This window comes from Gavia stellata, chromosome 4 (assembly GCF_030936135.1).
Source record: "Gavia stellata isolate bGavSte3 chromosome 4, bGavSte3.hap2, whole genome shotgun sequence".
Lineage (NCBI taxonomy): Eukaryota > Metazoa > Chordata > Aves > Gaviiformes > Gaviidae > Gavia > Gavia stellata.
This window is the reverse complement of record NC_082597.1, coordinates 56,866,707-56,996,779: the sequence shown is the minus strand read 5'-3', so window position 1 is coordinate 56,996,779 and position 130,073 is coordinate 56,866,707. Positions and strand designations below refer to the sequence as shown.

At 44.2% G+C, this 130,073-nt stretch overlaps 3 protein-coding genes across 9 annotated transcripts; 2 read left to right on the top strand and 1 right to left on the bottom strand.

Annotated features, from left to right (window-relative positions):
• Positions 1-9,848: 9,848 nt before the first annotated feature.
• Positions 9,849-28,869, top strand: ADSL (adenylosuccinate lyase). 3 transcript variants are annotated; one of them, XM_059816243.1, is made up of 13 exons: positions 9,849-10,004; positions 16,187-16,390; positions 17,536-17,580; positions 18,353-18,432; positions 20,403-20,574; positions 20,866-20,912; positions 21,319-21,409; positions 22,181-22,250; positions 23,247-23,394; positions 25,420-25,510; positions 26,064-26,153; positions 28,243-28,419; positions 28,727-28,869. In XM_059816243.1, exons 1-13 carry the CDS (start codon positions 9,849-9,851, stop codon positions 28,811-28,813), a joined length of 1,458 nt encoding a protein of 485 aa, XP_059672226.1. In that variant the 3' UTR covers positions 28,814-28,869. The 3 variants fall into 3 exon arrangements, with proteins under 3 accessions (XP_059672226.1, XP_059672227.1, XP_059672228.1); XM_059816244.1 differs by lacking the exon at positions 17,536-17,580 and having other exon boundaries at positions 9,850-10,004; XM_059816245.1 differs by lacking the exon at positions 28,243-28,419 and having other exon boundaries at positions 9,850-10,004.
• A 2,218-nt stretch (positions 28,870-31,087) lies between these two features.
• Positions 31,088-61,974, top strand: SGSM3 (small G protein signaling modulator 3). 5 transcript variants are annotated; one of them, XM_059817357.1, is made up of 22 exons: positions 31,088-31,136; positions 41,357-41,440; positions 42,730-42,815; positions 44,012-44,069; positions 45,484-45,692; positions 45,846-45,953; positions 46,933-47,076; positions 47,463-47,658; positions 47,883-48,028; positions 48,979-49,206; positions 50,151-50,205; positions 53,851-53,978; positions 54,277-54,432; positions 56,269-56,323; positions 56,767-56,816; positions 58,134-58,286; positions 58,386-58,456; positions 58,810-58,858; positions 59,180-59,265; positions 59,621-59,743; positions 61,361-61,421; positions 61,841-61,974. In XM_059817357.1, exons 2-22 carry the CDS (start codon positions 41,434-41,436, stop codon positions 61,922-61,924), a joined length of 2,253 nt encoding a protein of 750 aa, XP_059673340.1. In that variant the 5' UTR covers positions 31,088-31,136; positions 41,357-41,433; the 3' UTR covers positions 61,925-61,974. The 5 variants fall into 5 exon arrangements, with proteins under 5 accessions (XP_059673340.1, XP_059673339.1, XP_059673344.1 ...); XM_059817356.1 differs by having other exon boundaries at positions 44,012-44,078; XM_059817361.1 differs by lacking the exons at positions 31,088-31,136; positions 41,357-41,440; positions 42,730-42,815 and having other exon boundaries at positions 44,021-44,078; positions 45,546-45,692; positions 58,212-58,286; positions 61,847-61,974.
• Positions 61,975-67,359: 5,385 nt separating this feature from the next.
• Positions 67,360-113,633, bottom strand: MRTFA (myocardin related transcription factor A). The gene is made up of 14 exons (XM_009821078.2): positions 113,507-113,633; positions 95,099-95,164; positions 79,974-80,029; positions 78,296-78,371; positions 77,454-77,615; positions 75,832-76,007; positions 75,229-75,384; positions 74,467-74,720; positions 73,948-74,119; positions 72,555-73,670; positions 71,199-71,384; positions 68,873-69,046; positions 68,404-68,464; positions 67,360-67,953 (listed from the first exon to the last, which is right to left on the bottom strand). Exons 1-14 carry the CDS (start codon positions 113,631-113,633, stop codon positions 67,454-67,456), a joined length of 3,282 nt encoding a protein of 1,093 aa, XP_009819380.2. The 3' UTR covers positions 67,360-67,453.
• Between the last annotated feature and the right edge of the window lie 16,440 nt (positions 113,634-130,073).

Here is a 130,073-nt window from a genome sequence, read left to right as displayed (position 1 = left end):
GAAATGGCTAGGCTCAAACCACAAAAACCATGCTAGTGCCTTTGTATATGCACCCACATGCCCTACAGTAGGGAAGGGGAGGGAAGATGAGGCAAAGTGAGGCAGTATAGCTAATTCGTGGAAATAGATACACCCGCTCTTAAGGAAAAAGAGCATGCTGCGTAAGCATGTCGTGCAATGAGTTACATAAAAGTAGTTGGGATAACTTTTTATTATTTAAAAAAAATAATCAGATGCCAAATTCCTGTCCTTTTCATATCAGTTGCCCAGTGTTTTCATGTTGTGCTGCGTGTACATCTGAGTGTATATGTGTGTGTTGAAAATAATGCATCAATAATAATAGTAATGCGCTTTAAAAAAAGAAATAAAATCCTGTTATGGGCCAGTAGAAGGAGGGTTTATTTAGAAAGTTTGGGATTTTATTTTAGTTTTTTATTTTACTGAGAGAATTTCTGAGTGCTTTGTCAGAGGCTGTGTTTTATCATATCGACAGTGTCCTAAAAGAGGAAATCGTAGGATTTAGTCAAAAAGACCCCAGGAACTTGACAGTCACTTGGAAGTGGGTTGTGACTGACTGTTGAAGGATTGGCAGTCTGGAGCTTCAGCAGTCTGCTGGGTCCAAACCTATTGTAGTACAGCAGTCTGCTCCTCCTTTCTCTAAACATGCAGGCCTGCAAACGTTAGTGACTGTCTCCTTGGTGATAGTTTTCCTCAATTGTTAAAGCAATGTTAATGTTACTATTTTCCAACTACAGTTGACAGTTCTGTTCCTCTCCAAATTACATGTAGCTGATCATGATGTTGCTAGTATGGCTTCATCATGGCACTCCTAACCATTGCAAGTGACTTCTGAGCACTGTGCTAACCAGACATACCTTCTGGGGACAACCATTGCTTAATGTTGTAAACATTCTGCTGCCATTTGAACTCGTAACAGAGAAAAGTCAGCAGGAATTGATGTTAGGGTACTTCTGGGCTTTTACAAAACTGTTCCAGGTAGGGTATTAGTGGCAGCATCTTGTTTAAACTTACTGACAAAGAAGGTAGGGTAAAAAGCAGCTGGGGAAAACACAGCTTGGAACAGACAATGGGCATCTCTTTCCAGGTAAAAATCAAACATAACATCTTTCACTGAAAAACACTTTACTTAAGTGACAAACAGAACTCTTATTTTGGTCTTGTTTTTGGTTCCCCAGGTTATACGGTTTAAACATATACATACTTTACAGCAGGTGGTTTCAGCATTCCTGTGTTTTTCCTGGTTTTGAATCCTTCAGTGCTTAATTCATAAAAAACCCACAAAAAAATACATTTTAGCACTCTTCTAAGCAAGTATCAATTTGTTACCAGCCAGTTTGCTTACCCCACCCTGCAGCGTGTATCAAGTTGAGAGTTTTTTAATGGGTTTGATAATTCTTTGCTCCATTTGAGTATTTCATTTCAGCAGTGACACAAAATCTAGCAAGCAAAAAAAAAAAAAGTGGGATACAACTCAGAAACCTGTGTTACTTTGGAAAGCAGTTTTAGTACCATGTACTTCGGAAGACTTACCGTCTTTTCCCAGTGTTTTTATGCTTTTACCTGGACACTTGCCCAGCAGTTTTGAGAGTGGGTTTTTTGTTGGTTTAGGGTTTTTTTCCAATCACAGGGAGTCAGGTTTTTCTTAAAAGTTTTTTATTTTGCTTCATGTTAAGTGGCTTGTGTAATGAGCAAGAATATTAAGCCAAATGTGTTTTTCCTCTGCAATATAAACAGGATGTTTTCAACAAACTGGCTGGGATAACCACCTCGAAGATTAAGTAACAATTGAACCTTTATATTAAGTTGGCCTCTTCTTTTTTTGGCCGTGAAATTTCTAAACATTTATTCCTTAGAACTTTTCCCCTATTCTTTCTTCCTAAAAATGCTGCCACATCTTCCACTGTGTCTTAGTAGTGCATCCAAACAGTGCTTGTAGGGTTTATCTTGTTTGATTGGGTTTTTTTGCTTCATTCTTCATTACGTTTACCTAATAGGCTTCTAATTTTGTTTGTGCATATTGTTTTCCTGTTGACTTTAAGAGGAGTACTGTTTGGGTATCTGAGATACCCAAATTCAGCCAAGTCTGGTCCAGTAAATCAGGAGTGATCCTCATGTGAATTTGTCCCACTGACCTTAAATGAGTGAGTACTGCTCCCATAAGGGCTCTTTGTAAGTAAACCTTAGCTGGATCAGGGCCAAGGTAGAAGATGAGGACCTTTTGTATTTCCAGTGCAGCAAATATCTGTGTTGCATATATCACATTCACTGTAAATCATATGATCTTAGTATCCAGGTTTCTCAAGTGGATTGAAATGCTGGTTTTGTGGTGGATGGCTAGCATCTCGGGGTATGAGTCCTGACTGAGTAAAAGGTAGGTTTTTCTCTCTAAAGAGGTAAGGTTCCCCTAGCAGAAGCAGCTTTCTTAATTGTAAATATGCATGCATGTATTTGTGGGCAAGAAAGTAATGCCAAGAAAGCTAAGTTGAGATTAATTCTAAAAAAATAATAATAAACCCAAAAAAAAACCCAAACCAAACAAATGCTGTTGAAGTGCAACTTTGGTCCTGAGTCTGAAACAACATATGCAGAATCTGTTGGTTTGTCTAAATGGGATTTTGCACAAAATACTATTTCAATTCAGATTATTTTCTACTATTTTGCAATGTTAAGAACTGATACTGTTCAGTAGATCATATCAGTCATTCCTGTGGTGATCAAAATACAGATGTCTAAAACCCAAACTCTCTTCCTTCACCTCCAGTACTAGGCTTCCACCTGTGGCAGAAGGTTGTTAACAGTAATGGGGAGAAATATGTAAAGTTTCCCGATGTAGACAGAGACAGTTTTCCCTGTTCTCCAGAATTCACATCCAAACCTAAAAGCAAAAATTATGCTGGAGCAGAGTTGTTGGTTGGGCTAAATGACAGGAGCCTAACTGGAGATTTTTAGCAGCCTTGCTAGTTCATGTCCTTCACAATGTTTTGCATAAGTGTCCCATCACTGTAAATACCAGTGTTGCTGAATTTTACCAAAGTTCCCCTGCAGTAGATAATAGGAAACAGATCCATTTTGTAGTGACTCACCAAGCAGAGCTTTGTCTTCAGTAGAATTCAAGGATCAGTCTACATTGCTGTTGAAACTGAGTCAGGGTCCTGTTTAAAATATAGCTCTCTGTTTTTGTGGTGTTATGTGAGACTTTAAACTTTGTGATGTAGTAACTATGGCTTCTAATCCTTATACGAAAAGTGATTTAAGGTTTCATCTGTGCTACAAAAAGCGCCACAGCTCCTGATGGTTTGGAGCCTATTTTTAAAAACTATTGTCAGGCCAAGATAGATGCAGCTTCATCTGTGGCACGCAGCAGACAATGTCCGTTTGCATCCATGGTTTGAGTGTGTGTTGCTTTTCATTGAGCTATGCAGGAAAGTTTTTCTCTAAAAGTCTCCCAGAATCCTGTGCTATATAAGCAAGCGTCTAGCAAATCAAGTGCCCTCTGCAAAGAGCCATTTTTGCCCTGTATGTGTGACAGTTGGGACTGGTGATATTCAGCAGTGTTAGGGCTCCTGTTAACTTTGTAGTGAGTAAGGGAGTTTTTTGACTTCACTCTGACAGCCTTTCTGTAAATGGGGGGGAAAGGAAAAAAAAAAGGGAAGAATGCATTGTGCCAGCCAATGTTAAGTATTTTTGCAGCAAACATTCTTGACTGTGGTGGGCAGAGGGGAAAAGAAGAGACTGGAGAAGTTTGCATGGATGCACAATACAAAGAGGCAGTGCTTAGCAAGGAATGTTTCCTTGAGCACTAGATGCCTCTTGTTGGGTATTAGTGTGTGGTGTTGCATTCGCAGAACTAACTTCCTCATTTTTTCTAATCTGTTTGGTGTTTTTAATTGAGACAAAGTGGAAGCTTCTCCTGTTTCAGATGAAACACAACCATAAGTGAACATTTTCTTCATCGTTTACTGTTCAGCAGTAAGAGCAGGTTGCACAGCTTGTTAGAATAGCTATTTTAGTGACATGGTTATGATACTGTGTGCTTTCTGTCCCCTCCCTCTCCCTGCCAGATATGGCTTGCCCTTTCTATATAAGGCGCTGTGTGGGTTTTTTTGTTTTGTTTTGGGGACGTGTAGACAAGAAGCAAAATGAAGTGAAAATGCAAGCCAAGGTAGAACAGCCTTACTTTAGGGGGTAGCCTTACAACAGAGCTTTATAGTGAGTGTGCTGTATTCCAAAATATGTAAGCCAAAAACAAAAAAAGCGTTCATTTATGCAAAAAAAATTTTTAAAAAGAGGTGTTGGAAGACTTCTTTAATATGTACCTTCTAAAGGTAGAGTAAGGTCTCACCAAGTGATACGTTATTGTGATACTTCTTGCTGGGTCAGTAGGAATGGGTTGGGGTATAAGCGCTTAATGTTTTCCTCCTTCTATGTTTTTACAAGCAGTAAGTTAAATGTATTTATGAATGTGCCTTTGTGAGTATAGTGACTGTCTAATTGAGGAGACCGCTTGGGCTGGAGGGGAGACAATGGTCAATTTATTCTTTCAAGAGGTCAGACATAGATAGAGATTGCAGCCCACTGGTCCCTTTTGACAGGCAGCATCTTTGGGCTGGTCTCTGCACTGCACAATACGTATTCATATGTGGTAGAGATCGGGGTGGGGGGGTGCAAAGGGATGTTGTCATGTGATGCACAGAAGCTGTTGATAGTTTTAAGCTAGTCTGCCGTTGCAGGTTGAGTTTGTATATGTATTATGTGGCTTCTCTTTATGTTTGTGTGCATGAGTGTGAGTGCGTGTGGCTTTATTTTTTGTAAGCACTGGAGAATTGAAACAGTGATGTTTGAGACAAATTTATACATGTAGAGATGATGTTTTGTAGCTTCTGTTAAATAGTGGGTGCAGGCACACTTTTACCCTCTCTGTCCGTGTCCTGATAAGAGAAACAGGAAAATATTTTTTTTTAACCCTTCAACTTCCAGCACACTTAACGTTGCCATTTAAATGAACAGGGTATTACACAAGAAGAAAAAAAGAGGTTTTGAAATGGTGAAGTAGAAGTGTTTAAAAGGAAAAAAAATCTGAAGTAAGTTTTTTTGTTTCTTCGAAGCTGTTTGTAGCTAAACATGGGAATCTGCAGTGTCTCCTTCCATTTGTTTTTTTTCTAATAATTCACCTCTTCGTCCCACCCAAAACATGAGGTGTACAGGATCAAGAGCTGTCGCTATAGCCCTTTGTAATTCCCACCCTGAAAAGAAACTCCAGCGGGATCCCTCAGCTCTATTCAGGAAGACAAAGAGAGGAGAGACTCTGCAGTTTTCTTTGCTTCGCTCTCATTCCTCTCTAATGGCCTTGAAATGTATTATTATGCAAATGTGAATTTTGATACTGAACTTAAGAAGAGGTTGTTTGTTCTTTTTTCAAAAAAAAAAAAAGGTCCCATATGTGGTCAGCATTGCTTCTTTATTTTGTAAGTGAATTGTAAACTATGCATTCTGCAAAAGGGGTGTAGGGGACAAAGATAGCTTTGCTAAACTGTTCAGGAGTTTCTGTGTCCATGGTATATCCATTATAGTTTGGGGAATTGGGGAGGTGATGACTTTGAAATAAAAAGTAGTGAATAAGAACTTCTCTTTTTGAGAAGTTGGCCATTAGGTAACTGGGCAGAGATTTGGAAAACTAGTTGACTGCAAAACAAAATCAGCTCTAAACCTTGCGCAGGATTGTGAATTCTAGCCGTGCAGTGTTAACCCAGGGCCAATAAGGTGAATGGGACACCAGCTCTACCTGGGAAACTCTCTACCGCCTCCTGTGTTCTGGCCCTTGTCAAGCTCAGGAAACACAGTGCCACAGGCACTGTCTTTTTTCGATTTACTACTTGTTTTCCATTACAGCAGTCCTTGCGGTCTTCCAGGAGAATTGGAACACAGCTGGTCCTTGATGTCTACACTTTCTTCTCCCTAAATTTTCTTTGCTGCTGTTTCTGGCATGGCTCATACAGTGGCAGCACAGCTATGGACAAGATGGTGGAGGCAGTACTTACTTTCTAGTGCTGATCAAAGCACAACTATGGGGACTGCGTTTTTTCAACATCAGCAACTACCAGTGCTTTGTTGTCTGGTGTTACTGCCGGTGACTTAGCATTAATGTTGGCAGTGTGTGAAATTTTAGGGAATGTAGACTGATGCATAGACAAGGCTCTCTATTTAAAAGAAGTGATCCTTTTTTACTATAAGGTGGTATCATAATGGTCATGAAAAAGGATTCACTTCCTCACATCTCCAAAATGCAGTCATTGTGAATTATGTGTGTTCCTTGAAGCTTGCCGAGCTTCCAGGAGCAGTTTCCTCAGAAAAACATAGATCTCACTGCCCTCTTTGTCATCTTAATAGGGACCCTTTGACTTGACTTTTTACTTTGTCCATGGTGTACCATGGTACCTGCATTATCCTTGGCATTATCTTAGATGTAATATCATAAACTGAGAGATTATCCTGCCTGTATTCAGTGTTTTCATGCAGCAATTTCATTTTTGTTGACGTTCACAGTACTGTAATAAGTAATAGACTTGATCACTCTCGCATCTGTGCCTGCCTTGCAGATGTGATCTTATCAGGGTTCCACTCTGTCAGATTGCCTTTAAAAAAAAGAAAAGGGAAAAGAAGAAAAATCTGAAGTTTAAACTCACAAAAATACCTCGTGGTACATTTCCCCTTCTGATGTAACCTTTTAAATCTTAGTTTTTCTTCTAAACTTAATGGGCTTTTATTTCCATCTGTTATCTTCTTTATAAAAAGATGTTTGAACTCTAGTGGTTTTGAGCACAGGACCAGAAGCCTGGAACTCCTGAATTTTAACATTGGCCCTTACTCTTCCCTTGCCTTGGGCAAGTCATTTAACTTCTTTGCCTTTGTTTTTTCATCTGTAAAGCGGGGGTGATAATAATACTTACCTACCTCACAGGGGTTTTGTGAGGATCAACTAGTAAATGTTTGTAAAGTGCTTTAAAGATAAAAAGCATGACAGAAGTATTATGAGGTTTTTACAGCAACATCGCTCATCCTTTTTACATTGTTTGCTTGTGTAGAGGGAGATAACCTTTTTTTTTTTTTCCCAATGATTAAAGCCATCAGACACTCAGATCCTAAATAACAGAAGTTGATGGAGATTCAGTTACTCATATTCCTTCTCTTTCTTTATGCCAGTTTCCTTCTCATGCTTTTCCTTACATAATTATACCAGTGTTGCTACAGGTCACACATTGTACTTTTAGATAAGCATCAAACTTGACTGAAGTACTTTGAGCTTGCTGCTTCTTTCACCAGATCACCAAATTGGAATCAGTTTGTGTACTTTTCCCTGCCTTCAAATAGAGTTTTTGGTAATGTCATCCTTCAAGTGGACACATCTTTTCCTGCCATCAGGAAGGGGGAGGTGGTGGTGTGTAGTTCCAGAGAGGGAACTGTAATATGAAGAACGTTGCCATTTTATGCTGCTGCTCCAGGGATGAAGGGCAGAGTAGCTTTCTGTTTCCTTCCCTGAGTTAATTTCAGTGTGTTACCAGTGACACTTCAAATGCAGTGTCTCTCTTTGTCCACAATATACAGAAGCCATCTCCTGCCACTAAAATGTAGGAACAGAGGGAATGATAGTAGATGCTGCTTGTGTATATGCCTTACAGCTCTCCCAGAATGTCTCTGGGAGGGTGGTGGGGGAAGAGGTCTTCACTGGGTAAAGCCCACAGCCATCAGGGAACCTCTGCTACTTTCTCCCCTCTCCAATCACATGGTTGCTGTTTCTTTCTTGGATGTGCGTCTCAGGGATGTGCATATGAGCCCATGGCTTTCGGAATTTGGCCTTTGAAATATCAAGAATATGGTTTCTGTACCTGAAACCTTCCTATCTGACAGTACCTGCTCCTCTCTGTCCTGCATTGCTCCCTGTTGCCTTAGGAGCATCTCTCCACCATTGCCGTAAGCCACCCTCTCCATCTCTGCCAGTATTCAAGGTGAAACGTATACCGTCATTCTGCAGAGAAAGAAGCTGAAATGATGCATGTGCACCTGTGGGATTTACACACATATGTATCTTTGATTTCTGCCTCACCCTGTCTAAAACATGCAGAATATTTGATGTACAATGCTTTTTCTTTTTCATCTAGAAAGCAGAACAAACAGCAGTATGACTCTGCTGATGGTAATTCTGTAATGTTTACTTTGAATTAAATGCTAAGTATTTTCCCCAAAGAACCAAAAAACCCACCTTCTAACAAAAGTATCCAAATGTAATCTTACCGGGGGGGGTGGGGGGGGGGAAGCAGTGATGAGGGAGGTTTCTGATCTATTTTAATCTCCACCACTTGGATGGAGATAAGAAATGCTGCTTTGAGTTCCACAAACATAAGGGATTATGTTTACAAAGGTAAATGCCTTCTACCTGTTCAGGAAACTGGCTAATGGTGGGCATCAGATGTTTGGCAAGTTTCTCTTCATTGCAAACAAGTAATGGGAGAAGGGTGTGTCTGGAAGAGGAATAGAGAAATAGATTCATTTCATCTAGTTGTCTTGGTAAAATAATGCCACCTTCCTCTCTCCTTACAAAATGGAGGGAGGAGGTTGCAGAACAGAGAATCAGCGATGTCCAAAATGGCTGGATTAGAAAAGGCAGCTTTTCTACTTTGCACATAAATAGGTAACAGGAAGGTACAGCTAAAGTCCTCTTGCCTGAAACACTGTCCCCCAGAAGCAGACATTGTAATAATAAAAATAGTGGCTGTATGTATATTGATGCTATTTGCAAGTTACCTGTAAGTGTTCATTTTTTCTTATACTTGAAATGGCTTCCTTTACTAAACTCTTACCATAGTTTGGCTTCTCCCCTCCTTCTCTAGCGTGCATTAAAGAAAGATACAGGACAAATGGGGAGAATGTAGAGGAGATGACACAATGTCTTGCATATCCAGGTTTTGAACTTGCTAAGGGTTTTCCATGGACACAGAAACTCAGCACTTTAGAAGGTGCTCTTGTATGGCTGGCTGCCCCCCTTCTCCTCCTTTTCTATATTTTTATTTTACTTTTAGTATAGTGGTACTTAAAATCACTGGTTCACTTAAAGAAAAAAAACAACAATAAAATGTTTAAACTCTACTAATGTACAAATAAGCTGAAACGTTGCATTTTATGTGTATTTTTGCCATAGCAGGTACTGTATTTCTCATGCTGGATTTAGAGAAAAAAAAAAAAAAACGAAAACAGGAAAAAAAAAAAGAAAAACAAAAGGGTGATGTTTTATTGGAGTGTGACAAGTTGAGAGTAATAAGGAACTAAGTCGTCGTCATTTCATTGAAACTGAGAGATGGTGTAATACTTATGTAAGTTTTCTGAAGGTTTTTTTGGGCTTTTAAACAGCTTGTTTTTATTTTATTTTTATTTTTTGAAAGATATGATTGTATTATGTGCAACTCAGTTGCTTACATTATAACTACAAAATATTTTTGGGTTCCTGGAAAAAAAAAAAGAAAAAGACTAATAAATGTGTTTGGCTGCTAAGCATTTAATAGTCGTGGTTTCTGCACGTTTATTCTGCCACGCGAGTATTGCGCCGCGGTACTGTCGCCGCCATGTTAGGTGCCATCACCCCGCGCGCCCGGCCTCCTCCCACCGGGGGAGCGCCGCCTCCCCCGCGCTGGGCCTGCGGCGCCGTATTCCGCGCCGGGGGCGGGGGCTCCTCACGACAGCGGGGCGGGGCCGCCGCCCGCCCTTTTCCCCCGCTGCCGGCGGGCGCCCTGCCCCGGGCGGCCGTGATCGCTCCGTCGCCCCGCGCTGCCGCTGCCATGGCGACCGCCGGCGCCGAGGAGGACGAGGTGGCGCGCTACCGCTCTCCGCTGGTGTCGCGGTACGCCAGCGCCGAGATGGGCTTCAACTTCAGCGAGAGGAAGAAGTTCGGCACCTGGCGCCGCCTCTGGCTCTACCTCGCCCAGGCTGAGAAGGTAACGGCGGGACGGGGCCACCTCCGTGCCCGGGCGAGGGACGAGGGCTGGGCCCGGGGAGGGGAGGGAACAGCTGCGGCGGAGCGTCTTCACGCCCCCGTCCTGCTTCCTTTCAGGGACCCTTCAGGGCTCTGGCGGGGGAGGGCCGGTTACCGGTGGGTGCGAGGGGTCGCTATTGGAGCAGCTCGACGCCCGTTTGCGTTGCGCGCGTCGCTCGTTGGGTGTCTGCGGCGCGGGAACCACTGGTAACCGCCCGTCGTGCCTTCCCGGAGCTGCCCTTGGGGAAGGGGAGGCTGAGCAACGGCCTGGGTCTGCCCGGGGTGAGCGGGAGAAAACTGACCAGAGCAACCTTCGGGCGCGCCTTCGCCTGTTGCGGGGGGGAGGGGAGCGTGCAAGCCCACTTTTACACAACCCTTTGCTTGCAATCCTCCACGTACCTGTCATCCCCCAGCAAATCACCTCCTCTTGTCTCATACCCTCCCCCTTGCACTTTTGCCTTCTTTGTGAAATGAGTTTCGTAAAAGCTTCACTAAACAGTTTTTGTGGGTAGTGGTGGGTTTTCCTTCTGAGCAAACATCAGTGTCCTTCTCTAGCGCTTGGCTGTTTACTTTTCAGGAGGTGTGACTGATGAGACATGCTCTCTTGTTCAATCAGATCGCTGTCGGTTTGTGCCAGCGGGACCACCCCACGCATCTGCAGCCAGCTGTTCTTAGATAGCTCTCATTTCTGATCTAAGTTTACTTTTGGCCAAAGTGAGCAGAACAGTTACCTCAGAAATGCTTATGGCGTTTCTGACAGGCTGAATGCCACAAAAAAACCCTGATAGCACAAAAGATTGGTATAAATTCAGCCATTAGGAAGCAGAGACTGAGAGTATGTATGATTGTAAGCTGTTGCATTAATAGACTCTATGGAGTTAACGTTTTTAAAATGTGGTTTAAGCTAAACTTTCTTACTTTGAATTTAGTCCTAATTAGGGGTATGTGTACAGCTCATTGTTACTTCTTAGTTGAGACATAGTCAATTTTTAAGATGCACTAATTCAATTCCTCGTGACTGACAGGAAGGTTTGTATCAGGTTTTTGACAGTGAAAAAGCTGTAATATGTTCCCCCCCAAAAAAAAACAAAGAAAAAAACACGCAAAACCACCCTGCCTTCACACAGGATAGCTTTAGCTTTCAGACTCAATAGTTGGCCATGTGTTTTATACAGAGTGCTTCAGTTTCCATTTTCAAAGTGCTGGGGTTGTTAGGAAGCAATCCAAGCATTAGGTCTGGCTGTTACTATTAGTGTAAGGGCAGAGAAGCACCATGCTGGAGAATGAACAAGCAGTGCACAGTGTTCCTTCTCCATTCAAGGATCATACCACTACAGTGGCCTCAGCAATAGTATGCTGTACCAAACGTGATGTTTAGAAGCTGAAGATGTAATTATAGAGCTATGTTAAATAGCAGTCACGTTCAAAAGACCACGTGCTAGGTGTTGTCACACTTGAGATGCTGGAGTACGCAGACTGCAAATCTCATCTAGTATAGGAAGTGTCAATGCTAAGAATGCATGCCTAAGGAGCTTTGCATGTTCAAAGCATGATAATTTAAACATTGTCATATCAATTCCAGCAGATAAACATCACTTTTTCTTCTGTTCAAGAACAAAATACTTTACACGACTTGCCCAATAGGAGAAAGCAAGCTGCTGAAAGAAGCAGTGTGAGACTTCTAGGTTTCCACTTCCAAGTCTTGAACTTGGGGTTCCCCTGCCTCTTGGGCCTTGCTTTCTCTCCCATTGCCACCATAGAGTTTTGTTCCCAGAAAGTGGAGACAGGTCTTGCAATTTCTTGAGCACCCTCTTCGTAGTGAGGAGACTATTTTTATCTGTCTTCTAATTCCAGAGGAGTTTGTCTTCTGATGTCAGCTCTCGACTGAAGGAGGAAGAGTCAGCTACTTTCAGCACCTGTTACCTCTGTCAGTGATCAGTTAGTTGTAGATATATGAGTTTCCTTAGGTTCCTTATAGAAGATACATAGTATTTCTTTTTGGAAACATTTAAAAAAAAAAAGTAATAAATTAACTGTGGGCAATATTTGCTCCAGTACTTACCCTCACTTTCAAGACATTTATATGTTGCTTCTCCAATCATCCTTACTGAAGATACATAATATATTTTTGGAGGTACATTTAAAAAAAAAAGTAATGAATCAGCTATGGGCAATACTTACTCTTCACAGAATCACTAATGTTGGAAAAGACCTGTAAGATCATCAAGTCCACCCATCAACCCAACACCACCATGCCCACTAAACCATGTCCCACAATGCCATGTCCACACGTTCCTTGAATGCCTCCGGTGAGGGTGACTTCCACCACCTCCCTGGGCAGCCTGTTCCAGTATTTCACCACTCTCTCAGTAAGGAAATTTTTCCTAATATCCAGCCTAAAGCTCCCCTGGTGTAACCTGAGGCCATTTCCTCTTGCCCTGTCGCTAGTCACTCGGGAGAAGAGACCAACACCCACCTCTCTGCAACCCCCTTTCAGGTAATTGTAGAGAGCGATAAGGTCTCCCCTCAGCCTCCTCCCGACTGAACAACCCCAGTTCCCTCAGCTGCTCCTCATAAGACTTGTGCTCCAGACCCCTCACCAGCCCTTCTCTGGACACGCTCCAGCACCTCAATGTCCTTCTTGTAGTCAGGGGCCCAAAACTGAACACAGTATTTGAGGTGCGGCCTCACCAGCGCTGAGTACAGGGGCACGATCGCCTCCCTGCTCCTGCTGGCCACACTATTTCTGATACAAGCCAGGATGCCATTGGCCTTCTTGGCCACCTGGGCACACTGCTGGCTCATATTCAGCTGGCTGTCAATCAACACCCCCAGGTCCTTTTCTGCGGGGGAGCTTTCCAGCCACTCGTCCCCAAGCCTGTAGCGCTGCATGGGGTTGTTGTGACCGAAGTGCAGGACCCGGCACTTGGCCTTGTTGAATCCCATACAAGTGGCCTCAGCCCATCCACCTAGCCTGTCCAGATCCCTCTGCAGAGCCTTCCCACCCTCAAGCAGATCAACGCTCCCACCCAACTTGGTGTCATCTGCAAACTTGCTGAGGGTGCACTCCATCCCCTCATCCAGATCATTGACAAAGATATTAAACAAGGCTGGCCCCAAAACTGAGTCCTGGGGGACTCCGCTTGTGACTGGCTGCCAACTGGATTTCACTCCATTCACCACAACTCTCTGGGCTCGGCCATCCAGCCAGTATTTTACCCAGTGAAGAGTGCACCTGTCTAAGCCATGATTCGCCAGCTTCTCCAGGAGAATACTGTGGGAGACAGTGTCGAAGGCTTTACTAAAGTCCAGGTAGACAACATCCACAGCCTTTCCCTCATCCACTAGGCGGGTCACCTGGTCATAGAAGGAGATCAGGTTGGTCAAGCAGGACCTACCTTTCATGAACCTGTGCTGGCTGGGCCTGATCCCTTGGTTGTCCTGTACGTGCCCTGTGAGCACCCTCAAGATGAACCTCTCCATAACCTTCCCGGGCACCGAGGTCAGGCTGACAGGCCTGTAGTTCCCTGGACCCTCCTTCCAGCCCTTCTTGTAGATGGGTATCATGTTGGCAAGCCTCCAGTCGTCTGGGACCTCCCTTGTTAACCAGGACTGTTGATAGATGATGGAGAGTGGCTTGGCAAGCTCCTCTGCCAGCTCCCTCAGTACCCTTGGGTGGGTGCCATCAGGCCCCATAGACTTGCGAGTGTCCAGGTAGCATAAGATGTGTGTCCAAGATGCCAGTGGCATCTTGTTTTGTAGTAAATTAGAATATTAGGAAGATTTAACCATAGGTTTTCCAAAAGTTGCAAGGAAGTAGTAAAAGAGGGCACATGGAGTTTAGTGATAAAGTTTTAGGTAAAGTACAGGGCCAGGCAAATGGTTTCAATATTCACCCTACTTATGGGAGAAATTTTCAAGTATCCCAGTTGGAATATGTGAAGTAAGAACTGAAAAATTGTTTCACTAGAAACTGAATTAGACAGAAAATCTTTACTGTTTGTTTTTTGTTCCTTACAGCAGACAATTGGACAACCAGGAGATAGAAAGAGGAGACTCGGCAAAATGTGTCATTAGTAAGAGAGAGCTCTTTAAATCTTTTCCCAACTGACAGTCGTCAAAGTTTGGGTTAAGAGCTGAAGTGTGTGAGTTCATGCCCATCCCAAAATTCTAGTTCATTTTTTTGAACAAAAATTCATTTGTATTATGATGCCTCTATTAATACCTTGTTCTTCTTTTTTTTGTTTTTTAATCTTAAGCTCTTGACCTAAACAATATGTTATTTGGAAGACAAGAAGACAAGTATAAATTTCACAGAGCTCCTCCTTCTAGCAGAAATAGCTTTGACATCCTGCAGCATCACACTGACTAATAAAATGTTTTGCACATGCAGAATCTGAATGTGTTCTCTCTTCTAAGAGCCTATAGTAGCCCTTGATCTATTTTTTTGTCCAATTTAAGTTTCATTATTTTTCTATTGTACTTTTTTTATTAGATGGGCAGCCCGGTGTTCTCATTCTGTTTGCAGGAGACGTTCCATGTCATCTGCCTGCTCTGTTCTGCCCTTTAGGAATAGGGATGAATGAACAGTCATAGTTGTTACAGTGGTACGTCAAAGTATTGGAACAGCCTCAAAGGAATGACACCTTAAAAGCACAATCCAGAGAGCACATCACTGATCTGTAGTGCTTTGGAGAAACCCCTGTGTTCTCTCTCAGGTAGTTTTCCTACTCGGTTTTCTTAGGTAGACAGGTTTGAAGGACATTCGACTGCTTTCTTCCTGAGGTACTGTCAATATCAGGAAAAACTCATGGGGAAGAGGCCTCACGTGATGTTTGTGGACACACAAGAATAGCATTTGCCTTGGCACTACCCTACCTTGCATGTTTTCCTATGACAAGTAGTCCCTTTTCTTAGGGATTATTTCTTTCCTCTCTGTATGGTTGTCAATGACGGCGTACTGTGGTCAGCTTTTCCCAACAGATCATGGATGTGTGAACAAGGCATGAGATTTTAATCTTGGCACAAGAGTGTATTGCCTGCTGAGTTGCCTGTGTGCTTTCAGGCAGGTATGGTCTGTATCAGTATACCTCAAAGACAGCAGTCTGAGGCCAGGTGCTTTTTCTCATTTATCTGGACACTCATGGTTGTGTATACACGTGCAGCATCATATTTTAAGTTGTGTGGGTACTAATTATCTGATGAGGACCTTGAAGACATATCTGCTTCGCTTGCTGTCTTTTCTAGTTCCAAATTCCACATCTGCAAAACATTTTTTCAGTCAGTTTGATTCTGAACACAACCAGCTTTTGAAATACTTTGTATCCTTGAAGCTTCCTGGCTGGTGACTTCTAATTACTAATGTACCAGACAATAGCATTTTTCATTTGGAAAAGGCAGTAATGCCAAGTTCATTGTGAGACTTTTAAACTCTCAGTATTGGGAAGAGACATTTTTCTTAGCTTAGTTAGCTTGTGTAAGTATAGAACTGTGCAAGAGTTATACCAGTGTATAATTCTGTGGTTGGATAGCTTACTTTGGTTTTAAGTCAGCTTGCTGAAAAAGTTAGCAAATATTTTTGAACATGAACTAGGAGCATTTATCTCCGGCTTTCAGACCAAGTAACTGATTTCCCAAGCTGCCAGATTCAGACTGAGATGAAGTACTTTAGGACTTTTGGAAAGTTACAAACATATGTACCTTTCCACATGTTCTAATCCTGTTGTTTACAGTTGTGTAGGTCTAGTTGTGGTCCAAAGAGTTCTTCCTGACACAAGCTATTTTGTCATGTGGTAGCTGGATTGTTCTTTACCCAAAGGGTAAATTTCATTAAAAGAAGTTAAAGCTATACTATTTTTATATCACTTTTCCCCATGGGTCTAATTTTTGTAGTTGTCACAGGGATATTACACGATTGAGGAAAGTATGAAGCCCAAGAGGAACGTGTAAGCATGAACCCTGTCCTCTTAGAAAAGGTTGGAGAAGCCTAGAATGAAAGCATTTGCTGTTACAGCTCTTGATTATGCCAAACTGCCATGCTTCTGTGAGATGTCATATGGGAGTAAATTATCTAAACAGCTTCTGTCTCAATTTGGGCTATCTCTTAAAGACAAAAAGAAATAGAAAGTTCTTTTCCCCTTGCAGTCACTTGGGCTTCCTATCACAGATGAGCAGATACAGGAGATGGAAGCAAATCTGGACAACATTGACTTCAAGATGGCAGCGGAGGAAGAGAAGAAGCTGCGTCATGATGTGATGGCCCATGTTCACACCTTTGCCCACTGCTGTCCAAAAGCTGCAGCCATCATTCACCTTGGAGCAACTTCCTGTTACGTAGGGGATAATACGGTAATATAATATTTTCAGTTTCCTGCCTGCAGAGCTGGGCGAAACAAAGCTGCAGTTGCTTACTTGATAGCTCTTTATAAACTTTTCCTTATAAAATAATATTGAATAGATTTTTCAGACATTTTTATTAGTTTTACTGTTGAAGGTACTTCCCCTTTATCCTAGCTACCCTAGGAAGGCAAGCTCCTCTTGCCTTCTTTCTTTTGATATGAAGCAAGATCTGTCTGGAAACTAACTGTTCCCTGAGCTCTGCTTGCAAGTTAAATATTCAAGGAGATAAGAGATCATGAGTTGCAAACAGATGCATAAACATGTGAACTGTCAGTTATGTCAACGGGACAAGAGTTCACTGACTTAGAAAACAAGGCCACTTTTGATACATGCAGCCTATGAGCTTTCAACTGCTGCTTGGAACCCCTGTATTAATTCAGGGTAAATAAAGCTTTTTAGTGGCCAAGAGAATGGATAAATGTGTTAAGTGAAAAAGGAAGTACCACCATTCTACAGAACTGTAAAATGTGTGTGAAAAACCTGTCTAAAACTGAGTGCAAACTAAAGTCTAATTTCTCAGTATGTATTGCTTTCCCCCTGTGTCCAAGTCATTGCAACTTCACATCCACTTTTGTCGTACAAGAAGCTGCTGCATGATTATTTTTACCCTACTCCTTTGCAAGCCTGTTTGGCTTTTAGGTAATACCACCTTCCTTGTGACACTTGGCACCTAGCTGTACCTCAGTCTCAAAAGAAGGAGTGAAGATGACTGCTGCCTGATCAGTCCACTTACTTTCCCACTGTCTTTAGCCTACAGTGCCTGCATTTTCCACTTGGGATGAATGATTTAGTCTGTCATTCCATGGGCATCAGGAGTATCTCAAAATAATCACTCATGGCCGGACAGTGGAAATGGGTCTTCTACTGCCCAATATGACTTTCTGTGGATAGTATAGAAGGAGCAATGATGGATCCAGCATTTTTGTCATAAGCAAGTTCACTGCAAGTTCTGGTACAAGAAGAAAAGCAGAGCTTTCATTATAAGAGACTTTTGAGCAGACAGCATATTTTAATTATCTGTGTCCTCTCTGAGAGAAGCCATTATGTCTGGTCTTTCAGACATGGCCCAAACTTCCTTTCTTTGCTTCTTTCAGGATCTGATTGTCCTCCGTGATGGGTTTAACCTGCTGCTACCCAAGGTGAGAAGGCAGTTGTGCACAGTGTCTCAGAAGTGGGCAGCGCTGATGGCCTGTGAATAGTCTGTGTTGTCCTAAGCCTTGCTGGGAAGCTAGGAGGAACTGTCTGTTTGAGTTATTCTCAAGAAAGTGAACAGTTCTCTTCCTTTCCTTTCTCAAGTCTTTCCCCAAAGCTTCTTTGCTCACCATGAGAATTACAAGCAACTCCTTGTTTATCTGTGCCACAGGTACTAGTTTCAGAAAACAACTGTATTGCTTTCAGGGTCAGCTTAGGCATCCTCTTGACTATATTCCTAGGAGTGTGTCAGCATTCAAGAAGCTATATAATACAATTCTCTGAGGTCAAATATAGTGGGAGTGTAGTGCAGTGTTGTCTATCTGACCTGAGTGTCTTGGCATCCAATTTGCCCTGGACTGTACGTGTGTCAATTATATCCCAAGCAGTTTTATTTCTGACCAATTCCAGGAATAAAGAAAATACCCAGCAATAAACCAACTGCAGGATTGGGTTGGGCACGAGGACTAGACTAGTTAGAGCTGAAGTCCAGCCACTTGTGTCATCTCTTGCTTGAGTTTTGTAGCAAGCAAAAATAATGTGCATGCCCTGAAAAAAATGAAACACACCATATTCTACAATTAGAGGGGGGTATTGAAGGATTGCACAGTTGTTTCCCTCCCCTTTTTCTCACAATTCTTGTGCTTAAGCACGCTAGCTTCTGCTGTGGTGTTTTTTTCTCTTATTCCACCTCTTTTCTATTCTTCCTGCATCCACCAGCTCGCAAGGGTGATCAGCCGGCTGGCCGACTTTGCTGAGAAGTATGCTGACCTGCCTACTCTGGGCTTCACTCACTACCAGTAAGTAGCCATCAGCCTTTGCTTTCATTTTGTTGGCTGTGCTTTGGTTAAATTGACCTGCTGCTGCTTTCTTTCATCCTTCTTTTTCCCACTCCTGAGCAGTGGCAGCTGGTACTGCTGGACATCATTAAGACATTGTTGGTGGTTCAGAAAAGGAGTATGTGCCTAACTCCAGCCTTGTTTCAGGAAATTGAACTGTTACTTTGACTACCTGTCAGCAGTTGTTTTAACACAGCTTCATAAGGAAGGACTTCTGGGCAAACAGATGTGTAGATTCTGAGCTGTTTCAAAAAGCATGACTGGGAATTGCAGTAAGCCTGTCTTCCAGTCATGTTTTCTTTATGTTTGTTTTTCTGTCAGTTAAGTTAGTTTCAGCTGCAGCTTAGAAAGGTTTCTTACTGGCTACTTGTTACTACAGTTACTCTGTTACTGTAGCTGAAGCTTTCTTCTAAAGTGATGATGCAGGATCTGTCAGTTTTCATACATCCCTATATGGATACCTGGGAAGAATTAGGAAGAATTTCTTCTGTTTAACAGGATGATACTGTTTTCTGTCTCTTGGGAAACTTATACTTCATGTGCAGCACTTCTGACATTGTCTGATTTTAGGATAGGATGGAACAGAATAGAATAGAATATTTCTAGGCAGACTATTGAGTCAAAGGACAACAAGATCTGGATAGGTCTGTTGTTGGGGGTAGATTAATCTACTGCTTCATGATGACAGTTTGCTTTCAGAGGTGTTAAACTGTACACCTTGAGGTAAGCCTGGGTCTTCTGCCCTGGTAATATGGAACACCAGAGGCAGGAAAATTAAGCACAGGTCGTGCCAGACTCAGTGTCTGGCACTTTAAAATTTCTCCCAAAGGAGGGTGGGAGCATCAGGTCAGACCTCTGATTAATTGTCTTGCTGTATATGCCATGTCAGTTCAATCAGCTCTAGACCTAGGTCCATCTTCATCTGCAGCTTTTTGGAGGGGTATTCTCTCGGCTCAGTTTTATCGTTGCTTTTGGAAAGAGTACAAAGGAGTATTCAAGAAATGTACGTAAGGGGAAGTTGTAAAAACTAAGGTGAAGAAGGCATTGATGCCTTGGCCTTTTCCGTGTCCTTTCTCAGCAGAGCCTCTGCCCCATTTACGAACCGGTCCATGTTTTCCCTAGGCTTCCTTTTGCTGCTTACGTACTTGCAGAGGCCTTTCTTTTCGGGTTTCACATCCCACATCAGAGCAAACTGCAGGTGGGCTTTGACTTTCCTAACACTATCCCTGCAGTGTTGCACAGTTTCTTCGTATTCCTCCTGAATCAGAATTTTGCTGGGGGATGGATGCACCCCCTGTTTCTCCCAGCCCCCTGGCTTCACTCCTCTGCGCTCTGCGGGCAGAGCGCGGCGCGGCCCGCGGGCCGGCAGGGGGCGCCCTCCGCCAGCGGAGCGTGGGGGCGACGCGCCGCTGCGGCTGCGGGAGCGGGAAGAGGGAGCGGGGGGAGCGGGAAGAGGGAGCGGGGGGAGCGGGCCCGGGAAGGCGCGTTAGTTGCACTGACGGAGGCTTTTCCGCTTGACAGACTTCTGGAAAAACGCCGTGAAACCTGTTCAAGATATTCTGACTAGTGGGCCTCCGGTCACTATTCTTTAAGAAACTCTCCAAAGCTGTAGTAGTGAAACACTTTCAGATACCCATTCTCACTTATTTCTTAATCCCCTGACACATACAGAAACTACAATTACTGTTTTCTCTTGATGTAATTATATCTAATTCCTGAAAACAATAATGATATCTTCATTTACTGGTAATACATATATGTGCTGTTACAGCTCCCTGTGTAAGCCTGATCTTTTTCATTTCTGCTCAGAGGAGTCAGAGAGACCAACCTGCAAGGAGGTCTTAACAGTAGACTCAGCAGCAAAGTGTGGTCCTTCCGGAGTTATTGTGCAAATTGTCAATGAGTCGCATTCTGTTCTTGGTTGTTTTCAGACCTGCACAGCTCACCACTGTGGGGAAACGCTGCTGCTTGTGGATTCAGGACTTGTGCATGGACCTGCAGAACCTGGAGCGGGCTCGAGATGACCTGCGCTTTCGGGGTGTAAAAGGCACCACTGGTACTCAAGCCAGCTTCTTGCAGCTCTTTGAGGGAGACCATAGTAAAGTAAGTCAAGACAGCCTAGGGCATAGTCTTGCAGTTTTTGCAATTCTCCCCTCTGGAATGCTGTTCTGTTTGGGGGAACATGGAGATTCTGGCAGTAAATTCACAAGGGCACTGCAATCCCTCTGGGGCCCTGTGTGAAAGCGAGCAGAATTTGGGGAGGGGGTGCTTCCCAGCAAGTATAACATTTGTTGACAGTAAACTGAGAACAGCAAAAGATCCTTTTTGATGTTGCTGACCTTCCTGAGTTGTTGCATTCTGAGCTGTTTGCTTTGTTTTTTTCTTCACCCTGAGGTTGAAGAGCTGGACAGATTAGTGACTGCAAAGGCAGGATTTAAGCGGTATGTAACAAGCATGCTTAGTCACCTAAAACTGGTGTTAACAAAGTGTGACTCCTGCTGTGTCCGTGTTGGCCCAGATTCCCCTAGCTGCCAAACTGACATCTGTGCCCCTGTTGACTTATCTCCCTTTGCCATCTTCCATTCCAAGTTGCAGCTTCCCACAGGAAACTTCACCTCCTAAATAGGCCACTTCGACTTGTCTCCCCGTCAAAGCACGGCTGTCCATCTTCCCTCTGCTTTTCTCTCTCCCATCTGCATGCTGCCCAAAATTGACAGCCTGAATCCAAAGTTGTTCTCGTCAGGGCAGAATGACAATGCTCCACTTTGAGCCATATCACTCCTTGTTCAAAGTCTTGCAGTACAATTGTATCTGTCTGGAGCACTCAACTTCTGTGCTTATTTTTAGGGCTTATATGGTCACAGGGCAGACGTATAGTCGCAAGGTAGATATTGAAGTCCTGTCTGTGCTGGCCAGTCTTGGGGCATCTATACACAAGGTGAGTGCCCTATTTGTGGTGCAGAACGCTGTTCTCAAGAAATATTAATTGGTGTTCCTTGTTCAGCTCTTCTCTTTGTGATCACGTAAATTCACTGCTGGGTACATACGTCGTAATCAGACCTCAAAGATCTTAAGACCAATGGCAAATAAAGCAAGTTTACTGAGCAGATTCTAAGATGGGTTAACAATCCCACACCAGATATTAGTCTAATCTATGCTAAATTGATCCAATATCTTTCCTAGTGGTGTATGAGTTTCTAAATTTCCCCATTTGCTCCTAGTTAATTGCTTCTCTGATAATGGTATTTTCTCTGTCCTTAGGGATTCTTTTCATTGATTTATTTCTGTTCCCTCCCTCCTCCTCCTCTTGGGCTAAAGTGATCTGTGGTATTTTCTTCTGGTTTAGTTTTGTAGGCTGGCTGGTGCAGTGAGCACACATTGTCTGTGTTTGCAAATCACTGTGTAATTTTGTAATGCATTTTCACTGTTCCCTCCTGATATCTCTTCCATTCCCTGCAAACATTTGCCCTTCTTGGGGTCCTGTTCTAATCTGATACAGTGGACACCTTTTTTTCCTTATGCTTTCTAACTGGGATTTTTAGGCCAGGAATTATGATTGCAGTGTCAATTTTTTTGTCAATATTTTCGCTGTATCCCCAATTAATTTCTCAGACACAGATGCAAACGCTTCTCCAAGAACACTAACAGGAGTATATATTGGTGTGTGTTAGTTTGGTCCAGTTTGTTAATGTCTTGGGCTTTTTTCTAGATTTGTACTGACATTCGTCTTTTGGCCAACCTGAAGGAGATAGAAGAGCCTTTTGAGAAAGACCAGATTGGTAAGGGATGGGGGACGTTTCTTGGACCGGTGTATGTATCTTTTAATTTATGTTGGTGCAGCCTTTTAAGCAAACCTAGAAATGTCACTGACAGAAGTTGCTTTACATTAACTGAGGTTTGACATCATTAGTATTTTGGGTCCTTTTTAAAGGAAAAAAAAAATGCACTTTACCCAAAGGTTTCTGGATATTAAGTCATTAAAATCAGATTTGTGTTTCTGCACTTTCTGGGTTTTGGGGGGAGAGCAGAAGCAGTCACGTATTCCCCACAGAGGAATACTTTGGTCTGAGGACTACTTAGTGTTTTCCATTCCTCATAAAGCTAACTGGAGCTGTAGGTTTTCAGCTTGACTCAGCATTTTAGTCTTTATAAACAGACAAATTTGGAACAATGAAACTAGGCTGATTCTGACATTGGTAGAAAGGGAGAAGGAAACATAGAGTTTTGGCTCTTGGCTGGAAGAAAGTTCAGGCAAGCACCCTAAATAGTTGTATAGGATTGAATCGGCAAATTAAGCCTTAGTTGTATTTCTTACTTTAATCATTCTATGTTCTATGGTTGGTTTTGATATCCATTCGCCAGAGCAATGGGCAGCAGGATAAGTATCTGACTTTGAAGGACGTTATTGAGCAGATGGGGTCTCGAACACTGCTAAAGTTGCCATGGGTAGCCTAGAGAGATGGTGCTAAATACTGCATTAACAATTAAGTCTATTTGTTCTTTTTATGTGGTATTACTTCTTCTGTTTTGCAGAAGTGCCAAATGTCTTCTCACTTTTTTTCTCCCCACAGTTGGATGTTTCTAATCTGAAGGGGAAGTGTGGTGGTGTCATTTTCTTTGTTCCATTTTGTCCTTAGATAATCATCATGTCTTGAGGCTTTAGTCAAAAACATGATTCCTGACATGTTTTTCTTACCTGGGGGAGGACCTTCATCTCTTCTTTCTGAATGCACTACTTCTATGTCCTGTTTCCATCACTCTGTCTCCTTTCACAGGTTCAAGTGCTATGCCTTACAAGAGGAATCCAATGCGTTCAGAACGCTGCTGCAGCCTGGCTCGACACCTGATGACTCTGGTGTTGGACCCCCTCCAAACAGCCTCTGTGCAGTGGTTTGAGCGAACATTGGATGACAGTGCCAACAGGTTTGTTTAGTTCATGCAATGCAGCAATGTCAGAAGGTCTTGTGCAGGAAGGTCCTTTGATGTATTTAGAAAATACCACTTTTAAAGTAAAACCACAAGTTACCACCTTGATGAAAAGCAGTCTCAATAGAATCTAGAGACTACAAACTGGTTTCCTTTATAAGATCAGATGAAAACTGTTAGTTTTTTTAACATCAAGATCTTCTGCAAAGTAAACCAGCAGAGAGAGAGACGGATGCAGAAGCCATGGTAATAAGTTGCTCTTATAGTCTTCCTGTTTCAACAGCGTACTATAGTAGTTCTTACATTTCTCAAATTTTCCTCCCTGTCTGTTTTGAATGTGTTTTTTGACCCTGCTCCTCTTTACTTCTTAAAGAATAATTCAACATTTTATTTGTAGTCCCTTAACCCTCCAAATAATCTAAAGACACTTAACTCTTTGTAAAGTGTGGTTCTTTACAAGAAGTAGTTCAGATCCTAAAGAAAGAGCACAAACATTGTTTTTTTAAGTAACGTTTCATGAAAACCTATGCAGGTCTTTTAGATATTGCTCAGCAAACTTTGCTTTGTTTTCTGATTCTTTGTTATGACTATTTTGAGATGAGCAAAAGTTATCTATAATTATTTTCAAGTAAATTATAGCAATTAAATTCAATGTTTCCATCCTCCAGTTAGTACTAAATTTGCATAAAGCTCATATTCACCGTTGAAACATTTTAGTTTCAAAGTAGTCTTCTGTTGCTGAATTTGATCTCCTAGAATCTTAGAAATTTTAGATCTTTAGATTTCTAAGATACAGGGCTTGTGGAACAATGAACAACAGAAGTTTTGGCTATAGACTAGTGTTCAGATTGTTGATGAGAATGTTATTTTTAAAATGTCTCCATAAATATAATGTCTGCATAAAATTTCATGAAAGCATACAAGACCTCTTCCCAAAAGGACTTTACTCCACATCTGCTAGTCTTGTTAAGAAAAGAGCTGCATAGGCAGCAGGAAACAATGTAAATTTAAGAAATTGGATACTGGTTGATATGGTGTGTTTATTTCCCAATAGCTACCAAGTGTTGAGAGATATACTGGAATGTTTCAAATTTTGTTTTCACCTCATGTAATAGAAAGGGACATTTGTCCATTTCATAATCCAATTAAAAGATTCTCTGCCTTGGATTTTTCTTGTTAAAGCTATAGTGTTTTGCAAGGAGAGCAAGCCAGAGAAAATGCAGTCAACCTACAAAACAGCAAAGGCCTTCTGAAGACAGTGTGTTAGAATTGGGGGCCTTAAAGGTAGCACAAGATTCAAGTACTTGTATATTTTAAAAGACCACAGTTTAGAATGGGCCAGGCACTGCTGTCACAGATGGATGATGCTGTAATTGCTGCACTGTGACACAGAGCCTTTTGCCTGATACAGCTCAGTCCCCACTACTCCTCTCCTTTCCCTCCTTTCCTTTTTGTCGTTCTGTTTTGTCAGGAGCCTCCTTTGTGACCAGGAGCTGGTCTCTTGGAGGAAGCCCCCACCAAATGCATGGATCACTTTGAAAGTTCCCCACTAAGCACAGCCAGGCATAGCATGACAGTGCAGCATGTCTTACTCCTGGCGAGTAGGATCAGTAGACAGGGCAACACAGAACACAGGGGAAGACAGTCTCATGTGTTTGCTAGCTCTGTGAATTGCTACCCTCTTTTCCTAGCGGTGTAATCATTGAATTATCTTGGAGCTTTGTATGTGCACCTTTACCCTTTCTCTTCCTCTCTCTCCCTTTCTCTAGTGACCAAAAAAAAAAAAACCCCAAAACCCTTCTGTCTCCCCAGGTTGAGAGCTACTGCTCTAAGATGTTCTTTAGCTTTTCTGGTTGTGACCTTTAAGCAACAAGAAGCACCTATAAGGAGAACAGTTCCAGCTTTAGGGCCACAGTAATGCCATTTACAGAATTATTTACAGAAACTAAAGAGCTGGATCTGAGGTAGACTGGAACATGGCCTTTATTGCTAACTGGAGCCCTGGGTATGTGTGTTTCATAGGCGTGTGTGTCTGGCTGAGGCTTTCCTCACAGCTGACATCATTCTGAGTACACTGCAGAATATCTCCGAGGGACTTGTGGTATATCCAAAGGTAAAGCAGGAGATAATGTATGCAGTGTTGCATCCTTGATAATGCTGCAGCTATGCCAAAGTGTATAAAAATCCTTCCACTCAAAGGATTACATTTTTATCTGTTAGTTCAAACGGTTTCTGAATTTTGCTCTCCATTCTCACTATATGCTCACTGTTTGCAGGACAGACGTGAAAGGGTACTTGTTGGAGCCAAAAATTTCTCAAAAAGGATATTTTTCCCTGAACTACGCAACGGATCCATAGAACTTACTGCCAAAAGATACTGTTAAGGCAGATCTCGTACAGTCCTGTAACTTACCTACAGATTAAAAAAAAATTCATTGTATGTCTTTTCCACAGTAATGTCCTTTACAAGATATAGATTCTAAGTATTATCAGCTTCAATACCTGGATTTCCATAGCTAAGTTCAAAAAGAGACATTATCTTTGCATCATTGTCCAATCCTGGAGATTCAAAGGGAGAGGAAAACTTCACTGGTAGTCCCAGTTGTCTACAGAATTGCTATAATGCTGTTTCTTTTTTCTGTTTGTTTTGGTTTGTTTTGTTTAAGGTGATTGGGAGGAGGATCCGGCAGGAGCTGCCATTCATGGCCACAGAGAATATAATCATGGCGATGGTGAAAGCAGGGGGCAATCGTCAGGTACAAATGCAGTCAAAAATAACTTTGTTCACTGTCTGACATCTCACTCCTAGAGAAACAAAAGTACCTGGGCTCTTGTCCTGACCATCTCACCTTTCTTTGTTCTCTACCTACTCCCACAGAGTTATTAATATTACACTGGTGCTGCAAAGCCAGACTCTGCTCTCTGAGGAGTGAGCAGTTGTGGAGATCCATATTTACTGTTAGGAACAGTGTGTGTTTGAGCTAATCTGGCTGGCTGTGCTGGAGAAGAGGAAGACCTATTTTTATATTAGATACTAGTAGGCGTTTTCCTTTTGTAAATGTTTGAAGGAACTTGGAACACAGGCCGGGCTTCTTTAAATGGAATGTGTTGGCAGTTGGCTACCTTAAAAATTAAAACAATGAATCAGTACTGTTAATGAAAAAGCAAGTAAGACCATTCTGAACCATTCATTCATGTGTCACTCTTCCCTAATTCAGTCTAGTGCTTTTTATTATTAACTTTGTTTATGGTCCTTCATTAAGTTTTGTGTGTTCAAGCAAATTGAAATTAAATGTTTTCCTTAGTAAATAAATCCAGACACAGTAAGATTATATTTCCTTATCATTTAATTTCACAATTCAGTTTAAAACTGATAATGAAATTTACATCTTAATAAAGCAGCTTATTTTCACTTACCTTTGGATAGTAATTTTTCCTTCTATGATTATTTTCACATCAGGGACAGAAGTTAAACTTGCAATATAGTAATAGCAGAAGGGTTTGCTAGAAGCTTTGAGTAGGATATGTGGTTCCAGTTCTCTGAAACAATTCTGGCAATTCACTCATGATGCTAGTCAGGAAACATCCTTTTTCCTTCCTCCTCCCCTCCTCCCCCAGTGTCTCTGATGTTTGTCACAGGGTCAGTCAGTAAGCTTCCTAACTAAATATATTAAGGGTCACATCATGTGGATAAGTTTCATTACCTTTTCAGCTTGTTCTCTTTCTAAAGTATCCTGTACTTATGTAAAAACTCCTCTCTATTTTGATTAGATTGAAGAGCAAATTTAATTTGTGTTTGTTATTGGCCTACCCTCTTTCTGGTGCTGTTTAATTACAAATCTAGAGAGTTTAGTACACTTATAAAATCTGTTCTTATTCACATTAGTATGTTCTGTTTTCATGTGCTGGGAACTCTGGAACAGCACATTTTCTATGCTTTCCCACCTCATAGCATAGAAACTCACTTCCTTTCCCCACTACCAAACAGCTCCCTCCCCTAAACATCCAGAAGACAAATCTGTTCACCTGAGGCAGGTAAGTGCTGGAGCAAGATGGCATAGGGATGGAGGAAACAAGGAACAGGAGATCATTTTCCTCCTAGCTGAAGATAGATCAAGGATAATACATTTGAGGAGAAGATTCTTACATGGCTGTAAATGCAACCACATGACTGTATATTAAGGCCAGCATGGTAGCATCTGATTTTGCAGGTGGTCCCTGACTACAGTTGGGTTCCCTTGTTTTTACAGATTGATTCCACAGGAAGTCAAGGGATTAGGAAGTATGTCAGAAAAATTGTTATAAGGGTTTTGCCAGTCTTAGTGCCATGTGAGGGTTCTTTGGCAGAGAATGTCTTAAGGCCCTTAGGTTTGTAAGGGTTTTGTCCCCCTTCAGTCTGTCCTTATGTAAGCCATGGTTTACATAGTCTCACTGCTTGTTAAGTTGGACAGGTTCTTTTCTTTTCCCTTTTCCAAATCTGTAGATGTTTTGCATTCTTTACAACTGAAGAAAATTCTATAGTGACTCCTAAGAGTATTCGGGGAGTTTGAGGAAGTGTAGAGGATTCCAGTGTCGTAAGTTTGTGGTATAATTGAGCAGGGAATGTATGTGTCATTCAGACTGTTTTAGCCTCAAAAGGCAGATGTGGAAGGATGAAGAAAATCTTGTTTTAATATAGTGGTATATGAGACACTGCAGTCCAAGCTGTGTCTCATTTGTATGCTGTCTGGTGCAGTATGCTTTGATGTTTCTCCCTCCCACACAAGTTAGCGGGATGAACATGTGCTGTCAGTAGCAATGGAATTACTTTTTTCTTTTCCCCTCCTCTTCCCTCTGCACCTACAGGATTGCCATGAGAAGATTCGTGTTCTCTCCCAGCAAGCAGCTGCTGTTGTGAAACAGGAAGGGGGTGATAATGACTTCATTGCCCGTGTGCGCGCTGATCCTTACTTCAGTCCCATCCATAAACAGCTTGAAAGTCTGTTGGACCCCTCCTCCTTCACTGGACGTGCTCCTCAGCAGGTAAAGTAGTGGAAAGAGGCTACAGGTGTTACAGGTTGTAATGTAATTTGTTGTTTAAACCTGCATCCTCTTGTGCGCCAGAGAGTGTACATATTATGTACCTCTGCCCATACTACTAAGGCAGACACATTTCTCTCTTCTGTTTTCCTTAGCTTCCTTGTGGGCTTCACATTTTTGACCCTGGATGTATCGGACTGTTAGGTGTCTCTGTGAAACAGAGACCCCAGTGAGACAAACAGGTCTGAATGGGGAGGAGAAGGGAACCCTTTCTTTTGCTAATTTTCTTTTTGCCATCTTTCTTGAACAGGTGGCAAAGTTCCTGAAGGAAGAGGTTCGACCAGCGCTGATTCCATACCAAAGCAAGATGGGTGGGAAAATTGAGCTGGCACTTTAGGCATGTTCTGCAAAGGTGTGTGGGTACAGGAAGATAATAAAAGCCTTATTGAACCAGGTCTGTTTACTGTGTCACATTATTTTGGTTCTCTAAAGTACATTTAACACCTAGAGCTTACAGCCACCTTGATTCCAGATGGGCTTTTCATTCTTTGTCTGCTGTTTAATCAAGCCTCCATCTATTGTGTGCTGGGTTACTGAGAAATGCTTGATTGTGATGAGGTAACTTTATCACAGTACCTTTCATTGGCCCCTTATAGAACACTGCAGCTCTTTAAAGAGCAATGCCAGGTGCTGCCTGACATTCATATATGGCTTACTTGCTGAAGAGCAGGGGTAAGGGGAACTGAGCCCACTCCCATTTCCATCTTATTCATCTGCTCTTAAACTTTCTCCACAGGTGTCTCAAAAGATGATAAAAGGTTGTCCTGGCTTTCAGAGTACTGTGATTTGGGGAGCAAATAGGCCAAAAAATTAGGAATAATGAAAGGGAGAGGCCATGGAACTTCTTCGCTTATCAAACTGGTGGTCCTTCAGTGCTCCCTTCCTGGTTTAATACTGTACCTGTGGCTCTGTAGCTTCTGAAAATCATATTTACAGGTGTGGGTTAGGAACCAGCTGTTGTGATTTACTTTCCCAGGTCCTTGGCTGTAGGTGCTTGATACTGAATGGCAGGTGGACTCTGGCATGTGAAAGTCATTCTCTACTGCAAGTTAAGTTTTGTCTGGTAAGGGAAGAAAGATGTTGGAATTCATTGGATGACAGAGAAATTCAAGATCTTTGGTCTTATTTCTGACCCTGAATGTTTTGTAACGTCTGTGCTTTACTGGACATTCAGTACTAGACCAAACTCTTCTCCCTTTGACTCAAACTGGAATGATTCCCTTACCTCTTTTTCCACTGTTGTTACATCACAGCCCATTTCTTTTGCTTCAGTGCCATAAAAAGCTCCCTCTTACCTCTGTTATTTATTCACACTCTCAGAGATTGATCAGAATTCTTTGATTCTTTTTGAAGTGTGATTGCTGGAGAGAATTGAGAAAAGCAGAACTAATTGAAAGAAGCTACCTGCTCTCCTTGAGGCCATCATTGTTTAATGAGGATTTCAAAATATAGTATGTTTTAATGAGGCTTGTCTATATATTAAGTAGTCTGAGAAGTGGGAAGCTTCAGGCCGTCATCTCCCCTCATCTAGGTTGCTCTGGCTTTACCTTGCCTCTAGACTGGCATTCAAAATGTCTCAAACATTTGCTGAGTTTTATGGTGTTTAAAACATTTTGCCTGCTTGTGCTATTAACATTTAATTAGCCATCTGTTTGAAAAGGATAACTAATTGAACACTGGTAATTTTCAAACTATTACTCAAATGGATAGCCAAGAAAGAAAACAGATGCAGAAGTCCTCCTTTTTTGGTCCTCTTTCCTCCTTCTTTGTGGGATTAAAAAAAAACAACCAACCCTGTGCAGAGAAGAGGAACAGCTAACGTATCTTTTCTCATCATCTGGAAATAAATCTTTGTGCTAGGTAGAGGCTGCCAGCTGTAAGGCATTGGACTTGGTTTCCTGTTAAAAAGAATGATGACAACACAGGGAAAATGTCACCCTCCTAGAAAACTGTGGCGTGAAACAGAAATCCTTCTGGGGACTTCTGCTGCTCTTTAGAAGGGCTTGGTTTGGGACCTCGCTTTCTTGTTTCCAGGGGAGTTGGCAGAGGCACCAGCCAGAGACGTAGTCCCCCCTCTCTGGTTGCTGGAGTAGGTCACCAAGAAGTGCTTCAGAAGCAGCTCTTTGCTAATCACAAGGCCAGATCACTTTGCCAGTTTATTCTGGTACATATCGCTGTAGCCCATGTCCGTGATAGATGCCACCAGTAAAGTGGCAGTGGGCAGGTGCCCTGCTTGGAAGAGAAATTAATCTAGGCCGGAATGAGGGAAAAGAACCGAGTATCTTCTCCCAGTGCTGCCTCCCTCAAGGCTGGTCTGGGGGCTAAGCGCAGCCTTCCCCAGTGCTTGCTCCCGCCACCCCAACTGCGCTTCCCACAGCTTCGTGCCGCCTATTCTGCGTTAGGGGGCTGGAGGAGCCACCGGTATTTCTCAACGCGTGTCACCGTCGCCGAGAGACCCCGTTAGGCGGTCCCCCTGCTCCCTGGGTACCACCGCGGCCTACAGCCCCCACAGCGCCCCGCGCCGCCGCCCGGATGCCGCGCATGCGCTCCGCGCCGCCCTCCAGCGCGGTGTGTGGGGCCGCCGGGTCGGGGTCGGGCGCCCGCCCTGTGCGGACAGCGCGGCGGGCGGGCGGTGGCGAGGAGGCCGCTGACGAGAGCAGGTGGGTGCTGGCGGGGCTTGTCGGCGGCCGAGCCGGGGGTGGCGGGCAGCGCCGTGCGGGGGGGAGGTCCTGCCCTCGGGCGGGAGGGCTCAGCGGGCCGCCCCTCTCCCTCCGGGGCTCTCAGCCCTGTTCCTCTCCCCGCGGCGGTCGGGCTCCCCAGTAATGGTCGCGACACCTGTGAGGCGCCCCACACACACCTCACCCCCTCCCCCGGCACCCCACCCCTCTCCTACTTCCCTGCGGTGCCCCTCGGGCAGGGGGGGCACTAAAGCCGCCGGGGCGGCCCTGCTGCTGGGGCTGTGCGTGGGGCGGGAGGTGTGCGGCCGCGCCTCCGCTCCCCGGCCCTTCCTGGGCGGGGGGTGGGGGGGGAAGGAAGGGCCCCCCCCCCCCAGCTCCTGGGCAGGCTCCCGCTCACCTGCTGCGCTGACGCAGGGTCTGGGCTCCGGCGAGTGACTCATGAAGCTCAGCTTCATCGTCAGGCTGCGTTGGGTTGGTTAGGGCACGCTCTCCCTGTGGGGGTGCTCTGCCCGCTCCACGCTTCCCCGGGCTTTGCTCTCTCTCTCCTACCCAGCCCTGCTCCCCTGGACATGCCTCTCCCGTAACCTGCCGTGTCTGCTCTCCGCGGCAGCGACTCTCAGGTGGTCTTGTCCATCCAGCTCTGCCATCTTCATTTGCCCTCCATGCCTGTGTCTTTTCAGAGGTGCCCCAGAGGAGACGGTCTGTCTCCTGTCTGGCTGGGAGGAAGGACCAGTCACAAAACAGAGATGGAAATATGGCAGTATCGTCTAGGCAGTGGGCATAAATAGACACGCTGCAGGTCCTGTGATTGTCGGCTGTAATAAATGTTAGAAGGAAGTCGGGAGACAAATATAATTCCTCGTACTTGGTGATGTAAATTCAAGGGAGTGAAGAACTGCCGTGACACGGATTTAAATCCCTTTGCAGGCAGTGGCTGTGGGCTCCAAAACAGCTGCTTTCTTTTCACAGAGCTGGTAAGGATGGCACAGGAAAATTTTCTTCCCTGTGTCTGCTTTTCTTCCTTCCTAGTTTTTTGAGGGATGTCTGAATTTAGGCAGGTACTTTCCCTCTAAACAAGTAGATTTCAGTGTTCATGTGTGGTTTTTTTATGTGATGTCTCAGCCTTACTCTGCACGGCTTGCTGTGATGTTTAGGCGGGGGAGTGGTGGGAATAAAGTAGTAAAAGTGCCTTGAGGAAATGGAGGATCCTTTAGTGCTAATAGATGGGAGAGAGAAGCAGTCTTGCTGGAATTAAAAGCAGTACGTGTTCAGTAGTGAGAGGCTGGATCTTAAAATCACTCAAGAAGGAACTACCAGCCTAACAGGAGTGGGGCTCTGCTGTGCTTTTGCCCAGATGTTGATCGGAATACAGTTGCTTGATGGATAATCTGAATTCTAGAGTAGTTTTTCAGCTGCTACAGAGTCTGGAGTGGTGGCCTGGAAGGATACAGTCACTGGAACGAAGATCTATTTCATTAAATATTTCTGGATCTGCATGCTGTGTGTGTGGCTTTCCCTATGCAGAAACAAAGGTTGGATTCCTACCCTGGAGAATTCACGAAGTAAAGGGGAAGGAAGGGTGTGAGAAGAGGCATGACATGTAATTAAAGAGGTCAGGGTGGGAACTGGTTGTTTCATGTTAATACAAAGTTATGTTAATTCTGTATTTAACAGATTAAAATGACAGGTGCCAACCTTCTTAAATCCTGTTTAGGATAATGTTTTGATAATGTGTCTAGGTAATCTCAGGGAGATGTCATTCATAGTGACACTTCCTCAGAAGAAGAATGAAGGGAATCCATGAGGGGCAGCAGAGAGGAGAGGCGTATTTCTGGAGGAAGTGCACTGGTCAGGGGATGATAGAGTTAACATCAGCTAATGAGGTGAGGGAAGAACTGCACACCTGCTCAGAACGGAAATGATTCTCCAATTTTGGCATCTCTGCTAATGTCATTTAGTTTTTTCTTCTTTGCTGTGCTTTTAACCTGTTGCTTGCTTTCCTGCAAGATGGTATCTTTTGCAAATATCAGTGTTCTAAAGGACCTTGATGATCTTACAAGATAGGCAATAATCAAAATATTTAGCTTTTAAAAATCAGCATTTCTTACCTGAGGTAGCATGGTAACAGTAGAGTTTATTGGTTAAGGGATCTGTATGAAATGAACTGCCAGTTTCAGTCCCATTCTTAGTGAATTGGTTTGTGTGTTGCAAAATTGCTTACCATGTTTGGTATTCGGGCTGCTTTAACAAAGGAATTGGTGAGTTCGCGCCTCCCAAGTGATACCGCATTTGAGGTTGTAACTGTTTTGGAAATGGTTGGGATGATGTCTGTCTTCCTGGCTGTTAATTGCAAACTTCTCACCAAAACTTGAGAAGGAAAGAAAACGTAAAAAAATAAATCCTAAGGAGTATTGCAACTTTATCTTCAGTCATAAAGGTAAGGCACCTTATATTTTGGTGTATGTGGTCCTACAGTTCTTCTAGCTAAATAAGTGGTGATCCCAGTTGGTAATCTGTATCTCACTGGTTATCCTAGATCCTATCCTAGCTCAAATGGATAGGATATAGAGATTTTGCAATTGTCAAGTAGGACAAGGTAGACAAATAGCTTCATGGTATGTTGTGAGTGCATTGTCCTAAGTGTCCCTCAAAAGATGGAGAGGTGTTGGCACTTCAGGTTTGTATCCTCAGCAACACAAAGACTTGTTTAAACTTCTTTCTGTGCCACCTTTCATCACACAGTCAAGATTTTAGATACATAGAGCTTACACAGGGTAAGTGTCTGGGAGCATTGGGGAGAATCTCTCTTGTCAGCTGTGTTACTGTTGACACGAGGTAGGGAAGAGGAGGACATTGTCCTGCCACATTTGTTTTGACTCTGAGAAAGACTCAGCTTTTTTTTAAACTGGAGTGCAACAAGTTATATTGGCAACAGAGCAATCTGTTTCTGGCTTAAGAAAAAAAAAAACAACCTAGGAGAAATGAAAACACACTTGGTTTATGAGATAGGAGAAAAGAAAATAGCATATTGGTATTAGTATGGCTACAAGAACGGTTGTCAGTGCCCAGTCAGTGCAGTATTTCTTGGCTGGGAAGTACCTGATGATTCAGAGATGAGAGAAAATGTCCATAACTGGACAGACCTTTTGCTCTGGAGAAGAAATCTCCCTGATCCCCAGAAACAGGAAATATTGGGGGGTTTGTCTTGTTTTGTTACAAATGCTAATGATCATTGTATATTTTGCTTTTTTTTCTCTGAGTTATCTCTGCATATAAATTTCTGCAGGAGCAAGATCTAAGTAGTCTAACGTGACATGCTAGATAAGAGCTCTGCAAACAGTCCTGAGAGGTGTTTTGGGTGTTACTAGCCTCTTCAGAAAGTTGAGTTCTGGAAAGACAGAGCCCTGAAGGAGAAAAATTGTGAGTGCTGTGGGATATACTTTCCTTAAAAAGCCATTTTCTGGACCCAGATGAAGTGAGACCTGCTTATAGAGTCCTGCTAGGTGAATCTGATGGTTTTTTGCTACTACTAGAGCAAATAGCGATACAACAGGGGTGTGACCTGAATCTCGCCTTTCTTGCGCCTCACCAAGAGAATGGCAAATCTGGCAGCTAAAGCTTTGCAGATCTGTCAGAGGGCCATATCAAGGAAGAGCCATTCTTCAGGCTGTTGTTCCTTTGTCACTGGGAACAGTAGGATGAGACCAGCTTGAGAATTAAACTTTCACCTGGAGGGTGCCTGCCGGGCTTGCTCTGGAGGTGATGGAGAGAGCCTCGGATGGCACTGCTTGTCACTGCTCAGGGTAGGAGTGTCATATAAAAGACATCATAATATCTGTCTTTAAATAATTGTCGGTAGTGTCTTTCAACCTTTCTTGATTAGTGTAACACAGCATCTCTAACAGAAATATCTTCTTTCAAACTTCTGTACAGCAAATGAAACTGGACAGTTGCCATTACCTTCCTCAGACATCTTATAAATAGTTTGCAGACTTGCAGAAGTTCATGGACCAGAACGTGAAAATCACTTCTGGAGAGTTTTGGGGAAAATGATTTTCTGCAGAGTTCTGCAGAAGTGCCCTGGTCCTGCACCGTGCTTATTTGGGTGCAAGTATCTGTTTATTGTGCAGAAATTGACTCTAATGGAAGAGGTGTTTGGGGCCCCCTTAGACACTAATCAGAAACCTTTGGATTATATTTGTGTAGTGGTGTTTAATGTGGAATCACCTTTCCCTAAGCCTTGAAGCCTAGAGTGATTGCAGACCTGCCTTTTGGCACGCATGGGTTTTCTTCCCTCTGTGTTGGAATCAAGGAGAATTTTGCTGTGCAGTGAGAGTGGACAGCTTGCTAGTTTGTATCCTGGCCTTTTTTTCCATCCTCATTCAATGCAGATTAGAAAAAACAACTGTTGTTCCAGTGCTCGATCTATTGTAATCCTCCTGTGTGAGACGGGAGGAGCACTCTATATTCCCATCACATACCCTCTCACTACTCAAATAATGGGAGCACTGGGAAAGGGGAAACTCCTCCTCCTCTGATCCCAAGGGTCTTGGCAAACAAGAGGTTCTCCACAGCAGTTCAGTTTATGCTTAGCATACACCAAGTATCTCCTGTTTAAGGATAGACACCCACAGCTTGCCAGGGCTAAAAGTGTGGTGGCTTGTGTTAGCAACACAGGGAATCAGCAGAGCCATAAGTAAGTTTGGTTCTGGTTTGTTTTGTTTTTTTCATGAGCCACATGGGGGAAGCCTTTGTTATCTCCAGATTTTAGAAGTAAAAGCTTCAGCCTTTTCCTGCATAAAGGATCAGCTGTCTGCTTTGGAGCCAGATAAATAAAAGGCAGTTCTGCTCTGAAAAGAAAATACATGTTGCTCTGCAGGATATCTGCATTCTACATAAGTAGGTGTTGTGTAGGGTTTTTTTTAGAGGCAAGCTTGACACATTGAACTACAATCAGGAAGTCCAGCTGTGGTCTGTCTGTCCAATGCATAAGCAGTAGGAACCAGGATTCTGCTTTTTCACATCCTTATTTTCAAAATGGAGATGAAATGCATACAAAACTGAAAGTTACTCGTTCTGTTCCTTTTGTATAAACTGGAAACATCTCAGCATCTTCAGCTCCAGTGGGGCGCTCTCTGTCATTACAGCAGGCAGACTTGCTGGACACCGATCAGTGCAGGGAGCAGATCTGTTGCGTGGAAGTACCTTTTAGTTACATTTCTGCACAGAATTAAATTTCCAATGTGGCCAGGAGTCTACATGGTGCTTTACAGCGGGAGACACAGAGTTCCGCTTTACTTTTCGTTGCCTCTGTTATGTGTCGCTCTAATAGCGCCCTGGGGCGGTTAGGAGGAGGCACTTTGCCCCACCACACTCCTGCAGTCAGTATGTGGTCCCAGTTGGTGACAGGGCAGCACTGAAGACCTGAGTGATGCCTCTGCAGCTGTCAGCAGCCTGTCTGCCTGCCCACCTGGGGCTGGAAGGCTCTCACCTTTGGTGCTTTCCAGGTCTCTCCTTCCCCTTTCTAGGCCTCCCGTAGGCTTTTATTTTGTCTCCGATTCACTTTCTCTGCTATGAGAATGTGGGCTGAGGGCAGTTGAAGTCCCCCAACTTTTCATTCCTAGTCATGTGGTAGAAAGCAAGCAACCACCTCAGCACCTCCCTCCTTGCATTTGTAGTGTGTTGCTCAACACCCAAAAGAGCGTGAGGCTGGTCGTGGTTTGTAAGCCTTAAACAGATAGTTCCTGGAATGACGCAGGTTCACCAATACCATATTGACTCCTTAACCAGGAGCTGGTGTGTGTCGGTGTCCTCGTGGGATTCTGCGTCACTTAAAAAGCCAGGCTGTCAGGGTATGAGGGGCAGAAATTGTCTGCATCTTGTCTGCCCCTTGGTCAGGTGTGTGGCTGTGCTTTGTTCACTTACCTATGTGTTAGTGAAGCTGGAGTTTTCTTCTGACTGTATACGTGCAAAGCAAATATTGACTCGTGGGACTAATGGCATTTGCAGCTCCGGGATATGCCTTTGCCTGACCTGAGGGAGAGACCGATGGGGGAAGGGAAGGCAAAGGGCTTCCTGCTGGGAGCTCCCCTTGTGCATGTCATTGGGCAAGTCAGGATTTTAATTAGGAAAACAAAGCTTTCCAGGTGTGAGAGGACAGAAATTAACTGCCTGATTCAGTGCAGGGTCTGATTTTTGACTGATTTCTGAGAGAGGAGTCGTCAGTCTAAATGTTACACTGGATGCAATCCACATGGGATTTTAAAAGCTGAGCTGGAAAGAGGCTTCTAGAACTACACCTAAGTGCATGGCCTCCGGATGAGTACTGTGGCTCTGCAATCGCTTTTCTCTCTTCCAAAACCGTCTTTTTTTTAATAAAGGAAGAGAATAGAGAGCAGTGGAAACCAGCTGTGACAGTCCAGAGGTGGCAGTGGGATTTACTGCATGCAGTGTTGCTTCATGTTCAAATTAAGCATAATAGAAAGCAGAGTTTTCACCCATGCTAGCTTACTGTCAGGGGAAGTGTTGTATATGCTGTTCCTATGACAGTGGATGAAAACCATTCTAGAAAGAATTGCTATGCTTGTTCTGGTCCTTCTGATGATGTTCACTGATGGCTCCTGCATAGTTACTAGTCGTAACGTTTTCAGCATACAAAAATACTGCTTTGTAAAATGTTCATCTTCTGCACAGTCTGTTGCGTTTTTTCTTTTCTTGTTGCTAAAATCAGCAGGGGAAGAAGTTTCTGTCCCAAAATAAAGATCCTACTGAAGGGCTCCTGACTGCGTCATTTCATGCCGAGTGCATCCAGGTGCTGCCACAGCAGGCTTAAGTGGAGATCACGTGGCAAAAGAGGCCAAGCAAGTAAAACACAGGCAGCAGGAGATTGTTATCTGGTGTTTGCAAGAAGCCAGGTAATTGAAATTGCTCTTATCACAGCTGTGTGGAAGAGCAAGTGTGTCCAGAGGAGGCTTGATATTGCCAAGTGGAAGTAAATTTGCAGGTCTCCTTTGCAAACATCAATTTCTAAAGGACACCTACGCTGGAAAATAAACTGCTTGGATATAATCCTGCACGGTGTGTATTTGCAACTCCAACAAAGGTGTTGCAGCTGGAGTGCTTCAAATAGCTGTACCTGATGCTGACTCTGTACTTCCCTTGCAGCATACTTTTTCAGGTACATACACTGTTGTTATAGCTGTCTTCTAGCAGGCTGGAATCAATGGTGGTGTGATTTGTTTTAGAGTCTGAACTCAGAAAGTAAAGCTGTAAATAACGGGTACCATTTGTATTTTAACAAAAAAGACGTTTCTTTCAAAATGTGAAGACTATCTGTTACGTGGCCAAAATTGCTTCATATAGGAAACTTAAATTGCCTTTAAACATGGGAGAGAGGCTGCTTAATGCATGGGTGAAAACTGGTTTTAATTTTAGAGTTCTGAGGATTTGGGAGTTGCCATTAATATTTGTTGGATCTGATGTCTTTTTCCCTTTGTATCCCTTACTGTTGCTTGTTTTCAAAACTGTGTACTATGCAAGTAACACCTAAGTTAGCTGTAGCAATTTCATGCATGCAATTTCACAGGCTTCATGGGAGCCCCTTTTGTTACTTGCTGTCTCCTGGGTGGGAAAGTTTGAGAGTTGCTTTAGGTTTATATCCCTCAGTCAAAGGAAAGAGCCTACTGTATCGGTCCCATATGCCAGGTATCCTCCTCCTCCTGGCTTGCACTGGGTGGTGCCTGGCTGTGCCAGGGAACCTTCCTCCTGGTTCCTGTGATGCTTTACTGGAGGCAGAGTGGGAGCGGGGAGAAAGCAGGGTGATGAAGAGCTACAGGGCCGGTGTCCTAGGCACCTTCTCTCGGAGACACCTGGTTCTGTGGGCAGTCCTCAGCGCACCACCTCCTTGTGCCGCAGCAGGAGCCTTCTCTTGGTGTGATTCACACTCCCCACCCTGCCCTTCCGCACACCCCAGTGCCAGCAGCAAGGTGAGCCTCCTGTGCTCTCTCTGGGCCTGGTCCCAGATGGGTGCTTGCAGGAAGGTTTCTATAGGAACCAGAGGCAGGAAAAACCTGCCCACCAAGTTCAGTGCTCTAATGTCAGGGACAGGAGGGCAGGCAGCAGGCGGGGGAGTGATCTCCAGCAAGGCAGAGGCCAGCGTGCGATGACGTGGACGAGGGAGGGTGTTCCCCTCTGCTTCACTTGTCCTGGGACGAGGAGGGACTTTCGGCCTCAGCAGTCTTCTGCCCTGCTTCCTGCTTCCCGAGCACCGCTGTTAATTCCCTTGTTATGAGGAGTTTTTTCATCTACGTGCCTAACGCACTGGCCTGGCTCCTCCGTAGCGTATTGGTTCAGCAGTGATTGTGCACGCGATGAAGGTTAATAATGACTGAGGGTGATCCTTACACACATGCTTGAGGCACTGAGCCTGAATTCAGAGCACAGGTAACGAGAAGCATGGCAGAAGTACCACATGGCTGAAACAGTGACTGCATTCCTAATAAACGTAATTGGAAGCAGGGCTAACTGGGCTGAAAGAGGGCAGGGGAGAAGGACGTATTGTAGGCTCAGGAACAGAGCAGCTGTGGTAGCAGGGCAGTGATAAGCCTGAAAAAAAGCATCAGAATACATTCACAGTGATGTTGAAAGGGGAATAAGTATTGTCAGCAGATTTACCGGCTTGGTGTGCATGCTGTGTGCGTTCCCATGTAAAATGAGTGTGCAGGTGCTCATTTTGTAATTCTTGTTATGTCTTCAGCTACTGAGGGAAAAGTTGGTGCTCAGAGAACAAGAGGGGCTAGAGTGATGGGAAGGATAGAAGAGCATTTACAGAACTCATGGGTAAGCGACTGGTCATTGTGTGGACAACGTTACTTCTCAGAAACAAAAGCTGAACTTTTTCTTGTTTGGTTTGGTTTTTTAATTATTTTTGCCCTGAGAGTTGGTGTCAGAAGATCAGAGTGTCTGTTCACGCATGCCAGCCTTTCTCATGCAAAGAACTGTGTAAATTTGGGGGGAAGAAGCCTTATCATTTGTGTTCTCAGACACGGGTGCTTTTTATGCCTTTGCAGTGTTTTACAGCTGCTTATCTTGGAGTGCTGTAGCAAGCCACTTTCAGGCTGCGAGTGCTCGCTGGAAAGCTCACTGAGATGCAAAGGCAGGAGTGGCAATGTCACTTTGTACTACTGAGCACTATAAACAACTCAGGACCTGGTGGATGAATCCCTGGGGTTCCCTCTTTTAGTGGTTTGCAGTCATAAGTAGCTTTACTGGGAAGGGGAAGCTGGAAAACCCATCCCAGATGTGCAAATGTTAGTTTCTCCCAGGTTCTTTCCCAAGTAAGTATTAGTGACTGATATATCCCAGCACTGGCTTTATCTGCTTGGTAGAGGTGGCTCTTGCTGTCTCCCACATACAGAATTATAAGGTTGATCTTAAAGTCCAAAATCTCTCTCTCTGAACGCTGAACTATTCCATTGTTGTCCTGGAAAACCCCTACAAAAATCTGCTGTGAACTGGTACCAGGAAAGTAAGGAAGGGAGCTATGCGGGCTGTTTTATCATCTGAGCTCTGTCACCTGATTTAGTTTAGAGGAGCCTGGCTCATTGCAGAGGTACTTGATAGCATGTTGTCCACATCCTAGCCCAGTTCATCACAGAAAATCCTTGTCAGAAGCTTTCCCAGCTCCCTTCAGGGATCTGTATTCCAGAGCCTAATACACTTTGCTCCTGTGGTTTGTGATGCTACTCCTAAAATTTCTTTCAGGCTTATTGCATCTAATGATACCCCCTTAAACCCTTTTCACCATTCCAGTCCCTTCTCCATGGGCAGTGTATTCACAGAATGATGATGTATGGTGTGGTTTTTTAGTATTCATAATTAAATACAGGACTCACAATATATGATGGAAAAGGTGATGGAAGTTAACTTGGTTTTTGACATTCTTTCAATCAGCAGTGCTGTTACTGTCACAAGGAATTTGGTAAATGACAGTGTGCTCTTTCTAGCTGATGGGTAGGTATGAAACCAAGACGAAATTCCAGTCTCTGGAATTTAATTTTCCTGTGGGGGAACTTAAATACTAAGGGATTTAATTTTCCTGTGGGGAAGTTGTGCATGAGGGGTCTGTCTGTCCCCCACCATGTTCTTAGATGCTAATTGAATTTGGTCATCACCGATTTTTTTTTTTTTCCCTTTTATAACAGGATAGTGACCTCTGACCTCTGAGAACAGCATTTCTGGACCAGCTGACAGCCTCTGCTACTCAGCCTTACCTAGCGCAATGTCAGGTGAGCAGACAGAAATGGACACAGTACCTTCTTGTTTGGTTGCTTGTTCTTTCTTCAGCTGCAACTTAGTAAAAGTAAGTTACTGGTTCCAAGAGCCATTCTTTACATTAACATACTGTCTAGTCAAATTGGGGGAGAGGAAACGGCCCCACTCTTTGTGACCCAGCTGCCTTTTCACTCAGGAAAAGGAACTTAGTTCCTTCTTTTGCCCTGCGCTGAAGCCTGCAGAAGCTGCTTCAGCCGTTGAACACAAAGGAAGAAAGAGGTTGAAATGTAGTCTGCCTTCTTCATTTTTCTTAAGATTTGCTTGGTTCTGTTCTCCTCCCAAGATTTGGCCCAAAGTGGGTGGCTCACTTATGATCTGAGAGGTTTTTGCTGTAGAATTGTAGCTCTAGGGCAGGCAGAAGGCTGAAGAATTACTGGAGTTCAACTGTGGGCTACGGAACTTTACTAACACTAGGTCTTCTTATAGTGGCTAACTTTCCTACCCCATATTTTTGTCTAAACCTTCCTTCCTGGTCCACATGGTTATTTCAGGGCATATAACCCTGAGAGAGTATACTTCAAAGCCAAGTAAACATTCTTCTTGGTGATGTGCACAGTGGAAGACCTGGGACATGCTTATCTGCTTCAGTTGCAAAACCTGATGTCTGCTTTTATTCCAAGGGAAGAAGCTATTCAGTGGGACACTACCTGAGACTGGAAAGGTGCTAATCTTGAACACAAAAGACCAAGGTGATAGGCATACTTTCATTGCTGCAGCTCTCTATACATGGTCTGGCAATATCCCAGCCCTTCTGGAGCAAAGGGAGCAGCTGAGCATCTTGCTGACGGCTCTGATTTCCCATTTTGGTGCCTGGGTGACAAAGTTTCAGGGAACTCTTGAGTGCTGCTGGTGCTGGGGTCAGTGCCTCAGTAGCAGGCATTTACTTCTCCATAACATTTTTTTTTTTTTTAATGGTTCCCCTGGCTTGGCACTGATTGCACAGCTTTTCTAAGCAGAAGAGAGATCACATGATGCCATGGAACTATTTCTTTTCCCTAAAAGTCTCTTTCTTAGAGGGAACTCCATTTGGCCTTTGCTTCTTTTGCTCAGTAATAAGGGACAAAACCATCTGAAATTACTTGCTTCCTTGGTGAAGTGGGAGCTGTCTTAATGTCTAGAGTAGCAGTAGTGACAAACTGCTGAGTGAGTCCTACCCTTGCTGGAACAGTCTGTACTGAGTGTGCATCTTCCAAGGGAGTCCTCCCAGGTTTTCACTGCTGTATGTTCATCTTTTTCTGTTTAGGCCATCACACTCCCTCTGCTGGGGGTCCCTTCTCAGCACTCACTCCCAGCATTTGGCCTCAGGAGATCTTGGCAAGATACACACAGGTATGGTGTGGGACAGGGAGGGGATGTTCTCTGGCTCTGCACAGAAGTAGAGGGACCCTGGTGATTTCTGGTGGTCTCTGAAAGCTGCAGGGAAAAGGAGGGAGAGGTGCACTTTTCCTCCGGTGGTTCAGTTGTGGGCGCTTGTTTGCTACTTAAACTTCATGTGTTTTTGCGGCTGCATCCTGGCTCTTGCAAGAGTATCTTGCAGAGCATAAAGAAACTTGTATGAATTATTGCCCTGCTGTTTTGCAACTATTGCTCCACTGTAAAAATGTTGACACCCTCAGGGAAGCCTCTATCACCATCAAGCTACTCTGGATGGCTTCTGCATGGCAGGATATGCTAGCCTCAAGACTTGCCACCAGGTGGGCAGAGCAGGGAGGAAGGAAGCAGCCAGGAATTTCATAACTTACCCACAGTGTTTGTTGAAAGCAGCTGAGCCCAATGAAGCAGATTAAAGCTTATTGTGGAGCTATGCTAGAGGCACGCCTCTTGGGTGCTGCCTGGGTGCAATGCTTGTGAGAGACCCCATGGGAGGAGCAGGTGGGCTTGCAGGAAAGGGGAGTTATCTGTAGGTTTTCACTCCTTAAAAAAGCCTGAGTGTAACCTCCAGTGTGTATCCTCCAATGCCAACCATGAGCACAGATGAGGAAAGTTGAGATTTGGGTCATGGACCTTAATTTCCTTTGGCCTATAATTTGGGCTTGCTTCACAGTTTTGCCTGCTGTCTTTCAGAGAAAATCTGAAAGCAACAGGCAGGAGATGAAGCAGTGCAGGGAGCTAAATTTGCAGTGTGTGTGCAGAGGTAACAGAGGACTGCTGTGTATTAGAGATGCAGATGGTAGAGACTACTTCAGCTGGTGTGTGTGGATTTCTCAGTCCATGAGGAGGGCTGTGTACCCCTCCAGGTGAGAAGTTCTGATCTTGATATGATGCTATGCTCAAGCCCTGCTGGAAAAATCTGTGCAGGTGTGAAGGCAGGGCTTCACAACTTCCATGGAGAAGTCAAAATGGGAATGGCATGCAACACCTCCCCACCTGGGAATTGTGGTGGGAGGCATTGAAAATAAAATGGCAAGCTGCTCAGAGGGCACAGTGCGGACAGTGGTGGGATGGGGTAATATCCACATGTCTTTGTTCAGTTGTTCAGTGCTAAACTGGTGAAAGTGTCTGTTCTTCTCCCTCACATCTCCCAGAAAGAAGAATCCATTGAGCAGCCAGAGTTCCACTATGATGAATTTGGTTTCCGAATTGGTAAGGAAGGTAAAGCCAGTCCCATCCCTCCCCCTTCCATTGTGTCCTGTGTCCAGCCCTTCCCATGCTTCCGAGTATAGCAGGGTGATTTTGCAACCATTCTGTGCTAGGTCTCATCTAAACCACCTGTCGTCATCATTCTCTATCCTACCATTGTAATCAAGTGCATTAGATGTGCTGGCCTTATGGCAGTCTAGAGCATAGACTGTGCAGCAGAGTCATTTCCATCCCCTTATGTTTGTGCCATGGGTAAGAGAGAAAAGTTAAGAGGAAGTTACCATTTCCATTAGCAGCTGCATGCTGGGGAAGGGCAACTTTCCCAGTTCACAGTGGGGTCTATGTCGTGTTCAGTAGCACTGTAAACACTGATAACAGGCGTAGTGAAACGTGCTGTCTGTTGAAAAACTCATGGCCAAGGTGAGTGGCAGCAGTATGTGTTCTACCCATCTCACCAGCTTGGCAAATTGTAGGGGCAGAACCCGCATCTTAGTTTTTCTGCAAGATATAGAGGCAGGCGAACAATACAAGGAGGTGTGGAGAGTTATTGCAGCTGCGCATTGAACTACAACAACTGGCTGCCTTTGCAAGGAGAGAAAGGAGTGGGAGACAGAGGAATTGCTTTATGTGCTCTGAGAGGGTGTTTCCAGGGCTCAGGCCGTACAGTGCAAGGGCAGAAGTTGTTTGCATGTGTGTCCTGAGGCACCTTGAGTCGTAAGGGATCCTCTTTGAAGCAATGACCTGGAGATGAGGACAGGACACAGCAATTTTCTTCAGCCAGAACATTTAATAGACTTGTGCATTATAAAATCAGCAGAAAGATTTGGACTGCGTTGTTGGGATGTGTTATTTGATGAAGGACAGAGTGCCTTATGTCAAACCCGTACTTGTGCTAAAGTACCTATTTTAGAAAGCCAGCCTCAGGTTAAGGTGCTCTCTCATTGTGAATTTGGATATGTCCCTATTAAAGCTGCTTTTTGGTGATTAAATACCCCCGAAGTTAACATTTTGCACCTCATTACTTGCATGAGCATATAGCTTCTGCTTGCCACCTCTGAGGCTTTCTATGCTTTCGTCAGCCTGATTTACAGATCCTTATGAAACCCAGCAGGATGACTGCTGCCAGGGACTTGTTTAATTCCAGCCACACTCTGCTCTAAATCATGAGTGAGTAGAGACTAGAAACCTGCTGACAGCTTCTTAGTTCTCAAGGCCCCAGTGCCTTTTGCTTATGACCATAAAATTTGCTGGGAGAAGACAGTTAGAAACCAAGCTTTGCCTTTCTATGCTCTGGCTGGAAGACGTGAACGTTTTTAATGTGCTTTCTTCAGACGGCCTTCCTTGCCCTGTGTTTGTTCCTTCTCCTGTTCCCCCTCTCACTTATCTCCATTTCATTCTCCTCCCCTTGCTGAGACAGATGGTGCTGAGCCAAACTCCAGCAAGCTTCTGGGGGTCCCACTGACTGAGGAGCCACAGCAGAGGCTCAAGTGGCAGGCTCATCTGGAATTCACGCACAACCATGACGTGGGCGACCTCACCTGGGACAAAATTGAGGTCACCCTACCGCATTCAGACAAGCTGCGCTCCCTGGTGCTAGCCGGCATCCCACACAGCATGAGGCCACAGGTGAGAGTGTTGCGTGTTCTGGGCAGGCTCTCCCCCCTGGATTCAGAGAGAGTGGAGCAAGACTACATTCTCCTGGTTGAGAGGGTGCCAGATTATGGCTTTCTGTGGCTGTCTTAGTGACTCTTCCTATGTCTGTTCACCCTGTCCCCCCAGCTGTGGATGCGCCTGTCGGGGGCCTTGCAGAAGAAGAGGAATTCAGAGATGTCATATCGGGATATTGTGAAAAACAGCTCTAATGATGAAACCATTGCTGCCAAACAGGTAGGAGACACTGTCTAGTGCTGACTGGGTACAGGGGAGTGGGGAGAAGGGCAAGATTTGCTGCATGAGAAGGAAGGGGTGTCTGCCTAACACCTGCAGCAGGGACACTTGAGAGGACACGTGTGGTTGAATCCTGCTAAAACTTAATCCTCTTGGGCATATTTCTCCTTTGTTTTGTTGGAATAGTAACTGTGCAGCTCCCCTCCTTCCTAGGACAGCAGGGAAAGGGTTGGACCTATGCTGCCTGCAGGCTAGAAAACAGTGCTGCAGTTGCATCTCGGCAAACATCCTGATAATCACTGAGGGAAGTGAAGGGTGAAAGGCTGATGGATGCACCTCTGTTGAGGTAGTGGCAGCTGCTTCCAGGGACTGTCTTTGTTCCCTCAAATACAAAGTCTCTGAACAGCAACAAGACTGTTACAGGGTGTTTTCCCTCTTCCTCTGACCTCTCCTTTTGTGGGAGGAGGCAAAGGCCATGGCAAAAGAAACTGAGCTCTGCACATGTTCACCTCTCACTAAGAAGCTAGGCTCAAAATAGTTGGAAGGTGGAACAACACTGCCTAAGTGAGATCTGTGGGCTGTTCATCTCCAGGTGCCCTGTCACAGATATGGCCAGGTTGTTGGTTTCTTTCTGGGATAGGTTTGTTGGGAAGCCTTGCTTGAAATCCAAGCAGATGAAATTCCCAACCAGTATGCCTAATATTCTCAGTGGTGAAGCTAGGGGCTGAGTTTAGGCAAGTTTTTCTTGGGAGACACCAAGTTGCTGTCTGCACTGGCATTTTGCCATGTATCGGTGAAGGCTGTTAAACTGATCCTAAGTGCTTGGACAGGGCCATCTTCTTTGGTGCATAAGGACTTATGCATGAGTGTGGGGAAGCAGAGTTCCCTGAGGCAAGAGGCCATGGGGAAGTGCAGAGAGCAGAAGCCAATTGTTCAGATGAACTAGCTGACCCTGTCCTTGCTTATGGCTATCTCACAGATTGAAAAGGACTTGCTCCGCACAATGCCCAGCAACGCCTGCTTCTCCAACATGAACAGTATCGGGGTGCCACGGCTACGCAGGATACTACGGGGACTTGCCTGGCTCTACCCAGAGATTGGATATTGCCAAGGCACTGGCATGGTAACCTGCTTTTAGAGTATCTTTATGATAGGGATTCTTTTGTCTGTGGTGGCTATGCTGGCGAGAGTGTTTTGAGGCAGTGCTGCCAGACATTATGGCCTCCAGGTGAGCTGAAGGGAAATTCCTTCCACATGGAATGTTTTTCCGAGGGAAGGGAGAGCAGAGTAGCACCACGTGTCCAAAGATGTGGAAGAATTCAGTCCATCTGTTGGGGAGGGACAGGCATTACACTGAGGAGAAATCACTTCAGTGGGAGACTGCAGGAGAGCTGCTGCAGAGGAGGGAACATGTTGGTCACCTAGATACTGGTCCATCTCTCCATGTGAGGAAGTGGGGAAAGAGTTCTGCTCCTCTTAGGACATGCAGTTCTTCCTTCAAAATCCTAGGTGGCTGCCTCTCTGCTGCTTTTCTTGGAGGAGGAAGATGCCTTCTGGATGATGTGCGCTATCATCGAGGAACTGGTTCCTGCCTCCTACTTCAGCACCACCCTGATGGGCGTGCAGACTGACCAGCGTGTCCTGCGACAGCTCATCGTGCAGTACTTGCCCCGCCTGGACAAGCTGCTCCAGGAGCACGACATTGGTAAAAGTGTGCCCTAGAAACCATAGTTTTTCTTGCCAGGGTGACAGACAAAAATTATTGTTCGTGTTTCACAAAGGGGGAGCAGCAGGGCTAGGAGAAAACCTCCTGTACCTGGAGGCAGTGCGTGGTCATCTTTGAGCTGGGAGGAGAGCACTCAGAAGAGTCCATCTTCACTGGTTGGCTGACTTCCCTTGTCATGTTTCTTTTTGTGTCTTTATTTGCAGAGCTCTCCTTGATCACCTTGCACTGGTTCCTCACTTCTTTTGCTAGTGTTGTCCACATCAAGCTGCTGCTGCGTATTTGGGACCTCTTCTTCTACCAGGGCTCTCTGGTGCTGTTCCAGCTCACTTTGGGCATGCTCAGTATGAAGGTAATTCCCACCTCCTCTTTCTCCTTTATAGTACTTCGGTGTTTAATTCTGAGTTTTAGGGGCAAGAAGGTATTGTATCCACTTCCTGGGTGTGTTTTGGGAATGTGCTCTGGAAGACAACTTCCTGCCTTCCTCAGAACTGGGCACTGTGAAGAACTTCCAAGGCACTTCACAGGATTCAGGGATTACTGCTTCCCCTGCCTACCTCATTTGTTCCCTCATAATTAAACCGCTTCAGCTGCCTCCCTCTATTCAGTCTAAATCCCAACCTGAGGTTCCATCTTACCTAAATCAAGATACTTCTTGATTTTGCACCATCCCTGAGCAGAGATACAAAGCTGAGGTTGTGGTCATCTGCGAAGCTTTTGATGGCACTGTTGAATGCTCCAAGAGATTCGCATTGTCCTGACTACATTTGATTTGGCTGGCTTATATTTAATCACATGATCTTTCCCTTTTTATGCAAAAAATAATTTTGTGGTTCTGCTTGCTGTGTGAAGGGCAAGGGTGAGCCTGTTGGGAGTAAGGGGAAGGTGGAGCGCAGTTTGACATGGTAGGCGGTCTATAGTGTGTGAGACTAAGCAGCTTCCATTCCCTTGGCCCCAGCAAGATCCCTGCTGTGCCCAGTCCTGGCAGTGGGTGCAGAATAGCTTCTCTTTTGTCTTTCCTTGCTGATTTGACTTAATTTCAATGATGGATGCTGTGATTCAAAAACATGCCAGCTAGAATTTTCGGGGCAGATCTCAGTGAAGTAGAGTAGTAAAAGATGCTGTTCCCCTCCCATAGGTAGCTTGGACTCTTCCTGCTGAAGTTTTTATGGAATTACCTAGTTGTACCTGCATTGTCTCTGGCCCAGGCTGTACACTGAATGTAAAATTGCATGTAGCAGCCCCAAGAGCATAGCTGTCATGCTCACTGTTCTGTGTGGCAAAATGACTGCATTGTTGCAGGAGGATGAGCTAATCCACTCCGAGAACTCTGCCTCAATCTTCAACACGCTCTCGGACATCCCAAGTCAGATTGAAGATGCAGATGTGTTGCTGCGGGAGGCTATGCGCGTGGCTGGCTCGCTGACAGATGTGGCGGTGGAGACCCAGCGTCGGAAACACTTGGCCTACCTCATTGCTGACCAAGGGCAGCTGCTCAACTCCAGCACCACTGTCAACAATTTATCCAAAGTGAGTGCATAAAGTCCCATCTGCCTGTGCTGCTCCGTTTTTACTATTCCCTTATGTTTTCCCTCCCAATTGCTCTTTGTGAGCAAGAGGTTCTCCTGTCTGAGGATTTTGGCTCCAAGACGACTGTGTCATCCAGTGGAGAAAAGGTATTGGGACATGAGGGGGAGGTCTGTGCTAATTAAATGCTGCCAGATCTGTCCTGGTTGATAAATCCCCAGGTGAAAGGGATATTAACACTGATTGTAATTATTACTAATGAGAGTTATGACAGAAAGTGATGCATTTTATTAATGGAAACTAAAAGAAACAACATGATTTTGGCAGAATTTGCTTGGAGCGTGCGTAGTAGGAACTGGAGTTAATCCATTAGTAAGAAACTGATACACTAAAATAACTCTGGAAGGTAGAGTCAGAAAACAGCAGCAGCCTTGGAGAAGCTGAATAAAAAATGCACCTGGGTTTAATCTTGGACTAGGTCTGCAGTTGCAGATGTAGTAGCTCCTGTTTGTCAAGTCTGTGTGAAAGATATATTCTCGATGCTCGTCTGTGTGCTAATCACAAGACACTCCTGCAATTCTAAAATGTAATAGGCCTCCACTTAGAAACTTATATGTAATTAAGTGTAGAACTGCTTTTGGCAACAAGTAGAACTAAAATTATTCACTCAAATTATGGTTGATTCTTGAACTTCAATTATGCTTTCATAATAATTGAACTATAAATAACCCATTGCACATGGAGCAGATCAATCAGTAGAGCTGATTCATTGTGTTAGAACTAGAACAATTCCTGTCTAAAATTGCCAGTTCAGTTGCCTTGCCCCTTCCAGTGGTAGCTGTCAGGATCCCTTGCCCAGAGCTGACCTGTGTGGAGGATTGCTTTATTTTATTTCCGAAAGCTGTACTAATGTGTGCAGTTTGTTCTCTTTCTTCCCTCTCCCTCAGATTGTGCGGCGCAGGACTCAGCGCAGGAAATCTGGCATCACCTCTCTGCTTTTCGGTAAGGACGATCCTGTGCCTTTCACGTGGTGCTGATGGATATAGCAGCCTAGGAAGGAGAGAAGTGAGCAAAGCAGGGAAACGCTGGGACAGAGGAAGGGGAGAGAAGGGAGCCCGTACTGAAGGATGAGAGGGAAGAAGCACAGTTTTCTACTTGCTTACTTTGGTCTGAGCTCAGAAAATGAATTTTAGGTTAGGTGGTTAGTCCTTAAATGGTGACTAACAGCAGGCTGCAGCTCAGCCCAGCTGTAATGTCCTTCTTGCACTGACCAACAGGTCAAACACATTTTCTGGCAGACCATATCCAGTTCACAGGCTGGATGTTGTACTCTCCTGATCTTACTCTGCTCAGTTCCGGAACATCTCTGAAGATCTGAGCCAGGGCGGGATGGACCAGTGTGTCACTCATCAAAATTTATAAATGCAAACATCACTGGTGTTCCCCCTTACTTACTCTGAGAATTTCATGTTGTGAACACTTTTGAGTCTTAATTTTCTTCACTCTTGAGCCAAGCCAGTGTATGTCCAGAAAGCACATGGCCAGAATAGGTTTTGCATGGGTTCAACAGTAACTTGCTTCTGTGACTCCATAATAGCCCTTTCTATTGTAAGCCTCACTGTCATCACCTTCCTTGCAACTGGTTAGTTTTCTTGAAATTGCCACATCTCACCACAGAAATGGTTTTTCCGGAAGAAGACAACGTACTGAATTTACAGGGTTCAAATAGGGTTCCTGTTGTGATTGAAATGGCCTGAATAAATCTAAAACTGGGTTTTACTGGTCTTCTCAGAGAAGAGCTTTTCTGATGTTCTCCACAAATCTGATATATTGTCACAGGCTTGCTACAAGCACATACAGCATTACATATAAAAGTTATGGTAGAAGACCAATGAAGCTGTAAAGTCAAGCATGCAGAAGTGAAGAAATGCAGGAAAGTTGCTTGTGCAACCTAAACTCAGACCTCTTGTATGTAATGTTATCATACAGTCAGTGCAGACTGAACCAGCAGGGCACTTAGCTGCCAAATGCATCTTTCTTGTGTCTCAGATAGTCTCCTTGACCAAGTTTGAGTAGCTTTATGAAAGTGATAGTGAGTTATACCCACGCACAAAGATAAATTTTAAGTTCAAGCTTCAAAATGTATCAGTGGTAGAACTGAGATGATTGATAAAGTTTTCTCATTTTAGTGGGGTTTCTGTACAGTGACTGTCATGGTTTTTACCTAATATTCTTAGCAATTAAAACATTGGTTAAAATAGAGAAGTTATCATCCTGCAGCAGATGACCAGAATGAAGAACTTCAGCCCAAGTGTGAAGGGAAGAAAAGCTTGGATGTGATAAATTCACCTTAGAGTGGGAACTGACAAACAACCTTAACTGTAAAGTCTGCTGCCTGTGATAGTTACTGTGTAGAGCTGGTACATAGCCCTTGTTGTGGTGGGAGTAAGAACTTACCCAGAACTTAATTCTTCTTCCTTAGAGTGAATGCAGATTTAGTAGTGACTTGGGGCAGGAGTCATAGAATCCCAGGAGCACTGTTTGGAAGGGTCGTCTAGATGTCTGTAGTCCAACCTCTCCTGCTCAAAGCCAGACTCTTGCTCGTGCTAGATCAGGTCGGCTAGGGCTTTCTCTAGCTGAGATTCAAGGAGTTGGACCAGATTTCTAATGAAGGAATAGAAAGAAGAAACAGCGAAAGGTAGTTTGGCAGAGAACAAGATGTGCATCTTGCCCTTTTCCTGTTGGATGGTCACTGCAACAAGGAAATGCAGGAGAACTAGTCCTCCTCTGCACAACTGTGCAGCTAATCAGTCTTTGCAGGCTCAAAATAGAGCCTTCTCACACGTGGCTGATCCTGCACTGGTTTCCTGTTTTGGAAATGTACATGCAGGTGTGTCGGGCACAGTGAGGTGAATCTGTTGGAAACCCCAGTTGCTTTCCTCTGTAACATGTATATTCTAAGGTGGGAGGGTGTGGAACTTGCTTCCCATATATGCTGCTTGTGTTTGGGTGGGATGGATCTGAGTACAGAGGGAGGAACATGGTATTTCAGCCAGAAGGGTCTGAATGATGACAGAAAGAATCAGTGATCTATGTAAATGAGGGCAGCCCACTGAGCTAGCATAGCTGTGGTTGAGTAGTTTCTTCTTTAGTCACATTCTGTTTTAGCAACATGAATTTTCTGGGAATCCCCGCTGTCTGCATGGTCACCTATCTATGTACAATCTGTGTATCTCTGAATATGTAGTGAGACTTCTTACATGCTGTATTTCCTACCCCTGGCCACTGAGGAGGAGGTTTTGTTAATTTTCATTGCTTGGACTGGGAGTAAGTATGCTCTACAATTTTTCTAGTCCAGAAGCAAAGTTCAGTTTTCCCTTAAGCTCTGTTTGTCTGATTCTCTAGTAATTTAATTTAGCAAATAGAAAATAATTATAAAAATAATTTAAAATCTAATTTTGTGCTTCTGTTTATGTTCTTAAAGTTTTCATCTTTTTAATTAGGATCACTTGTGATTAAAGGATACTGTTAATCACTTTTCAGTAAACAGAAGCTTCATGTGTACATAGCTGTTGCAGCAGCTGTATAGCTTGGTCCACGCTTTATTCATATTGGTTTCTGTAATGCTGTTAGGAGACAAGCAGAGTACTAACTTCCTAGCCAATGATTTACTTGGGTCTTGCATAAAAGCTGTGTTTGTATAAAAATTGGAGTTCAGTGAAAAATACATTGTTTTAAATGTTGATTTTGTTAATCAAGCTCCCACATCTTCGGTATATTATAGAGAGAGCAAAACCAGATGTATGAAAATACACTTTGAATTTAAAACAAACTGAATTTTTTTAGGAAAAGCAGCAAATGGTTCATTGTTGCCAAACATCATGTACCCAGTTTTTAAGGCATTCAGATACATTAACTGCCTAAAGAATCCATCCCATTAGGTATCTTTCTGCATAAATTAGTAGAGACAGGCTGTCAAAACTCCTGGGGGAATTAGTGACAGTTAAAAGGTGCTTTAGTAACTTCTATTGCGTTCTTATGACCATTTCTGTACACCCAAAACCATCTGGCTCTTGGGGAGGTGAAGGTCTTAAGTAGATGGCAGCTTTTCTCTTGTGGTTCTGACTTCTAGACTGACACAGGAAAGTGGGCTGTCTTGGTTTTTCGAATCTTTTTCAAGACTCGGTGAAGAACATGCTCTCAGCCTGTCAGATATGCAAAAATCAGAAGTAGTTCAACCAAAAGCTGTTTCAGTTTCAAGAGAATTTCGGTTGAAGAGAATTTTTGAAAGTTCCCTAGTTTTGTGTCCCACCATTCAGCTGTCTATGTGTTGTGTAGACACTTTTCTAAAGTAGTACGCAGTACTTTGGTATACCGAGTTGTCCAGAGAGATCAAAGATGACATCTTCCAGTTCCATATGTGGTTTGAAATACCAGCTCCTTAAAATTTGAGACAGTCAAATTGGTATTGGTTATTTACATTATTGAATAGATTGGCAGTAAGTACCTGCCTTAGTGTAGGCACTTCCAATGTCAGGCTTTTTTGATTTCTGTAGGATCAATGATTTCTAATGTTAACAAAAAAATAAATACCTCATACTTGTTTTCCTTTCCTCGCCTTCCCACTGGCTATGTGGGCTCCCCCAGGGGATGATGATCTGGAGGCACTGAAAGCCAAGAACATCAAGCAGACGGAGCTGGTGGCCGACCTGCGTGAAGCCATTCTCCAGGTGGCACGGCACTTCCAGTGTGTGGATCCCAAGAACTGCAGCATTGTGAGTGGTAACAACTGGATCTGTGCTGGTGTGTGCTCCAGGAATGAGTGTCCACCACAGGACAGGGCTGTTAAAATGCTCCTGGAGTGTGGGCTCGAGGGAGAACATGCCAGGTGTAACGGGTGGAGGATGAGGGTTGCTCAACCCATCCCTGTTGGAGGAGGGCTGTGCTGGGAGGTTGTCTGCCTGCTAGGAGCTCGAAAAGGTTTGGGAACAGGGCGTGTAAGCTTTGGCAGATCAGCTGGGAGTCATCTGTTGCTTCCCGTTCCTCTTTGCTCTTCATCCTCGTGCATGCTAGGATCTGACTCCAGACTACACCATGGAGAGCCACCAGCGGGACCACGAGAACTATGTGGCCTGTTCCCGCAACCGACGACGACGAGCCAAGGCACTACTGGACTTTGAGCGCCACGATGACGATGAGCTGGGCTTCCGCAAGAATGACATCATTACGGTGTGTCAGTCTATGAGACAAGGACCAGGGCAGGACCATGCAGACCCAACCTGTTTGGGATGCTGCACTGCCTCTTCTGCAGGGAAAGATGGGAGGAGATCAGCTCAGAGCCCAGTTAGGAGTCCGAGGGAAGCAGCTGGTGTTTCTGGGGGCTGCCTGGGGATGAGGCAGTATGTTCCTGTGAGTGTTGTCTTGTGGGTCATTCTTAATGCAACCACAAAGTCCCTTCCCTAGCTGCCATACAGCTGAGCAAAAGATTGATTTGGTCCAACCTGGATCCTGGTTTAACACTGCACACTAAGCTGTGGTAAGACTGTAAAAACATCTATTTGCATTTTAGCTGTGAGCGTCCCATCTGAAATTGAGGAAAAGGGGGATAGCGTTGTGTTTGCAGTAGCTTTTTGCACTTGAAGGCCCCGGGCCACATGAGAAGAGAACATTGGCAAAACAGTTGATAAGAAGGCGGCATGTACAGGACAACCAGATGATCAGGCCCAGTCAGCATGGGTTTATGAAAGGCAGGTCCTGCCTGACAAACCTGATCTCCTTCTATGACAAAGTTGACCCACTTAGTGGACGAGGGAAAGGCTGTGGATATAGTCTACCTAGACTTCAGTAAAGCCTTTGACACTGTTTCCCCCAGCATTCTCCTGGAGAAACTGACTGTCCATGGCTTGGATGGGCGCACTCTTCGCTGGGTAAAAAACTGGGTGGCCAGGCCCAAAGGGTTGTGGTGAATGGAGTTAAATCCAGTTGGCGGCCAGTCACAAGTGGTGTTCCCCAGGGCTCAGTACTGGGGCCAGCCTTGTTTAATATCTCTATCAGTGATCTGGATGAGGGGATTGAGTGCACCCTCAGCAAGTTTGCAAACGACACCAAGTTGGGTAGGTGTGTTGATCTGCTTGAGGGTAGGAAGGCTCTGCAGAGGGATCTGGACAGGCTGGATCGATGGGCCAAGGCCAATTGGATGAAGTTCAACAAGGCCAAGTGCCAGGTCCTAGACTTGGGTCACAACAACCCCAGGCAATGCTACAGGCTTGGGGACAAGTGGCTGGAAAGCTGCATGGCAGAAAAGGACCTGGGGGTGTTGATCAACAGCCGGCTGAATATGAGCTGGCAGTGTGCCCAGGTGGCCAAGAAGGCCAATGGCATCCTGACTTCCATCAGAAACAGTGTGGCCAGCAGGACTAGGGAAATGATTGTCCCCCTGTACACAGCACTGGTGAGGCTGCACCTCGAATACTGTGTTCAGTTTTGGGCCCCTCACTGCAAGAAAGGCACTGAGGTGCTGGAGCATGTCCAGAGAAGGGCAGTGAAGCTGGTGAAGGGTCTTGGAGCACAAGCCTTACAAGGAGCAGTTGAGAGAGCTGGGTTTGTTTAGCTTGGAGAAGAGGAGGCTGAGGGGAGACCTTATTCCTCTCTACAACTACCTGAAAGGAGGTTGTAGAGAGGTGGGTGTTGGTCTCTTCTCCCAAGTGACAAGCGATCGGGCAAAAAGAAACGGCCTCAAGTTGCACCAGAGGAGGTTTAGATTGGATGTTAGGAATAATTTCTTCACTGAAAGGGATGTCAGACATTGGAACAGGCTGCCCAGGGAGATGGTGGAGTCACCATCCCTGGAGGTATTTAAAAGACGTGTGGATGAGGTGCTTAGGGATATGGTTTAGTGGTGGACTTAGCAGTGTTATGTTAACGGTTAGGTTTGATGATCTTAAAAGTCTTTTTCAGCCTATTCTATTCTAAAAGCAGTTCCTCATTGTGCACACAGCCAGGCAGCTGTAGCCCTCCTGCCACAGCACTCTCTTCAACCAGTGTTTTCCACTCCCTGTTTTTCAGATCATTTCCCAGAAGGATGAGCACTGTTGGGTGGGAGAGCTGAATGGACTGAGAGGTGAGAGCAGAATGGGTTGCACTGGGGAGAGTGGGGCTGAATGCGGAGCATCCGTTCATCCACAGCAACTGCTCTGGCACGTTTGCAGCAAAGGCTGTGCCAGTTACCCGGAGCATCTGCCAGGGACAAGGGAAATGTTAAAGCAGGGTATGAGAGCAGTGGTGCAGCTACCTGGTCACTTCTTGCAAACAGCAAGTTTAGACTCCATTCTCCTGGCACAGGGTGGTTGGCTGCATGTCGTCTCTGCTGCTTGTGGGCAATGTCCTGTAATTGGCTTCCTCTTGTAGTTGCCTTAATTCTTGTGATTTTTGAGGCTGCTTGCTTCCTTCTTTGGGGTTGGACCCAATGCACTCAGATTTATCCTCAGCTTCCACTGGGCCCTGGTCTTGTCTGTGTTAGAGGTTTCTCAGTGTCAGACTCGCTTCTTTGTCCATTCTTTATAGGTTGGTTTCCTGCAAAATTTGTGGAGATCTTGGATGAGCGGAGCAAAGAGGTAATTAAAAAACCGAAACACAACAACAACAACAAAAAACAACATAAAAAAAAGTCGTGTCATAGCTGAAAAAACATAGTTGAAAAGAGCCATATATTTCCCTTCTTGAGTCTGTTTGCTCTCTCTGGCTTTTGAGCACTTAGTGATGTGATCAGGCAGCTTATCTTCCTAAGCCTGTTTGCTCAACTTCCTAATGCTGACCAAGTGGAGAATGAAGAACCCCAGAAAGCTGCAGGGTGTAGCTGAGCGTGGTGCCTGGGCTTGCAAGGCTGCTAGAGATGAGCTTCAGGAAAGCTGAGAAAGCAGCAGGCAGGCACGCAGCAGGATCCTGTGGGCAGTGTTTCTGCCGGCTCCCTGCTGCCTGTGCTCTCCTCCTTTGAGGCTGTGCCTGTGGATCCTGCTAGTGCTTTGCGGTCACCACAGTGCATTCTCCCTGAGCAGCTGTGCCCGAGGGAGCACTCTGACTCAGTTCCTCTCGCAACTGGCAGTGGTGAGATGCCATCTATTTAGAGCAGATACTTCAATATGGCCCTAAGGCTGGGGTAACGGATAGGAGACAAACATCATCAGCTGTTGGCCTAGGCAATTTGCAGGGGAAGTGGAGAAGGCCCTGTTCTCCCTCTCCTCCCTCAGCATTTGGAGAGTGAGGAAGGGCTCAAAGGCTAACCTGAGACCCCAAGAGAAGCCCCAAGAGAGATGTCACTATTGACATCTCACTCACTTCCTCACCCCCTTCTCAGGGCTGGTTCCTTAGATGCAGAACACCTCTCTGTGTCTAAACACACCCTGTACTGCTGAGCAGTTCTCCTCCCAACTGGAAATAAAGAGGATCCCACTCGTCCTAATTTTGGAATATCCTTCATGCTAAAACATGTCATGGTGATACCTCGGAGTGATGTACCAGCTGACCTGGGAATTCCCATCTACCCCCATTTGCCTTGACTTTTAGCAGCTGACAGTGTCCCAGAGACTCTCGGTGCAAGTCCTTCTCCTTACCTTAGCTCAATCAGCATCACACCAAACCACAGCAGTTCCTACATGCTGAACGCTGCCAGGATGGTGCTGGGGTCCCCTGTCTGGTCTCATGGGCAGCACCTAGGCATAAAGGTCCTGGTGTCCCAGCAAATTGCTGGGGAGTAGCCCTAAACATGGTGCCTTATGCGAGAGCCAGCAAGAGCATAAGGGCTTAAGGGAGGGGGGGCTGGTGAGCAGCTGGGAGTGGAAGAGGTCTGTGCAGAGAAGCTGTAGGTGAGTGGACCACACCCATGCTCTGCCCCCTTGCCAGTATGCTGAGAGCTGGCTCTTCATGTTCTGCAGTACTCCATTGCTGGAGATGACTCAGTGACAGAAGGAGTGACAGACTTGGTGCGAGGGACGCTCTGTCCAGCCTTGAAGTCCATATTTGAACATGGATTGAAGAAGCCATCTCTGCTGGGGGGGCCCTGCCATCCTTGGCTGTTCATTGAAGAGGTGGGTTGTCTCAGTTCCCTTCATGAGGCTGTGTTGCCAGAGGGCTGGGTTGAGGGTGCCGTACGGCAGAGTGTACTGACTGTCCCTCTGCCCTACTAGGCTGCAAGCCGGGAAGTGGAACGGGACTTTGACTCTGTGTATTCTCGCCTTGTGCTGTGCAAGACTTACAGGTAAAGCCATTTTATTCACACCAAGTGGCTGGGTCTGTGCCCTCCTGCTCCTGTGTGCTCATCAAATTGCTGCTGCTCTCCACCTTGGGAAGGGTCATGGTCTGCTCGTCCTCCTGTGAGTGTGGTGTCAGCAGACTGCTGTGTCTGTGCTGATTTGGGGCTGGCAGTGGCTCTTGTCCCCTTCCCAAGGCTACCGTGTTTGCTTCTGGGTCTGTATCTTGCTCTCTTATGGCTGCAGGATCACCTGTGAGCTCAGCAGTAGCAAGAGAGCTGTTGGGGTATGGAGGGGGAAGGGCCTGCTTGTGCCCAGAGTGGCTCCGGAGCTAACTAGGTCTCTGCTGTGATCTTTGCAGGCTTGATGAAGATGGCAAAGTCCTCACTCCAGAGGAGCTGCTTTACCGGGTGAGTGCTGCCCCCAGCCCAGACAGAGCCCAGCTCCTAATGTGGGGAAGTTTCCCATGGAGGCTGCTGGAGGGTGATACCTTTCTCTAGGGAGATGCTCAAGAGTCTCCCAGACTTTCCCTGATGGGAAGGAGTAGAGACACCCGGTGCCTGGGGAAAGACAGAAAGTGAAGCCATCAGGAAGGCTTAGCCACTCTGATGCTAGCAGGTGGCACTGAGTGAGGAGCTCTGGGGAGGGCAGCATTTGGCTGTGTTGCTGAAATGGCTGCCCAGCCTAAGGCTAAGCTGAGAAGGTGGTAACCACATCTTCCCACCCTGCAGGCGGTTCAGGCTGTGAACATGACGCACGATGCTGCACATGCACAGATGGACGTGAAGCTTCGTTCGCTCATCTGCGTTGGGCTCAAGTGAGTCATCCAGTCCTGATACCCTCGGCATCGTGGGTGCAAGGAGCTTGGGAGCGGGCAGAGCGGGCTCAAGGGCAGCAGTTGTATCAGTCTACCTTAGGCCACAGGGTCTTTCTCCCCTCTCACTGCAGCCACTGAGTGGGACCTGCTCCTTCCTTGTTCATCATGCTGGCCTGGCTCCTGGCTGGAAGAAGTAGCTCTCATTGCACAGAAGTTTATTGGGGTATCCTGTTCCCACTGGAGACAGGACTGTGGGCTGGGGTCAAGGCTTGGGCTGAAAATAGACTGTCCCAAAGGGATGGGGCTTCTTTCCCTGGCTTCAGCCAAGTAACATGCCTCCACCCCATCGCTGCAGCGAGCAGGTGCTGCATTTGTGGTTGGAGGTGCTGTGCTCAAGCCTGCAGACTGTGGAGAAGTGGTTCCATCCCTGGTCATTCCTGCGCAGTCCCGGCTGGGTGCAGATCAAATGTGAACTGAGGTGAGTCTGTCATGGGCCTCGCCAAGGTCTGGAATGGATTTCCTCTGCCTCTGCAGGAGGTGGCCCTCACTATGGCTGGCTTTGGACCCTTTCCAGTGAGTAGCAGCATGGGCTGCCCAGACGTCCCTGCCACAGAGATTTCTTTCTGTGTGCTGAGGCAGCAGCAACTGTCTAGACAGTCCAGTGTGATGCACTGTGCCTGCCTGATCAAGAGCAGAGCTCGGCTCCTGGGGAGCTGTCGTGACAACAGGCAGCTTCTGCCTGCCAGCAACCTCCTGCTGTGCCATGCACCTGCACCTGCAGGGCACCATCAGAGAGCCCTTTCCACCTGTCTGCCAGCCGCCATGAGTCCGAGCCTGGAACAGGGAATGTGCTAGGGAGACACTGGCGGGAAGGAGTCACTCACCAGCTGACTCCTGAATAAGCGAGGTTGTCAGGGGCTGAATGCAACTTCAGGGCCTGAGGTGTTGCACAAAGTAAGTTGCTTGGAGCCCAGGGCACACATCCACACTGAGTGCTCCTGGCCCTCCTGCACTCTGCAAAGCCACATCCAGTCCCAGGGAGCTGCAGAGCAAACCCCCCCGCCACCACCACCACTCCAGCCCTGTTGCTGATGCCATCCTGCAGCAACTGGCTTTTGTCTGTGCCACCCAGTTGCCTCTGGCTCCGGTGGGAGTGTCTGTAGCCAGGAGTAGACCTGTGTGTACACACCTCTGGATACCCTGTTCTTGTGCTGCTGCTGAATGGGAGGAAGGGAGTCCCTTCCACTTCTGTGCTGCGGTGTCCCATGGCAGCTTTCTTGCAGTACAGGGGCAGTGCTAGTTCAGCACAGCCAAAGGACCAAGTGGGACTGGTTTATGGCTGGGCCCGAGTTTGTGGGGAGCAGGAGCAGAGGCTTATGCCATATTTCTCCCAGCCAGCTTCCTGTGGAGGCCCTCGGCTCCCTCGCAGCTGCAGGAATTGGAGGAGACCCCCATGCAGGAGTTTTCCTGGAGCCTGACTAACAACCCTGTTGCCAGGAGGTCTGAGCTGCGCATCCCTGTCACAGGGGCAGGGTTGAGACTCGGTTTGCAGCCCCTGCTTAGAGCCGGGTCCAGCGAGGGAGCTGCACATGCTATCCCCATGCAGCACCTGTGCATGGGCATCAGGACACTTCTCTTACTGCAGGGAGAGAGGGAGAGGGGTGCAGAAACTCTGAGGGGCTACTGGCAGGAGTCCGCTTTCTGGAGAGGAACCTGCAACCTGTCATTGTCAGCTGAGTGCAGTCTTCAGCCATGTGTGTCTGTGGTCTAGCAGAGCTCTGGGGCTGCCCATGCACAGCTGTGTCAGGCTCTGTAGGGGTTGCACTTGAGTCACATCTTCAAGTTTCTCTTTCCAGCCTGGGCTTGGCAGGATGCGAAGCCCAAAGAGGAGAGGGGAACAGGGGATGAGTGGCTGGTGCTGCCCTTTCAGCACCAACAAACAAGGATTTCCATCCTTGTAAGCTTCATGGCATGCAGGGGCAAGCTGAGGAAGCAGGTGCAATTGTGTGCCTGGGGGTGGCAGTTGTGGGCACATGCTGGGGGTGTGATCTGTGTACATGCACATGTGTGTTACCATCACTCTCTTCCATTGCAGAGTCCTCTGCAAATTTGCCTTCAGCCTCTCTCAGGACTGGGAGCTGCCAATAAAGAGGGAGGTGAGTAGGTGGCATCTCTCATTCTGTCCCTCAGCCACAGGCTTCGCCTACCACCTCCCTCTCCCAGGTTTGTGCTCCAGCCCATCCTCTGTCTCCTCTTGAGCCAGCACCAGAGGCTGTGGATGGAGCTGCTTTCCCTGCCAGGGTGGGCTGTGCACGGGGGCTGTGTGGCAGTGCTGGCAGAGGGTGTTGCCTGCCCCTGCCCAGCTGGGGCAGAGGGAAATGGCAGGCCCCTCCCTTCCCCAGTGCTCTCCAAACCGCAGGACCTCTCCCTGTTTCAGCTGTGTGGAGGTGGGAAGTGCAGAAGGCTTCTGTGTCTGGGTGCCAGAGACCTCGGCATGCTTGGGCTCTGCCCGCAGACACAAACTCCCCTTTTCTGGGTGCGGTGCACTGACCCGAGTCTCTGTGTCGTCCTGCAGGAGAAGGAGAAGAAGCCACTGAAGGAAGGGGTGCAGGACATGCTTGTGAAGCACCATCTCTTCAGCTGGGACATAGATGGGTGACCCCCACCCTGCCCCATCCTGGGGAACCTTCTCAATGGCGCACACTCCTCTACCCCACCCCCATCATGTCTCACCCCCTGCCCTCCCCCACCCACCTGTATCTGTGACAAAATCCCCCTCGGGAGGGCTGCCAGGCCACCTGGGACAGATGGCAGCAGTGCTGAGAGGCCGAGCTGCAGACCCGAGGGAGGTGATGGTCGAGGGTGATGGTCGAGGGTGATGCTGCAACGGGACAAGTGTGTTCCAGCCACAAAAACAAGTGTCCCCTCCCAGCCTTCCCTGTCTCTGCCACCCCCATCGTCTGCTCGCCTCAGCCCTGCCTCCCCCCTGGGGGCCGGGGGCGCAGCCTGGCCTGCAGCCCTTCACATGCTGCCCCACGGGCCAGCAGCGGTGTGGGGGTGTGAGCGTGTCTGCTGCTGTAGCTGCGGGGAAGAGGCAGCCCTTGCCGGGTGGCTTTGATCTGTGGGAGCTGGTGCATTGGCAGGTGGCACTGCGGGTGCAAGTGGAATCGGGCTGGTGAGAGACTCCTCGCTGTATTGGGAGCGGGGACAGCACATCCCCCCCCTCCCCGTGCCAGCTAAGGGCTCGCCTCGCGGGGGAAGAGGGGTGGCAAACCCTGAAGCACTTGGACAAGTTCCTCTGACCGGGAGCCAGGGCTGAGAAGGGGGAACCGGCATCAGCCTCATCCTACCTCCCTGGCACTGGTGTGGGGGGTGTTGACAAGAGATGCCCGACTGCACCGGCCTGTTACCACTGTAACAGCCTTAGGGGATGGGCCTTGTCTCCTCTGCGAGCAGACAAAAACCACCTCTCCCCTAAACAAGAGTGTTTAATGCTGTCATTTTAGTCTCTAGATGATTTTTACTATTAACCAAAAAGCTGTAAATTAACTCCAGGAACATGTATATTTTGGCACCGTTGTAGCTCAGGACGAGGTTCAGGTTGGAGCTGGCTCAGGGAGACTTAACTCGTCCTCTTCGCCCTGCGGTGGCAGTGGGGACGCAGGTCAGGACTGGAGAATTGCTGCTTTGTGGTGGTGGGTCTGGATATGGAGTCTGTGACTTTCTACTGAAAGCGCTTGTCTGTGAGCGCAAACTACTTAGGAAATGACACTAGATTCTTACTTTCCTTTCTTTGGTGGGTTTGTAAATAAACTGCATCGTGGGAGAGTGCCGGGCTTTGGCTTTGTTTTTTGACAGGGCCAGGACTAGATTTAATTCTTAATTTCTGCCAATTGATAATTAAGACCCCATTTCTGCGCTGGCTCCTGCTAGTGTCAAGCTGAGGTCTCTGCTTAACCTGTGCTGGCACTGTGGGGGTTCCTTACACTGGCCTTGGCTCAGACCAGGCCCCAAGGCCAGGGAGCAGCCAGGGCAGGAGGTGCAGGTGTGCTGCCAGCAGTGGCAGCCCTGCCTTGCCTCTCTGCTGCCAGCCCTCCCCAAAGTGCAGCTCTGCAGCAGAGCCCCAGAAAAGCAAGAAATACTCAAAACTAGGGGGTGTAGGGGCCCTGCAGGAGGAGGGCCCTTACAAAGGGAGAGGGGCTGGCTGAAAGCAGGGCTGGGCAGTGGTGGATGGCAGTGTTGCCATCTCTACAAGAAGCTTCTCCAGAAAAAGTAGGTGGAGTCTCGTCTGCAACGTGGGACAGTAACAGGGCACAGGCCCTGGGAGAACCATGTTCAGAAGCCCAAGCTCATGGGAGGGTGGAAGTTGCAGCGTATTCACTGATGTGAAAATTAGTGTTTTCAGTCAAAGTAATTCCAGTTTGGCATCTGGCTGAGGAAGGCTGCAGTATCACCTCACCACCCTAACAGCTGGGGTCCAGACCAGCCTACTGGGCTGTGGGAGGCTGTAAAAGCTGCCTGTGCTTCTCCTACCGTTAGACCAACTTCTGGTTGCAGGGTAGGTAATTTCTATACACAGAGGGAATCTCCCTGCAGCTGAGAAGGGATGAGGCACAACCACTCAAGCTGCCTTTTTTTTTTTTTTTTCCAGGTTTGAGAAAGACCAAGAGGGATCACCCACCCTTAGCTGGAAAAGGCAGAGCAGCCCCAAGCCCTCCCCCCAGCATAGCAGAGAAGTTTTTGAGCATGTGGCTGTTTGGAATTTTTTTAATAAAATGGATTTTTTTCAAATATTTGTAACTGAAAAAATAATTCAATTTAAAGATCCATTCTCTCCCCCGTTTAACTTGTCACTTTTATCCTTTTCCAGTTGAATACTCGCTCTGGATCCGATGCCCCACCACCATCCATCTCAGACGGTGCTGATCACCCCTCGCTGTTTGCTGCATAGTGGAAGGGAGAGTGCGTGCTAGTCAAATACACATTACAAACAAGTAGTGGTTACAGCAGAAAGATTCAGGATTACATTCAAGGTAGAGGCAGAACATCAGACTTTGTTTTTCCCAATGCACGCAAAAATGTATGACCTCTTCTGACAAAGAACTATAGAACTATTATTCAAACAAATAATAGTAAGAAAGCAGAGAACTGGGCTAGCCTGCTCTGGGCACTGCTTGGGGAAAAGACTTTCTAGTTATTTCCTGGGATGAGGCACCATCTTCCCCCTGCCCCCAGGCACAGGGTTATAGCTCGCTCTCCTGGCAGAAGCCCCTTGTGCAGAGGGGCTCTGGCAGGTGAGCTGGCTTCCTCAGGAGGTGAGGCTCAGGGTTCTGTATTGTCTGGGCTCCTTGAGGTCTCTCAATCCATCAGCCACTTTCAATGTTGGGCCAAGTTAGTGTAATTAAATTCCTACAAAGTTTCACAAATTATGGGGGATGGGTAAAGGTGAAAGGGAGCAGCTGTGAGCTCAGCCTTTCACCAGCAACCCTCGGGAAGGGCTAAATCAGTAACAGGCACTGGCATCTCTGCCAGTGAAGAGTGGGGTGCCTGGCCCAGTGTGAGGAACCATGTCAGGCCAGGACTGCAGGTGCAGTGCTCCCACCTTCTAGGAGCTCACTGCACTTTGATAATTTCATTATTTACTGGTTGCAGCTTTGTAATTGTGTGTACAAAAGAAATCACAGCTGTTTTTTGTGGGGGGCTACTGCTCACTGCGGGCTGTAAGAAGCTGATTTTGCTTGAATTTGACAAACGGGCAGCCTCACTTTTTCCCCTTAGCATTTGCAAGATCCTCCCACCCCCACATACTTTCCTCCTGAGAAACCACTTGCCTCCTGTGCCCACCTGGTCCCATGGCTGGGCAGCTGCCCTGGGGGGAGCTCTGTAAGGCAATTGCTAATGCACTCACTGCTCCCAGTGAGCACCAGAGCTGCACCAGGAGAGAAGTGAGGGAGGGCTTAGGGGAGAAGGGGGGTACCACCAGTCTTAGTTAGTTACTCTGATTTTAGACATGACACTGTAGCTTGGGCAACAGAAAGCAGGCGGGGCAAGGGGTATCCTCTCACTCCAACCCGGACACTGAGGGAGGCAGGTAAGAGGCTCTGCCTTGCTTACAACTTGGGGGGGGGGGAGAGAAGGGGGCAGAAACGAAGGAAGCTGCCAGCAGGCTCCCCCTGCAAATGATTAAGGAAGTGGCTCCCCATGCAGTTAACAAGCAAATAGGGCTCAGGAAAGCAGGAGTTTCTCCCAGCTGCAAAACAGGCATGACCCCACCTGGCTGCCAGTTTAGTGGCTAATAGCATAGTGTGCAGGGTTGGCATTCACCTCCCCCGCCATCGAGCAGAGATACCTGCACCCCTGCAGCAAGGACTCTGCCTGAGAAGAGCGCCAGGTACCAAAGGGGCAGGGGAGCAGCATGTGCCCACCCACACCTACCCCTCCCCAGCAGGCAGCACTGCAGCCCAGCACGGAGGAAGGCGGGGACAGCATCCTCAAGGAGATAGATATTGAAAAGGATGGCAGTTTATCCTTCCATTGTCTGAGCAGGGTCAGCATCTTGGTCTGTATGATTTCAAAAGCTGCTGCCTCAGCCCTGCCCTTGTGAACTGCCTCCTCCACCTCCCTCAGCCCAAGCAGCCCAGCTCCAACCCGGGGCCAAAGCAGGGATAGCTGTGCAGCAAGGTGGCTGCGTGGGGCACAGCTAGGCTATGTCTCACCAGGTAAATATGGCAGTGAGTTACTACTAACAAACACAGGAATTTAAAAGTGACAGGAATAACAGCACAAGAGAGAGCCACAGGCCTGGGTTTCCAATGCAAAACCCTGCACAAGGAATAACAACATTGTCATGGCTCTGGGGGTTGGGGTACTCGTCTGCCTGCTTGTCAGTCAGCAGCTACCCTGAGGCACCAGGCTGCGGCCCCACATGGCAGCAGCTGGCTGGACACAGGGCAGCAGCTCACAGGAAAACAGCCGTTAGCGCTTTTTGCCTTTAACCCCATGGGCCTGGAGGGAAGGAAGAGCAGAGGTCAGCTGCCTGTTACTTGCTTTCACGCTCCCACTTCACCCCCACCCAAAAGTTGCACTACTGAGCTAGGACCTGTGTTGTGCCATGCAACGCCTGGTTTGCAGTGCTGCTTCCCCTTCCTTGCCTGTTGGGTCTGACAGCCCCAGCTGCTTCTTTCCCCTGGGGCACCTGCTACAGGGAGGCAACAGCGCAGCTGAAGGCAGGAGACAGATTGCACATGGCCCCTAATGATATGTTGCTCATTGCCAGCTTGGGGGGGGAGCGGCATGCCTGCCTGCCTGCAGGCTAGCCTCCAGGCACAGCCAGGTCTCCAGGTCTGGGGCAGCGAAGGGCGGATTTAAAATATAAGGACCTGGATTTTAGCACCTTAAAAATCTGTTTTGCAGCCCAAAGCCAGTGAAGCAAGCAGGCAGGCCTCTGCCAAGCTCAGCACTATCTGGGAAACCAGCTTAGACATCACCAGGTTGGTGAGGAAGTGTTGTTCCCTTTGGCTACACTTAGAAAAGGTGCCTGTTCTGCCCAGCTCCTCACAGCCCTGTGGCAGACCAGACCCTCCCCTGACAGATGGCAGGTGATGCAAAGGGCAGCGGTTCCGGGCCCCCCAGCCAGCACTCCTGCCTTTGCTTCCTGCTCTGGAGGTAGAATCCCCTTCCACAACTGTTAAAACCACGGTGCTGGGGCAGCACAACCCCCTTTATTTGCCAGTCCAGCAACGTGCGGGGTGCTGCTTCTGGAAACAGCTCAGGCCCCCTCATGCTATATTCCACTGTAAGGGAACTTGTGCCTGGCAGCACTGCACCCCAGGCGCTGCCACCACTGCTCCTGCCTGTTCTGTTCTCACCCAAGCTGGGTCAGGCTGCACTGAGGGGGCAGGAGGCCACCCGCCCCAGAGCTCCTGCAGCCTCTTCTTCCCTGCCCCCCCCAACAGTTCTCCCTGCCTTGGCCTGGCCTGCTGCCCAGGCAGCAGTGACTCGAGCACTGGGTCTGCCTTTGCAGCCACTGCCCGCTTCGTACAGGAAGGACACTGTTAGGGGAGGAGTACAAATACTAGCAACTTGTTTCTTTTTTTCTTTTTTTTTTTGTTTTTTGGGTTGACTGGCCTCTTCCCCCTGCATGCCTGTGCCCTCCCACTCCCATTCCCTTCAGTCTCTGCTCACAGCGTTACAAGCAAGAATCCCAGTGCAGCTGCAGATCATGTCCATCAAGGAAGTCTGTGGAAAAGAGGCTGGGAGCTGCAGTGCTAAGGGGAGCCAGGCTCATGACGGGCCCTCCCGGCAGCTCCAGCCAGTCCATGCTGTCCAAGTTAGCCTCAGCCAGATCCAGGGCTATGCCCCCAGACGGCTCGTGAGCAAAGTGCAATTCCGAGGTGTCCATAGGTGAAGGCGGGTGGTCCAAGATGGCCGAGCTGCTCAGCATCTCACTGTGGAGGTCATCAATCAGGGATAGGGGCTCTGGCCCATCATGGCCTGCCGTCAGCAGCGGGAGGCCAGTGCTGCTCTCCAGGAAGTCCTCGAGCCGGCCTATGGGCACCGGCTGCCCCAAGGACACTGGCACTGCCAGCTCTGAGGATTGGTGGCTGCTGGGCGGTGAGGAGCAGGCTGGGGCCACGGGTGGTTCTTTCCCAGCTGGGGACGACTGATCCTTGAAGTCAGCAGAAATCTCTGTCCAGGGAACAAATGGGAAGGCCAGGGTGAGGAAAAGTTTGGCCTAACACCAGAAGGATCCCTCCCACCCACCAGGGCAACAGGGACACCCCAACCCCCACCAGACTAAGCCATCACTGACCAACTGGGATAGGGAAACTCATCCTGCGCCTGCACTTGGCTTGCTATGGGGAGTTTTCAGCCCACCTCCAGGGAATTCGAGGTCTGTCCAGTATTGCAGAAGAGATGTGCCTAGATCTGATACAGCAGAGCCACCAAGAAGCTTGGTATCATACTAATGCCTGACTGACATCTCCCTTAGTGCCTTAATGACTACTGCCAGTGCTAAAGGCACTGGCCCGGAGGCAGGAGCCAAGACCTGGGCCATGACAGACTCTCCCCTCAGTGCTCTATAATCCCCAGGCTCAAACCCAAAGACTATGGGAAATGCTGGCTTTGTCTCCTTACCTCCACTTTCGATGAGAATATCAAACAGGTCGTCCATCTGCTGGCTGGAACAGCCGTTCTCCTGAGAAAAGCAAGCGCAGGATTAGCTTCCTATTTACCAGGGGAGCTTCCACCTCCAGCAACACCCATGGCTGCTGGCTCTCCTCCCTCCCCCAGGGGATGGGGCTGTTATCTAGCAAGAATGGGCACATGAAGGCATGGCATCAGAATCCTCTGTAACCCCAGGCTGTTACTGGATGGGAAGGTATAGTCAGCAACTTCTGTACTAACACTCACCAGGCAGTGAGTGGTTTGGAATCGCTACCTGTGGTTTAGGGTCTGCCCCAAACTCTCCAGAAGGAATTCAGCTAGGAAGGTGCAGTTGTGTCTCCATTCTCTATTACTGGCCCAGATCAGGAATCTAAGCAGATCCACAATGGCAACTTTTCACCTGCTCTCCAAGGAAACCAGGGAGAAGAACTGCTCTCACCTGGGCCTTTGGCTGTTGCTTCATGGCCTCTTCATAGACTGGTGGTTCTTTCATTGGGACCGAGGGAACAGGGAGAGGAGGTGGAGGAGTTCCAAAAAGCGGCGTGTGCTGTTGCTGCTCCAGGTCCATCTGGGATGGGGAAGGGGCAGCAGGAGAGCTGGGCTGCGATGAGGGCTGTTTAGAATGAAGGCAGAAGGGGTGATGAGGGGAAAGTCCACATCAACTGTCTCACAGCTGCTTTGAGACACCATCACCTCCTCTCTTGGTGAGCACTGCACAGAGGTCTGCACTGCTCTGCTCCCAGCAGCCTGCTTCTTCCGTGTACTCTGTGCACTATGCCCTGGCTGCAGGGGAGGAAGACAGATTTCCCCTCCAACTCACAGCTGGAAATCTTTTGCTGATTTTTTAACGCTAAAGCAACCACGCCACAAACCGCTACCAGGCTGTTCCTGGATGGGGAGAGCCTCATCTGTCCAAGTGGGGGATTCCTCTAGCACTTTGGAGAGAGAGAGGGCACTTCCCTTGTTGTGTTCAGCCTACTCTGCACAATATATCCAGGACCTAATTTTTACCCGTCTCCCTCTGCAGTGCCTGCTTTGGGGACGCAATCAAGCTTCACTAGCAGCAAGTTTCACAGACTGATGGTGGGCAGAGAGCACCAGAGCACACAGCAGCATCAGGGACCTCCAAAGGAAACCCCAAGTGTTGCAGGAAGTGGTGCTCGTGACTCAGCTTTACCAAATGAATCAGCACACAACTGCCCATAAGAAAAGTTAATACGTGGATCAGGTCTTTGCTTCTACAGCAGTTATGCATGATCCACACTGAAGCTTGCTCCCCTGGAGCAGTGATTCCTGGGCAGTAGCTGAATGCCAGTTCCAACACTTGTACGTGTTGATGCTCTTCCCCATCCTGTTTTCCCTGGAAAGCTGTTCCGTCTGTTCTGTGACCTGCAGGTAGAGGAACAACCCCAGGGCCCGGCTGACAGAGCTGCTCTCTTCCTGAGAGGGGCTGAAAACTGGTGTTGTGGCACAGGCCACTGGGATGTGCTGGGAGGGTACTTTTTTTGACACACTGGGTGGGCCAGCTTTGCCAGGAGCACCGATTTTCAGGGACCATTTGTGGAAACTTTTGGGGAAGAAGGGCTGCAGGTTTGGAGGTGATGAGAAAGACAATATGGTGTGGGGCAGCTGCCCCATGACCACCTGCAGACGTGGGTTCTGACCCTACAGGGGGACAAAAGGATTAGGAGAGTCACTACAGATGCCTCCACAGCACATGAGCTATGGGAGTCTGCGGGAAAAGGTGCCTGCGTTTACCTTCTGCATTTCCTCAAAGGTCTCAAAGCAAACCAAGGCACTGACCCTTTGCAATGTGGATATCCCACTCTGACTACACTAGAAATTACTCCTGTCTTCATACCTTTTCCAGGATCTGACTCAGAAGTGATCCTCCAAGCTCTAAAAAATCTTCATCATCTTTCTGTATCTTATCTTAATTACACGTTAGAGAGAGCACTAAGTGGGCTAGAAAGGGAGGAGATGCACAGCAGAGCCTCTTTACAGCCATGACCTGGAGAATGGGTAAAGCCAGAGGTGCTCTCTTTCCTGAACCAGCATTGCACTTCATGAAGAGATGATTAACAGGTATGCTCAAGGCACAGGAATGGAAATCACAGCATGTTCATCAGTACTAGACAGTAAAAGGTCACATCCTTTTGCCCCTCTCAGAGCTCACACACCACCGTCAGAAGCAGACATACTGCCCACACCACCCTCTCTCCATGCAGTACAGTTCAGCAGCACTCCTTCAAAAATCAGGGACACCACTGTGAACCAAGGCTGCCCACTCTGGCCTCTCATCGTTTTTAATTGACAGACAATGCTTGTTTAAAACACCAGCTGGTATTCTGCCCAGAGGTGGGACCAAAGGGCAGAAGATGATAGTAAATTGTCAGGGTTTAGACCAGAGGTCTTTGCTGTAAAACCTCCACATCACTTCCAAGTGTGCCCGTAGGGGAAGACCTCATGGACACTTAGTGCATCTGAAACCTCATGCCTGATGGGCTTTCCATCACAGCTAGTTCAGCAGAAGGCAGGGGAATGGAGAGGCTATGCCAGGCACCCATTCTGCTGCCACATTCAAGCTGAAAACCAAACACTCCATGCAGCTGCAAGCTATGGCAGAAGCTGCTGTGAGAGCTCACTTGCTGTGATGATGGTGTCTGACCAGGATTGTGCATGTGTGTCCCGTTCCCACTGCTGCTACAAACCCTGGCAGCAGGCAAAGAAAAACAAGGAAGAAAAGTGAGCAGGCAGCAAGCTACCTTTCTGACAGATTGGTTTAGTCCTCTGGGCTGCTGCTGCTTCAGGGGCTGCTGCTGCTGCAGGGGCTGCTGCTGCTGCAGGGGCTGCTGCTGCTGCTTCTGCTGCTGTGTGGGCTGCTGAGGGGTACTTGCAGGTAGCTGACACGGCAGTTCACTGGAAGTTTTAGTGGGCAATGATTGTACTCTCTGGAAAGAAAAGGGTATCCATGAGACGTTATTCCCCAGACACAACATGGAGCAAGGCTTGTGTTTCTGAAAGGATTTATAAAGTTTTTTTTTCCCCCACTCTTTATTCTTTAGGAAATTCAGTCAATCGTTCTGTTTCACCAAGCAGAGAAATCAGATTGGGGTGGGATTCAGAGTCCTAAAAGAGGAGGTAATACCAGTCTAAATCCCTGGGCTATCCATGAGATCCCTCAAGGGCTGGCAGACGTGACAAAGGACCTGTGCCCTTCTGGAGCAGCGGCTGAAGTTCGGGTTAGATACCCTGAGGTATCAAGGGTGACACCAGACACTGATACTTAGGGCTGACTGGCATCTCACCTGCTACACAGCAAATGCAGCCTGCTCAGTGCCTGTGCCTGATGGCAGACACTGCCACTTGCTCTGCAGTACATGCAAGAAATGTGGCAGCATACAATGAAAATCTTCTCTGATGCCACCGAAGATGCTGGGATTTGACTTACACCACAAAATCTGAGCGTATTTATCCTGTCCTGGAAGAAACACTCAGAACACATCTGTTAAGTACTGAGCTCATACCAACAGGGGAATAGTAGATCATCTCTGATGAAAGACTGTTAACATTGAAATACTGACACGCATTAAAACAAAGAGCAGTCAAAAAGCAAAAAGTCTGCTCCCAGTGTCTGGTTTCAGCTCTCGGTAGACAAGGCGACCTATCTATCACTCTGACTACAATGTCTCTAATAAAGGACAAAAGGTGAAACACACCCTGCTTCTTTTAATACCACAGGCATAGTTCTTTCAAAAAGTAGTGAAATGTGGTAGCAAACCCTCGTCCTCCAACCCTGAGATCCTGCCTGACAAAACGCAGAACCATGTGTTTGGAAGAATGCTGAACAGCCTGTGATGCACATAGTCAATCATGCATTGCTGTACACAGTCATCACTGTCAAATTCCAGTCTTTTTGCTGAAGATCTGCTTACACTGCTCTGTTTTACAAAGCCATGAACTACCAGCCATCGTAGCAAGCAGTTCAGCCATTTTATTATTTACTGCATTGAATTTCCACTGCGTTAAGTCATCCTGTGGCAACTGGAACCATAGGTTTGGGAAAAGGGAGAGAGGAACTCAACTGCCTGCAGCAGGGATGCGATCTAACCCTTGCCTACCTGCAAGGCCGGGCAGCTACTCCCTGCCTTCCCGTGGGGCGAGAGGCCCTGCCTCTCGGCGCTCTGCTTGGTCACAGTGAGGACGATGTGGGTCCCTGTGGAGTCGGTGATGAGGGTGGGGGGAGGGGTGCCTTTGATGAGGTCACTCAGGGCACTCCCTTGCTGGCCAAGGAAAAGCCGAGGGCTGTGGGACTGGCATGGCAGCTCTGCTTCCGCAGCTGGCACCTCCTGCTTCACCATCACAGCTTTCTTTGGCACTGGGCTTGGATTCAAAGTGTCCATTTGGCTAGCGGTTGGTGCAGGGCTGAATTGGTCTGTTTGGCCACTGGATTGCTTTGCAGACTGGCAACTCAGGAAACCATTTTCACTTTTGACCTGGGTGCCAAATGCTACGGGGTTGGAGGCAAGGGCTGTTCCTTCTCCCACAGCTGCTGGGGCCGACAGTGACTGCTGAGAGCGCTTCTCCTGCTCTAGCTGTAGTCTAAGCATCTCAACCAGCTGCTGCTTCTGCTTGAGCATTCGGGTGAGTTCCTCAATCTGCTTGTCCTTCTCCTGCAGCATCTGGTCTTTGTCCCTAACTTCTGCATCTCTGCTGTTACCAGTGCTACACCGCTCTGACCTGGGTGCCGCATTTACACTGCAAGAGGCGGTCTTGGAGCTTTCTTCCTTCACCAGGAACTGCACTGGAGATGCCTGCAAGGTGAGCTGGGTCAGGGGTGAAGTCACCATCTCTCCAAAGGTGTCTCCAGTGGCCGAGTTCTCGTCCCCTGTGCTCATTTGTGAGCGCTCAGAAGGAGTTGGAGAAACAGGAGGAGTCGAGCCTGTGCTGCCAAACTTCATCACGCCACCACCGGTGACTGTGGCCACAACTACTTCTGCTGGTGCAATGCCAGTGGTGACCAGGGCTGGCCCTGTGCTCAGCCTGGCAGCTGGGAAGGCCACCACCACTTCAGCAGCTTTTGGGAGGATGGCTGCTGTGCTGGGCTTGGGATTGGGGGTTGTTTGGCCGGCTGCACCATTCTGCTCTTGGTAAGCTCTGAGACGCTCAATCAGGTCCGTCTTTGTGCCCGAGACAGGCAAGGCCCTCAACTTTAGCTCTTGCTTCAGCTCTGCTACCTGATAAGGGGAAAAAAAGAGGGCAACATTAAGAGAACATACACTCTATCCAGAACAACTATTAACAGCTACCAGAGCCATGGGGCAAAGGACTAAACTGACCCTCCTGCAAGCCAACAAACCTGCACCTCAGGTACACGCTGTATGGTAGCAATACCAGCTGCTATCACTAACGCCTGTCAGTCCACCTTAGCCCTGCTCTGGGGCAGCCACATCGTTCAGTACTGCCCTCTGACAATGGCAAAAAAGGGTCTGTGCAGCTTCACAGGACATTTACCTTCATCTCATCTAGGTTGGCAGGGAGAGGGCCAGGCTTGCCCACTGCAGCATTACTGTTTTGTCGCATCAGCCCACTGGAACCAGAGGATACTGAAGATGCGCTGCTGACTGTGGCAGAGAGATTGCGTACAGCAGGGGCACTGGCACCACTCTGCTGCTCTCCTGGAGGCCTGCAGGGAAAGAAAAAACACAGGCATCAAAACCAAGGTGGAAAGGCACCAGAGGTCCTCAGTGTCAACAATCATATGTTCAGAAACATCTGGGTCACTAGGGCCACCCTAGACATTAAAGCACACCAATGCCTTTGACTATATCCATGCCCCTTACTCTGCCAACCGACTCTCTTCAGCTGCTTTTGTCTGATTCACCTGACACCAGCCCTTTTTGAGGCCCGCTGTAACCTAACGAGATTGAGTGCGTTACACCCAGTTGCCACACTTCACACCCAGAACACAATGATAACAGTACTGGGAAAGCAAGTGCTTCCTAAGAGAGAGATGCCATTTAGGACCCATACTTTGGTGGGGCTGGCAGGATGGTCTGATAGTTGTAGTGCTGCTGCTGCTGCTGGTTGAGGATCTGAAGCTGGAGGAAGAGCTGCTGCTGCTGCAGTATTTTGGCATAGGATGAATCCATGGGAGGAGCTCCCTTGTCCTGCTTTTGGTCCGGGGGAATATACTGATGATATTTAAGCTTCTTGACTTTCGGCTTCAACTCCTTGGCTTTTTTACTGCGCTGAGACTTCTCACTAGCAGACTTGGGCTGGCTTTGCTATTTAGAAGAAAAGGAGGAAGCAAATAAGAATGGAAATACTGAAATAACATAACAACCCATGTAAACCAGAACACACACTGGGATTTTAATTTAAAAATTCTCCAGATTTGACCTCAGGGTCTTTCCATGCTTCTCTAACTCAGGCAACAGTATAGTCAGAGCATCCGCAGTACCTTACACTGCACCATAAAATGCAGGTCACCTTCCCCAGCACACCAGATCACTTGCTTATCCAGTGCAGACTCACTGACTCTAATTATGGATAATGCTGATTGTTTCAAAACGTTTTGCATTTGGGATCCATTTTACAGAAGGTGAATACATCATGGAACAGAAAAACCTATTAAATACATTACAGCTAGTGTCAGAGGAAGACACTACTGAGAAATAAGCTTTCCTTCCTTTGCATCTGTTAACACAATACTTCCAACTCCAAACCTTCTTGAGATTAACCATCTTATCTTCCTTCAGACTACAACAATGAAGAAATCAGCCAAAGTAGTACCTTAATGAGTGCTGGTGGGGGCTTGGCAGCAGTAAGAGCCGCTCCATTGGTAAGACTAGGAGGCAGAAGAGGTGGAGGTGGCAGAGGTGGGGGTGGCTGTTCAGGTAGGAAAAGTGTTTCACTGGAGTCTGTGCTAATCTGCAATTGGGATGTACCCTGCAGGGACAGAAAAAGGCATAATGAATACACATACGAGGAGGGAGACAGTTTAAGAGAGTGCAGGGAAGCAGCACAGGTTTCAAGTCATTAATTAGACTCCTTTAACCCACTGCTTCAGTTGTCCCTGAGGAGCAGCACAACTTCTTAGGGCAGAAAAGGAACCAAAATCCCACACCTGTATCTCCCGGCTTTGCCTGCCAGAATCAGTCGCACACAGGCTCTATCACGAAGTAATGATTGCCCCCTTCCCCACATGGCACCACTACGGGGGCTTCTGAATAATGAAAGGACTTCACCAACACCACACAGAGCTAAGACCCCTTGTGAAATCTCACAGACTATACCTTTTAAAGATCCCTTGGTCTCACTTTTTAGGATCTTCTGCCACAAATCAGCAGTAGCTGGGAAGCTCCAGGGCACTGCAGGAGGTCACCACGTTCTCACCTGAGCTAGTGACGTGCCAGTGGTGCTAGGGAGAGGCTCACAACTCCGGGAGTCCATCGGTGATGGGACAGACCCCTGGGACTCATGGCTGGCTGGCTGTTCTGGCGAGAGGGCATCACTGCTGTCCTCATCAAAGGAGGAATTGTCTGCAACCTTTGGGTAGTTCACCTGTCCAACTAAAAACACAAACATAAACTGTGGTCTTTAAAGTGGAATAAGAAATTATTTCACTTGACACTAGATGTTTCACAAAGATAATGAAGGCATGTAGAGAGTTGTGTCTGAGTTATGCTTAAAGCACCAACTAAAAATGAGAGAACAGAGCCCAAACTGGATCAGTTTAAAGTATTTACATTCATCTCTGCTATCAGTAGAATAAAATGATGCAGACTGGGGTGAACCATTTCCCTTGCTTCTTAGCCAGACAAGATCAGGAAGTACACCAAGAGCTACTTAACTCTGCCCAAACCCAGATCTGTGTCATGGCTTTTTTGATTATCATCTGGCACCAAAGAAGAAGAAGGTTAGACAGTGTAAGGTTGAGTCATGGTTTCTTTGGTGTTCATCCTGTGTGGTGGAAGGTAGAACCCTTCTTCAAGACAGAATCCCAAATTGTCCTCTAGTCTTACAGGCAACAAGGGCTATGGATTAAGTGGTGGCCCTGACTGCTATTACATTTCTGTCCATATACATGTCCAGTAGATAAATTCACTTGAGTGTACATTTGTAATGCACTAATGTTTTTCAGATTACACGATCTCAAATTAATCCCAGTAAGCAGGAAAATACTATAATTTGCACCTAACATAAAAGCAACAGAAATCCAGAGAGATGTCAAAGTCAGAAGGAAGCCACATCTCTAATGCTCCAGTTCACAAGTTCACTTTTTCTCTTCCTCAACCACTTCTTGTGCAATAGTGAAGGTAGGCTCTCCCACAACACTGTCCTTTTTCTTTTTCATTAAAAGTATTCCATCTTGCTCACAGTTGCGCCCCATTTGTCTTTAAAGTAGCTGTGCATGTTTGAGGGGATGAATATCCACAGACGCCCACAGACTGCTCAGTGTGGGGAGACGGGAAAGAGCACTGCTGAGGCAGTGGGAAGGCTATTCCTCAGCATTCCTTTCAGCCCTTGGAATGGCACTGGCATGACTTACATCTGTTCTGGTTTATTTTTAAAGGGGTTGAATCCTCTGAAGTTGTTAAGTTCACAGACAGCTTTTGTTTCATCACACCTGTTTATATTCTGTCTCCTTGCCCTGAACCAAGTAAGTCAGTGGGTTCTCCCTGACCAAGGTTGCTGACACGTTACACTGAGAGAGGGATTTTTAAGGAGAGAATCTAGGGAATGCAATCTTTAACAGTCTTTCAAGTCTTTTGGGTATGCAATTGCTTTCGCATTATTCTGGGATGTCCATACTCCCTATAATTTAATGTCTCTGTAGCACTACCTGGGCCAGACAGAGTTCTGCTTTTCAGAATCCTTGTGGCTGAAAGGTTGTGACTCTGAGACAGGAAAACAAGACTAACCATGGGATTCCACTCCTTTAGATAGGCAGGTGAATTGATAGGAAATCACAGCCACCTATGGGAAATGCCCTCAACACAGATCCTCCTCCTTACCTATAATGGCTTCTTTCAGGCTTGATTCCACAGGCAAAATGTTCTTCTCCACCAGCTCCATGGGACCTGGCCTCTGCGCTATCTTCTCATTGAGGTCATCTGCTAGTCTGGCTCTCTTTAGCTTCAGCTGCTTAGCCTGCAAGGAGGGTTCAGCTGAGGTCTCTGTTCAGGGGAAAGTAAATAAAATGGCGTGAATCCAGCAACGGTCAACCTACGCACTTCAGCAGTATTTTACTTCTATTCAGAAAGGTAACTGTAGATAACAGTAGATAACTGTACAGAAAAATAGTTGCAGATAACAATCGATAACTATGCACTATAAAAGATATTATAGATACTATGTACGTTTAAGCTATAAAGATAACTACACTAGCCCTTGTGACTCTATAATAGGATAAATTCACTGTTCTCAAACTGATGTCACCCAATTCTTGTTCATCTTTTTTCCTTTCAGTTGTGTCCAAAGATGTGGTACTCAGCAGCAGCATAGTACTCCCTCTCTGAAACTGAAGTGCTTACTAATTAGATCAAATCTGCCCTGCTCCCTCTTGGATATTTTACAGTGTCTTTCCTTAGTAGAAGAGCAATCCACGGTCATTCCATTTCATTGTTGCTCAGCTACACAAAACTGCACAATTTTGAGTTCACGTAACAGATTCTTCTGAGAATCTCCATGCAAGCAGAGTTGAATCCCTCCCAAGAAATCATGCAACAGGCATGATCATCTGCTCACTCCCAGCTGAAAGAAAGACTTGGGGGTCAGAGGCAAAATAGAAAGCTGTTAAATAAGAAATTACGATAAAGTTTATTGTTGATGTTTTCCTGCTTAGCATGTGCCATACCTTCCAGAATGTGCATCCTAACCAGCTCTGATCTCTCTGGCCGGGACCGAATTTTCCGTTTCAGATAGTCCTCTGTCTGCAGCAAAAGTAGACAAGCAAGAACCAATTTCAGTTGATCAAACACAGGAGTGAGGTAATCTTGGACAGCACAAACAAGAGAAACAACCATCTTTAGTTGTTACTGAGGTCTAAATAGACACAGAACAGAGAAGGGGCATATCTTCTGTCCCAGAGCACCCAGAGAATGAGCTTATTCTAAAGATGACCTTCTACTGTACATCACCTAAGTATAAGAGTGCACTGCTAACCCACAGAACAGAAACTGGAAAGGACTTCCTCAATAGCTGAAGCTCTCTTTTCCCGTTTTATGTAACACCACTAACTTGTGTCAGGGTGAAATTCAAGACATTTTTTTTTTTTACATTAAAGATAGATGCAATGGTTCCATTGTTCACAGCAAACACTTTCATATACTGCTGGCATTTGGGGCTGACTTGTGATTTGGGCATACTCTTTTATTTGTTTAAAGATATGTTATTTGTTAAGCTAAAGACCCCATGCACTCCCTTGGCAGGCAGAATCTAAATACTATGACAAGACCCATTTAATTTCCAGAACTGTTTTTAGCTCTGTCTTTGGAGAATGCACTACAGAGCAATGTACAGAGATGACCCTGCCCAGGCTGAGCACGCTACCCTTTACACAGCCAGATGGGAATCTGGGAGCAGTGGGTAACAGACTGGTAAGTACTGGACATCAGAATGGGCTTTCAGAGAAAATAAACATCAAAGTCAATCAGAAAACTGCACCATCCTTCCTCAATTGCCCACACCACAATATTAACTTAATAGGAAGGTTATAGGAAAAAAGAGGAGCAAGAAGCAAAAGCCTTTGGGACACTGGTCTTAATGCAAAGTCCACTGTTCCAATCCTTCCACAGAGTTTAAAGTGCTAACACTCCCTTACAGGTTTCAATCACAGCTGTTGTATTTTTACTTACATTGCTTTAACTTTTAAAACAAAACTTAGCCCAGCAGTCATAACAGGTTTTATTCCCCTGTAGGCTAATCAGAAAAAAAAACTATCCCCAGAGGCCTTTTGAGGAACAGAAATCATCAAGAAACCCCCCCAGTTAGCAAAGGTCACATGACGTGTGACGCCTGGCTTCCTCTTTCTATAGAGCCAGAAGTCTGTGTGATTTCAGTGTTAGAAGGTTTTGGGGGGATCCTCTCTACTAAATTTTCAATTTCTAATGTCCTAGATAAACAAGTGCACCTGCAGGTACCAGAGAAACCATACACTTTCCTCAAAGGTGAAAACTGAGCTCCACATGACAGGAGCATTTAAGGGCAAACCAGACACCATAAAAATAAAAATGTAAAATATACAGACAGTGGGGAAGAAGAATATCAGTGACTTCCAGAAAGAAGACTCCAGGGGAAATCCAGGCACCATATTCAATGGGTTTTAGGCACAACTAGTTCACTGAGGGTTAACCACCACCACATACAAGCTAAAAAACACCCCATCCAATACATCTCTGACTGCATAGCGCTGTATTACATCCAGAAGATGAATGATTTCCTTCTGCATCTCATTAACAGCTACAGGATGCCCAAAACATAAGACATACTACTCCTGACTTCCCCAAAACATTAAAGAGCATATTGCATCTTACCCTGGCCCTCTCCAAACTCCTTCTTTGTTCATGAAATGCAGCTGGACTTTTCAGAGCTGTTGAGAGAAAAACATTTAGAAAATTAATTAGTGATGGAAGTTCTCTCACTGCACGTCCCTTCAGGCCAACTAAGTTAACAAATACACTGCAGCAACTGCCTCCTGCACCTTTCAACACACTGGACCAGATCTCCAGCTGGTATAAAGTGATGCAATTTGACATACTCCATTTGACAGCACAGGAGCTACTGGAGTTGACCTCGTCTTTTTGTGGGCTACTGAAGAAAGTAAGATGGGCTACACTTCTATTTGAACTAACCACTGTTCACAAAGTTGGGTTCAAGAACACAAGTCAAAAACAGCCCCCCAACAAATGCCTTTTACAAGCTTCAACATGGAATAAAATATCCAGGACCTTTAAGTAAGGGAATGGCACTGAATCACTGAAGAGATACATGAAATGGTTGGAAGGATGGGGGAGGATCCTAATGAACTGTAAATCCTCTTTACTACCTTTTAATGTCAAAGGAGGGGCTGCAAGTCTTTCCTTAACCTGCACCTGTTTTTTGTGTACATGCAAGGGCTGGTTACAAATTCTGCAGGTCCACAGGACATATATATTGCTCCATGTAAGAGAAACTATTGTCAAAACAGGAACATTTGAACAGGAAAGTACATCTGTCTGTTGACAGAAAACCAAGACTTGAGGAATTAACAGGAGCTTTCCATATAACAGACCTCCTCGCCCCCTTGGCCCCAGTATAAAACCAGAGCCAAAATGGATCATGTTTTGAGAAACTGATCTTCTGCTGTCCAGGACCATATTAACCCTGGAGGAATCTCTCACTCTGCCTGGCTTCTCTGGAGCACACAAAGCTCATGTCCCACAGTAAAACCAGAGAAAAAGAGTGACATTGCTTCTAACTCAGCAACGGTAAGTGTCACTAGCTCCTCGTGGTTTTTTGAAATAATCACATTGTGGCTTGTATTCAGAACTAGCTGAAGGGAACATAATAATTTCTTTTCATATTTCTGAAATACTCATATTTAAAACTGTCCGGTGAAGCTTCTAAATTACCATCAAGCTAAACAGCAAAGTTAAAAAACTTCAGCTTTAATGATAAGTTGCAAGTCTTTTGAAGACAGATATCTAAACTTGTACAGTTAATAACTCCAAAGCATTGCATCTATGTCCTATGAAACAAAGTATACTTGTATTATTTTTCACTTAAGACCAATGATTAAATATTTCTCAAATGTAACTTCATAATGAAATCTCAAAAGGCTATTAAAAAATTAAAGCCCTTGCATAAATGTAATGTAAGAAATTACTTCTAATGCATGTGTAGACTTCTAAACTCTTTCCTACAGAATAAAATGGAGCAGCCAAAAACAAAGCGTTAAGAGAGCAACACGTTCTGTGAAATATAGACAGAGTCCCTCTAGGTTTACATCAATGGAGTAAAAAGTAGAATTTAGTCCATATGCCAGGAATTCTGAACACACCAGGGCATCTTAGATGGGATTCACACTATAGAAGTGAATGAAGAATAATTTGTAGAATAAATTAACACTAATTGAAAACTAGCTATAGTGAGTGAGTATACAGACCCCTACAATGATGGGGCAAATAGTTGCCATTCAGATTAAAGATAGTTTTGTACTATCTGGTTATGGGGAGAAACCACCAGAGAAGGTTATGCAAGCTTTGAAATGGGAGTGCTCTGATTGCACTCTGGGATAAACCAAAGTAAGGGTAGAGATAGGGTTTTGCAATAACTGCAAAAATAATGCAAAAAACTTTACCAGCTACCTGAGACATTAATTCCTGGGCAGTCTGACTATCACATGTCAATGAAGAGCAAGCAACAAATAATATTGGGAAATATTCTTTTCAAGCCACATGAACTGCTTGTGAATATGCACGTGCTTGAACTTAAACATGCATTTCTTTCACTGTATGCATATCACAGGAAAGTGCAATAAAAGTTCAGGTACACTTGGGCAAAGATACCATGAAATACATAAATTGGTATAAAAATCTACCCTGGAGAGAAGCGAAACAGTCTTCATTGTGAGTCTTCAAAAGCTGTCTGCCACCAGAACGTGCAGGCATGGCAGTAATTCTTTACTCTCCCCTTCCTGCCTACCTCTGCCATCAGAAAGAGGCAGTATATGAACTTTAAGTGACATTTCCTTGACCACAGCAAATGGTCAGGAAAGTCAACTGCAGGAGTTCAGCTGATTTCACAGGTAGTCCAAGAAAACTCTTGCATACAGAAGAAAAAAGCAAGAAGAAAAGAATCCTCAAATGAAAAAAAAAGAAAAACCCTCCGCGAAATCACATACACATTAAATAGTAAGTAATGCAAAACTGCTACGGGAAGAATCTTGTAAAGAACAATTTCAGTCTCTCATGACTAGTCCTCTGGAAACAAGCACTGGGTTGTAGCTCTCTGGGCTGGCAACATGACAGAGGACTTCATACTCAACCTCTTAAAATGTCAAGAGTGCACCAATCCTTCACTGCTTCCCTCAGCAATCTAGGATAGGGCTGACATGTCAGAAGGGGGTGTCTATTGTAAAATCATACTCCATTTGAACTTAACTAAGCCTTGCATATTCTCCTGGCTTTGAAATTACTACAGAGCCCAGAGCTGTGGAGCACCTCTGTTACCTTTACTATAGCAAATGGAAAAAAAGAAAAATCCTATGAAGAAATCTGAAGCAGTTAAGGCTCTGGGTATGCTCTACAGAGACCCACAATGCAGACATGCCCCTCTTCCAGTTCCCACCCTTCCCGGCCACTTAGCACTGATCCCTGCAAAACTACTCCTGCTCTCCGTACCCTGCTGACTTGCTCACCCAAGTGCTGCTTTATCTGCTCCACTCAAAATTACTCATATTGACAAAGTTCTACTCTTCTCAGCCATATCGGCTATTCTGGCTCATTCTAGCTCATTCTGACGGTGTACGCAAATGAGCAACTTAGCTGGCGGAGCAGAAGCAGTGGTAACCAGGTAGGCATGGGCCAGCACTTCTATCACTGACAGGATTCATGTCCACAGCCCTTGGAATCTGAAGCAGCGGATATAACCACAGAAAATAAGGATGAAGAAAATCTGATCACCTAATCCTTTCTGACTGCTCAGGCTGGATAAAATGTACTAAACTATTCCTTACAGTAGTTTGTCTAACCTGTTCTTGAAGACCTCTCATGAAAAAATGCAATATTATTGCAGAGGAATTATCCCAGTGCATAGATGTCCTTACTATTTAAAAAACTTTCTAAATGTCTAACTTACGTTTCCCTTCCTACAATTTATACTCATTATTCCTTGCCTTACCTGCAATCATTACAGAGAACAATTTATTATCTTCCTCTTTGCAACTATCCCTATATATTTGAAAACTTTGGTTTTCCTACAGTCTTCTGTTCCATAAAGTGACCAAAGCCAGTTGTTTCAACCTTCCCTTATAGGTAACATTTCTCGGACCTTTCCTTGTTTACTCTCTTTTGGACTCCTTCCATTTGATCTGCATTTTTCTTGAAGTAGTGTCCAAAATTGGGTACATATTCCAGCCTAGGCTTTATCAGCTTTTATAGAGCTAAATGATTATTAAATAAAACTTCTCAGTCACATGTCCCAGCAGGTTTGCCTTTTTTGTGTACATAAAATGCATAACATGTTCACTTGTGCTTGGCTCACAAACCATGAAAGGTCTCCAATCGTATTCTGCAGAACTGCTATCTAGCCAGCCATTCTCCATCCTCAATTCATGCCACTAACTAGACGTACCAAAATGTAGAAACTCTGCATTTTTCTTTGGTTTTGTCCCATATTTCTCAGCTTCTCCAAATACTGTGAGTCCCAATCCCAATCCCAGCCTACTAACCTGAAAGCTTATAAATATGCACACTATTCCCTTGTTTACGTGAAATTACTGAAAATACCAAATAGTATCACACATGGACCTTCTCCCTCCCCACTCAAAAGCCCTGCTCAACACATCCTCCCAGTCTGATACCAAGCCTTTATTCCAATACTGTTCTGTCACCAGTTGCACATGCAGCTTCGAGTTGTCCCAGCTTGCTTACAAACACACGAGGTAAGCCTGTGTCAAGCACCTTACTAAACCCAAGAACTGCAAAACGACATTTAACATCCTGACTTCCTGGGGAGACAGTTCAACAAATGTTTAGTCTGGTGGTAGGTCCAGCTTAAGTAATGACCCCTTCTTCCCCCTCCCCCATGTCCCACTCATTTCTGTCTTGCTATTGATGGTCCGAATGTACTCCTGTCGCACAGGGAGCTGTTCTAGGGAACTGTCACCATAAAGTAACTCCAGCACCTCCCCCATGGGCACTTGCTCCTCACCCAAAAGAGGTACGAGTTAACTCGGTTCAAATCCTTGATCTGTCTAACCACATTGCAAGCTTCACTAGCTTTGCTATCAAAACTTTGGGTGAGCCCCTGATGAGAATAGAGTGCTGCCAGAGAAAAAAAAAATACTTGCCAAACTACAATAGTAGTATTAGCTGTTGAGAGTTTTTGTTTTCCACTGTATGCAGAAAAAAATTCCTTGATAATTCTCTGCTACTGGGATATTTGAGAATGCAGAAGTAACTTCTGCAATGCCCAAGTTCAGTTAGGTATACCCTTTGCCTGCCTTTCTGATTGTTTCTACACGGTACGTGCATGGCATTTTCATTCTCAATAAACTGCAGTTACACTTTCTGCCCTCGTTCTTGTACCTAGGCCTGGGACAAAGCACGTTAGCCCTCAGTTATGCTGACAAAACTGTCTGTGGAATCAGATCACAGTTGTTTTGAAAGAGTTATTTTAATCTGGACTGGTATGCTGGTTTACAGCATGGCTCCACAAATAATAGTGTCAGCAAAACTGAGCAAAAACCGCCCTGCCAGGCAAAGTCAGAAACAAGAGGCTGGGTTTAAAGCCAATGCTGCAGGAGGAGCCCCCTACGCTGCTGAACCAAAGCCCCCATATGTCTGCAGACTGCCCCATCCACCTTAGGAAAACAGCCTGATGTTACAAATGGCCAAACAAGCACTAAAAATGGTTTAGTGGAAGAATAGAAGGGACAATAGCATCACCAACAGGGGCAGCACAGTCCAGCAGGTGCCCTTCACTAAGTTGTACATACTTGTGTCCCACTCAGACAACCATCTGGAAATTTGCAACATCTACTTTAGGAGGATGAGCTTTACCCCTCACCTTTAGATGACTGACAGCAGGATGTGATTTTCCTACCACAGATGGGCTGGCTAGCAAGGATCTCATGAAATTCCTACCACATACAGCCTAGTTTTTTAGTCTCTCTGCTACTTGTTGCGGAGCATTTTGATGCTTCATCACCAGAATTCCTGAAGCATTAGTATCTTTGTGGTCACACCCTTAGCTACCACGAGAAATCTCCCTGGAGATTACTGATGCAACTGTTTTGTGCCTCCACCCTGCTTCAAAAATGTTTGCAGCTATACATTGCAACTACTGTCCTTCCATCTGACCCCCAGAGTTAAGAGGCAGCACACAGGACCATCTACCACGATGCACACCTTTCCATACAAACCACAGAGATGGAAGTCGCTAATCTTCGCTTCAAAGCAATGTATTAATTCCTATGAAACAGGGCCCAAAACTGCAATGCATGAGTTCAGCGTTCCCTCAGTCCAAGCCACATTTTGAAGATGGCAATGTGTGAATGAAGGGAGATATTGCTGCAAAGTATCAAACTGGTGCTGCTATAAACAGACCGAATCAAGGCCCAGGAATCAAACCCAAATCTCCAATATAACAATAGAGACCAAAAGCTGGGCAAAATGGTTCAAACATTTCTGTTCAGGGTTTATCCTGCAGTGTACAAAAGCAAATTTTAGCCTTGCAAATCTTTCAAAGATAGTCATATGCAGATCTTCAAGTTCCTGCTAACTAGTGTAAGAAATAAGTGGAATCAGAACCAAATTCAGTCACTCTAAGAATGAAACATAGCAGGGGAAGGGGACTGACCCAACTGCTGAGAAAAAGAGGTCAAAATATCTGTACACCCTGCATTTGCTTATGCAGCCGACAGCAGACACCAAGGTTTGCAAGGAACCAAATAAAGACAAGAAAGAAAAGCAAAAGGGTCTTCACAAGTCCTCATAGCTCAAGGGTCTAGGGGGGGAGGAGATGCTACAAAACCTTCTGCAACTGGTAAGATCACTATTGGAGGCTAACAGACATGTAGGCTGACAGAGGAAAGACGGCATGTGAGTTTTCCTTGGCCATAGTATCTAGCTCATCACAGACAAGGTGATATTTGAACTGCAAATCAGGAGGTCAGACAACATGCAATGTTTGTAGAAAGGCTACAGGTAAATTAAAAATACTGAGTCAAGTATTCTGCTCTTCAGTTAGATCAGTTCCTGAGGGAAAGGTAAAATCTTCCTTTGCTAAGACAAAGAGAAGCTCGTGTCATGTCCAAAACCAACCTCAGACATTTTGACTTAATTCAAAACAGCAGAAGGCCTTCTGCTGCAGCTATTCACCCCTGCTCTCAACCAAGTTCTAGTTTCTCTCTCTTGTTTACTATGCTTTCGTAAAAAGATGAGATAAAGTGCTGCAAATAAGCTCGATGACTTCCTCTGTCGGTTCAGGGTGGGGCTCCCACCCCGTAGCATTTGTTGTGTAGCATTTGGTAAGAGACACAAAACTTGAACCACAGATGAAGGCAGTTGGCACTTTCTCCCCCCCTTCATCTTCACCCCACTTCCAAAATGCATTTCTCATAGCATGGAAGAAAAAAGTATTCAAAAACTGGGTCACAGGCACAGAAGAAGCTGTCATCTTCCTAGTGGGGCAGTATCAAAGAGCAGTATGCTGTAGAAATAATGAAAAGGGGGTGGGGAATACACAGGTGATAGAAAAGAGATCTCCATCGGCACGCTTTTCTCCTTACGCAGCTCCAGGGAGTTTCACATCCGGTATGCAGACCTGATCATACCTGAGAATTCTTGCTGATTTCATACCCCTAGCATTGGTAAGAGCCCTTGCATTAAGGCTAAGATCTGAGTATCAAGTTAAGGATAAGAAAAGAAGCCACAACTGTTAAATTGTGATTATTCAAATTCCAACACATATAACCTCAGAAAATTCAAAATTAAGATTGACCTAAAAAAAATCAATCCAAATATTTTTTGAAGGTGAGAAACACATCTCTGGCACCCAAACAAATGCAGCTTTGCCCTTCAGTGACACCCTTCAAGCACAATGTCATTGTTATTAAAGAATTAGGAGTGTTTCTAGTCTCGAACTGAAGAAAGGCTGGAGAAAGTTTCTTCTCCACGTTGTTACTGTTGCCAGCACTGCCAAAGTATGGCATTACAGTTTTATTGCTAAGGCTTTACAGAGCCTTCCCTATTACCAAGCTATTCCAATCAATAGAGATATGGCACAGAAGACAGCAGCCAAATAAAAGTCCATGTTAGCTAGATTGTTTGATGAGGCTGTTGTGGAAGCCAGAGATGAAGAAGTCCTGCCTCCCTGACACCCTACCTTACAGAGCCACCCCTTCTCCTGCATCAACACTCATGAGCCTGAACAGCATTCTGGCTCACAGAGCTGTTGCTCCCCAAAAAAGCCACTTTCCAGCTCCCTGAACTGGTCCTGCCTTGGTTGCAACAAGCATCCGTACAGGTGGGACTGCGGTACCCTGCCTCAGCTCAGCTCAGCTCACCATGGAGCTGCACACCAGCTGAGCTGCTTCCAATACCTGAACCAAGCACCTCCCCAGAACCCATGTCCACAACTCAGCAAAGCTGTCAGCAACTTTATTACAGTGGTATCTGCTTTACAGTACAGCTGAAGTGTAAGATGTTCATTAGTTTTAACTGTGTGAAAAGCCTGAATTGTAGGTTTGTCACAGCAAACATGCAAAATTATTGACAGAAAGGGCTAAGATTTTTCAAGGCCCAACATTAAGTTATTTTAAACTCTAACAGATATGCGTAATTTCTCAAAAAGTTCACCATCTTTAGCAGCAAAATGGAAATTGCCAAACCTGGTAACAGTTATCAGATCTATATGTGACTATGGCTACAGCTTTGTGTCAAAGAACATTTACAGCAAATACAGATAGTATAACCCGCTCTGTCCATCCCTATTAACTCTTAGCATTCAAAAGACATTACGTTAATTCTGAACTGAAAAATAAAAAAAGATAAAAGAAAGCTTAATCACAATTAGAATTATGCCACCTCCAAACTGAAGAGGAGAAGGGAGATAAGGAACTTCTAGTGAGAACCCTTTGATCCATGCATACCTAGACCAGACTTCAGGCCTGCTTCTTGGATGGATAATCGCCCTTTGCAAACTCTTCTGACAACTTTATGGAGTGCCCAGACGAGGGGAGGTGTGGGGCCATGAGAAGAAAGAGGAGAGACAATTCCCAGACAACAAGTAAGTATTAACCCAAGATGACTGTGGGAACATGAAGGGGAAAAAGCTGTATTACATACCAGATTTTACTCCCCTGAATTATTATGTTTCTCTTGCAACCGGCAGAGTTAAATCTTTTATCATTGCAGGGATCAAGGACTAACCACAGCCTATCAAACCCCTGAGAATAGCCTTTTCTTTCTACAAGTTCAGAAGGAGCAAACAGCACATTTCCATTACTAACAAAATTAACTTTCCTACTCCAACCATGTCTCATTAATCACAGATGATATAAACACATGGAAAACAAACACAGACAGCTATCTAAAAATATAAACAAACCAGGTGCAGTTATTAGGCCCCTGACAATGAGGCTCTCGGCTTAAATGCACGGACTCCTTCTCCACACAAAGCCTCAAAGCTTTGAAATTGTGCTTCAAGAGAAGAGATCAAAGTCAAAGAACCAGCAAATAATTCCTGGGAGACAAGTTACAGGTACATGATCAATTTCAAATTATTTTAATAGTAAAACCCGTTACAGATTTCTGTGCTACATGCCACAAATAGAAATATAGTTGCAAGTGCCCTCTACAGCTTTTGTTTGTTTTCCGATACCTGCTTAGTGTTCCAGTCTTACTCTCAGAGCATGACATCGAGTACATCAAAAGTCTCACTGCAGCCTCTATTTTTGAGCTCCCATTCCGTACACAATGAACCAAGAAATAGCAAGGTTTCAGAGGTTAAATGGAGTATTTAAAAAAAAGTTATTATTTTTAGATCTTAAAGACTTGACAGGTTTGGATGTATTATTAAACAAGTCTGGGAGTAATGATATTTACATTCCATATGTTTGTTTTTAACTCCTTATCCTAAATGAAAGTACAGTTTCAGCTTGTTTTCTGGAAAAAAGGTACGAAAGTGAAGCAGTCACCAATGGGCAGAATAGCAGACACTAGATGGCAGGGAAGTAAAAATCTGTATATTTGACCTGATATGTAAAGCAGCAAGAGAATGACAGGAACATGTTACGCAGCAGAGATAGGTAAAGCAGGAAGAGATCTTTCAGGGTGTTAAAGCAATTGGTTTATCTGCAGCTCAAATATAACACACAACAATCTCGAAATGTTGACTGCATAGCCACACTGCAACACTTCCAATCAGTACAACTCCACATAGGCATAGCAGTTCATCTTCCATCCTACCCTTTACGTAGAAGATAAAACATTGTTGAGACATTAAGAATTGCACCTGAAGTCATCAGCATGACTGCAGAATGATTCCTGCCATGAAAAATACTGCACATGTAGATAAATGTGTATGTTCCAACAGCTTACTGCTTCTCCTTTCTTTGATATACATCAAAAGATGCTCCTATTTCACAATTAACAGTTAAACAATTAAAAAAGCTAGTGGTTTTTTTTTGTTTCTGACAACATTTAGTATGTTCTGCTGCAGCTGTTGTTTGTGACAGGAACCAGAAGTTGACTATATCCTCAAAGGACAGGTCTCCTTCAACTACTAGCCCATATACTGTATTGACAAGTTTTATGTTTGAAACTGGCAGCTTAATAAGAAAATATGAACATGAATAAATATTAAATATAAAGTTATGCAATAAAGTTGAAGTGCATAATTTTCATCAACCAAATTACTTTTTTAAAATTGAGTAGTGGTTAGATTATCAGGTAAAGGCTAAAGCATCAATATCATTTTTAGCAACCCCACAAAAACACAAGTGTGGATGTAAGGCCAAATTTGGGGGTTGAGGTGTTAAAGTCCAGAGATGTGGTTTAACTTTAGAAACTCACAGGTGGCAAGCATTTTCCTTCCTAAAATCAGTACCTCAAAGATCCTTACCTTCTTGTGATGGTAGCTGTGCTGGATGCAGAAGGCCAGTTACAAGCTTTGCCTAGATGATGATCAACACTGATAAGCCAAAGCATAACCTGTGTTCTGTATCGTCAAATCACTAAGTGTCCCCAGTAAACGGCAATTCCTTTAGAATTAATTCTAAGCAATGTCTCACCAGCCCCCCTCAAAAAGCAAATACAGTATTTTAGTTTTATAACAAGTATTAAATTTTCTCCATTAACCTAAAAATGCGGCTAGTGATATGAGAGGCCTAATGAGATTATAATCATTACACCACCTGCTGTATTACAATCATTTCTAATCATGTGACATGTTGCAACTGAACTACGGCACACTGCCCTCGTGTAGTCCAGAGATAAAATACACTCTCTTCAGCAGAGTCAGAAACCCAGCAGCAAAAGATTCACAAATCTTGTATTCCAAAATATGCTCAGGCAACTAAGGGGCTGCATGTCCAAGCAGAGAACTGCATTGGAGTGTTGGTAACGCAGACCTATAGCATGGAAACACCTCAGCGCCTGTAAAAACAGACACGTTAGAAAAACAGCACAAACTCCACCCTGTTTGGATTCTACATACATTCGTGCATTCTGCATGTATCGCATCCTGGAACGCAAACATGCAGTCAGAGTAGTTGGATGTGGGCACAAAAACTGGCAAACATCCAATACACTGAAGCGAAAAAGAAGCTCCTGGAAATTCTCCACCTGTACTACAGCCACCCTCCTAGTTTTCAATCCAGACGATGCCCTTTTCAAAGGCTGCCTGTGTCATCTTTCAGATATTCACAAAGCAGTGCTATAGAGCAACACAAGGCACAGTCCCAGAAATTATCTTGTTTTGCCTGCTTAGGTGAATCTGATGGTCACAACAACAGCTTTTCTGCAGGATTCTGCCACATGACAACCTTTCATGCTTGCCTGTATTTTGTGTTTGCAGCCAGAAGCCAAAGATCCCAATCCCGATGGATAAAACAATGGGCATGTGAAGCTTTAAACCTTGCAAAACAGAAAAAGTGCAACATATTTTGCAAAGCAGGCTATTGCTACATTTGCCAAATGTCTTTCCCCTAAAAATTTTTGCTGTTTTAGTTGAAGATACTTTCCACATGTCTTTCTACTCAGATGCATGTTAACTACTGTTTTAAACATTCTTTTCAAGGGTGGAAAACTGGGCGTTTAATACTCCCCCCAAAAAACCTTACAATAGCTGTAACCTTTAAATTCGACACTGTAAAAACTGACAGCATCTGATTGTTCTTCTACAGCATGACAGAGTTCAAAGAGTCGAGCAGACAGAAGTTTTTGTTTAGCTTGCATTTTATGAGGATGAGAAGATGAAAATCACCTCTGCATAGCTACAAAAAAATGCAAATAGCAAAAAAGCTTGTCTATTTCCACTATCAGAAAATAGGCCAAAACCTGAACAAATATGAAAACTCAGCTCTCCTTGTTTCTAGATATGGTCCTTCTAGCTCAAATCACAGGTATGTCAGATGCAGATGAAGACTTGCTTCCCACCTCTTTTCTACGGGCAGTTGAGAATTTTAATCTTCAACTAACGAATCCCGCTACTAGTAAAAGGTGATAACAGAAAAGCGGGAAGAATTAATGACGCATAAAACTCAATTATTCTGAATCCTCTGTCACTGCTTATAAATGCTTTATTTCTTTCTACAATACACTAATCTCTTAGTGTAGCATAGACCTAACTCTAGGTAGGGTTGGAAAGGTTATTCAAGCGAGATTAAGTGTACTTGGTAAAAAAATGTTGAAACATTTGCCTTTCTTCTCTACCATATAAACAAAATTCCACATGGGAACAAAGTAAGCAGTTCCCAGCTCTGTTCTGAACAAGCAAAGCAGGAGCGGTGTGACTCTCACTCTCACTTCAAAGGGACACCAACATGTCTTCTCCCACTCCTCAGATTTACAGTGTCCAAAAACCTTGTGTTGATGGAAACCTGAAATACAACTTCTCGTTTAGGGCACCAAGCTGGATCTAAACATCACGTAAGACTTATATTGCAGTCAGGAAAACCAAAGGTACAAAAGTCAATTTGCTCACTAGATAGCTTTTCATGTAAAACAAAAACTTTTACTTCTCCCATATTTGTTTAATGGATTTTTGCACGCCTGGCTACAAGATCCAGGAACTGATCTGTAGTAAAGGCTAATCTAAATTAACATGTAGGATAGCATAGCAAGACCAAATCTGCTCAGAGTAACACTTGATGCAGAGGAACTGACATCCACACTCTATACATGAAGGTGAAATGGAAGGTGTTGTGCCAGACAAGCTGTAGCCTGGCCCCATGGGCTGAATACATATTAGCTGTAGGTAGAATATTTTTCAGTTTACTTTCATCCCAATTTAATCCAACTCTCAAACTTCATTTCATGGTGCAAAGCAAGGTACAGTAGGCAGGTGCAATCAGGAGCTTCACTTCAAAAGCACCTTCCTGATGCAAGCTATAATGCTAATGGAGATACAACCGCAACTACCACAATTCTTTCAAGAGTGTTAAGGCTCTCCAGGTGGAAAATAAAGGCTAGAAGCCAACCAGCATTTCACACAGAAAGAGCGCTCCAGCTCATTTCATTCAGCACTAAACCATCCTCTGGATTCCCACTTTTATATTTTTGTTAAATCATCATAAAGGGCTGTGCGGGGCTTGGTTCCTGACTAACAAACTCAAGAGGGAGACATGGGGCCCAGTATAGCCACGTTCAGTAGTAGATGAAAGAGGAACAAGGTTAAGTACCTAAATGTTTTCACAGACAGGGAGTACTGGGTGGAGAGATGAAAGAATAAAGGATACCTGCACATTCCCAGTAGTACGTAAAAATGTCTATTCTGAACTGCTGAAAGTAGAAGCAAAGCTGTCATGGCTCTGAGACGCCTTCAAGGAGGAACATGGCCACTAGTTATCCTCTGTACTTCTCAGGCTAAAAATGGGACTTTCGCTTTAAGTATCACAATTTATCTCACATTTGATCTTCTCATTAAAAATGGCCCAGGCAAATAATGTTTTAAACATTTCCCTATGTGTGGTTATTTCCAGTTGGCAGGTATGGGTAAATGATACCATGACTTGGAGGGAACTAATTTCAAATCATGTTTAGAACAGATCTGCTAAAGTGGGTTTTCTCCATTGCAGAAAGGACCTTTTCATGTGTCCCCAATATTTTCACAATAATATTTCCCTGAGCATTCTTCTTTGGTCTGTCATAAAATTCACATGTAAGAGACATAAATGAAGCAATGAAGGGCACAAGTCTGCAAAGACTAGTTATTTAGGCTATATTTTAAGGAAATTTAAGACTGACTAATTACTGTGGGTGCTTTACTTGAATTACTTGCAAGGGCCTCATTTTCAAAGGGCCTGTAAACAGACCCCTCTCAGGAATCACAAGTTTGGCCAGCCACACTTTGAAGAAAGCCAGTACTGAACATAACTTAATACAGTATTTGCATACATATCCACCTAAAGCAGGAGACCACAAAGAAGTCAGGATGTTTTCTTGTGGGAAGCATTAGTAAAAGGGCACAGCCTTTGGGACACTAGCCTTTCATCCAAAAACAAATAAGTGTATTCTGCAGAGGCATGTATACGAGTTCCCCAGGCAAAAATAAGAAGATAGGCATGATGTACTATACCCAGACAGGACAATCTTTTCGTTTTGATTTGGTAACAGAATTTTAAGTAGGGGTCCCAGAAACATCTTGAGCATGTCACTACCTTCCAGAGAGCCAATTCAGCTGACAGAATGCTCCTGACAGATTCTCTTCGTTCAGAGAGTGAGCTGACAGCCTAACCTTATGCCTTTAGCAAAGTCTAAGTCATATCACTGTGTCATATTACAATGTGCACCCTAGAAATAGAAGGAATGAGAAACTCCTCATTACTACACTGTCTTCAAATAAGGTTTGTGAAATGGAGGAGGGGAAAAGTTTTTGAAGGAGGAAAACATATACCTGATCCATTGCCTTTTACTAAAGCTGTTAAGTGAAACTGAGACAACCTCCAAAATAAAACACTTGCTCTTTGGTCTTGCTTCAAGTTGTTACCTGTAAGTCATCTAGTTCGGAGGTACCAAAGCATGACAAAACTATTTGTCAGCTGTCTTTTTGCATTTTGGGGGGAAGGAGGGGAACAAAACAAAAAAATACCTACTCCCAACACTAACCTGACAGTGAATTTATTAAAAATTGGTATTAGGGTATATGCGTCCACCCAGACAAGTAAAAGTTCTCTGGCTCTGCAGATTTTGCCTTCCCTTGCAGCAAGGGGACTGGCTGATGCCCATAGGGCTCCTTCTAGCTGTGTTTTCTAGCTACAAGCATAAAGCATGGCTCCTTCTTGGATAACATCTTGTATGCACTGCCTTTTTCCACTCAGTTTATAGAATATGTACACACAAAGTTACAACTGCCTCAGAGGTCTGGGGAGCTGACAAACAAGAACAAAAACTGCAGAGGCAGGAAGCCTGTTAAAAGAGTGATTACCAGCATGTGTGAAGTATATAGCACACTCTCCAGAAGACTCTTCTCCACTGTGATCAAATATAAACACCGTTTTGGAGTACAGTAATTCTTGGAGTCATTACTCTCTTCCTCAGTATCAGAGGTGGCCTCATACCTTGAGCACCAACACTTCAGAAGGACCAAGTTGGGTGGGACAGGGTGGGGCTCTTAAATATGATGTTTTTCATCCAGAAACAGAGAATCTGATCTTTCAAATCTTATGTGAAACCATTCTCCACTCAAAAACATGCATCAAAACGCCAAGATAAAGAGTGTAAGTGATACTTACGCGGCATGATCCCTTGGCTCACCAGCTCCTCCCGTGTGCGTCGCTGCTGGAGCTTCAACTGCAGCACTGCACCACAGCAGAGAGAGGGAAGAGAAGGAAACCCATCAGTGCAAGAAACAACTGAAAAGACATTTTCAAACTCATCTTGTTTTCTTCTTTGGATGCCAAGTGCTAAAGAGCAGTAGAACAAAAAGACCCCCCTCCCACCCTGCTCCCCCTGCACCACTGCAATTGCAGAAGTGGCCTTCAGCAGTCAGGTTTCCGTATTCTGCTGCGGGCAACAGGGAGAGGAAGTTGCGCAGGGTCTTGGCAGGGTGATAAAAATCCGCAAAGCCAGGCTTGTTTCTCAATTCTTTCTAGAGCACCAACTTCTTTCCAAACCATTAATATTAAAAAACAAACAAAGACAAACACCAGCTGACAGTCCTCCAATAAACACAGAGTGACACCCCAGCTGCTAATGACTCCTGAAAACTCTAATTAACATGTGTAGATTAAATTGATATGACAAAATTATTGGTCATTACTCTAAATTACAAGGCTGATTTCCTTCTTCAACTCAGAAATTCACCTTCAGAAACATCTCATGAAAGTGAAATATCATGGATATATCTAGAAGTGTCCTTGTTCCACAGCAAAAGGAATCCCTTATCACTAGAATTTTTCATGTTTATTTTAGAGTAATAGAACATATGCATTACCTGTATGAAATGCATTTTTTTTTCTAATGCAAATCTCTGGAATAGTCATAGTTTCAATTTAGATTATAACAGCAGTTTCCCTTTAACCTATACAGTCAAAGCAATATTCCAGAGATTGTTCTTACAAACAGTCAAAGACAGCTTCCATATGAAAGGCACCTTACAAAACCGAAGAAAAAAATCACATGAGCATCACATCAATTTAGGACAACCTGACTGAACACCAATAGATACTGAATCCTGTCTGCAATCAAGCTCAAGCTCCTAAGTATACTCAACATAAAATATTATAGAATGAATGGCATGGCATCTTCCATGTTTTCATTTCAGCTTCTCTGTCAAGCTTATGTCCGTTGTATAGTCTGCATAAGAGAAGTCCACACAAATGTAGTGGAACCACCAGACAGCTAAACTACTCTAACAGTGCAACTATACAATTTCATGATAACTCTTATGCTTCCTTTCTCAAGGACTTTTCTTGTCCAATACATTCATTTCATACATTATATGCACCGCACATTTACATTGTACACTCCCTAAAGCAGGGATCAAAAAATTTAAGAAGAAGATACCACTTCATCTACTTACACATATTATCACATTTTACCTGTTTCTTTGCAGTTTGCATTTGACTAAGATACATCTTCCAATGAGGGTTCTGGTCTTCATATGAAGTTAACAAGAGATCCGTCTCTTCCTCGGTTGTTTCCACAGCGGCTAATCACCCTCATTTAAATGCACGCTTGAATTTTCACTTGGATTTGTCTAGCTTCCACTTCCTTTGGCTCTTGATGTACCTTTCTTTGAAAGGTTTATGACAGTGAGAATATATTTCCTACCTGTGGAGGTTACTTCTGTACACAGTGTGCAACCAAGTTACCTCTCTTCTTTTTCTTAAGCCAAACTAGGATTTCTTAATATATGCACCCTGTACAGGAAACTACTTCCTTTAGTACGGGGAAGGGAAAAAGGGAGGCAGAGTGTACAGAGCACCATGCTAATTCTGTGTGGGATCAGCCAAGAGCCAGAGCGAGGAGGAGGGAATGCAGAGGGGAAGGAACAAGCCCTTCATTTGGCCGCGAAACTGCCAACAGAAGCGGCAGTCCCAGACTCTTCCTCCCACCCAGCATGCAATCGCACTCCTACTTCTGTGCTAGCGTGCGGGCCAATACAGTCTCACGGCTGGCCTGTCCACAGAGCTCTTCACTTGCTGGATTCATTTTGAGGTGATCAAAACCCAAATCAGATGATGACACATCTACAGGAGCACTTGATCTAACAGCTTGCTTCGATGGAGTCAAATCTGCCTGGACTCACTGACATGACAGAGACCACAGCCCAACCAAAATGGGGATCTAGTTTTCTGTCTCAGTGAGCTGAAGAGGACAACTGTATAGCCAGGTATTTGCTAACACTTATATAAGGTGGGAGTGAGATTTCATCCTTCCAGCAGCAGTATGCCACTAAGTGATTTCAGCCCTGTTAGGAAACGGCACATTAAATCTCTCACTATGTGGCATTATTTCCACTAGTGAGCCATTTCAGGGACTCATTTCCATACCCTAAATTAGCACATCTCACTAAGCGTATACAGGCAAGGCACAGACCTATAGCATCAGGTCTGTCTCCACAGCTTTAAGTGCAGATAATCTCATTATTACTCATGTCTTCCCACTTACACGGCTAGCAATGCATGTTAGCTCTTCTTGCCACTTTACTGTTTACTTGCTAGGACCATCTACTTTCCCTCCCATTTCCAACTATACCCACTATTTACCTTTCACCTCCCACAGTCAGGGATTTTCATTGAAAAACTCCCCCACACAGGTGTGTCTGGCATTTTTTGCTCCTTGGTGCATAACTCTGCCCTCACCTGTATTTATGCACATTTTGCCCAACTGTCTCAGTTTGCCTAAATGATCGAAACCATTTTTTAATGTCATTATTCATGCCTCCACTAATCTTTATTCCATCCACACCGTTACCATCTTGCATTTGTTTCGAGACCGCACCAGGCTGATCCCAACCAGAAACACTTTTCTGCTTTCTTTGATTACAGTCAGTTCTTAATCCACTGAAGCAGTACTTCATTAAATTCAAAGATACTTTTTAAAACCAAAATATACCACACTACTAAGTTAAAGACCTTATAAAAGTCTATTATACCCAGACAAAACCCCTAGCAACCAAATTTCACATATCCAAACAACAAAATCACATTTGAACAGACCTGTTTTCACAAATAGAAAAGCTGAATAGTGTGATTATACTGCTATTCTTACACCATCTAACCTCTTTGTCAAATTTTCCATAGTTTTTTCCTGAAACTGATACTGGATTAGCCACTCTTTACTCACTCACCCTTTTTCAGTAGTGGTGCAAAATGTTACCGGTCTTCTGCTCTACTGAAGTCTCCCTGCTGTTCCCAAGTTTATTAGAAATCAGTCTCAGCCAGACAGCTAGAGACTTCATCAAATGACTTAAAATTCCCTTCCTGACTTCAGTTTCCCTTACGAATTTTCTAAATATATCTTATTTCTATCAGTTGCCATCTACTACCCCTTTTTCTTTAGCCATTATACGCACCTTTTATTTTTAAACACTATGTCCCTTCACAGAAGGAAACTAGCAACTGTCAAGAGGACTAAACTGGAGAATAGGAAAAAGGTCATTTTCAGGATACTTTAACAGGCACTAAGTAATTCCTGGGATTTATGAATGTATATACATACATATTAAGCACAAGTTATAATCAGCACATAATCCACTTTTTTTCCAATACAGCTTATTTTTGTGGCAGGGAGGAGGGCAAAAGGATTACTTCAGTTCACTCCTGAATTCATTTAGGCTTAAATAAGTACTTGGAGTTCCCAACACCATTTCATATATTTAGGAGATCACCTGTTTACATGTGCAAGTGTGTGAATCCTATATATAGATTAACAGATGTCCCAAGAGCCAATCCAAGGCTGTTGTACATGGAGCTCAGCCAAAGGTCTAGAATGACCAGAGAAATTCAAAGTTACTCAAAGACAGACTGGATTGTAAGTCTTTCAATCACAAACCAACAATCTTCTGTTTCCTTTATCCCTCTACTTAACCTTCAAATTAATTTTCAAATTAGGAATAAGTAAGGTCGTATAAAGGAGAGATATCTCTGCTGGCTAGAAAGTAAGTTCCATACTGGTACCCTTCTACCCACCTCTTTCATTCAACTTGTGTCACAGTCTATGCAACATTTTGTGGGCTTTGTATGCTTGTCTGATTTTCCCACCCGAAAATGGGCATAATTTATTTATTTCATAAGTATGAAAAATTCTGAAATAAAGTTTGAACAAGGTTTTTATATCTCTAATAAACTGTTTCAAGAATTAGTAAAACATTCCAGACAAATCTGGGAGCTGGTATAGAGGACTGTTGCCAGCAGATTAGAGGAGGCGTTGAGAAGAATTGGGGGGGGTGGGTGTGTGTGTGTGTACTAAGAGGCAAATAACATTGCAATACAGCTACTATCAACAGAGTTACACTGCCAGTGAAATACAGCAAGTCATGATTATTTTTTGTCCATCTTACCATAGATCTGCCTTAACAGGGAACCCACAGGCATATTCCAAGACCAGAGCTTACTTCTGCCTACTCATGGCTGGTGGCAGCTCAGAGTGGTATATGCTTAATATTCAGCGGCTGCACCTGTATGGACACTTATAACTCTAGTCGTAGTACAGGGGTGCATTAGTAGTAAGCAGTAGCAAGAACAAATATTTATGAGCTAAGGTGTTTTTTGCAGGTTCTCATCTAAATCTGCAACAGCGTGCCTGCCCTTACACATACATACGTGAAAGCCCTTCTATTTCTAAACCACACTTCATGTTTAATAGTGTAACTAGAATTATTACAGAAACTAGACTGCAGCCTCTGCATCTCAGCATCTCAGGAGGAAAAAAAATAATCTCATCTCAGAGACTATGTCACATACCAGAACAGGTTTACGACAACAAATTAAAAAAATATTCTGCATTTCCTGTTTTTTGAGAACTAGCGAAGAGAAGCACACAGCTCTGAACTGCAGCTTGTGGTGAGGCCCTGTGCATGTTATGTTGAGTACAGACTTACTGCCAGAGGGATTCTGTTTTCACATTTCTACAAAACCTTTTCTTCTAAGGAATCCCAAGTGATACTCAAGGTTACCCAACCAAGGTAATGATTAAGCACAGCCATATGGTGGATTACAACAGACAGCACAAGCAATAGCACAGAACAGGAAGGGAGGAAGGCTGCATAGCCGAATGAAACCCTGTAGAGGAGCTGAGGGAGGCAGAACTCCCTGGAATTCAGGCTAGGATACCTGTGTAAAAAGGGAGAGTGCAAGACATAAACTACATATTACCTATATAGGCTGTATGCTCACAGACGTGTTTTATTGATTTTGTAAACTCAGTGAAAGAGGTCTGCCTGATAGAAAAATTCATCCTTGCAACCCAGTCAATAAGCCCTGTGATTCGAAAAAAGAAACTACCAAAGAACAAGTGAAATTAGCCTAACTTCATTATCTGAGCTGAGGAAAGTGCAAGCCTAAGTAAAAGCAGTAAAAAGCAAACTATGCACTTTAATGCTCATAAGGGTTCATGGTCATTTATTTATATGCTGTTCAGCACCTCTACACACCCCATTTGAAAGCCCTGTGCTACAGCATCCACTTAACTCACAAGAAAATGTTAATACAGCACAAGCTGGCATGGAAACCTGCCAGTTAGTTCAGTAACACCTCTACCTTTCAGTAGTGACAAGGATTTTTTAGAATTTTCACTGGCCTAGCACTCAGTAGGTCTGACTGGGTTTACTTTGTGAGGGTCAGAGACCACAGCCTAAGGGAATGTGGCACTAGGTCACCATTTGCAGCCCACACATATTTTTCAATTTTTCAGTACATGTACACCACCATTAGATTAAACCAACAGCCTGTATGCAACCAACTTAATTATATATGCAACCATGAAAGACGACTTTGACAACATGGGATATTTGCTGAACAAAATCATCACAGTTGTTTGTGCAGAACTGGGGCCTCTAACTTAAATATCACAGTGCCAGTGTAACTACTGCTTTGAAGGGTGAAGCCACCTTTCCACTTGCTACTTGGCCAGCAGCAGCTGTTCTAATTACATTGAGAAGAGAATTTTTTTCCTAGTTCCTGATTAAATAGTCATATTTGACCAGTAGCCAATGCCAAATTCAGCTTTGGAATATACAGAACATCAGCCGTTGTTTTCAGTGGAGGTTATATCCCACATTTATGACTGAATTCAGTCCCTTGGAGATGTGGTGAGAAAACCTTTCCCTCAGACTGAAAATGGTCTGAGCATTTTTCAGCTGTGCCTGCTTACAAAACACATGTTGACTCGCATTAGCCCTTTCACGCTTCGACGGGAAGCCAGATTAGATTCTGGTTCATACACCAGCAAGAGCAGCATCTGCTAAGCTCCTGTTGCAACACCTTTCTGTACAGAAGTAGCAAAGGGTCGTTAGTATTACCAAATTTTTTCAAGTGTCCACAAGAAGCTGTAAGCAAAATTCAGCTATGACAGTTTGTGATTAATGAGTGAGTATACAATGGTGAAAATTAATTTTGAAAACAACTCATATTGCTGAGGTGGATGACTTTTTTTTCTCAGAGCTGTGTTTTGCTGGCGCGGCCAACAACACCCCCCCACATCACAGAGAATGTGCTAGAATGGAGGTTACCAACAAAGAAAAGCCAACTTTTCGGGCCTTTTTAAAAGGCAATTTTCTGAGCCTAACAGCATTTTAATCCACTAACTGCTGATGGGGAATACACACTGGCTTTGCATTTAAGCAGACTGTGCAGTTAACAGAGAAGTATTTAAGTGAAGCAGACTGTAAATGACACCCAAACTGCAGGGATTATATGACAGTTTGCTACCCTGGGAAGGGGATGCCAAAAATTCATGTCCCTCTGTGGGGTGAAGGAGAAGCAGCAGGTACACTGTTGATCCTCACAATTTGCAAGCATTCACTGTTGTTGGGAATAGCAGCATACAGTTCCATTCATCTCAATGCATTTTAAAGAATAGCTTGGAGGAAGCCTGGGCAAAGGGACAGTTAAGCAGAAGTTCATTTCTTTACTATTTGAGACTATCTCACATTCCACTACCTCTTTTCTCTACTGCAGCAACAATGGCTGCTATTAAAATGCAGGCAGCTTCCTCATCTCTTCCTTAGCAACCATACTACGGAGAAAATGGAGTTTGGGAGGGTAAAGAATAGAAAGAGAATTTGTTTTGGTCTCAAACTGTTACAAGAACCTTTCACACCAGAGGCAAAAGCCACTTATTTATATTCATGCTGTGGTCTTCTCTTTGTGAGAAGTAGGATTGGGATCACTCTCCCTACACCCAAAGAGGAGGTCTGTGAAGCAGACCCTGAACAGGAAACAAAACCAGGATCAGGAGCAGTTCCCTACTGCAGGTCACATGAATGATGAAAGTGGATTTCTTAGTAGCACTGCAGAAATCAGCATGTTCTGCTGCAATATGCTTAGATGGGCAGGTGTCTCATATCAGTTTGGGGAACACTGATAAACTCCTTATCCAGCTGTGCTTGTACAACAGAGACGATGGTAGGCACAAAGCCAAACAGGAGGTTCAACCAAGAAAGCCATACAGCTGCATCAAAGGCAGATCTAGTATAGAGGACTTGAAACTTTTTCACGACCACCTTTTCTTTCTTATCCTCTTAGTAAGCTTTTGAGACCATTAAAAATTTGTACAGGTGAGAACAGGAGCACAATTCTGCTTGATGTAGACCTAAAACATCTATCAAGAGATTCTTAAAAAACAGAACAGATCCTTCACCTCCAAAGCAACAACTTTCAAAATATGTCACAGTAGATGTGCTAGTAATAATTCAAGGATGTAATGTGGGTCACATAACACTTGGGTTGTTTTTTTCCATCCAGCACTTCCAAAAGCCTTCAGACTCTCAAATGGCCAGAAGCTTTTAAAAGCAGCTGCAAAGTACAGAAAAAGGAGCAACTAGTCATTTAAGAACACAAAAAGAGGAGGAAGAGAGAAAATAACCTACTCTCACCCTCAGGACAAGAAGGGCTTGTTTCTTGATAAAAATCACACTCTTTAAAGCTTCTACAACTCAAAATGTTCTTAGGTCATATAAAATCATCGACATGACATGCAGCTTACACAAGCCTGCTGACGTATTAGATGTATTCTCTACGTGACCATGTTCCAGAAGACTCATTTTGGCTACTAGAAACAAAAAAACAGGTACAGGGCAATAGTCCCTTTTTGTTGGGAGGATGCCATCAGAAGAGAAATATGAAATAGGAATAATTTTTAAAAATGTTTTCAAAGGATGATGAAATACTTGCATGTATGATCTTTTAATGAGTCAATGTTATGAGGCATTAAATAGCTCTTAGTGGAGACAGACAAATACTGATTCTTTGATAGGGTTAATTTAGCAGAATCAAAGATCCCAACCTACAGAAGAAACTGGTCCCAAAGAATATGGAATCAGAAGCAAATACACAATCAAAAGTGAAAGGTTCTATTTCCATCTTCACATATTACCACAAGGTAGCTGACTCACACCATGAGCACAGAACAACAAACTGCCTCAGCAGGTCATTTTTGAGGCTTCATATCAAATTTGATACAATGTGAAAATCAGAGTAATGTTAATTAAGAACTGTATTTAGAAGATGAAGCCACCGTTTACAGCAATTTCAGTTTTCTTAGTGCATAGCATTACAAAACAAACAAAACCAGTAGCACGGTCCAAGTACCACGACATAGTATGATCTAACCTCCAGACAGGACAGAATAGTTACTCCTGTCGGTGGTTCTCAAAGGGTCATGTCAGCATTGGTGTTCTGGGGTGGTAAAATGTGCAGATAAAAAAAGGAAGAACCAGTTCAAAGTCTTAGAAGTTTACAATCTCAGTCCTCAGTCTTGCACACAATTGAACATGTTTATTTCATGGGTGCTACTCATGTATATGACACTAAATATATGCAAACTTGATTATTACTAAGGAAGTTATGCTGAATTTTGTAGGGTACTTTTTATGTTTATTTAAAATAAAGACTAGCAGTTGCTGTGCATTTTACAGCATTTGCCTTTACATTCTTCCTTCATGATTTAACTTCTACCGTTTCCATTAAACATGTAAAATTCAGGGGGGGTTAATGCCATTTTAATCATTGCTACTTTTTAATGCAATGCCAGCTTGTCTTCTTTAATACTAAAATTTTAAAATCAGATAAATATATTATTAGTAGTACGTAAGCCTTTCTACTGAATGCATAGAAGCCCACTCTTATCATAAAATCTTGGTACACCTGATGGTCCATTTCAGCACTCACTGAAACTGTTAAAATAGAATAGGACTGTAAGAAATTAACCTGAAATACATGTAACCTGGTATATTTAGTAAGATATACAACACGTAAAAATGTGCAACAAGCTTGTCAACAGGAAAAGTTGGTTTACTTTCTTTGCAGGGTATAGATTCTTATAAAACCATTTTGTCTCAGTAATACTGGTTAGGTGAAAACTAAGCTTGTGAATAACTAGGCACTTATCTGTATCTATGGAATCTGGCTACCATGCATGATTCAACAAGATGACCTGTAACAAAATACCTAGGTGGAAAGGTCTACTTAAAATTGACACACTAGTGTCATAAGACAGTAAATATTACCTGTAAATATTCAGTAAATATTATCTAGTTCTTGTTGATGCCATCTATATATCCATTGTTACTATCTATAGAACCTTTGAGGGGGGAAAAACAGAGAGAATTTCCCAACTCCCCATGTAAACTTGAGTCACAGTCTATACTGATTTATATGCTTCCATGAAACAATGAACAAGGAGGAGCTAACATTGCACTTAACCACGTTGCAAAGACGACCCTAGAAGAAATGCTCCCAGAGAATTTAATATGACATGGCACATGGGGACAAATGAAGGAAAAAGAAGGAATGAATAGATATATCCTGGCAATCAGATCTACAGCTGTCTACTAATGTGACAGTACAAAATGCAAACTACACAAGGGAAAAACAAGTTTTAACCCTTTTCGTTTTTTTTCTGTAAAGATAGAGGTATCTCTGCCTATAAGAAGAAAGAGCTCCAACATTTTTATTTTCCTTAAAGATGAGACATGAGAGTTGTTTATATTTTTTCTGAAAAATTATACCAAAGAAAAAAGAAAAAACATGTATGGAGATACATCAGAATCTGAACAATTCTTCATTTTATTTAAAACTCTGGGTTCAAGGGATAATACAGTTTTGTGTGTTTCTATTAAGCAGAAAAAAAATCAAGTCTTGAGACAGTGCCAAGACACATCCATGAAACACATGATTAATTAGACATAACACTAAAATTGATGAGGAAATTGTTCCATGCCTCTTTCAGCAATAAGTGACATGGTCTAGTATTTTTCCTTCATAGCTTACCTCCCATACTGCAAGTTCTGCTACAGGACAGCGCTCCAGTGTACTAACAGCCTCTCAGATCAAGACCAGAAACTTCCTCAAACATTTCTCGGAGATTGTGGTGCTGGCCCAATGATTCAGCCTTCCTTTTGCCACAGGGCACCCTCTACAGATAGAAGTTAAAAGCTCCCTTCACAGAAATCATCTAATGGTCAAGTTACCACAGAACTTCTGTGGCAACAGCGGGGACACTTTGACATATGAGCTGTGTTTTTGGGTTTTCCACTTAAATGTGGAAAAATCCTGTATTTCCAAGACCATTTCAGATTCTTAACCACCTAATGTTTGGTTTACTGAAACCAAATGCAAATGAGAACAAATGTGTTTATCCACAAATGGAAGAAAGAAGGATTTAGAAGTATGCAAATTTAAATACAAAACCAGCAGTTCTCTAGAAGTAATTAACTGGTTATATAGGGAACTCGGAAAGCTGGCCCTTATAATTTTAAATTAGCTAGCTTGAGCATCTCCTACCTTCAGTTGGATGATTGTGCTGACAGTTATTTCAGGGGACATGGAACAAAAGTGCTTTTGCCCAACATTCATATTATGTGCAAAATAAAGACTCAGAGCATTGCCTATCTGGTTAGCATTCCTGCCGCCAGCTTTTGTCCAAGCCCCAGCATCCTCTCTTAGCAAGAATTTCAGGTGGATGCTACAAGGAGTTATCATATTTCTTGAATTCATGGTAGTGAGAAACATCTTTACTGTTTTCTCAAAGACTGCAAAGAACACATGCCACAATCATGGCATCTGAGGTTCAAATAAAGGTCCTGACCTTTGTACTGCAACAGTCTGACACCTTTACAGTTTAAGTAAAAATTCTATTACAATTCTGTTTCTACTTGTAAAAAAGTTACAAGATTCAGCTATGGCCATCATATCCCTCTACATCAGAAATCAGTTCCTTCACAGCAGCTCAGTGTGGAAGCTGATCCCCAGAATTTGCATTACACATAAAAAACACACCAAATTCCCTCAAACTCTTTAAACTGTGATCATACAACATCTATCTACTACTTTTTACTTCCTTTCCCTTTGGATATTTACTTTATTTCAAAACTCTGGACTACAGATCTCCAGGACTGACTTTCATGGGTTTTTCCATGAGGGAAGATCCACAGCATTAAAAACAAATCAGGCTATGAGGCTTAATGTGGTTCTTAAGTGCTATCATAGCTATAAATATCTAAATAATATAATTCTCTGTAACAGGTCAATCAGCAAACTAAAAAAACCCAGCAGTCCAAAATGGCCTGCATGACCACTGACTTCAGACTGGTGGCCAAATTCTGCAGATGTTTAAAATGTTACTACTGGCTCAGCCCTCTACTGAAGGGCACAGAGGAGACTGCCAGCAGCAGCAGGTACTCCCACACTCACGACACACAGTGGAAGATTCTCTCTGACTGCTAATAGAGATGGCCTTTCACTAATATACTGAACAAAAGCAAGTGAAGGGCAGACACATTTCTTTTCTGTTGCTCTCTCCAGCAAAGAGGCAGAGGAGATAGCTACATGGTGACAGTGTCTGCAACCGCTGTAGTTAGATTTGCGGTCACATGTCAGTCCTGAAGACACAATTCTCATTCTAAACTGCCTGCAGTCAATGTGACAGCTATTATTAGCAGCAGTAAAACAGTCTCTCAGTGAGGCACAAAGGTACTACTAGTTTAGCATCTACTTCTAAAACGACGTCTTCCACTTCGGAAAAGGGAGAATTTGACATCAGAGCACGCAAAAAGGCGAGGGCTGCAAGCTGGCTTAGAAGGACTTTCACACATAAGTATAATACAGAAAGAGGCACGAAACGTTAGGAAAGTAAAAGTGACGAAAAAGAGCATCACAAAGAGCATTCACCAAAATAAGAAAGAAAACCCACAACTGTTTGCAGGGACAGGTTACATGCTGCTTGTAATACTGACCAAATTACGCAAAGGGAGCTTGTACATCCTGGCTGCCAGCACTGCTGTGAAATGTGCAGACACAAGTAACCAAAGAACATAGCTACTGCCACATTCAATTCCTACAAAAGACACAGCTATAGTGTACGTGCATTTAATACTAGAGAAACAAGTAGCAGCATGAAGCTGGGGAAACTCCATGCAGAGAAAGTCAAAAGTGGATCTCTTTCTTCTGTCATCCAGAGGGCATCACCGAGTTCCCACCCAACAACCCAGCTGGGCAGCACAGTGTTTGTGTCCTCACAAGTGTTTCAGTGAGGAAAGTTACCAAAAAAGATGTTAAACATATCAGCTGGTAGGGTGCAGCACAGACATTATGGGAAATACCCTCAGAATGGTGACAGGCCCTCAGACTCCAGTCTGTGCTTCAGCTCCATGAGCTGCCGTTGGTGATGGAGACCACAAAATGCGGTCTTGATAAGCATGGCTGCAACAGATGATCCCTGGCCCTACCATGAAGAAAAAACCATTATGGACACTTCTATTGAAAACTTTCGAACAGCTATTTTTTACAAAAGATCTTCTTTACAGCTGCTTACTTCTGAAAGGCTGTATTAAAATGAGATTGTCTAGAAAGCCTGGATATCACCAATTTTCACTGTCAATTTTGGAAAAAATCCATGTCCCAAAGCAATATATCCCCTTCCTTATTATTTTCCTTATCATTGACCTTCTTATGCATTTCTTTTTAGCTTCATTAGGCTTAGTCTAACTTTAGATGGCAGAACTGCAGACTAGAAAGTTCAAATCTTTGTTTTCTTGGAAGAATGCTTACTGTATCATATAACAATAAACTTTGACAGTAAGTCACCTGCACAGTTGTTCTGCTCATCTCATTGAACACCAGGAAAAATCCTGAATACAATGATGAGCAAAAAACATTTTGTAGTTCTTCTTAGTAATCGCCATATTGCAATGTACTTCAGCTACTGCAGGTCTGCTCTTAGACTGGAGAGATAACAGGTTAGTAAATTTTACATACCGCCAGGGAAAAACATTGCATCTACTTCCACTAGCCCAAATAAAAGAAAGAAAACCATAAGCTCTGCCCCGTATCGATGCCATTCAGCAGATTATACATCCACTTACAGGCCTCCTGCAAGAAAAAGGAACTCAAGTTGCCCCATAGGCTCACTGCATGTTTTCGTTTGATAAATCTAAGCTACGTCAGGAGCCATATCCCATTTTCTACCATAGGCTTCAGAGGTTCTTGCCAAGAAATGTGCTGCTTTAACATTTTGGATCAAAATTTATTGATGCAGCAGGTGACAAGATCAGTAATTCAATGCTCAGAAAAGACTGGAGAGATGGGAGTTGGGGCACGAAAGGGAAGATCTAAGCAGGCACTTATTTTTGGTATAGATATTCGTTAAGTTGTTGATCAATGACTTGCAGGTGTGACAGAATGCTGAAAAATCTGAGATGACTAGTGACAGATCTTATAGATGATAAAAGTACCAAGATAAGATTTATGCAGGCAGCCTCATGTGGATCCAAAAACATGAGCAGAAACCACAACTGTCACTGACCCTTATCTTCTTTGGGCAGGAAAGTCACAGTGACATCTGTCTGGCAAGGACTCTGAACAAGCAAGTTAACTGCAGAAGTTGTTTCTGGATGCAAAACAGGCAATCTGAGCTTAAGTATCATAGTTCTGTTTTCAAAAAAGCATCTGCTTTTCAACAGCTCCCGGGAAATCTAAGTATAAGCATCGTTTGCTGTTTAAAAGTATAAATACAGATATTTTATTAAAAAAATAAACAACATATAAGTATCAAATAATGAATAATTCGAAAGCCACACAAGTTTTTTCAAGCTTTATTGACATGTTTCCCAGTGGCTGGGATTATCAATACCCCAGCACCACTGTGCTTGAACATGAAGCTCAGTTTAACTGCGAAGAAAATTCAGTTGATAAGGCAGGAAAGCACTTACTGCAAATTTTACTTGGTATCATTTCTAGTTCAAAGCATTGTCTGCATAAATGCTACTGACAGCTGCTGTCATTGCACCACACCCAGTTTCTATTCTTTTCTTTTCTGCATGTGTTGAGACCTTACATCTCCTTGCTCTTGCAGGTCCAAGTCTACAACTCTTTCCTTTTAGTATTACTTTGTGCTAAAGAAAGTATTACAGTAGCCATTTTTTAACAAATTAAGTAAATCACAGGGTAGTAAGCAAGCTAGCCTCTGTTCCTCTCCTCCTCCTCCCATTCCCAGCATGAAAATAGCTAGGGCTAAAGCAACAGCTGGGGATCATTACACCGACAGGAATAGTTCAGTGAACTCCAAGAGGGGAAAACAGGTCATATCCAAATCCCAAAAACACATTAGGGCAGCAGAACCAAAAAAAATATGTGAATTCAACTCCAGGGATAATGCTACGACTCTCCTTCCACTGATACCCACTGACTTATAAAAACCCTGGTCAGTCAGCGTTAACCCTTTTCGTAACCTTCCCACTTGTGTTATAAAGTTAACAAATATCCTGAAACACCTCTAAGTCGTCACAGTCAAACAAGGCACACTGGGAATTAAGCAAAAATAAATTTAAATTGCCATCTTACTGCCAACTTTGAGCCACCTCACATTTATGTATCATTACCTTACCTTCACTGCACCTCTTACCTTTTAAGCATAATCATAGTCACTGTGCTACACATTTGCAAAGAGTGGCTGCAGCGTGAGGCTACAGGGAGTCTAACTATATACGTTTGTTGTGCCTCTGGATTTGCTGTAAGAAATGACAGCAGGTTAGCTCCCCATACGTTCAACACATTTTCTATGTTTTTCTGTGTCAGAGCACTATTTGCATAAATAATTCTGAATTGTGGGATGGATCTGGCCATAATTCAGAGATGCGTCTGTTGAATTTTGTGACTGGTTTCTGATGTTCCTTACCCATGCATCTGCACGAGGCATCGCTTTGACATCTCCCACAGCGTCTTCAGGTCCTCTCTGAACTAGGAATATGCAGATTAACCTTTACAGGAAAACGTCACCCTGCATTCCTGCGAGATGCCTCAGGCGCAGGGCCTGCCCTCTTGCTGGGGATCTCCTTGGTGTTGAGAGGTTCCAGGTCTACACGTGCAGGTTCTTCTGCCCTCTACTGGATGAGGTACAGCCACTGACCAGCTTTACCTTCAGGTGCCCGCAGGCGTTACGACAATAAGGTCTAGATGGCTCGTGAAGAAAGCCATATGTTAACAAGCACTTGCATGACTCCTGAGCTCTTCAAAGTCCTGAACAGATATTAATAGTTTAATCAAAGGCTAAGCTAACTCAAATTACCTCACATTTGCTGTGGACCAAGAATGTGCACATATTCACCGCAGATCAGATGGCATGCAGGAACTTGTTCGTGTGTCTGGGCCCTGAGACACAAATCTTGGAAAAAGACAGGTGAGTTTCACTGTCAGCCCCTGAGTCACATTGAACATTTTTGAAGGGAGGACTTGCCAAAAAAGTGTTTAGTTTAAGAGCAACAAATGAAAGATGCTGCACAGAGGTGGAAAAGTTGGCATTTACTTTTGGAAGTACTTAATTCTAAGCTAGACTCACATGAATGCTAACTGGTTTTTGAGTAGCTTTCTGAAATTTTCTAAAGTTTGCAATTCCCTCTTCATACCTTTCTTGAGGGGTTACCATACTGTTGTGTTAACGGGTCTAAGAACTGCAAACTGGACTCTGGTATTTGAAAACTAAATAATTCCAAGACATTCTTGAATAGAAAACATGTTTATGGATTCCTGAGTTCTAGGAAATTTACAAATAACTGCCCCAACACATATTTTGAAAAATACAAGCACATGTTCTTTGACTTGCCCATGTCAAATCCATTCCTGTGTGGAAAGGATCAGCAGTTCCCAAACTTCAATGTCAACTCCCAATTCAAAACAATAAATAAATCACATTTAGGAGACCATCTGTTTTCCAGAGGCAAGGAAACAAGATGAAATCTATTCCAGATAGCCGCTTCTCATGAGATTCATTAAGAGAATAGGTATGAGCATTGTCAGCGTAATACAGACACCCCTTATTTGCCCAGCTTTATAAAAAGGAGAAAGCAGACTGGCACCCATTCACCTGCGTGTGGTAAAGCGTGAGGAAGAGAAGTGCATGAATTTTCTGTCCTGGGCGATAACAAAACTAAGCTGTCCCATTTTTAGAGGGACCGAAACGAAGGTACAACAGTCGTTATAATTTCAGCTCAATGCTAATTCTGGACTTAAGAGCTTCCGTAAGGGTTTACAGGTGATTGTATCTACTTCTCCACTGCCTGTAAGATTTGGCTCTGCAAAATACAGCCTGTGCTACAGTACAAATACAACAGGCATCCTGAGACTGCAGGAGACTTGAATGGAGCAACAGCAAAGCTAAAGGGTTATTCTTTTCTCTTCTGACATGAAAGAAGCTGGCAGCATCTATTTCTCTTCCCTACCCTTCCTGTTTGGTAGCTGGTAGAAAGCAGCTTTCCTTATTAGAGTATCATGAATTAGACATGGGGTAGGCTGATGATACTGCTAGACTTTGCAGAGCCAACACAGCTTTTTCAATAATCAGAATTATACAAGAATTCAGCAACCTTAACTCACTTCAACTTGACACAGCAGGAAACATTTTTATATTGATTAAAATACTACAGAATTGCATTTTCCTCATTCTACATGTTATCCCACTGTAGAGCTTCCAATATTTAGTGACTGCATGAAAGATGTATCCTGGTGCATCCGAATGCAGAGTGCTCACCTTCTGTGAAAATCAATGCCTTGCAAATACAAGACAGCTGCAAGTTCTGGCTTTTTTTATTTTGGTTTGGTTTTTTCCCTCTGAAGATTGATGTGCTGCAGTTCTTTGCTTCCAAAGCAGACAAAGTAATCTGGGAGTACTGCCTATACTAATGGATTTATGATTCCCAAACTTGAATTTGAGGACTGTGACTTCAGTTTTCTTTTCCTTTTCTGTATTTGCTCGACAAAGAGTATTCCAATTAAAACAAGCAACAAAAATAGTAATATTTTTTAAATCTACTAACAAGCTAACTCTTGATATCTGTTAAAGAGGCTTGGTAAGGGGAGTGACAATAGTGGGTAGGAAACTTAACAGTTTTGTTTGGCAGCCTCAGCAGGTCTAGAGCTGCATGTGAGAAAAATCCTCTAAATGCAAGTGCTAAAATTGTATTCCACACACCGGCCATCTTTCCACAAAAAACATGGCCTCATTCTAGCTGGCTTTTTGTCCTCAACTCCTACCACTCTTTACCCTTTACTTTACTTTTCTGTCCAAAATGTCACTGAAAGTCATTTTTTGCTCCTCTCAGATCACATTACTCGCTCTCAAAATCAGTCATCACCTTATTTCTGAGGGCACTGTGCTTCACTCCTGCAAGTCCCTATTAAAATTTCACCTGTAGCTAGACGGATCCAGTATTTCTGATAAAACATAAATCTTATTATGTTTGCCATTGGCATTTTGTTATGTTCTGCCATTCTTCCCTGTAATATTTTCCCGATTCCTATTTGTTGCTATTTTTTATGCTGTGCACTATGAATGGATCACTGACTGTTTTCATCTTCTCAATCTTTTCTCAGTCCCTCCAGATCTTCTTCTTTCCTCATAGATATCACTCCCTGAAATTTAACCTCTATCTGTCTACATAATCTTTCAGAATTGTCAAACCCCCGTAAAAAAATCAGATATACTTGCAGGAGAACAGCACTATCTAAAACAGAATCACATTTAGATATACAGACCCCACTCCTTCCCCACTCTCCAAACGGCAACATACTGAAACTTAAACGTGATACTCTTTATCTCCTTCAAAGCAGAGCTGCCACTCCAGAACAAGCCTTTACACGTTTAATAAACAGCCTTAAAACATGGCTCACGAGAGCCCTATAGACGTAGACAAGAGGAAGAAATTTAAACTCTAAAATGAAAACTTCGAAACGCAAGTGAAATTGTCCCAAGCTCCAGGCACTGCGAAGTCACTACATACAGAGCTCCAACCTCGTCCTGTGACATGCTTATGAGGACTCTCAGGGACAACAGGTCACAGGAGTCAGTGGGAAACCCAAAATCTGGACTACTGCCGAGAAAAGAAAAAGCAGGCAGATTCAATATGCAAGAGAAAGAAGAAAAAAAACCCCAACCCACAAACCAATTACACAGTGCCTACAACAAAGAAAGCAGAGCCTGCTAACCTTCTCGTAAACTGTGGTATGAATCCTGATATGTGCTTGAACAGCTCTTCCCTTGCTTTGACACAGTCTCTGCAAGCGGCACAATCCCGACATAGGCAGGCTGGAGTGTCTTGGCTTTATCCAACATATTAGAGGAAATCCCTGGACCTGAAGGCAGATTCTGTAACACAGGAAGCGTCCCAGGCTAGTGGAAAGGGTGCTTAATCCTCACAAGAGACCCAACCGCAATCCCTGTCTACCAGGTTTCGGTCACTGCACCAAGCGGGAGAGTGGAAAAAAAATTAGTTTACTGCTAGATTCCAAGGCTGTGCTTGCATAGGAACAGAGAGGTACTCGAGGCACAGACAAATCCTGACAGCCAACATCTAAAGATTAAAATCAGCAAGGCTCTTGGCAAAACTTTTCTTCCTACTATCTCAAAGCTCAGACAGAAACTTCACTGTTTCAGCAAGCGACTATAAGCATTCAGGATCCCAGTATGCAGAGCAGTGCTTATCAACAGATGCGTGGACTTCTTCATGGGGCCACTTGCAGTAACAGCCAACCTCATTCACCCAAAATAGTGAACAGTTGGTTTCTCTGCTCACACTACAGACACCTGCCAGACAGGCAATATCATGTGATTTGAGCACTGCCCTCTCTCCCCCTGCACCTCCTGACTGTAAGCACGCTGTGCGCACAGCTAGGAGAACACCACCACTCTGACTGCAGAAGCCACGCTGCCTTTTGTCCCTTCCTGTTTAAACTATTAGAAATGGAATTTTAGTTGAGGAGAAAGCTACACTGACAATCCGGGAAACAGAGTTCTTGCATGCATTTGCTCTGAGACCACATATATGTAACAGCAGGCTACTCCTGTACCAACACACATTCTCACCTTTTCTTCCCTCAAATCCTTTCTCCCAACCTAGTAGAAACACCTACCTGAAGATAATCAGCATCCCCCAATCAATAACCCTCTACTGCAAACACTAAACTTCAGAATCTGTGCTTGTATGGAGGCAGTCGTCTCACCTGGAACTTATTTAATGTGCATCATGAACAGATGCCATATGGTTGACAAACTTTGGTGGTATGTACTACCCAGCACGGTACTGGCATTGGAAGTGGCCAGGGAAAAGTACGCTCATGCAAGCAACAGCCAGGAGGTACTCTCACCAGTACAGCTGGTGGCTTTGTTGGTTTTTAATCTCACTAAGCGTGCATTATAAAAGGGGCAATGAAGTCTGAGGGGAAAAAAAAAAGGGAAAAAAAAAAAAAAAAAGAGTTGTCCAATGAATACACATACCTGAAAAAAGTATTCTGGTATCTTTCCAGAAAAAAAAAAGATGAATCATAATCAGTGTCATCCTACAAGCCTGAAGCAAAGATAGCCACATGGACATTGCAAAATAAGAAGGTGAATACTCTAAACACTATTGGAACAGTCTCCATTTCATATTCTGCCCTCCCACCCCCGCCCCACCCCCACCCCCAATCAAGACAAAAATTTCTCATCTCCAAATAGTTTGAGAGGCATCCAAGCCATTTTATAAAGCAAGGCTGGAATAACAAACACAGGGAAAAAAAAAGTCTCTAATATCTAAGAGAAGTGGTGCTCAACAACATTTAAAAAGCATGATTTCAACTCTGCCATAAGCTGCACTAGAGGAACAAAACAATCTAACATATTTTTAAGTTACAAACTAAAAACTAATGTACAGAATTTTACATGTTTACTAAATAATGATGCTAGATGGCATCAGTGACATTTCTGAGTACCTTCAACAGTACTATTCTTATTTTGAAATCTTCAACCTTCACTCAGAAAAGAATCCAAACTCTGAAGTTCCTGTGGGTAAAAAAATACCTTTGGTGATAATATAAAGCTCTGTAATCGGATTATTCCTAAATTACCAATGTATACTCAACAGAAACTCTCATCTTAAATTTAGGATTTATAAAAGTCAGATAAAGGTTCAATTTCACAATGAACTTTGGCCAATAAGGACAAATTACTGCATAAATAGATAAGCCCACTTTTGTGTGAGCATTAGCAGTCATGACGCTGCAGAGCTGCCTCGGGAAGCTGACCTGGCAGACCACAAGAGTGCTAAAGCCAGGACGAAGGAGGAGAGAAACACACACACTGTCCAGATCTCCCCTTTCAGCAGCAACACACAAATGCACATTGAATCAGGCCTGATGCTCTGTGAAGACAGGTCCCGTAATTACTGCAATAACTAAAGAAAACTATCCTGTGCCAGACTGAGTCCTACTTCTTCTGGCAAGCAATACACCATCTGGATGGTGGAAATGACAAGATTCAGCTACAGAGGTCAAAGACTGCTATTACTTTGCCAACCAGGGCCGCTGAGCTAGCAGCTCACTACAGTGTACGAGGCCTGGGAAATGTGAGCCAGTTGCTCTATCCAGCTGACTCACCAATACCCAGGTATGGCCAAAACAGCCCTAAGATGTTGCCCGAGTTCTGATGAAGAAAACTTTAAGGACTGAAAGAAAAGAGGCACCAAACAGCTAATAACACATGAAATATATTGCCATTTTTAGCAATCTGGTGATATAACCAATACTCTGCTGCTATAATTGACAACTCCAACTTGATGAAGATTTGATCCTCTCAACGTATTATTGCAGAGCTGCAGATATGTATGTGGACATACCTTTCTTTCTATGCAGAAAACAGTTTGGAAAGAAAAACACCTGATTGGCTTAATGGTAAGTAGATAAATCTTCTCTTCACTGAGCAACATACTCTAAAATTTTGTCCTACAGCATGAAATTTGTCCTACAGAGTTACTTAGTCTTCTGAAAGGAGCAATTATCCAAAACAGAAAAAGATGGGCCAGAACACTTCGAAAAGGACTTAGATAATGCCCTACATGCTGTAAGAAGACAAACTCCAAGGAGCCCAGTTTGGAGGATAGCTTCAACACACAAGCAAGCACTTGAGGGGGTACCTCCTTGCAAAATACAGATTCTGATAGATGAGTAAGGACCAAGAGCAACCTGTCTTGTATGAAACACTGACACTGCTGCCAAATGTTGATGAGCATCAAAAAGTTAAACAAAAATTTAATTTGTTATATTGGATCCTGATGTACTGGTAAGAGATCTGAAAGTCTGATCAATGATCACATGGACAGAAATGTCAATGCACTGTAAGAACAAGTAATGCCTGATGAGTAACTTTGACAGTTACTTTGGAAATCAGCAGGGTAGAAGGGAAGCTCCGTTTCACAGCAGAGGTAGGATTTCCAACAGTTTCAGTTGCTTAACCGCTCCAGGAAAGTAAGATCAACCCGCACCAATGCATGTCCAACAGTGTCTTGCACAGCCTTTACCCTGGAATTGACAGCAGTGCTGCTGGCAGAAAGATCACCTTTATCAACAGGACCTAGGTATTTGCCACAGATTTCTGGTTTGGAAAATATCAGGCCCAATTTTCATAATCTGTCCATGAGACATCTGTTGAGCCTTACATCCTTTGACTTTCAAGTGTGAAATGAGATACAGACTGTGGGAATGTATTCTTCCTCAAGATGCTGCATTACTATTTATACTCTCACACAGAAATAAAAAGTAACATCAGGTGCACATATGGCTTGCACAGATACTGCTACTAGTTCTGAGGCCTGGTGGGCACAGAATGCAATACTTGTCTTTGAATGCCAGTTATCATTTCTTACTCAGTATTTTGAACAAATTCATTAACTTTCTCTTCTGTTATTTTTCTGTCCTCAAAAGCCAAGACAGCATATAAGCAGCAGCTTTTTCAAGTTCCCATTCTGTGCTAGAAGAGAAATATGGAACAGTGAACCACCCTCAAGTTCTAACCCTGCCGTAGATACTTGACCTTTAAATTCCAGGAACACACAAAATTTTACCTGTGCAAAATTCACATCAGACTTGCAAGGTGCTACAGCTTAAAGCTTGCTACCATCAAAAGAATCTCTCTCAGTTCACCTTCTCCTGTCCTTCTCCCAGCCACACATGCTCTTAGCCTCCTTAAACCCAGTTCTGACATTCATCTGGTATCTTAATGACCCGATTCAACCTACTAAACAGCATTACCAACAGGTAGGATGAGCACCAGAGTTTGTGGCTGGTGAACACAACTGGGAAGAGAGAGTTTGCACCACTCTTGACACAGGCTAAACTTTGGATTAGCTTAACTGTAACACAAAACTGCATCATTAGTTTTATCCCCCAAAATGAATGTATTCTTTAAATTCAAATTAATGAGCAGACAAAAAAATTTGCTGACAACCCACTCACACCAACTTAAAATGTGCTTTTTTTTCTCCTTTAACCTCCAGTCCTCCCTGCAGCAGGTTCTCCGTCTTCCTTCCCTCAGTAATAATGTTCTCAGATGACACAATGCCTGCAAGGATCTGCTTGCACACAATTTAGTGACGAAATCCAAACAACGTTCTGCTAAAAGCTGGCAAACAACTGCAATATATGCACACTCAGGCAACATGAGAAAGACCTCAGTCAAGGTCTAAGCCAGATGAACCCTTAGAATGAAGTATGAGCCCACTATATTTGAAGATCTGTCTCTGATATTTCTAGCAAGCAGACAAAAGCTGGAAAAACAATGCTGCACCTACATAACTGTAAAGCTTTGGTGTCTTATGACTCTATTCATTTTATACTTCAAAATAAATACAGGCTTCACACTGACACTTGTGTCACTTACTTTTTCTCAGCTAAGGATCACATTTATGTAATGTGAGTTTGCTTTGGATATTCCCAGGATCCTGCCTCCCACCAACAGTGACCTTCAGGAAGAAGTAAGAAACATCAAGCTGGGAGCACTGTACATTCTTGCTTCCCCAGTTCTCAGGAAGAGCCTGAAGTTTACATAGTCTAATCTTTTCAACTAGCTAATGTTGCCAGTCAGCATTCAGAAAACTCCTAGACATGACAGGTAGCCAAAGGTAAGCCACCATGCAGATGTAAAAGAAGGCAACAGCAGTAGGCATGCCTGGGAACCTGGACATTTGCTGTACCTTTTGAGCAGCTCTTCAGTCCCCCAACCCACTCTGGGATATACCACCACCCCCACTTTTGACAAGTTGGCTGTCATTGAGCTGTAAATACTGTGAGTTGAAAGCATAAAAATAACTGCAGCACAGCCTGGAAAACCTATCAGATGATGTCAAAGTGTGTTTTGAGCCCTCCCCTCCCCCCCACACTTCCTTTCCTGTGTCACTTTCTCATTACCTCACTGTCTCTAATTCTGAAAGTGCTTCTCTCTGCATCTTTCAGCTGCCAAAGTGAACTTTACACAGCAGCTAGAGCCAAATCAACCCCCAGGACATATATAAACTCTGCCACCCACCCCATTCTTGGGATTCAGCCAAGATGTCAGTTTGCCTTTCCCTGAAAACACGCAAGTTAAATCCTCGATCCCTATCTGCAAAACACAGGAGCGAGAAGAGTCAGTTCAACCCAAGGAATGCAACACTGATCTGCATTTGATTAACTCTGTGGATAAACGGTTTCCAACCAGCAAGGCAAGTCAACATTTTAAGTGAAGTGTGGAGAGACAGCAGCAGCAATGCCCCATCCCCCTCTCCCTAACACGGAGTCACTCAGCCCTGACTCTCTCCCAGGCTCTGCAGACCTCAGGAGGAAGGAGAGGCAGAAGAAGGAAGCAGAAACTTTTTCATTTCCCACCTCACCCCTCCCCAAACCAAGAACTCACTTGGTCAGTGTTGGTGACCAAAGATCATCTGCAAAGCGACTGCGGCAATATTGCTACAAGGGCAGAAAAGAGGGGAAGGAAAGAGAGGAAGGGAAGCAGAGATGTTGGTTCACTTATGGTCCACGCTCTCCTTTTTCCCTTCCTCCCTCCCTCCTGAACCAGTGGTACTGAGGATGCCAGGGACTGATCACAGAATCACTAAGGTTGGAAAAGACCTGTAAGATCATCAAGTCCAACCATCAACCCAACACCACCATGCCCACTAAACCTTGTCCCACAATGCCTCGTCCACACGTTCCTTGAACACCTCCAGGGATGGTGACTCTACCACCTCCCTGGGCAGCCTGTTCCAATGTTTCACCATTCTCTCAGTAATGAAATTTTTCTTAATATCCAGTCTGAACCTCCCCTGGAGCAACCTGAGGCCATTTCCTCTTGTCCTGTTGCTAGCCACTTGGGAGAAGAGACCATCACCCACCTCTCTGCAACCCCCTTTCAGGTAATTGTAGAGAGCGATAAGGTCTCCCCTCAGCCTCCTCCAGACTGAACAACCCCAGTTCCCTCAGCCACTCCTCATAAGATTTGTGCTCCAGACCCCTCACCAGCCCTTCTCTGGACACGCTCCGGCACCTCAATGTACTTCTTGTAGTGAGGGGCCCAAAACTGAACACAGGATTTGAGGTGCAAAGGAAACGGTTCAGAAGTCTACCCTACTCTAGATCATATCAAAACAAAAGCATTAAGCAGCACATGCTCCTAATATTACTAAATGGAAGTGTTACACCTGCTCAGAATGTGTCATCCACACAGCCAAAGAAAGCAGTGCAACTTTTAAAGACAAGTCAGTTAAATCACCTCCTTTTTGGTTTTGAGTTTGGTTTTATTTTCTTTTGGAAACCACTGGCAACAGTTCTGTCAATGCTGTCCTCCAGAAAGCTGTACGTACACTCCTTGACTACAAAACAGCGTTGCCTATGTAGAGATTTCTATCCAAGAGAAGAAATGCAACTAGTAGGTGGATTTCTCCGGCTAATATAGTAGAAGGACACTGTCCACAACAGAAAACTTCAAAGTAGAGGGAAGGAGGAAAGCAGAAAGATTAAGAGAAAGAAGTTTTATAGTTCCCAAACAACTGCAGTCCGCTGTGCATATAAGCCTAACAAAAACAACAAATAAATTAAAAACACATATCCAAACACATTTTATTTGTTATGTTTACCATTTTGGTTGATAAATTCTGGTTAGATGCTAACACTGTCACATACCTCTTTATAGTTCAAAGTTACTAGCCCTTCTTCAAGTTACCACTCCCTGCTGAGCCCCCAGAATTGGTTCTATGAATGCTCTCACTCTGTTCCAGTGCAAAGTTGGAACGATTAGCTCAAATTACCTTTGCTAAGCCAACGAGCTTCACAGTGAGAGCTCTCACGTCTCAAATGTGGAGCCGATATCTCCAGTGGAGGGGCTTAACTGAGAGCTGCTCCAGATGGAATTGCAACAGAATTCCCATATATTCTTTTAGTTTAGCTATTATCCATCTTGCTCTAAAATAATTACTTAAGACCAAAGGAAGTTAAGAGTAATAGTTCCTTGCTCCTACCTAAAAGCAATAGTTTACCTGTTATAACAGAGTCAAAGGTTTCAAGCCAGAGACAGTTACCCAAGATTCAACAAAGTTAAAATCATTCTTATCAGCCTTCTCACTTACAGTTAGGTCTGCTAATTCACCCACATGCACCCCAAAAAACTTTAACCTCTCCAGGGGTAGGCAGATGTGCTCACACACATGCAGATGTGCATTTCCCCACTACCACCACCGCACACAGGCAGGAACACCCAAAGGTTGCCCAAGATTTGACATGTGAGTAAGTATATACTGTGCCCAGTGAAGAACACTGAGCACAAGAGACCAGACTTTTCAAAACATTTCCTCTTGCAGATATTCCAGGTTTTAATTTAAACCACTATGAACAAGTGAAAACAGAAAAACCCAAAACATTTGGGTTTGCTCTCAAGAGCAGAAAAAAAGAGGAAGTTCTGGCTGCCAGACCAAGAGTGGTAGTGAGCAGGACAGAGCAGAAAAGGAGGCAATTTAAACTTGTCTTAAAACAGCAATTTCTTTTTAGGAGGGAATAACTGGGAAAGGACAGGAGAAAGATACCCTTCACCTCATGTTAAGGCATGTCTAAGAGTTTGAGAAGTTATGTCATTAATTCCTGTGGTTGTTGAGCAGAAGATATCCTGCACTTCTCCCACCCACATCCTTTCAGCTTCTGGCAATAAAAGGTTTCTTCTCAAAACCGCCTGCTGCACAAAGGGGCTACCTGCAAGCACTTGGAAAATGCAGTCTATTTTTAAACTACCTAAGCAAGAGAGGAAACAGCCAGGCTGCATTCGATGTTCATGTACTACTTGTGAAAGGATTAGCAAACCCTTCATTTGCTTCACAGTTTATACCAGCAGAATAGCTACTAGGTAAACTCTTGCTACAGGATCTTGACTTTTGCCCAGAAAGCTACCGTTACTTCTCCAAACACATCAGTTACATGGGAAATAACAACATTGTTGAGGCTTGATATTACAATTATTTTTTGTTAACCTGATACAGAATTGCAATCCCAGAATCTAGATTTTTATCAAAATGTCTATTTACCTTTTATCGTTGCAGAACACTGCTTCCCAACTTGAAACAACTATGCAGTAATGGAGGTATAATTTTAAAAAGACCATAAACCATCCCATTCATTTCATATGTTAGTAGCCAATGTTAATAATTTTAGATGTGGGGGGTTTTCTACTGGTAACTGTTTCTCCAAAAATCGTTCAAGTGCTTTGTCACAGACACCTAGTAGTGGAGGCTCGGATGAGGTAAAGTAGGAAAGGAAGTTTTATGATACTGCTAAGCCAAATCAGTGGTTAGCTGCCACTGAAAGTTGTGGTCCCCTTTCCCATTGTCATGGATGCTCATCTCACCCCACAGTAAAAAATAGCTGTTGTCAGGATTTTTTGAGACAGGAAATAATTTCGTCCCTAGAATGTAAAATTCAGCTCTCGCACTGGCAAAGATCTATAAATCACCTCCAATGTCAAATGCTCAAACTCTCAACTATCCAACAGATAGATGCCAACCTCAAGCTTTCATGCTGGCTTCGACAACTGCATTTATGTTTCCAATATAAAAACGTATAGTATGTTCGAGTTTTAATCTTTAGCTACAACATAAAATAAGCCTGAGACAATGTCAAGGCGCGCAACCATTTAATTTCATGGAATGGACTGCACTGATACAGAAGGAAAGGGCTTCCAGGATCTAGTATGGACTTACTCCCCCTCCACATGTGCAGACATTTCAGACTTTAACTGCAACATAAAGCATGAATCTCAAGAGGGAGACTGAGTGAGACTGGATTTGGGACAGTTTTTATGTGCATACCACTAAATTATTCAGCTTTTGATTAGCAGGTAAAAATATCCTGGTTATGCTACAGTAGAAGCAGTCCTTTAATGCCTTCATGGCATTCACTTGCCTATCACTTCAGGAAGATGCAGTTTCAATGGTACTACCATTCCTTCTCCATAGACTACATTTTTAAGTAAATAGTATTCTGCATTAACCAAACCAAAGGTTTCTTTTCCATGAAGCTGTTCAAGGCTATAACAGAAGACAGACTCTTGGTATGAAATGTACAACTTCTCCCAGTTCATACATCATTTGTACCTTCCCCCAATGATTTGGTCACAGTACTCACAGGTACCACAGCAAAACATAGTTTTTTTCCCCAAACAACCCGAGTTGACCTAAAATATTCATGGGGTTCACAATAAATCCCATTTTGAAAGCATTTGAAAAGAACCATTTCTGGATGGAAAAAAGCTCACCAAAAACGAGGCTCAAGCAAGAAACAGTAATTTTACACAGACAGAGCCACAAAGACAAGAGCTCCCTTCAGTGAAAACCAGAGTAAGCTACCTTGCTTTTACTGCTTGGTACCTCAGTGTAAGTTCATGTGTACAGGGAATTGCCACAAAATATAACACTGTAGCTCTACATCCTGAAGTTAGCCTGTACCCATCCATGTTCCAAACCTCTTCCCTAAAGACCTTTCCACGTATGTGAGACTACAATTTTTTCAGCGCCCATGATACTACCATCACTGGCAAAAGTTTGCGACAGAAAAGATTTGAGAGAGGTAGGGAAAGTACAATAAAATACTGCACATGGTTTAATCTGACCTATGTGGTTACCCAACGGGGGGGGGGGGGGGGGGGGGGGGGGGGGGGCGTGCAAAGACACAGGCCTCCTTTGCAAGGAGCATGATTACTTTTAAAACAAATTTTATCTCATATCCAAGAGTTCTGGTAATCCCAGCCATGAAAGCAAAGAGAAAAGGCAAGTGACCGGGAGGGTGTATCCTCTTCTGTTGCCCCAGCAAAACCTGCCAAATCTTACTAGTTTTAATCCCCAACTGGCTTAAAAGCATTGAAAGGCACATAGCCTAAGTGCTTATAACTGTAAAGATAACTTTGCTTGGAACATTACATTCTGATTTGGGCCTCAGCTTTCTGTTCTGCTTCCCTCCTCCTAAATCTGTGAGCTCACCTGAAACAATGTGCAGAGAAGGCTCTTCGGTCACTATCTTTCATCAGCTGTCTGGCATCCCTTTAAGATCTGCTTTTGTTGCTTTGGTATGAATTACTAGAACTCATCAGTCAGAACCTCGTGTTTATGGATTCTAAACAATTCGATTCTGTTACAAAACCTTTGGTTTGATAAACTGAGTTAAAACAAGTAGAAAGATTTACAGGTAACACAGTCTGTGTGTCAGAACTGGAATTAGAAATCCTAGCACCCTTCTGCGGCTCCAAATCTATTTTATGAATCCAGACACAGGAGAGGGACAATTAAAGTGGGACCGCATAAAAGCCAACAGGCTGATGATCTAATTGAATAGACAAACAAGCAACTGAAAAAGACATGGGTTTTGTATGCCTGCCAGTTCTTATGATCGGACAGGACTTGGCTGCTTGCTCCCAATACATCTAATAGCTGGCTTAACAGAAGTCACTTACAAGTAAACTCTCTGAAACAAAAACAATTTTAACAGTATAGACATGGCCATATGCTTACTTTTGGCAACTATGCTATAGTAAGTCCAGAATTTACTATAAACTCACAAATTTCTCCTACCAGAAAACATTTTTGCCTGTGCAAGACAGCTATTGGGCAAAACTGTCTTTAAGTTTGAGCTACAATGCGGAGAGACAGACATTATAGAAGGGGGAGAGAGTGGATATTGTCTACCCTGACTTCAGGAACGCTTTTGACGCTGTCTCCCATAAGATCCTCAAAGAGAAGCTGATGGAAGTATGGGCTGGATGAGGAGACAGTGAGATGCACTGAAACCTGACTGAATGGCTGGGCCCAGAGGATGTACCAGCACATGCTGAGGGCTGAGTAGCTGGAAAGCAGCTTGGCAGAAAAGGGCCTGGGGATCCTGGTGGACACTAAGTTGAAAATGAGCCAGCAACATGCCCTTAGGGCAAAGAAGGCTAATGGTATCCCTGGCTGCATTAGGAGGAATGTTCCCAGCAGATCAGGGGATGTGATCCTTCTCCTCTACTCAGCACTGGTGAGGCCACACATTTGGCCCCAAATGCATATAAATACCTGAAGGGAGGGTACAAAGAAGACAGAGCCAGGCTCTTCTCAGTGGTGTCCAGGGACAGGAACAGAGGCAATGGGCACAAACCGAAACACAGGAGGTTCCCTCTGAACATCAGGAAACACTTTTTTTACTGTGAGGGTGACTGAGCACTGGTACAGTTTGCCCAGGGAGGTTATGGAGTCTCCATCCATGGAGATACTCAAAAGCTGTCTGGACATGGTCCTAGGCAACTTGCTCTAGGTGGCCCTGATTGAGCAGGGGTGTTGGACAAGATGACCTCCAGCTGTCCCTTCCAACCTCAGCCATTCTGTGATAGACATGTAACCACCCTTTTTCCAGCAGCTTGCTTGTCCATTCACAAATACTTAACAACCTCAGAGTAAAAACAAAACAAAAAATTTTCTAACATGACAAACGTTATACCGGGGAAATGCATATATTTTTAATATTCTCCAGCGTGATATGTACTCTGGACCCTAAAAAATTAAACACTTCTAATTTCATACATTTCTTAATTATTTGAGTCTATCATGCACTGTATATTCTTCCTTGCTGCCTGATCTTTTCTCTCTCCTAGACTTACTGCCCAGCCACTGCCACTCTTTACTGGTTCCATGATCTAGTGTTCAGCAATTTTCTCATCCTACTGATGACTTCAGAGTTGAAATTGGTTCTCTTCTACCTTATTCAGTTTCACTATTCAGTACAGACAGTTTGAGTGATATACCCAAGCCAGATGAAATAATCCAGCATCTTGCTCCACTTCTCATCATTCCTTCTTTTTGATGGCTCTAGGTTTCACAAGAAGGTTCAGTGAGTCAATTCAGCTCACTGATCCAGAAAAAAACTTTTTTTTTTTTTTTAATGGCTTTGTTTTCAAAAGTTAGTTAGACTGCTCACAAAAAAGAGTCCAATCATCCAATTTACATCCAAGCTAGCTGGGGCTAAGCAGCAGATGCACTGAGCTGCTAATAATGAAAAACAGAGGAGTGAAGAAAAGTACGGCTCTTTCCCTTCCTTTCCATTGGTCATGAAAATTCATTGGGTCAGTTCAAACCATTTCCTGTTATTTCACCCTTGAGTCAAGCTTCTTCATTTTAGTTTCAATTTCTTTACCATGATGAGGTTTGACCCTGAGAGACAGAGCTGCCATATTTCTGTTTGGAAAAACCTGAAGATAAACATACAAGCATGTGCTGTGTAGACTGCCAGAGCATGTACAATAAATCCAACACTCTGTGGACATGCCAGGATTACTCTTTGTACTACAAGCACACTATATACTTATTTTGCAAAAGCACAAGACTTTCAAGGTATGTCAGATTTATTATGATTATGCTGCAGAAATGTCTGGCATTTCTGAAAGTCTTCTACCTTCTCAGTTACTGGGCTGTAGTTCCAGCAGGACAGCCAGACATCTGGAAATTCTGCACAAGTCTTGGAAGAACCCCCGTGGTCCAGATGGGAGGGGGAGAAGAAGAGGGGGAAAAAGTGGACAGTCTGGGAAAATCAGATATATAGTAGTCATACCAAAGTTTACAGGGAGTGGCAGTATCTGTTATTGGCTCAAACCTCTGCAAATAAGAGCTCCCACCACAGTTTAGGCCCCTAGCTCTCCACAACCAACTCATGCTTCAAGGTTAAGTCTGAGAACTCCTGTTCCACAATGCTTTTTCAGGATGTGCTTCTGTTATCAGCATCTTGAAACCATCACATTATGTGAATAAAATTACGCACAACCAGCCTCCTTACACAAATTACAGAGAACTACTTAAGCATTTGACAATCCCAGAGTTATGACCTTAGGACAGCCTTTCCCCACGCAGTCCTCCCACACTTTTCCTTCTTCTGCCCCCAACTCTTCTATCCTCCTCCCCTAAACTAGTTACTCACCATTCCTCACTAAAGAACTGATTTTTTCCTCCTGCTCACTCTCCAAATTATCAGATACTCAAAACTCTAAATCAAATTCTGCAATGTCCTCTCCTAATTAAATCAAAGGAAAGAGTAGTTTGCATAAATAACATTTTCAAGATACAGTTTTAGCTTCTAGATTTTGCAGCAAAGTTTCCAGTCCTGCTTCAGGGCCAGAAGGTTAAACATTTCTCAGTGGCACAGGCTCCCTTAGCAAGAGAGTGACGAGGAAGTGGTCAAAAAACCCTCATTCTTCCCAGGCACTAAATCAACCACCACAGCAAACAGTGAGTGCCTCTCTCCGAGGAAAACCGGGAGGAATGGAGCAGACTCTTATTATAAGTAGTTACTTAGTCTGCCACCATAATGCAAAAGCCCAGTACAAGGAGGAGAAGAAAACAAAGCGTAACAAAAGAAAAGAAGAAAAAAACCCACCAGAAATGAGATTGTGTGTAGTACATTTAAAGTTATATGGAAATCAAAATAAAATAAATAAATCTTAAACTTCTGTAGAATACGGCATTTCTCATTAAAATTGCTATTCTTTTCTGGTCCATTTAGGTTGCCAGTAACTTTCTAGCTTAAACTTAAAGATGCTTTAGCCTTTAAATGGGCTGAAATTTTCCTGCCTGAGAGACCACTTTTCATACACTGCACTGTTCCAGACACTCACATGTTAGTCTCTGGATTTTCAAGATATGATTAGCAATAGAGGTTCCTCCATAAGCAGCCTACTAATCTCGATCTTGTTCTTGCTTAGTTTGGTGTACAGCAAAGGTTTACTGCAAAGTGTTTTCTGTTTATTTCAGCTTTTAGCGAAAGAACATTGAAGGCTCTAAGCCTTGGGAGTGTTTTGCAATAAGCGCAGCTCAAGGTACTTTCTGAAGATCTTAACCAAAAGTTTTGGGAGTTGTAATTTTTTGTAATTTTTAACTGATGATACCACAGTATCAGATAGTAACTTTAATAAATCAAAACTATTCAATTTATTTTTAAAAGGCATATATTTCATTTAAGTTTACATCGGTGAATGAAAAATCCAAATCTCCAATATTGACAGACATAGACAAGGAAAAACACCTTCAATCAGATTATCTCCAGCAGAAAGAAAAAAAAAAAAAGAAGAAAAAAATCTCATCAAGGTCACTTATCATTACAGGCTGATCAAGCCAGCTTGTGCTTCACTGGAAGCTGCAACTTCTTTATTTGGGATACACTTATTTCTGAGAAAAAACAATCAGGGCAAAGAAAATGGAAAAGATGACAAAGAACCATAAATACATTTCTCAACCTACTTCTCACACTGGGTAATTAAATAGGTTCCTAACCTGTTGGGATTCCAATGCTGTGCATAATGCCTAGGAAATATCACTAACAATGCTTAAAGGATCTGATTTACAATAAGCATCACAATAGAAAGATACAAGAAAGTATTCAGCAGGTCACATTAACAGACACGACTTTAGCACTTGCCTACTTAAGGATATTAAGTGGATGCAGCTTCTTCTAGTGAAAATATTTCACCTGCATTAAGGTTTGCATCAGTTTAACTACAAAAAGCTATTTGGACTAAAAGGCACTAACACACATGCTCATTTAATATTGAAAACTAGATTATTTTTAACCAAAGAGAGAAATTCTAGAACAGCTTTCCAGTAGAAGTTGTTGGCAAGTGCGAAATCTAACACTTTTTTAAATGGTGTTTGATAAAATTAGGAAGGCGAGTATATGACCTGGTTACTTGCAACAGCAGAGGAGTGGGCTCTGTGACCCTGAAGGGTAATTCCAATTCTGTTTCTTTATGACTCCTTACCTACTTAAAATATTGCTAAATTATACAACATTCTTAAACCACACTACGGTTAATCACAAAAGGGAGCTGTGCTAAACTACTTTCCCATATTCATTCAATTAGTAAAATTCTCTTGACAAAGAAATTGAGGGAAGAGAGGGGCAATATTTCTTCCATTAAGATAAAGATTCTAGTTTCACCTCCATAAAGCAGGGCTCATGTTTCCTTAATCACAAATGAAAAAAAGTTCAGGCCGCCTCAAGATAACCAGCTGAGGTTTCTCCACTTGAAAAGACAATTTGAAACGAGTGTCAGTCTCTTCTTGGAAGAACCCTAAGGTCAGAACAGCAGAGGGTGCTGTAAGTCTGAACTGAGGTGAATGAGCTCGGCAACAAGGAGCATCCAGATGTGACAGGAAGCTGTAGGTTACCTCAGGTTTTGGGGTTTGGTTTTTTGTGGGGTTTTTTGTTTGGGTTTTGTTTGGGTTTGGGGGTTTTAAAAGCAGATGGCAAACGGTTAAATATTAAAATTTATCTATGTCAGTTTCCACATAACATCAAACAACAATGTCAGAGACATTCCCAAAACCTTAACAGTTACTTATAATCCCCACCACTGATCTATACAGCACTGGGAGTACATTAGACACTGATTCATATTGAAGTTTAGATATAAAAAAAATCATATTTTAATGCTTATAATCAAAATGTAGACTGGACATGGATCCCATTATTAAAAAAAAATCCTGAATCTAAACCCTAATGTAAATTTCTGCTATCACACAGGAATGGAAACTTGAGCACTTTGTTAAACATTAGTCATCTCTTAAATCTGGCAAACACTGGATAGCAAGGCGTAACCAGGTAACTGGAAGACAGAACGGATGTGTGTCTGCACTGTATCCCTTTAGGCAAAGCATGCGTGGTGTAATCATCATACCAGTTTAGAGAGACTCAGCATAACACACGTTCAGCTATTAAGCCAGAACCTATATCAGGGGCAGGCCACAAGATGACTATGATCAGTCTGAGCCACAAAGATAACAATGATTAGTTTGAGCCTACTTAAATAATCATTAAGTAATTTTTATACCATCATGCCTAAAGACCCCAAATAAGACACTGATTTAAATAATTCTTTTTTACTTCATTTTGCTCATGCACTTGAACTATGTTCCTAAAGAAAGGTTGATTCATATTCATCACGTAAATGAACAGGTAACTTACAGAATATGATGACAGCAACTAAATAGGGCCCCTTATACATAATGCATTCATTTCACAGCAAGGAAGACTCTGTTTTGATTAAAGTTACAGCATATAAAACCTGACATGAGTTCACATGCATTTTAAACTTTCATTTAGTTTTTCATAGCAATTGGTGAATGATACAAAAAAAATGCAGGATGATGATGACAATCTTAGTATGTAGATTGGAAACTGGTTAAAATGCACACACACACCCCTCCCTTAAAGTTATTTT

What these genes read in the sequence shown, in the direction of transcription:
- MRTFA (XM_009821078.2), bottom strand. Translation starts at nt 113,633, where the DNA reads ATGTTGGATAAAGCCAAGACACTCCAGCCTGCCTATGTCGGGATTGTG. An exon ending in CTGGCACGTCACTAGCTCAG is followed by an intron (nt 75,385 to 75,831) that starts GTGAGAACGTGG and finishes CTGTCCCTGCAG; the next exon opens with GGTACATCCCAATTGCAGAT. An exon ending in TATTCTCATCGAAAGTGGAG is followed by an intron (nt 67,954 to 68,403) that starts GTAAGGAGACAA and finishes TTCCCTGGACAG; the next exon opens with AGATTTCTGCTGACTTCAAG.
- ADSL (XM_059816243.1), top strand. Translation starts at nt 9,849, where the DNA reads ATGGCGACCGCCGGCGCCGAGGAGGACGAGGTGGCGCGCTACCGCTCT. An exon ending in GTTACGTAGGGGATAATACG is followed by an intron (nt 16,391 to 17,535) that starts GTAATATAATAT and finishes TGCTTCTTTCAG; the next exon opens with GATCTGATTGTCCTCCGTGA. An exon ending in TTGGATGACAGTGCCAACAG is followed by an intron (nt 23,395 to 25,419) that starts GTTTGTTTAGTT and finishes TGTGTTTCATAG; the next exon opens with GCGTGTGTGTCTGGCTGAGG.
- SGSM3 (XM_059817356.1), top strand. An exon ending in AGAGCTGAATGGACTGAGAG is followed by an intron (nt 56,324 to 56,766) that starts GTGAGAGCAGAA and finishes CATTCTTTATAG; the next exon opens with GTTGGTTTCCTGCAAAATTT. An exon ending in CAGATCAAATGTGAACTGAG is followed by an intron (nt 59,744 to 61,360) that starts GTGAGTCTGTCA and finishes CTTCCATTGCAG; the next exon opens with AGTCCTCTGCAAATTTGCCT.